Source organism: Phocoena phocoena, chromosome 8, assembly GCF_963924675.1.
Source record: "Phocoena phocoena chromosome 8, mPhoPho1.1, whole genome shotgun sequence".
Lineage (NCBI taxonomy): Eukaryota > Metazoa > Chordata > Mammalia > Artiodactyla > Phocoenidae > Phocoena > Phocoena phocoena.
Window position 1 is genome coordinate 104,904,404 of NC_089226.1, and position 138,842 is coordinate 105,043,245.

The 138,842-nt window shown below is 54.0% G+C and overlaps 5 protein-coding genes across 12 annotated transcripts in view; 3 read left to right on the plus strand and 2 right to left on the minus strand.

Moving 5' to 3' along the window:
- Positions 1-8,537, minus strand: part of UNC93B1 (unc-93 homolog B1, TLR signaling regulator) — a 10,000-nt gene extending 1,463 nt beyond the window's left edge. The window contains exons 1-9 of the mRNA XM_065882804.1: positions 8,442-8,537; positions 8,130-8,271; positions 7,388-7,541; positions 4,942-5,103; positions 4,606-4,738; positions 4,164-4,257; positions 3,484-3,608; positions 2,798-2,980; positions 1,666-1,939 (exon numbers count right to left, since the gene is read on the minus strand). Coding sequence (XP_065738876.1) covers positions 1,666-1,939; positions 2,798-2,980; positions 3,484-3,608; positions 4,164-4,257; positions 4,606-4,738; positions 4,942-5,103; positions 7,388-7,541; positions 8,130-8,271; positions 8,442-8,537 — 1,363 coding nt within the window. The remainder of the gene's footprint in view (positions 1-1,665; positions 1,940-2,797; positions 2,981-3,483; positions 3,609-4,163; positions 4,258-4,605; positions 4,739-4,941; positions 5,104-7,387; positions 7,542-8,129; positions 8,272-8,441) is intronic.
- An 8,931-nt stretch (positions 8,538-17,468) lies between these two features.
- Positions 17,469-34,173, plus strand: ALDH3B1 (aldehyde dehydrogenase 3 family member B1). 3 transcript variants are annotated; one of them, XM_065883286.1, is made up of 10 exons: positions 17,469-17,518; positions 21,413-21,575; positions 25,077-25,187; positions 25,300-25,420; positions 25,746-25,831; positions 26,323-26,404; positions 28,608-28,994; positions 29,699-29,865; positions 31,395-31,494; positions 33,472-34,173. In XM_065883286.1, the coding sequence occupies exons 2-10, from the start codon at positions 21,414-21,416 to the stop codon at positions 33,660-33,662; spliced, it is 1,407 nt and encodes a 468-aa protein (XP_065739358.1). In that variant the 5' UTR covers positions 17,469-17,518; position 21,413; the 3' UTR covers positions 33,663-34,173. The 3 variants fall into 3 exon arrangements, with proteins under 3 accessions (XP_065739358.1, XP_065739360.1, XP_065739359.1); XM_065883288.1 differs by lacking the exons at positions 17,469-17,518; positions 26,323-26,404 and having other exon boundaries at positions 21,414-21,575; positions 28,877-28,994; positions 33,472-33,662; XM_065883287.1 differs by lacking the exons at positions 17,469-17,518; positions 25,077-25,187 and having other exon boundaries at positions 21,414-21,575; positions 33,472-33,662.
- A 1,433-nt stretch (positions 34,174-35,606) lies between these two features.
- Positions 35,607-39,698, plus strand: NDUFS8 (NADH:ubiquinone oxidoreductase core subunit S8). 3 transcript variants are annotated; one of them, XM_065882303.1, is made up of 7 exons: positions 35,607-35,657; positions 36,591-36,648; positions 36,738-36,788; positions 37,363-37,452; positions 37,547-37,719; positions 39,294-39,422; positions 39,508-39,698. In XM_065882303.1, the coding sequence occupies exons 2-7, from the start codon at positions 36,591-36,593 to the stop codon at positions 39,637-39,639; spliced, it is 633 nt and encodes a 210-aa protein (XP_065738375.1). In that variant the 5' UTR covers positions 35,607-35,657; the 3' UTR covers positions 39,640-39,698. The 3 variants fall into 3 exon arrangements, with proteins under 3 accessions (XP_065738375.1, XP_065738374.1, XP_065738376.1); XM_065882302.1 differs by lacking the exon at positions 35,607-35,657 and adding an exon at positions 35,663-35,880; XM_065882304.1 differs by lacking the exon at positions 35,607-35,657 and adding an exon at positions 35,877-36,073.
- A 5,003-nt stretch (positions 39,699-44,701) lies between these two features.
- On the plus strand, positions 44,702-54,219 carry TCIRG1 (T cell immune regulator 1, ATPase H+ transporting V0 subunit a3). The gene is made up of 19 exons (XM_065882597.1): positions 44,702-44,818; positions 45,205-45,283; positions 46,133-46,353; positions 46,443-46,528; positions 46,777-46,903; positions 46,985-47,067; positions 47,244-47,337; positions 47,509-47,721; positions 48,387-48,531; positions 51,064-51,203; positions 51,283-51,440; positions 51,516-51,606; positions 52,164-52,282; positions 52,361-52,574; positions 52,910-53,032; positions 53,125-53,229; positions 53,304-53,421; positions 53,823-54,000; positions 54,084-54,219. Exons 1-19 carry the CDS (start codon positions 44,702-44,704, stop codon positions 54,160-54,162), a joined length of 2,490 nt encoding a protein of 829 aa, XP_065738669.1. The 3' UTR covers positions 54,163-54,219.
- Positions 54,220-57,732: 3,513 nt separating this feature from the next.
- On the minus strand, positions 57,733-117,536 carry CHKA (choline kinase alpha). 4 transcript variants are annotated; one of them, XM_065881845.1, is made up of 13 exons: positions 117,202-117,536; positions 93,516-93,627; positions 83,313-83,342; positions 82,310-82,363; positions 76,103-76,216; positions 71,841-71,974; positions 71,343-71,447; positions 70,300-70,358; positions 68,624-68,711; positions 68,120-68,228; positions 65,217-65,323; positions 63,770-63,851; positions 57,733-57,792 (listed from the first exon to the last, which is right to left on the minus strand). In XM_065881845.1, exons 1-13 carry the CDS (start codon positions 117,534-117,536, stop codon positions 57,733-57,735), a joined length of 1,389 nt encoding a protein of 462 aa, XP_065737917.1. The 4 variants fall into 4 exon arrangements, with proteins under 4 accessions (XP_065737917.1, XP_065737918.1, XP_065737919.1 ...); XM_065881846.1 differs by lacking the exon at positions 83,313-83,342; XM_065881847.1 differs by lacking the exons at positions 82,310-82,363; positions 83,313-83,342.
- Positions 117,537-138,842: the final 21,306 nt, after the last annotated feature.

A 138,842-nucleotide genomic window follows, 5' to 3' on the forward strand; every position in this document is an offset into this window, starting at 1 on the left:
TGCCTGGGAGCTGAGCAGAGGCGGGGGCAGCGGACCGCCCTGCTGGGATGCAACGGGCCTGCTCTGGGACCCATCTGTGGCCTCAGAAGCGGGAAGTTCTGTGAGCAATCACATCCTGCCTTCTTCTGAACCCCAGGCATGCGGTGCCAGGCCTGCAGGGGCTGTTTTTCCTCACCCAGGGCTCAGGGAGAGCAAATCGCTGTAGCAACAAGCTTTCTGCAAATCAAACCTGAAGCTGGGAGGAATTTGTTTCCCAAAGCATCCTCCCCTGGGTGGGGCAGAAAGAGCCTCGGACAGGGAATCAGGAGACTCAGATTCCACTCTCAGAACTGAAAGGTGGAGAGAGTTGGCACAGAGATGTGGATTCAGATGTTGGGTCTGTGGGTGACTCGGGGTAAGTGAACTCCCCAGAGCCACTTTTCTCATCTGTAAAATGAGATGACACGTACATGCTGTGCTGTGAGGTTTTAACGGGAGAAAGCCTGCACAGCACCTGCCGAATTGTACCCTCACCAGCCACTCAGGACATTGACACTCCCATCTGAGGTCCTGCAGTGTGACTGTACCCCATGGGGGTGCTGTGAAGGGACACAGAGCCCTCCCCCCGGGGGCGGGGCATAAGAGGAGGGAGTAAGCGGAGCTGGGCAGAAGAGGATGCTGGGATCTAGCCCAAGTCCAGACATATCATGGGCTCAAGGTCCAGAGGCAAAACAGCCAGGACAGTGTGGTCCAGGGTGTGGGGCTCCATCCCCTGTGGCAGATATAGTGTCTGACTCTCTCTCTCGGATGTTGGGTGCTGAGGTTGCCTGAACCATCCCCTGCCCAGCCCGCAGCAGGCATGACCTCCACCATGCCGTATAGGGGTGATGCTCAAAACTGTTAACGGCACCGGCCCATCAGAACAGGTGCCAATGTGGGAGACCCAAATGGCTGCACCCATGTGTACCAGCTGCCTGTCACTGGCAAAGGCTCACCTGTGGGCCCAGAGCGTCACACAGATGAACTCTGTCCCACCCCCTCCTTTCTGCAATCAGGGCCCCAGGCCCCAGTGCCTCCACCCTAGCAGCCCAGACTTGGGGCCTGGACTCCGCTACTCTGAAGGTTGCTGTTGGGATCTTACAGCCTGCTTCCAGCTCCTCTCTATAAAAATGCCATATGTGCACTTTCCCCCTGGGGTGTGGACAGGGCCACCTGCTGCATCCCATGCTCCCTGGGGCACAGACCCTGACACCTGCTTCCAGTGTCACGAAAACTATGCCAGGCTGCGCCCTGTCCCCTGGTATGAAACGAGGCATCCCCAATGTGTTTTTTTCCACTGTCCCTAAGAGGGGTCCACAGAGCCCCATATCCAGCCCATGGAGCCACAAGATCTCACCCTGACTCCCATGCCCACCCTGGGGGTCCACAGGATGTCCATGGCGTGCCTCGAGGGTGTTCACAGCCCTCTTCATCTGTCCCCGCAGTGTCCACGGGACTTCCTTCCACCCCTAGAGTGCACACAGGGATCCCCACCTACCTCCACCAAGTGCACGGGACCCCATAACAGCCCTCCAGTGTGCCCATCAACCCCATGTCTGTCCCTGGGATGTCTGTGCTCCCCGCAACTGCCCTGAGGAAGCCCCAGGGTCCCCTGCCCAGCCATCCAGGGCCCACGGCTATACTCACTGCTAAGTCCCGTCTTGTTGAGGGCACTGCCCACACCCCAGAGCACGGCTACTGCATAGAGGACCCCGATGTGTTGCAGGACCCGGGGCGCGGGGGCCCAGAAAAAGAGGCTGACAGTGAGCAGCAGGTGCAGTCCAGCCCCGGCCACCAGGGGCGCCGGGCGTGGCAGCCACAGCCCCAGCAGGCCCAGCGCCGAGGCGGCCGAGGCACCCAGGCTGTAAGCCACGAGGACGTACGCCAGGCGTTCCAGCCCCGCCGAGCACACGCCATAGCCCTGGGGGAACAGAGGTGAGGGTTGGAGGTCAGCCGGCCCAGGCTCCGGCTCTCCCCACGAGGTCTCACTTCAGGCCACGTCCTGCCCTCTCTAGGCCACCGAGGGCCAGCTTCCTCCGAGGCTTGTGGGAAGGTTCCTTGGGGACAGACAGTGAGAAAATGCTTGGACAGTGTCCCCAGACACCAAGGCTGAAACCCGCCTGGAGCCAAACACTTGATGGCTGTTATCCCACCTCAACAGTGCAACTCCTCTGGAAGTCAGCATGGCCATCAGAGACTTCACAGATGAGGAAACAGGCTCAGAGAGGTGAAAGTAACTTCCCCAAGGTAGGGGCGGGATGGGGGGAGAGAGGGAAAAGGAGGAGGGGAATATCCGGGCCTACAATTGGCCCTTGGTGTCTGTGGGGGATTGGTTCCAGGACGCTTCGCGGACACTAAAACCTGAGGATGCTCAAGTTCCTTATATAAAATGGGCGTAGTACAGGCTTCCCTGGTGGCGCAGCGGTTGAGAGTCCGCCTGCCAATGCGGGGGACACGGGTTCGTGCCCCGGTCCGGGAAGATCCCACATGCCGCGGAGCGGCTGGGCCCGTGAGCCATGGCCGCCGAGCCTGCGCGTCCGGAGCCTCTGCTCCGCAACGGGAGAGGCCACAGCAGTGAGAGGCCCGCGTACCGCGGAAAAAAAAAAAAAAAAAAAAGGGGTAGTACAGCGGGCCCTCCGGATCCGCAAATGCAGGGGGCCCCCTGTCCTTGTACACACTTATACATATATATTCAAAACGTATTCGTTGTTATTCTGTGATTCAAATTTAACGGATGTCGTGTAATTTTATCTGGCAACGCTCTTCAGGCTGCCCTTACCAGGGCGAGACCAGTGCAGGCAAAGAGCACCTCGAAGCCGCTGTAGATAAAGAAGGGCACGAGGTGGCGCAGGCGGAAGTCGCGCACGTGCTTGAAGGGCAGCTGGAAAATGTTGCCCCAGCCTACGCTGCGCAGGTCTATCTCCTCCGTGGGCCGGTACGCCGCGCCGCAAAGGCCCAGCACCTGCAGGCAAGTAGGTGCGGGAGGGGAGCGGGCAGCCGGGCATCCTGGTCCCGCCCCCGGGACCCAGCCCCGCCTCCAGGCACATCCACAGATGAGCCTCCCAGCCCGAAGACACGACCTAGTCACGCCCCCAACGCCTCAGCTCTGCCTCCTGGCCCCACCCCCAGGTTGGAGCCATACCTTCTGACCCTCGGCCCTAGATCCGGCCCGTGTCACAGCCAATCAATCCTCTAGGACCCTGTCTTCAGCTCGACCCCGGACCAGGCCTGGACCCCCTCTTACTGGCCTCTGGGATTCCAATTCCTCTCTCAGTCCGCAGGCACCAGCCACACCTCCGAGCCTCAAGCCCAGATCCTTGGCTCAGGCCCCCTCCCCAGGACTCAGCCCTAACTCTGGACTCAGAACAAGCCTCCGGCCCGCCCTCCGCGCGCCCAGCCCGCATTCCTCTCTCCCCGCCACGGTCCCCAGATCTGACCCCGTCACACCCCCAAGCCGGGCCGCACCAGCAGCATGGCCAGGAAGGCCACCGCCATGAGCACGCTCTCCACCACGATGAGGTTTCGGCTCCGCGGTAACGTCCGCAGAACCGTCTTGTTGAAGCCGGTGAGGATGCCCTGGCTGTTTGTGCCTGAGAAAGGGGAGGGTGGGGGTCATCGTGAGGCAGGGAGCGGGGCACACTGTCAGCTGGGCCACAAATAAACGCAGCAAAGCAGGCAGGTGAGGGGAGGGTTAGAGGGGGTGGGCAAGAACCCTGCCGGCAAAGGCAGGGTTCCTTTGGGAAGCACTTTGGAGGTGAGGGCCACTGGGGCTGAAAGCACCTCCCCTCCCTCCTGCCCTATCGCCCTGAGGCTGCCGTGGGAGCCAGTCCACCTCCCACCTCCATACATTTGCCCTGCATTGAGGGTCTACTTGGCCCTGAGAGACCCCACAGGCAGCCTCAGCCCAGATGGTACCTCCTCCAGGCAGCCTTCCCTGATGCACCCCACCACCACCCCAGGCTGGATCAGATGTCCTAACGACAAGGCCCTGTGCCTCGCTCATCAGAGCTGTAGGACACCAGGCTCTCAGCCCTGAGCCCTGTGAGCGAGGGCATCCTTTCTGCCCTTGAGGGCTCAGTGTCTGCTGGGTGACTCAGTGGGGGAGGTGAGCAGACCTTAGGGACCCCACCCCCATGAGCACTAACCGCAGTTCTGCACTTTGTATAGCGTGTGGTTCAGGTCATACAGGTAATGGTTCAGGAAGTAGATCATGGGCAGCTGGGCGCAGGCAAAGCTCAGCTGTGGGCAGGAGGGCAGCTTGGGTCAGGCTTGGGGCATGGAACCGGGCAAGGAGCACAGGCACAATCTGGGAGCGGGTCTGGGCACAGCCTTGGGGGAACAGGAGCCCTCCCACCTCTCGGGGGGCAGCCTGGTGGGAGGGGGATGCCCAGTGCAGGAAGACTTCCTCCTGGTCAGCGCTGTAGACAGGGAGGGAATGAGGTCTCTGTCACCAGAGGTAAGCAAACAGGAGTTGGCTCAAGAAAGGGCAGTGGGATTAGAGGGCTGAAAAGACTGTGGAATGGGCTCCAATATGTGATTCTGAGCCTGGAATACCCCACCCCCAGTGTCCCCACACACGGCACTCACGTGGAAGAAGCTGTAGAAGATGGCCTGGAAGACCAGGAGGTAGGGTGCGTGGGAGCCCCGAGGCGGGCGCTGCTGGGGGCCCTGTTCGTCTTGCTCTTTGTAGTGGGAGTACTCGTAGTATTTCTGGGCCATCCTGGACCACAAAGGAGAGAAGGCTCTCCCCAGCCCAACCTCTGCACCCAGGCTTATGGACTGGCCAGCCAATGTCTCACGAACAGGAAAACTGAGGCCCAGAGGGTGGATGGGGCTGGTCCAAGGTCCCCAAGACGAGGTGGGCAACACAGGAGAGGCTCTGCCAGGTCTCCAGTCTCCCACCCTGCTGCCCACCAGGCTCACCTGGTGATGTAGTTGCCCATGGAGGCCCAAAGAGGCACAATGGCCATGCCCAGCGCCACGGCTGAGGGCACAAGCGTGTAGTAGCGCTCCCAGTAGTTGGTGGAGACAAAGAGGGCGTAGATGCCCACAGCCAGGAACATCATCCACTTGGTGCCAAAAAACCTGCGAGCAGCAGGAAGGATGAGGATGCTGGCACCACGCGCCCATCCAGACCGCTGCAGCCCGAAAGCAGCGTGGCCACAACTCCAGGCCCCAGCTCCTGAGGCTGTATGAGGTGGGGAGGGACCCCTGGCCTTGGAGTCGAGGGTCCTAAGAGTCTCAGAGACATGGACTTGCTGGTGGCCTCAGGGGAGCCACTCTAACCAGACACCTGTAATGTGGGCTCTGCCCCAACCTTGAGCCTCTCACGGCCACTGCAGGGATAGAGGAGATAAAGCGGGGAGAGCGTGTCATGAGTCAGTGGCCCTTGGGCACATGCAACCCTCATTTGTGTCCTGGGCTGACTCGCCAGCCCCCCTTCTCCACCCACGTGCAGTGACTACAGGACCCAGGTGAACAGCTGAGGGACTTGTCCCAAGCTGGGACTGAGGACCAGGGAGAGGAACCCTGGCGCCCCTTCCCCTCTGCACTTTGCCCTTTCAGTCCACTGTGGTCAGTCGGGAAGTTTCTTGTAGAACAACGGCCTCACTGGCTCTGGGAGAATGTTGCTCCGTGTTAGAGGCAGGTTGACGAGTGACAGGATAAGGGCCCATTCAGGGCACTGGAGGCTGATCAGGCTAGACACAACCATTGCGGTCTTTGGGTTGGTTTTGTTTTGGGTTCTGTTTGTTTGAATATTTGTGCTCATTATTTCCTTTCTTTGTCTGAGTTTCCAGGAAGCTCAAAGCTCAATGACTCTGGTTTTCTGATACAATTACTTTCTCTTCTATTGCAGGGTCCTGGTTCTTTAACTATCCTTATCTTGCCATATAATAAACTGACAGGCAGCCTCCTCTGATCTATTTGCGGAAGGGCACCAAAAGGAAAAAGGAAAAATACTTGCACTCATTGCTGGTGAGGCTGTGGTTTTAAAAAGAACACATACAGCCGGAGGTCATGCAGATGGTACAGCCCTTTGGAAAGTCAGCCTGGTGGTTTGGGTTGGGGGGCAAGCGTGGGGTTTGGAGTCACTGGGTTCAGACCTTCAATCTGCCAGTTGCTGCCTGTGGGAATGGGTTCAACCTCTTGGTCTCCCTGTGTCTAAGATCAGACACCTTGGATTGTAAGGAATGCGACACGCTTATGAACGCCCAGCACACAGGAAATGAAATGAGTTTGCCATTAATAATACTGCTAGGTTTCAAGAGCCATAAAGCCTTTTATATGCTTCTGACCTAGTAAGGGCAGTTCTGAGAGTTTATTCTAGGAGGCTTCCCTTCTTTCCTTCTTCCTTCCTTCCTCCCTCCCTCCCTTTCTTTCTCTCTCTCTTTCTTTCTTTAATTTTAAGATGAGGGAACAGCCAGAAGCATAAAGGGAACGTGCAGAAAAGAGGGAGCCGCAATGTCCAGCCCTGAGCCACAGGCCAGTGCCCCCACGTCTGCAGAAGATGCTAACATCACGAACGTCCCCACTGTGAAGCAGGCCAAGATGTGTGAAAAGAACGCAAAACAGTGGCACTGCACATGCACCCATGCACGCCCATACACGTACTCCAGTTGACAAGGACAGAAATGTTATCCACGCATGCCGCTGGGGAAACAAAGTCAGCTGACTGCCTGGAGGGCTTGGGAGGGGTTTTCTTTTTTCTGATTTCAATTACGATTCTAATGTTGTTTGTGCGATTGTGATAAAAGAGTTTGAGGGGGTTGTTATTGTTTCGGAAAGACAGGGGAACTCATCTAATGTGTCCACTGATCTCTGGGTCCCATCTGAGCAGATCTACTGCCTGGCGGTAGGATACTTGCGGAGGGCATTTTTGTACTGCACCAGATGCCACTAAGGCTCAGGTATGGAGGAGACCCCCTGGGGCGCCTGCCCAGCCACACCCTTTTCAGTGAGAAATGTCCCTCAACACTGCCACAGCTGGTTGGGCTCCCGGTGCGTTCCTGGGCTTTGCTGGCTGATCAGATTCTCTCCAGAAACTCCACAGCCCTGATCTCAAAAGGTCATTGTAGCTCCAGGCCACAAAGGAGGGCATGAAGATGATGCCACATGGGGTACGGGCAATCTGAGGGAAGGAGCCTGAGTGAATTTCTGTTGCTTGAAACCCAAGGTGGCTTGGTTGCAAAGCTCTTGTTTCTTTCCCAAACCTGGGTTTCACCCCTTCTCTCTCACCCCTCCAGGTAGGCAAGTTCTCTCCCCACCCCACCCCCAAGAACACCAGGGCAGCTGGAGACCCCATGTCCACCAGCCCTCACACCCCTTCAAGATCAGGGAGGCAGCCCTCATAGAGACAGCAGTGTCGCACCTGATGAGCACAGGTGTGTAGAGCAGGGCCACGATGGGGGTCACGTTGATGCCCATCAGCATCTTGCTGTCGATGTCAGGCAGCCCCATGTTGCCGTATTTCACCTCCCGGTAGGTCTCATCGTAGTGCAGGATCAGCTGCATCTGCAGAAGGCCTGGGTACAGGGAGCAGGCATGGAGGGGGCGACCTGGCTCTGGGGGCAACCAAGCAGAGGCTGGAACGCAAGCCTGGCACCAAAGGGATCCCCGACTCCAATGCCTATGAGGACAGAGGGGAAGCCCAGGCTGGGCCAAGAGTCCTACCTGCCAGTGGCCACGACAGCGACTTGAATCCAGACCCCCGCCCCGCCCCCGCCCCCCCCCCCCTCCGCCAGCCACTTGGACCTCGGCGCCCCTGATTCCGAAGGCAGCAGACCTGCCCAGGGCGCCCAGGGCCCGCCCACACACTCACGAAGCCTGTGGCTGGGCCCCGGGGACACTGCACCGTCCCCCCATGTGCGGAGGCCGCAGCTGCAGCTGTGAGGGCGCAGAAGAAGAAGTGAAAGAGGAAGGGAGCCGAGTGGCCCCAAGGTTTCTCTTTCCCTGAGAAACCTCAGGTCTGGGGAGGAGCGCGCGGGGGAAAGGGGAAAGACTTGGATCCCAGCGCAGAACCCGCCGGGCCGTGCCACCTCGCCTGGCCCGGGGCGGAACGGCGTGGCCAGAGGCCCATCCCGCCAACCCGCGGGGCGCAGCGGGCCGCCTACCCAGGTAGACGCCGTAGGTGAGCATGCCGCCCGCGCTGGCCGCCAGCACGTTCGTGAGCACGCCGAGCCGCTTGCGGCGGTAGTAGCGGCGCTCCTCCTCCTGCTCGTTGTAGTTGGGGTACGCGCCCACCAGCTCGTCCAGCTGCGGGGCACGACGGCGCTCGAACCCGGCCACTGCACCCCCGGAGCCCCGCGTCCATCCCCGGCCGCCCCCGGCACCCGCCCTGGCCCTGGGGCCGCATCCCGCTCCCGCGGGGGAGACCCCGGCCCTCCCGGTCCCCGGGCCGCCACGCCTTCCCCGTCCCCGCTCACCGGGGCCTCGGGCCCGTCTGGGACCCCGAGTTGGTCCTCATCGCCCTGCGCACCCACGGCCCCCGCCACCGGATAGAGCTGCGGCTCCGCCTCCATGGCTGGACCAGCCGGAGGACTAGTCCGGCAGCGGCCCGCCACTTCCTCCGGGCGCCGGGACCTGCCTCGCCCCGCCCCGGGGCCCACCTCCTCCACGAGGGGAGGGCCTGGCGCCGCTGGGGGCGTGCCCAGCGCGTGTGCGTGTGCGTGTGCGTGTGCGTGTGTGTAGGGGAGCGCCCGTGCGTCCATCGCCGGCCTCAGGAATGCGAGGTGCGAGTTGGAGTCCCAGCTCTGCCACTTCCCGGTATTGTAACTTTGGGGATTAACTCCACTTCTCTGTGCCTCATTTCCTCACCTGTAAATCAGGGATACTCAGCACGACTTCCAAGGGCTCTTTCGGGATTACTGAGTTAATGCAAAGCCTTAGGAAAGTGCCAGGCCCATAATAACTCCCCTCAGCCTTACCACTGTCACTGTCATCCCTACCCCACCTCCAGCCCTACCCCTACCACTGTCATCCCTGACCCATTTGGTGTGTTTGCAGGTCAGCAAAGAGCCCTCATAGCGGGAGGCGGGGGGTGGGCGGAGAGGGCTCCCACCGCAGGACTTGGCAGCCCACCTCCCGCTCACCCTGAGCTTCCTTTGGGCACCCGTAAGTGGGAGCTCTGGCAGGGCCCCTGGGAGGCCGAGATTGTGGGGGCTGCCGGACTGCAGGGGGGTGACCCACACACACACACACACACACCACCCTGCAGCAGGGACCAGAGCCTCCTGCCCCTGCCTGACTGGGCCCTGGGTCTGGGGCTGCAGTGAGAGCCCATGAAATTTCTGCTTTGCTCGAGCTGACACTCCACAGCTCTGGGTGTCACCCTGGTTAGAAGTACTCTGGGAAGCTTTTAAAAATATTGGTTTCAGGATAGTCTCCTCAACAAATGGTGTCGGGAAAACTGGATAACCACATGCCCAGAATGAAATGGGACCTCTGTCGCACAGCACGCACAGAAATTAACTTGAAATGGATCAAAGACATGTAAGACCCCATAACCTAAAATTCCTAGAAGAAAACACAGTAGCTCCTCAACATGGGTCTTGGTAATGATTTCTCGGACACGACATCAAAAGCATGAAAAACAAAAGAAAAAACAAGTGGGACTACATCAAACTTAAAATTTCTACACTGCAAAAGAAATAATTAAAATAAAAAGGCAACCTATGGAATGTGGGAGAATATTTACAAAATATGCATCTAATAAGGGGTTAATATCCAAAACACAAAAAAGGAATTCATACAACTCAATAACAACAACAACAAAAACCGATTTAAAAATGTGTAGAGGGGGCTTCCCTGGTGGCGCAGTGGTTAAGAATCCACCTGCCAATGCAGGGGACACGGGTTCGAGCCCTGGTCCGGGAAGATCCCACATGCCGCGGAGCAACTAACCCCACACGCCACAACTACTGAAACCCGTGTGCCACAACTACTGAGCCCGTGTGCTGCAACTACTGAGCCCACGCGCCTAGAGCCCGTGCTCTGCAACACGGGAAGCCACTGCAATGAGAAGCCCGCGCGCAGCAACCAAGACCCAATGCAGCCAAAAATTAATTAATTAATTTTTAAAAATTACCCAGTTCCTCTCCTTCCCCCCCACTCTAAACAATGCACAAGCTGTTCCTTCCGGTTGGAGAGCCCCTTCCCCTGCTCCTTCCAGGAGGGGTCCTTCCCGGGTGGGTAAATGGATGACAAATATCCCCCCAGAAGGGCTGCTGGGAAGGTGGAGAGCTGGCCGTGTGGAGGGTATGAATTTACAGAGGCTCCTGGCTGCAAGGTGGTGGAACTTTCTCCAGACCGTGCCCAGGTGCAGATGTGAGTAAAGCAGACAGGTGGAGTCAGGCAGGCAGGACCTGGCAGTGGGAGACATGGAAGGAGCAAGAGAGGGCGGGGCCCAAGGTGGTCCAGAGGCAAGGAGGAGGCGGGAGAGCAGGGATGCAGTGGGCACCGGGGGGGCTGTGGTCAGAGAGTGGACGCAGGGCTCATTACCTTGGGAGATGACAAAGTCCAGGGTATGGCCATGGCACGGGGTGGGGAAGGATGATGAGGTCCAGGAGGTCATGGGGCTTGGGGCACACGCAGGCAGTGGACTTTGCTGCCCCCAGGAGGACGCAGTCCTGTAGAACTGAGCGGGCGGGCAGGAGACCAGGCCGGAGGGGAAGGTGGCTGTCCGAGGTGGCCGGTGTGACCGCAGAGGGTGGGTGAGGAGGACACCAGGGAGGAGCCCTGACCCCTCCTAAGAGGGCACCCTCCTGAAACCGTATCAGAAAGGGGGCCCCTGGGCCTGGGTGGAGACTGGCATCTGTGGTCTGGAAATGACCTCCCTGTCTGCCACCTTCTGCACCTGCGGCAGTTATGGAAAGAAATCCCTCAGCCAAGTGCACCTGGCTCCTCCAGATCCTTGGACGGAGAACGGAGAACCTGGGACGAGCCAGGGAGGAAGGGTGGGGGAAGGGCCCTCTTGCCATGCAGCGGGGTCCCCAGGGTGCCCGGTCTTGTCTGGGCGTTAGTGTGGGAAGCCCCCTCCCCTCATCTTCCCTCACCCCAATATTTCCTCCCTTGCAAAACAGGAGTCGGTGAAAAAGGCTTCTGCACACTGAAAACAGGATGGAGGGGGCCAGCCTAGGGGCCAGGAGGAAGAGAAGCATCTTAGAGGCCAGAGGAGACCTTTAGGGGCAAGAGAGGGGAGTGTGACACCTGTCAATGAAAAAATAATCAATAAACAATCTGTAATGGGAATAGAATAGAGTTTTATTTGAGCCAAACTGAGGACTATAGCCCAGAAGACAGCCTCTCAGATAACTCCGAGGAACTGCTCTGGAGAAGCGTGGTTTTCAGCACAGTTTTATGTCTTGTCAGAATAAAGAACATCAAAGAAGTCAGGGAGACATTCCTTCATGGTTTCAAAAAAACAGATCAGCACATACACAGAGAGTCAGTATGGCCTTGGCACTTGAGAAAGAAGTCTTATTATCAAAGGAGCACCAGCATTCGCGTCCCAGGAAGGGACGCATTTCATCTTTATTTTTCCCTTTTTTTTTGCTATACGCGGGCCTCTCACTGTTGTGGCCTCTCCCGTTCCGGACGCGCAGGCCCAGCGGCCACGGCTCACCGGCCCAGCGGCTCCGCGGCATGTGGGATCCTCCCGGACCGGGGCACGAACCCACGCCCCCCGCATCGGCAGGCGGACCCCCAACAACTGCACCACCAGGGAAGCCCTCATCTTTATTTTTAACATGGACATTCTTTGCTTCTGGTCAGTGCGCCCTTTGCTCTAAGGATTAAAGCAGATGTACAATGTATGCTTGGAAGGCCACAAACAGGCTGTTCCAGTTAGCATCAAGTTCAAGTTAACTCATGGATAAGCCAGCATGACTTCCCCAGACATCAATATGTGAGCATTTCTTTTATTGCACCCAAGGAAAGAGAGGGGCAGTGTCCCAGGCCCAGTGGCTCTTAGAGAGAGAGAGGACAGGGAAGATTTTTAGTTGTCCCTATGTTGGAAAGAGGGCAAGCCCACAAAAGTCCTATAAAGGGACAAAGGGAAGATGGCGTGACCTCTGAAGGGGTCAGGAAGCTCCAAGATGCAGCCACCTGAAGCTCCCTCCGCCCGAGAGCCCCCCGTCCAGCATTTTGAGGTTTTCAGGTGGCCCAGTATTTACCCAGAGCGGGTGTGTGTCGTCGAAGAAAGGGTAAAGGCCTCCTGGGCGGGCTTGTGTGCTAATGGGGAAGGGGGGCAAGGCTTACTGAACAGCAGATGCCTTGGGCAGACCCAGAACTCACAGGCTGTTTATCTCCCACCAGGAGGGACCCCCCAAGACGAAATCAAGTGGAGTGTGTTTTATGAACCAGCCAGAAAGCAAAGAGAAGGTAGGAGGGGAGCAGAGACACTGCTCCAGGAAGTGGGTGGTCTGCCTATACCAGTGGGTCCCGCTGGCCTCCCCTGTGCTGAGCCCCACTGACAGCTACTTCTTTTTTCTTTTTCTATTTTTTTTTGGCCGCGCTACAGCATGTGGGATCTTAGTTCCCTGACCAGGGATCAAACTCGCGCCCCCTGCTGTGGAAGCTCGGAGTCAACCACTGGCCGGCCAGGGAAGTCTCTGGCAGCTACTTCTTAGGTGTTGGCTTTCTGCAATATTGCTTGCTTTCTGTGGGGTCTTGGTCCATGCCTAAAACAGAGGTTACTGTACCATTTAGGGCCCTAAAATGATTTAATTAAGTCCTTGGAGTCCTTGTTACATGTGGACTCCTTCTGTGATGTTGGTAACTTTTAATTTTGAATTGCATTATTAAAATCAATTCATTTTAGAACATTTGTTGCGGGGTGGGGGGTGGGGGTCCTGGTAGCTTGTTTCCAAACCTGACATTATGGCACCCAGTGGTTAATGACTCTGTCCTAATCTTATTAAAAGCGAAAAGGAAATATATTTACATCTAAATTTTAAATATCGATTAATTTTTAAAAACACTGACATGAAGAATGCAAATCCAAATGTCCCAAGCTGGGTCAGGAGTAATTTCGGTCTTGTTAGCTTTTGACACAGTGACCCTGGATGAATCTGAGAAGCAGGTGATTTCAGGCTCTGGGCTCCTAGAATCTGCTGACGCTCAGGAACTCTGTCAATTACCAAGAAAAGTATCTCCAGATCAGTCCAGACTGGGGTTCGGATGTGACTGGCAAACTGCTCCTGGAGAGACAGATACTTGAGCAACAGGCTCCCTGGTAAGGCTCAGCCAGTGGGAGGTTCTGGGTTTGGGAGGAGGTGAGAGCCAGGGCATAACTAGGGCGGGGATGGGGGAGCCCGTGGACAGTGGCTTGACTCCTCCAGGGTCCCAGTGTCCACAGAGCAGTCCTACCATGGTCTAGCTTTCCCTGGCTGACCTTGACCCTCTGGGGTCTGGTGACACCACTTCCTGCCTTTGACCTTTCCAGGCTCCCTCACCAACCCAATTCCCTGTACTAAATCTTCCCTACTCAAAAGACCTAGGTTGGTTTCTATTCACTAAACCCTGACTTATAAATCCCCTTGTTTCCAGAAAGAATTTTTCCATGGCTTAAGAAGCTGCTGTCAGGGAGCCTTGAGACTTCCTATGAGGCTGTCCTAGAGGGGACCCAGATAAACACAGCCCATGTGACCTGCAGGGCAGAGAACGGAGCAAGGTCAGCGGCCCCTCCCACCCCATCCAGACCTCAAGCACTCCCTGTCACATCTACCCTCACTGTTGTCTAATGGTTTTCTCTATACTAGGTTCTATTTTTGTTCTCACTATAAAAATAATAGATGTTCCTTGTAGAGAAACAAACAGGAGAGATACATTTTGCTCCTGGTTCGAACACCCTGAGACGGCTCCGGGGGTCTTGTGAAGTGTCACCCTGCATTGTATCCAAAGTAGCACACAGGGTCCACTGCCGATTCATCTAACACCACTTCCCTGGCATTGAGGCAAATCTTTACCATTTTTGTTTTTTATAAATTTATTTAGTTTATTTATTTTTGTCTGCATTGGGTCTTCGTTGCTGCACGCGGTCTTTCTCTAGTCGCGGCGAGCGGGGGCTACCCTTTGTTGCGGTGCGCGGGCTTCTCATTGTGGTGGCTTCTCTTGTTGTGGAGCACAGGCTCTAGACAAGCGGGCTTCAGTAGTTGGGGCACGTGGGCTCAGTAGTTGTGGCTCGCAGGCTCTAGAGCGCAGGCTCAGTAGCTGTGGCTCACGGGCTTAGTTGCTCCACGGCATGTGGGATCTTCCCGGACCAGGGCTCGAAACCGTGTCGCCTGCATTGGCAGGCGGATTCTTAACCACTGCGCCACCAGGGAAGCCCTAATCTTTACCATTTTTTCAACTAAAAACCATGGGGTTGATGATTGTCACAAGCTGTCGGGAGGTCCCCGAGCTGGGATGTGCCAAAGACCCTGCCCAGCTCCTGGCACAGCAAGTGTCCAGGAGAGACGCTTCTTTCGGCTGAGACTCCTGGGGGTGGGGGTAACCACCCCCCAGCTCCTAAGCAAGAGTTCGGGGCACCCTGGAGACGCTGCGGGCTGGGGACTTGGGGCTGGCTGGGTTAGAATCCCCACCTGTCCCTCTCCTGTGTGGCCCCAGCCCGGCCACTGTCCCTCTCTGAGCCTGTCGTTTCATATGTAAAGCTCAGACCATAACATCTGAGAATTTGTGTCAAGTGCTTGGCGCAGGGCTTAGCACACAGTAGGTGCTTAGTAAAGCTTTGCTAAGTGAGCACATGGATGAGTGCTGACTGTGTCCAGGCACTGCACCCCAGTGGCCTCGGCCCGCACCCCAGGGTCACACTGGCCTCTGTGGGTGGCTGCTGGGGGGAGCCAGGTGGTCCTGCCTTCAAGGCTGGGAGGGGGAAGGAAGCGGGGGCAGGGACACAGGACAAGGCCTGGGGTGGCCACTCCCTTAGGAAGGTGGGGAAAGGGACAGAAAAGCCTTCGCACCTATTGAGCACCTACTGTATACCAGGTGCATTCCAGATGTGCTCTGATTTCGCCCTCACTGCAGCCCTGTGAGGCAGGTCGAATCAATCCCACTTTGGGGGGAGGAAACGGAGGCCCAGAGAGGGGCCTAACTTGCTTGACGTCACCCGGCAGGTGGGCCGCGGAGCCAGGTTTGAATCTGTCAGCAGGTGACGTGGTGAGGTGCTCTTGGACAGGTCTGAGGCTCTGTGAGCCAGGCTCACCAGGTGAGGGAGGGAATGAGGAATGAAGGAATGAAGGAACGATGCCTTAGCCCACGACCAGCTCGTCCTCCCCCACCTCTGCCCGGAGAGGGAGGCCAACAGCGACACTCATGAGGGTCTTTTCACCCCGTTCTCCAAACTAAAACCCAGAGGAGTTGCAGAAGGGCAGCGCCTGGCTGGGCAGATGTGTCCCCTCCAACCTCGGTGCTCCCCCCAACACCCGCCCCATCGGCTGACCCGGGACCTCGGCAGGGCCTGCCACCCGCCGCAGCTGGTTCTAAGAGTGGCTCTTAGTGGTACCCCACGCAACGTCCCCCATTTATCCCGAGCTCCCTGCGACAAGGATGTCACCCCTAGGTACCATGGAGCCCTTGGAGCTGCTTTTTTTTTTTTTTTAATTAATTAATTTGGCTGCGTCGGTTCTTGGTTGCAGCACACGGGCTCTTCTTTGTGGTGCACGGGCTTCTCTCTAGTTGTGGCGCATGGGCTTAGTTGCCCCACAGCGTGTGGGATCTTAGTTCCCCGACTGGGGATCGAACCCTCGTCCCCTGCATTGGAAGGCAGATTCTTAACCACTGGACCAGCAGGGAAGTCCTGCTCCTGGAGCTCTGAGGACCAACAAGAGGCATCCAAACCAGAAAGGGGAGAGGGCCGGTCCCTGCTCCTCCCCAAGGGGCAGTGCCCCCTTCACACTGGCAAGCTTCACTCCCAGGCCAGGTTAGGACCCCTGTGTCAGGAGGACAGGCCTCTTTGGGGACCTCCCAGGCTGAATTCATGACAAGTTTGGGGTAACCCCTGCAGGAGGTATCCCCGGTCAGGGAGGGGTCCCTCAGGATCCTGCAATACCCCTCCCACCCACCATACCTCCCCAGGTGGGTCCCTGATTTGCTGTGTGGCCTTAGATCAGTGGCTGTCCCTCTCTGGACCTGGTTCCTGGCTGACCGCTGCCAGGCTCAGCTTCAGCCCAGCCCCGCCTGACACTGGCTCTGCCTCTGCCTGGCTCAGCTCCAGACAGCAGGGCAGGGCTGTCACATGCTGAGCCACGTGACAGGCAGCGGCTGGGGGTTCCATCCCATGCAGAGGACGGGGCCCCTGCAGCCCCTTACCCCAGTCCCAAACGGCTGAAGCCTCCAGGGGCTACCAGAGCAGGTGTGGGCTGGGAGACCTCTCCTGCCCTCGCAGGTAGGCAGGGGCAGCGGGGAGGGCGGGGGCAGTGAGGAGCATCTCCCAGGTGCCCAGTCGGCCTAGAGGCCCTGGGCCAGCATCCCAGGCAAGACCTAGGGCACCAAGGTGGAAGGGCAGCAGCGGGCCCAGGGTGACAGGCATGGGGCGATAGCACAAAGGATGTTCCTGTTCCCCTACCCGTAACCTAATCACCTGCCTGTCTGACACCAGCACCTGCCAGGGGATCATCCCCCTTTGTGCTGGCTCTGACAGGTGTGCCCGGGGTGGGGGTGGGGTGAGGCTGAGGGGCAGGGACACAGGAACCTCATGGCGACACTTATATCATGACAGCTCACTTAGAGGGCAGAGGGTGGCGCTCTTTCCAGGGAGGCAGGAGGGGACAGCAGGGGGTGGACCCAGCCCCGCTCTGGAGCAACAACTTTCTCATGTGGGTCCCAGCCTGCCACTCATGCCCTGTGCCCTCTCTCTGGACTTCCATTTCCTCATTGTAAAATGTCAGGTTGCAGGGTGACAGGTGCTGTGAGCGGGGTGCTGGATGACGTGGTGATGTTGGACACAGATGCGCCGAGGGCGGGGACGAAGCCTGCAGCAGGCCGGCCTGGGCCCTGGGATTGGATTTCTGGACTCCAGCTGTCTTTGGATCAGACCTCTTCATTTTGCAGATGGGAAACTGAGGCTCAGAGGGGCTGGCGGTGGGGGGGCTGCGTGTGGGGAGCAGGGCTTTCCCCCCTGCTACTCCAGGCCACAGCCCGCACCCTACACCGTAATTCCTGGGTCCACTACTCTGGACTCATCCTCCATCCTTCCCATCAGGGGTCGAGATGGACCCCTCAGCTCAGAGCTCCCTGGAGACCTGCTGTGTGGCCCTGGCCTGGTGCTGGCCCTCTCTGCGCCCTGGCTCCTTCTCTGTGGTCCAGGAAAGGATCTAGAGGCCCCTGAGGGAAGTGATGGGGAAATCTCAGCCTGCAGCCTCCAGCCAGCCCAGAGTCAAAGTCAGGCACAAGGCCAGGACAGCCCCACCCCAGGGGCTGGCCCAGCCTTGGACATTTCATAACGGAAGGGCAGCTGGGTAGAGCAGGGCCAACCAGGAGGAAGGGCAGCTTCGCAGGGCCTCAGGTACGGTGTTCTGCAGAGGCAGGGGATATAGCAGCGAGCAGTCAGGGCCAGGGACCCGCTGGCAGGTTGGCTTGGGCACTCTGGGTTGCCGTCAGTCCTGGAAAGCCTGGCCTCTCACGGCCACGCACAGGGACTAGCTTTGTCTTCTCGGAGCTTCTCTGCTCGCCTGAGGAGAAAGGGGAAGGGGGAAGGGAGTTCCGTTTGCCCCAGCCTAAGAGAGCAAAGAGAGAGGCCAAGAGTCCCTGCTCTGGACCGGCCGCCCCAGGAAGTCTGGACCGGCCGCCCCAGGAAGGAATGCACCCCTGTCCCTGGGGGGGTGGTCAAGCATCCATTTGGCAACACATTTCCTGGGCAACTGCCACGCATGCCTGCTGCTGGGGTGGGCTATGCAGCGAGCGGTTCTGAGCGATCGTGTTCTTGGGAATGGACTCTGCCAGGGTCCAGGAAGGAGAGGCTTTGCCAGCGTCAGGCAGCCGGTGGCACAGCCTCTCCGTGCGGTGGGGCGGGGGTTGGCTTGGCCCACGGCCAAGGGTTGGTCCCCAGCTCCCCACACCCGCCATGGAAGGGAGGGGGCCGCTCCCCAGAGTTTGGGAGACCTTGTAAAAATCCAGGTTAAGGCTACACGGGGCAGGGAGGGGAGATCAGATTGGAGACCCTAGGGTACTGGGACCCGCAGAGCCTTTGAGGCAGCCCCGTGCCGTCCACCTTCTGACAGCCTGATGGAGGTCCCCTGGGCCCTCAGACCACCATGTTCACCTCTGTCACTCTTCCCAGCCCCGCATCCCTGCCCCCACCTGGGTCTCAAGTTGATTGCCTTGCCTCCCTGGTGCCCACACTGGGCCAAGGTCTCCTCGGGTTCCCACCCCAGGGTCTCCTCCCCGAGAGCCCCCAGCACAGCTGTCCTTTGCAGTCTGAATAACCATCGTTCAGAGCCGTCCTCACTGAGCACTCACGGGGCTCGGCCCTGCACCAAGCACTTCACAGCACTGTGGGGTACCTACCAGACACCATCCCCATTGCACAGATGGGAAGAGTGAGCCCCAGAGAGGCCAAGCCACCTGCCCAAGGTCTCCTAGCTAATAAACAGAGTTGCTGGGATTTGGACCCAGGTCCTCAGGCCCCCGACACGTCATACAGAGGGTGCTCTTAGAAGGCCTGTGGTATAGACAAGGAAACCGAGGCAGAAAGGATGAGAGGGTGGGCAGAGGTGGGGGCTGGGAGGTGGCTCATCCGCAGGACCAGCCAGGGCCCAGGGACGGGGCTCGGGCAGCAGCTGTTTCTTGATGATGATTTGGAGGCAGTAGACCTGAGTGCCTGCCCCTTTCGTCTCCCTCCTTGATGCCACATGACCTGGGCCTCAGCTTCCTACGGGGGTGCCGTCCAAAAGCTATGCTGCCCTGACATCAGGCACCCACACTGGCACAGTGCCTGGCACAGTCAGTGCTTAGTCACTATTATTATTATAGAATCCCCAGGCTCATGGCCTTGAGGGAAGGTGGCTGGCCCTGGGGCCCGGGGAACCAGGCCCATCCCTTGTCACATCAAGTGACTTAGCAACTCCCAGGGAGGTGGGCTTAGGGCCCCCAGACCACCCGATGAAGGAACCCCCTCATTTGTGTGTCCACAGTGGCTGCTCAGCTCCCTTGTGAGGTCACAGGCCCGGGGTCCCCCCAGGCCCAAGGCAGCCTTGCACATCTGCTTACCTGGGTTGAGTCCAGTTCCCTGCCCTGCAGCAGTCACCCCTTGGGGCCTCGGTCCTGACCAAACTGCAATATGGTGTGAGCTGGCCTCAGTGTTGCCAGGAGAGGCTGCTGGAATGTTCCAAGCAGACCTCCACCCCCCGCAGAGCTCCCCACCCCACACTGTGCTCTGAGATGCCCTATTCAAGCGACGTGCCTTACATTTTTGTGGGTTCGCAGGCTCTTAGGAAAGTGCAAAGAACCTTGCGGAGGTGGGAGAGGAGCGGGTGTGGTTTGCCCTCAGCATCCATCAGCAGAAGTCTGAAGGTGAGAGAGGATGGGGGGAAGGAAGAGGGATAAATATTTGTTGAGTACTTGGTGACAATAACCACAGCTGACCATTACTAAGCTCTTACCATGCACACAATGGCCGGTGCTTCATGTGGTGGAACGGTAGCATCCCCTTTTTACAGGCATGGAAACTGAGGCAGGGAAAAGATGAGTGACTTGCCCAAGGTCACACAGCTACAGAGGCAGGGTCAGGGTTTGAGCTCAGGTGAGCGCAGGTGGCGGCTTTAGGGGTCAGCAAGTCTCTTAGCTCTTGGGTCTCTGGCCAGTACGCCTTCCTCTCTGGAGGAGGGTTGGAGCTAGGGACAAGCCTGGAGTGACAGGGGCTCTGATGATGTCCCTGTTCTGCTACAGTCACCCTCTCTGGGGGATGTGGTGCCCGCCCTGTGCCCAAGACAACTGCCCCATTTCTCCTGATCAGAGTAGGAGGCCTGTGGGGTCAGTTTGGCCCCCATCGTGCCTATGGGGACAGCGTAGGGCTCCAGCAGGCTCTCAGCACAGAGTGCCCATCAGGGCAGGCCATCCTGTTGGCTGGAACAGCTCATGGAGTCCTCCAGAAAACATAGGGCCGTGGTGGCAGTAGTCACTTAACAATAGCTGGCAACCCTGAGGGCACTGACGCCCTGTCCTGGGCTTAGAACTGGCCAGCATGGTCTCATCCTTGATAAACACCCATCAGGTGGTAGGTGGAAGGGTGACCTTAACAGATGAGGAGATTGGGGCACAAAGCCCCAAATGATAAGTTAAGTAGGCAAAGAGGGGTCCTGCTGCCCAGTCCAGTGGGAGAGGAAAGAGAGGGATGGGGAGGCGGGGCAGGGAGGTGGACAGAAGGAAACCAGGTATTTATCACAAGGTATGACACAGTGCGGTGGGGAGCAGAGGCAAGGGCCCACTGTGAGAATGTGTAAGGGAGTAATCATGGTGGGCTGCCTGAAGGAGGCATCAGCCAAGCAGAGACCAGAAGAGAAGTGAGTCAGAGAGAGAAGGAGGAAAGGGTCCCCACTCGTCCTTGGCACCAGGCCAAGGACTAAGTGCATCAGAGAGCTCCTCTGATGAACTTCAAGTAAGCAGACGGGTGCCCGGGGGAATGTCAGAGCCCCTACCCTGCCTGCCAGCCCTGGCTGATGACAGCATGGAGGCCTGACTGCCCCCTCACCCCTCACCCCTCAGCATTCCCTGCTTCTCCAACACTGTGGCCGATGGGGCTGGGATGGGCAGCAGGGCCTCTGGGAGGTGGGGTTCTTGTTTCCCAGTCTTGTTGCGGAGCTGGGGCACAGGGAGAGGAGTCCTGTCACCCAGCCCTCTGAGCCACCACCAGCCAGCCTGGCCACCCTGGGCAGGACCCCCAGGCTGGGGACAGTGGGAACAGAGCATTCGTATTGGGAATGTCCCAAAGTGGTGGTTGGTGGACTCCGCCTCTAGTTACCAAACTTCCCCTGGTTACTCCACTCAGACCTGCTGGGGTAAGGGCTACCCGTCTCCAGGAGGGGCACCGGAGTAGGGTGGGGGCCATGGCTTAGGGCTAATTTCCGGGTGGCAGGAAGAAGCGTGACCCCCTGGCTCCCTGCTCACTCTTAGGGGCCATGGAGTAGCTGTCCCCAAGCCCACACCCAGTCCCGCGACTGCCTTGGGGTCCAGAATCCTCCTGCCCACTGGTTAAGAGGTGTGGTCTGTAGCTCTGTCAGTGGGTGTCCAAGTGTGCCCCTTGTGTGTGTGTTTGTGTGTATGTGTAGGTGGGGCAGCCCTGGTCCCTGGGCTTACGTGTGAGTCCCCATGGGGGTGCCCGTGGGCCCACGCGGGTGCAGGCAGGGGCGGTGGAGGGCGCCTGGAGGTGGGGCGCCCCGACCCACGCTGCCCCGCCCGGCAGGATGGACCCCTTCGCGGACACGCTGCAGCGGCTGCGGGAGGCCTTCGACTCGGGGTGCACGCGGCCGGCCGAGTTCCGGGCTGCCCAGCTGAAGGGCCTGAGCCGCTTCCTGCAAGAGAACAAGCAGCTTCTGCAGGAGGCGCTGGCGCAGGACCTGCACAAGGTGGGTTGTGGGGAGACAGGCAGGGGTGGGAGGAGGAGGGCAGGGGTGGGGAGGTTGAGACGGGGGGGTGGGGACAGCTGCATCCTCCATGAAGGGGGAACTAAAAGCCGTCAAACCCCACCTCCTTTCCTGTGCCGTAACCCGCTCTTCTGCGTTCACCCATTCATTCATTTCTTCATTCACTCCACTAATTTTTTCTTTTTTTTGGCCGTGCGGTGCAGCTTGCGGGATGTTAGTTCCCCGACCAGGGATTGAACCCGCGCCTTTGGCAGTGAGAGCGCGGAGTCCTAACCACTGGACCGCCAGGGAATTCCCCCACTCCACTACTATTTATTGAACATTTACTATGGGCCAGGTACTGTTGTAGGCTCTGGGGATACAACAAATAAAACAAAGTTCCTGGGTCCAGGGAGCTGGCCTCCTGGGGAGAGACACAACTAGACAGTAAATAAATACACAGCATGTTGGATGGTAATGAATGCCATGGAGAGACACTCCCAGTGTGAAGGGGGTGAGAGAGGGCCAGGGTCAGGGTGCGGTTTTGTATGTGGGGGTCAGGGAAGGTTTCTCTGAGACAGTGGCGTTTGAAGGAGGAGGGGGAAGGATCCACGTGGACAAGGGGGGAAACAGCAGAGGGCACAGCATGTGCAAAGGCCCTGAGGCAGGAGGTGCTTGGTGTATTTGTGCTTGAGGAGCAGCAAGGAGGCCAGAGTGGCTGAAAGGGAGTGGAAGAGGCAGAGGTATGCAAGGGATGAGGTCCAGGGAGCTGGGTCACACCGCTAGGGCCGCATGTGGAGGACTTCTGCTTCACTAGGTACCGTGGGCATCATGGCCTCTGTCCAAACCCTGGAGGCCTGGCGGCCCAGCCCCTCCCATCTCCAGCAGCAGCCACAGCAGGACCTCAAGAAATACACTTCCTTGTAGGCAGCCTTCCACCATCTCAGCCAGCAGGGCCCACCCGTGTGGCTGCCACTGCCCTAGGACAACTGTCCAGGGGCTTCTTCTCTGGACAAAATGTCCCTTGAGCTTGCCACAAAGGCCACGGTGCCCAAGCTCACCCGTGATGCCCCACTGGCCCCTCACCACCTGTAACTCTCCAAGGCTGTGACTCTTTACCAGCTGGTGAGGTGCTGTTTTGATACGTAACACCTAGGACAGGCCCATGGTGCATATTGGCTGCCGGCCAGCCCCTGTGGTCACCACTTGTCCCCAGGGGGCTGCAGCAGTCCCACACTGGCTCATGCTGAGCGCTGAGCTCATCTTCTCCCCAAACCTCCTGAGCCCATGAGCAGGACCCTGGGGTCATCCCTTTCTGCCCTCCTGCCTCCCCTGCCCTTCCGGTGGGCCTGCTGGCTCCACCCAGCTCATGAAAGAGATGCTGGCGCTGGGAGGCCCTCTGCAGCCTCCTTGGGCCCCACCTGATTTGCAGGCACCCAGCCAGGTGTCCAGAGCAGTCACAGACTTCGAGACTAGTATCTCGTGGCACCTGGGGTCATGGATCAGGGCACCTCCATTCACGGACGCAGCAAAAGCTGGCCACAAGGACTTGTTCTGAGGACGTGGCCTCCTAGTGACGCCTACTCCCTTTCTCAGGGTCCTCAAACCTTCTACTTATCACCACGCTCCAGGACTGTAGGCAGGTGAGACCCGGGCTCCCTCGTCAGCCATTTCTGGAATCGTCTGCTACCCCATTTATGAAACCAGGGCACCGGGTCGTACTCTCCTTGGCTCTCTGACACCCAAGGGGCCTGGCTTTGCCTCCCTGTGGGGAGTGTCCATTCACTGGACCTGGTCCAGGACAGAGGGGGCTCACACCCCCTACCCTGGCATGTCGGGCTCCCTGGGGACTGACACCCCACTGAGCCTCTGCCCTGCCCACCAGCTGGCCTGGCCTGGCCGCCTCCGTGAGACCTGACCCGATGGTCTGTCTGGTCCCTGTTCTCCCTATGGCTCAAATTTCACCTCCTGCCTGCAACCCTCAAGACTCCAGGAGCCCGCACCCCACAAAGGAAGCAGCAGCCCAGAAAATCCAATCTGGTCCCGGCCTCTGACCTGGTCCCTCCCTCTGGGCTCGGCCAGCCCTGTCCCCCACTCTCCCAGCAGGCAGCATCTGCCCTGCGCAAATCCTCCCATTTAACCCCCAACAGCCCTTCCAGGTAGAGGTGGTCACACCCAGTCACCCCCAGAGGAGACTCAGAGAGGGCATGTTCTTGCCTAAGGGCACAGAACCCGGGCTCAAAACAGCCTCTACTCTTCCAAACTCCTGGCATTCAGCAGGGTTCAGATTATCCCTCAAACAGGCCCAAACCTCAGTCAGGTCACAGGAGACCTCTCTGGGCAGGAGTGTGGGCTGTGGACACAGACATAGTAGAAGGCATGCCTGAAGCAGGCTCAGCCCCTGGAAGCGCTGGTGGGCGTGGCTTCTCCCCCCAAGGTCCCTGCGCCCTCCCCCTCCCCCCAAGGCTCAGCTCTGGCACTCCTGGGCCCATCGCCCTCTCCTCTGACAGGAAGCAACTTGCACCATAATGGCTGAGTCTCAGGCATCAGGACAGCCTGGCTCTTGTGTCCTAGGCCATGGGCCTCCAGCTGCCTGCAGCCCACAGGCTGGGTCCCTCCTCCCTCGTGGGGGTGGGGCAGGCATGCCAGACAGCATAGATCAGGACAAAAGCCCTATTGATTGTCTCCTTTTTCCGACTCCTGCCCTTGAAATCTGCCCTGGCCCCTGGGCTGTGGGAACTGATGGCAGAGACTCCTGTCCCCAGTGACCAGTCCCCAGTGACCCAGAGACACCTGTCCCCAGTGTCCCCTGCAGACTGACATCCACACAGCAGGCCACAGAGGGCCACACAGACAGTCCTGTTCAAACTTAAGTCAGAGCCTGTCCCTGCTCTGCTCCACAGTCCTCACCCCAGCTGCCTGGCCTCATCACCTCACCCACTCTTCTCCCTGCTAATCAGGAACATAGCAAGCCTGAACCCACCCCAGGGCCTTTGCACAGGACATACCATCTGCCTGGAATATTCTGCCTCCAGGTATCCATGGGCTCCTTCCCTCCCTTTCCTCACTGCTCAAATGTCACCCCATCCCAGAGGCTGGCACTGACCATCTTATATAAAATAGAGCAAAGACACACACACACTCACACACACGCACACACACTCCAGCAGTCTCTATCCCTCTTACCCTGTTTCATCCTCCCATTGCGCTTGTCACGTCCTAATGGAGTAGTCAGCGTTCTCATCACCACGTCGACCGTCCCCCTACAATGTCAGCTCCGTGGGGCAGGTTTTCTGTCTGTTTCAGTCACGGCTGCATCCCCAGCATGGAAACGGCACCCGGGCACTCTAACCATTCAGTGAACGTGGAGTGAATGAATGAATGAATGAGTGAATAAGACAGACCTTGCCTGGGGAGGCTTTGCCCACCCCAGGGCTCCGGCCACCTGCGGATCCTGGGTACCCTGGCCCAAGCCCTGCCCTTGTCCCTCCCCCTCCCCTGCAGTCAGCCTTCGAGTCAGAGGTGTCTGAGATCAGCATCAGCCAGAACGAGATTAACTTGGCCCTTAGGAACCTGCGGGCCTGGATGAAGGATGAGAAAGTGCCCACGAACCTGGTGAGTGACCCTGGGCGTCAGGGCCACAGGCAGCCTCTCTGGGTGGCAGGTGGTGCTGAGGGGCTGGGGTCATGGCACCCCACCGTTCACCATCACCCTGGCCCTGACCCAGGCCACACAGCTGGACTCGGCCTTCATCCGGAAGGAGCCCTTCGGCCTGGTGCTCGTCATCGCCCCCTGGAACTACCCTCTGAACCTGAGCCTAGAGCCCCTGGTGGGCGCCCTCGCAGCAGGTGAGAGGGAACCACCACCTTCTCCCTCCAGCCCCCGCCCATCCCCCCAGCCTCACAGCCGCCCACAGAGCCAGGGAGGAGGGGGGAGCTGGCACCAGGTGGCTAAGAAGGCCTGGTTCCCATCTGGCCCACCATCCCCAGGCTGTGTGGCCTTGGGGCCGGCAGGGCACCTCTCTGAGCCATATTCTTCACCTGAAGATGGAGTGAGGCCGGCACCTGCCCTGCAGGTGTGAGGACTGAATGGAGACGGGGAGTGGCTACAACTGGCCCCCTCCTCTCCCCGCCCCGCCCCGCCCCACCCCCCTCTCCCCGCCCCGCCCCTCAGGCAACTGCGTGGTGCTGAAGCCCTCAGAGATCAGCAAGGGCACTGAGAAGGTCCTGGCCGAGGTGCTGCCCCGATACCTGGACCAGGTGAGCAGGGCCAGGTACAGACCAAGCAGCTACACTGGGGCTGAGCAGGGCTAAGCAGGCCCCGCTGGGCCGGGCAGCCCTTGGCGTGGCTCCTCAGACAGGACCTGAATTCCAGCCTCACTCCTGCCTCCTCTGGGTTGTGTGGCCTTGGCCAGGTCACCGCCCCTCTCAGCCTGTTTCCCTCTGAGTGAAACAGAGGGGTGGGGCCTGTCCCCCGGGGGTCCCTGTCTGTCTCTGGTCGGCCCTGCTGGCCCAGCCCCGACCTCAGTCCCAACCCCAAACCCGCCAGGCCCCAACCTTACACCTGGTAGGCTGGGACTGCCTGTGCCCAGTGCCCCTGGGGAGCTCCCCGCTCCCCACTGCCCCTGACCCAGCCCACCTGGAGCCCAGGCACCAGGCAAGGGGGGAGCCATCCCAGGCAGGCAGGCAGGTGCCCTCTGGGCTCTCAGGCTGGGGTCCCAGAGGGAGCCCTCCGCCCATCTGGCTTGCAGAGCTGCTTTGCCGTGGTGCTGGGCGGGCCCCAGGAGACCGGGCAGCTGCTGGAGCACAAGTTCGACTACATCTTCTTCACAGGTGAGGAGCCAGTCTGGGGGTTGTGCAGGATGGGAGAGGTGAGAAGCTTGCCCAGCCCCACCCTTAGGGGTCTTATCCCCAACTCTGAGAGAGGGACAGAAGCAGCCAGCCAGCCAGGGAGGATGCAGACTGGGGCAAGTGCTGGGTGGTGCTCTCGGCCCCAGGACGAGCTTGCTTCACTCCCCCTGAGCAGGCTGGGGAGCAGCCCCAGACCCCTGGGGACCCTTGGGAGGGATGGGCCCCATCCCGGAAACAGGCCTCTCCACCACTCACAATCTCACACGTCACAGCATCTGTCCTTGCTGGGCTCCTGCTGTGCCAGGCGCTCATTCCTGCGCCCGCGGCCCTTCTGGAGGGCTGGACAGATGAGGGTTTGGGGGCTTGGGTGACAAAAAGATGCAGTGCCCACTGCACTAGCCAGGATTGGGGCAGGATGTATTTTGCTCCCAGAGGTCACCTGCCATCACCCTGACATGTGCCCATGTGGTCCAGACACCACCTAGCTTCAAGTGACCAGGACGGAGTTTCCAGAAGAGACGAAAGGGAGGAGGATACAGACAAGGCGAGGCCCTGGGGGAGGGAGGGGTGGACCCGCCTCCTGTGTTGCACACTCTGTCCCCATCAGAGCAGGGGACGTGCCATCTCTGCCTTTCTCCTCCCCAGACCCTGCCACGAGCCTGGGACAAGGCCTGCCAGCTGCCACCTTAACAGACAGGGAGGGCGACTGTGGGAGCAGAGGGGCCAGGGTCCTCAGCTGTTCCTACAGATTCCCCGGGGCCGGAAACACCAGGAGAAGGAAGCCGGGGTGAGGGGTGGGGGGGCGCCTGACCACCCTCCACCATCACAGCCCGAAGCTCAGTGGACTCTGGGCCCTGGCCCCCCAGGACCGAGGGTGCAGAGGCAAGGCAGGCAGACCCCCGGAGGCCAGCTTGTACGCCAGGTCCCCGAGGCAGTCTGTGCAGAGGCTGATGGACCTCCCGAAGCTACTCCACCGTAATCTCCTGACTTCTCCAGGCCTCAGTTTCCTTATTGGTATGATAGGGGCCATCCCCAAGTCACAGGCCTGTCTTAAGGACAAATGAATGAATGGAAGCCTTTGTCACAGCACGTGGCCTGGGCAGCAGCCACTCACTCACACACTCACTCGGTGAATGTTTACTGAGAGCGCAGCCGGGCACCGCGAGGCCTTGGGATAAAGCAGGGCTAAAGCCTCCTACGTTGTCACAGAGCCCGTGCAAAGGTGACCAGGGTGGAGGTGGGGAATTCAGTTGTGGGCGTAGTCAGGAAGGCAGGACAGACTAGGAGGTGTTTGAACAAAGATAGGAGGACCTAAGGGAGGAGCCGTGGTAGGAGGAGGCCCCTGGGGCCGGCTCAGCCGAAAAGGGGGCCTGGATAGGAGGGAACGAGGGCAGGGAAGCAGGAGGAAGTGAGACCAGAGAGGTGACTGGGCTCTGGGCTCCCTCGGGCCGCGGTGGCTGGCGAGAATGACCAGGGTTATCACATCACGACAGGAATGGCAGCGTGGGGCCCTGGGCCAGGCGTGGGCAAGAGTGTGTCGAGGCCTGGGGGCGCTGTCAGGAGTGTTTTGGGGTGGCTGAGTGGAAGAGGGGACTGTGAGACCCAGGACACCAGCCCAGAGGAGAGGTGGGGACCTAGGGGAAGGGGGGGCAGACGGGGGGTGTGGAGGGCGCCACAGCTGCCAGATTAGGTCAGGGAGGGGAGACCCAAATGAGGACCAGCTAGAGCTGGAGCCGGGCCCTAGGAGTTACTTTCAGAGGAGAGTGGAGAGTGGGGAGGGACTTAGGGCGGCAGGTTAGAAAGAGTCGCCTGCAGGCCCAGCTGGGATCAGAAGCAGGGAGACGGGGTTCCTGGCTGTCTACCTGGGCAGGTCAGGACAGGGAGCTGGGCCTGGATTGCAGCTGTGGGCAGAGCTCCTCGGGGGGCTGGTGGGGGAGTGGGGGAGGAAGGGGAGGGGGGACGACCTGAAAAAGGTCCCAGTGCAGCAGCAACTGACAAGGAAAAGCCAGGTGAGGGTGACTCTCCCCCGCCACCCCCACCCACCCCCACCCCGCCCTCCCCTTTACTGCCTCTCCAGGGAGCCGCAGGGCAGGGAGTGAGCCCCCTTGAGGGGTCCCAGCCCTGGGCTGAGGCCATCCCACCTGGCCCAAGTGACCGAGAGCCACTCTGGTTCCTTCCACCCCAGGGAGCCCCCGAGTCGGCAAGGTTGTCATGGCTGCTGCCGCCGAGCACCTGACGCCCGTCACGCTGGAGCTGGGGGGCAAGAACCCCTGCTACGTGGACGACAACTGCGACCCCCAGACCGTGGCCAACCGCGTGGCCTTCTTCCGCTATTTCAACGCCGGCCAGACCTGCGTGGCCCCCGACTATATCCTGTGCAGCCCCGAAATGCAGGCTCGACTGCTGCCCGCCCTGCAGAGTGCCATCACCCGCTTCTACGGCGAAGACCCTCAGAGCTCCCCAGACCTGGGCCGCATCATCAGTGAGAAGAATTTCCAGCGGCTCCGGCGCCTGCTGAGCTGTGGCCACGTGGCCATCGGGGGCCAGAGTGATGAAAGCGATCGCTACATCGGTGAGTCCCGCCCTCCCTGCCACTGTGCCCGACTCCCAGCCCCCCCCAGCTAAGGCCCCCCCCACGCTGGGGGCCACAGCTGGGCCCCGAGTCTGGGCCCAGCCTGTAACCTCGGGCCCTGAGGCTCCCCGACCCCACTGCTAGAGCCCAGCCTGGTCCACGGCTCTGGTGCCACGATTCTGTGACACCAGTGTTCCGCGTTGCCGTGTCTGAGCCTGTGACCCCACGACTCAGCCCTCTGGCCCAGGCTCTGGATTCTCCAAGCTCAGACCCCAGAGTTCTAGGGCTCAGGTTCCAAACCTCAGCCCCAAGAGCTGCTGCTCCACGGGGCCATGACCCCAGGTCCTATGAGCCCACGATTCCTGGTTCTGAATTTCAACAGCCCGTCCTGAGCACCCGCTACGCTGTGAACAAAGCAGCCCCAGTCTCCCGGGCCGAACGGCTCAGAGGGTGACGCTGCTCCCCAGCAGGCTGGGACCCGGGACCTCAGGTCCGGTCACCCTCTGACTGTAAGACCAAGGCTGAGGGGCTCTCTGGGCCCCACGGGCCCCGGTCAGGCTGGGGAGCCCCTCAAGGTCACTTCCCGGGGGCTGTGGGGAGATCACCTTCCCCAGAACGTCCCTGAGCCTGGAGCCCTGGGTCCCTGGGCCCTGCCTGCCCGAGGCCCCACCCGTGGGGCTGAGCCGTGCCCTGTGCCCGGGCAGCTCCCACGGTGCTGGTGGGCGTACAGGAGACGGAGCCGGTGATGCAGGAGGAGATCTTCGGGCCCATCCTGCCCATCATGAACGTGAGGAGCCTGGACGAGGCCATCGAGTTCATCCGCCGTCGGGAGAAGCCCCTGGCCCTGTACGCCTTCTCCAACAGCAGCCAGGTGGGGCTGGACAGAGGTGGGAGCAGGTGGCAGCAGTGGAGGGTGGAGTGAGGTCAGCAGAGGGTGAGGTGGCACCAGGACCAGAGTGGACCAAGGGGCCTGGCAGGAGGGGCGGGCGTCCTGGTCCCTCGGGGACAGTCATAGGAGCTCTGGGACGGTGGCACTGTCTTGGCTCTGTCCCTCTCCTTTCTCCTCGGGGCAGCAGGGCCTCCCCCTGCCCTCCAATCTAGGCCACATTCTTCTGGGCCTTTAGTGGGCGGCTCCCCAGGGTCTTCTCTAGGGTCCAGTGTCCCCTCTAAGTCAGCTCCACCTCCATTCTTCTGCATCATCATGGCCTTGTGGCGGCAGTGTCCCCTTTCTCTGCCTGGCTCATGGAAGGCACACACGACGTGGGATGGCACGACTAGGGGAGGATGAATGACCAGGACGTGCAGGCCCAAGCATGAGCCCTGGTCCCCTGCCCTTCCCTGGGATTTCTCTCAGTGGGATTTCTGAGTCGGCGGATGGGGGTCCACCCACCAGCAGGCAAGCACCAACCTAGCTGTTACCTGAGGGTCACACGTTGCAACTAACTATAGCCAAGTTTTCGTGCAACTACTGTTTAGTGTCTACTAATCATTCCCCCCCCTTTCTTCTTCTTTTTTATAAATTTATTTATTTAATTTTGGTTGCACTGCGTCTTCGTTCCTGCGCATGGGCTTTTCTCTAGTTGAGGCGAACGGGGGCTACTCTTCGTTGCAGTGCACAGGCTTCTCATTGCCGTGGCTTCTCTTGTTGCAGAGCACGGGCTCTAGGCGCACGGGCTTCAGTAGTTGTGGCAGTGGGCTCAGTAGTTGTGGCTCGCGGGCTCTAGAGCGCAGGCTCAGTAGTTGTGGGCTTAGTTGCTCCGCGGCATGTGGGATCTTCCCAGATCAGGGCTTGAACCCGTGTCCCCTGCATTGGCAGGCAGATTCTTAACCACTGCGCCACGAGGGAAGTCCCCCACGCCCTCATTCTTCAAATACACCTACAGGCTGAAGAGGAAGGGCCTTCATTAAGTCAAGCAAGGATCAAGTTCATGTTTCCAAAACCCAAATCTCAATGTCCTCCCTGTGCTGCGTCCCTGGCCCCACCCCACCCCTGGCCTCCCCACCTGCCCTTCACTCTGCCTGGGGGGCCCTCCTACTCATCTCTGCCCCGCCTTGAGACTCAGCAGGCACCTCACATCCCTCCCGGGAACGCCTCCCTGACTGCCCGCCCCTCACCCTGCACCCTCCACATCCCCAGGAGGATGCTGGGTTTCCCACCTCCCCATCAGGCCTGAATCTGTGTCCACAGTCACCTGCATGGGCCACAAGCAAGGGATGCTCAGGAAACACGTCTCCAGTTGGGGATGGGTGGCAGGCTGCTCCACAGCGCCCCCCCCGCCCCCCCCAGCTCTCACGGTGGCCTCAGACCCTGCAGTGGGTCCCAGGGCCCTGAGGGGTCTGGACAGAGCCCTCGCGGCCCCGGCAGCTCTGCCACCAGCCTCATAGCTGCTTCTCTCCCAGGTGGTCAAGCGGGTACTGGCCCAAACCAGCAGCGGGGGCTTCTGTGGGAACGACGGCTTCATGCACATGACTGTCGCCAGCCTGCCCTTCGGAGGAGTGGGTACGTGCCGGCAGAGCCATGCCCTCTTACCGTCATCTCTCACCCTGCTCCCCTCTGCAGAGTCTGAGGCGGAACCTTCCATACCTGTCTCTGCATTTACATTTGTGGGTGGACCCACAGATACACAGTTTAGGGTTTTTTTAAACATCACTGTGATTGCTAGGGCTTAGCACACGCAGGGTGGCCTTGGGCCTTCTCTTTACTCCACAGTGAGGCTACATGCTGCTCCTTTAACCCCTCCTGTGTCCCCTCTGTCCCATGCTTGGCATGTCGCACAGGAGACAGGGGTTCCTGCTGGTTCCGCCCTCCACCAAGCCCCAGCAGCCCCCAGCACCGCTGTGAAGTCCTGGCCTCTGAGGCTGGTCCCAGCAAGCCCGACGGCTGTGTGATGCGAGGCCACCACTTCCCCTCTCTGAGCCCACCTCCTCCTCAGGGGACGAGAGGGCCAGAGGCTTGCGGTCCCGCCACCTGCCCGCACCTGGCACTAGAGTAAATGACCAGCAGGTCCTGGCGGGCTGCCCTGGTGGGCCTGGACCCTCCCTGGGGAGCGGCTGGTGTCGCAGGAGCATGGCAGGCTGAGATCGATGCTCCTGGTGGTGGAGGTCCAGGGCTGTGCATCGCTGCTGTCCCCAGTTCTGGAACCCTCTTCCCCAGCACCCCCTCCTCAGGGAAGCGTGGGGCTCTGTCTGCGGGTGAATCTGACCCTGCTGCTCCCCTGGCAAAGCCTTCCACGGCTCCCAGGCCCTCAGACGGAGCCAGGGCTCTGACTCAGCTTCCTGAGGCCGCCCTTCCTGGTCTGGCCACAGAGTCCTGCTCCCGCCCCTGCCCCGCTTCCCTGGTTGCTGCCCCAGACACACAGAGCTCTGCCCAAGTCCTGACACACCACTGTCACCCACCTCCAAGGCTCCCTGAGTTGTCCCCGAGCCTGGGCCCCTCTTGCCCCACACATCCACTTTATCTGGTCAACTCCACATCCCTCAGGCCCCACTCACTCAAGGAAGCCCTCCCGGATTACCCCTGATCCCACCAGGCTGGGTGCCCTGGACTTCCCACTGCCGGGTCCTTGACTGCCTCCCTACCCGGACATTGCGACTCATAACACAGCACTTACTGTATCTATGGGTCTGAACACTTGCTCAATGCCCGCAACTCTAGGAGGTGGGTGCCACTGTCACCCCATGTCACAGAGGAGACCAAGGCGAAATCACTTGCTTAAGGTGACATGGCTACTTCAGAGCTGGGATTCAACCCTGGGCAGCTGCCCCGGAATCCACTTTTTTTTTTTTTTTTTTACTTTCCATCTTTCCTCTCTCTTTTTTTTCTAACTGAAAATGTTGTGGTTGAGAGTCCGCCTGCCGATGCAGGGGACACGGGTTCGTGACCCGGTCCGGGAAGATCCCACATGCCGTGGAGCGGCTGGGCCCATGAGCCATGGCCGCTGAGCCTGCGCGTCCGCAGCAGGAGAGGCCACAACAGTGAGAGGCCCGCGTACTGCAAAAAAAGAAAATGTTGTGTTAGTTTCAGGTGTACAGCAGTGATTCAGATATATATATATACACGCTCTTCTTTTCAGATTCTTTTCCATTATAGGTTATTACAAGATATTGAATATAGTTCCCTGGGCTATATAGTAGGTCCTTGTTTATTTTATATAGAGTAGTGTGTGTCTGTTAATCCCAAATTCCCAATACATCCCCCACCCCCCCAGAATCCACTCTTGACCACTGTCTACCCATCGTGCCCCAGCACTGGGTGTCCCCAATATTTATTTGAGTGGGTGCTGGGGCCAGGCTCAGGGCTAAGCCCTTTACCCACAGCATCTCATGACTAGCCCACTTTACAGCTGGGGAAACCAAGGCTCGGGGGGTGAAGTAGCCCACTCAGGTCATACTGTGTGACTGGCAGAGCCCAGGTCTGTCTGCCGCTCCTTGGCTGGCCACTGGGGGCCTGATTGCTGTGTTCCTTGTCACTGTACAGGCGCCAGTGGGATGGGCAGCTACCACGGCAAGTTCTCCTTCGACACCTTCTCCCACCACCGCGCCTGCCTGCTGCGCCGCCCTGGGCTGGAGAAGGTCTACGCTCTCCGCTACCCGCCCCACACTCCACGCAACCTGAGGGTGCTGCTCGCAGCCATGGAGACCCGCAGCTGCGGCTGCGCCCTGCTCTGAGCCACCCTGCGCACAGGGGCTCCGAGCGTCCCTCCCAGCTCACGTCTACGAGTCCTCCGCTGCCGTGGCCACCTGAGGCTGGTGGAGACATGACCTGGGGTCCACGACGCAGGGGGAAAACACCTGCCAGGGCCACGGCCCAGACCAGTGCTTGCCCTCCTCCCGCCTGGGGCTTCTCTTTTCAGGCCCTCAGCTGCCCCCCAGCCAGGATGGGCCAAGGTTTGGGAGCATCGGAAACAGTGCAGTAACCTGCCCTCCCGCTCCCATGCTGGCCACCTGTGTTCCAGGAGACGAGGGAAGATGTGGGCACCTCTCAGGACAGAAGGTGCCCTTTCTGTGGAGGGTGCCGAAGGGGTCCTGGCATCCGGTCCACGACACACTGCGGGCCTGCTGTGACCTGGGTCGTCCCTGCCCTCTCTGAGCCTGGTTCCCTATCTGTTGCACAGAGGAGGTGATTAACACCTCCTGAGATCATCGTGAGGATTAAATTTTGGAGCTTAATTGCCGACTCCAGGCTCCAGGCGTCCTGTCTCCTCATTTGGGAGGGGGGAGGCTGCCTCCCTCTACTCTCTCCGCACCTCTCCCTCCAGGTCAGGTTGATGAGATGCCCACAGTAGGATCTCCCTTCCCTTCACCTCGGGCCTCTTAGGAGCTCTGAACTAGCTCCTGTCCCCCAAGTGGCTGGCCCTGGGCACCTTCCCCTCATCATGTCCCACACTGGACTCCTCCCCTTTCCTCTCCTGCTCATCCTCCTGGGCCCCCATGCCGTGGAGTGATCCCCCATCCACTCAGCCACAAAGCCAGACTCCCCGGCCTCCTGCTAGACACTCCCTTCTCACCTCCCAAGTCCCATCTTTAAGTAATTCTTGATGATTCTATAAAATACGGCAGACTTCCCCAATCCACACACTAATCGCTGTGCCCCGGGCCATCCATCACCTGCCCTCTTTCCCCGGGGCCCAGCCCTTCTCCTCAGAGATCTTCCCAAAGCCCACTGGACCATACTAGCCCTCAGCCTGAACCCCTTCAGTGGTTCCCCCGGCTCACAAGTCTGGACCCATAACAATCCTTGGGAGGCTCTGCATAGCCCTGTACACGCTCCCCCCCCAACCCCCACTGCCAACCCATCCTTGCCCTCTTCTAACGCACTGGATGTGTCCTCCTTCTCTGGTGGACCTCCGCACAGAAGCTGGGCATACTCTCTGGCCTTTCTGGTTCTGCTCGACTCCTCCTTGTGCTCTGCTTGGATATCATCTCCTCCAGGAAGCCCTCCCTGACCACCTTCCACTCCCCCCAACACACAGGCGGCCTCAGGGGCTTTCTCAGTGTCCGCAGCCTCCGGGGTCCCTCTGCCACACAATTCACTGGGAGGAAACACGGGTTTGGGGGCTGTTGAGGGACGGGGCTCCCGGGTCATACAGATCTAGGAGTGGTTCAGGAGGCCGCACTTCTTAGATCTAAGGCTTAGGCCAAGTTACTACACAAGTCCGTGCCTCAGTTTCCCCATCTGTAAAGCGAAAATAATCGTTCCTCCCTACAGGGCTGCCGGGAGGATTAAATGAAGACGCCAGGATGAAGGTTTAGCATAGAGTAGGCATGGCTCCCGCGAGGAATCACCACAGGCTACGGTTCTCATCACCGTTATCACACACGACCCGCCGAGGCCGAGCGGCTGTCCTCCAGCCCAGGGCGCCGGGTCCGACATGAGCAGCAACCTTAAACCACGCCTCGGATGTCCCGCCTCCAAGAGCTCGGGAGTCCCGGCTCACTAGCTTCTCGCACCCAACCCGGCGGCGCTCTACACCGCTTCAAGCGCCTGCCTGCTCCCCTAGCCAATCGGAGAAAAGATTTTTCGATCCCGCCTCTTTCCGCTGCGCCATCAGCCAATCAGACCACACCATTAGAGTCCACGCCCAATGGCAGCATCCCATGATGTAGGCTCCGCCTCTCGACGGACAGGTCCCTCGGCCCTGGAAGGAGAGGCAGCGATTCAAGGTGGGTGTTCGGGGCTCAGGTGTTAAGGCCCAGCCTGGGCAGCGCGGCATCGGAGTCGAGTGTGCGGCCCCCGTTGGCTCCGCCGGCTCCGCGCCCGGGCTTTATCTCGGCCCGCTCAGAACCCGCGGCCTCTGTGACCTTGAGCGTGCAGCGGGCGGGTAACCGGCACCGTCAGGGCGCATATGCACCTCCTGCGCCCGTCGGGTCAGAGGTCATGAGGAAGGTCGGGGAAGGAGCCGGGTTGGGTGCCTGGCCCTGAAGTCAGCGGTCAAAAGAAATGGTCCCGCTAGAGGTCACAGGTCACGAGAGGGGCACTTTTGGCCTCGGCTAAGTGCCAGGCTCTGCGCTAAACCCTTGGCATCTTCGAGCCTCCTCCATTCTCGTGACCTCCCATTTCACAAGTGAGAAAACCCAAGGTTACTTGGCAGGCTGGGAGACAGTTCCAGAAGGACCTTGATGCTGGGGAGAGGAATTTGATCTTGAGGGTTATTTAAGCCTTTAAAAGATTCAGCAGGGGAGGGCTGGGGGTGTAAAGGGAGGGGTCTGGCCTGGGTTCACATCCTGGTCCCACCCCCTCAGTGTGACTTTGGGCAAGTCACTTAACACGACTGAGCTGTGGCTTCTCATCTGTGCCTCCCTCTGAGGTCATGATGTGGACAAAGTGACCGTGCGCATGACCCCTAGCACAGTGCCTGGCACGGTGGCAGGTGGCAGTGTTAACTTGGGTCAGGTTGGAGGCCGGGAGGGGCTGCACCTGGGAACAGGAAGCCCGTCTGTGCCTCTGACAGGAATGGGGGTGAGCAGGGACAAGCTGACACAGTGGCACTGGGGTCAAGGGTCAAGGCTCCTGCAATGCTAGGGTTCCCGGGGGTGGGGGTGGGGAACCATTGCAGTCTGAGACCCACCTATGCCTCACTCTCTTCTTGCCCACAGATGCACTGCCTGACCACGCCCATGCTGCTTCGGGCCCTGGCCCAGGCCGCACGTGCAGGTAGGACCAAGGGAGCCTTTCCTGGGTGTGAGGGGCCCAGCCTCCTAGCGTGAGGTCACATCTGCACAGCGTAACCCCTATCCTTGCAGGGCATCCCAGTGGCCGGAGCCTCCACAGAAGCACAGTGGCAGCCACCTACAGTGAGTCCCGGGGCGCCTCAAGCCTCAGGCTTTCTGATCATCGTCCTGCCAGAGGCAGGGGAGACGGCCTGTGTTCTGGTCCTGGCTTTGCTGGGGGCCCGCCCTCTCGGAGCTTCAGTTTCCACTCTGTATAAAGAGGATGGTGATCAAGATTGCATATGATTCTTGGGGGCCGGGTCTGTCATTGCAGGGGGTGGAGGGCCTTCCATGTGGCTATACCGTGTGATCTCAGACCTTCCCCGTGTAGGACAAGGAAGGAGCTGCCAGGTGTGAGCCCTGGGAGCTGTGCCTCTTCATCAGGACCCCAGTACCCAAGCCCCTTCCAACCCCCATCAACTCCTGGCTTGGATGGCCACACAGGCACAGGGAGAAGCTGGCGAGGACCGCCCAGGGCCTGAGGCTGGCCTCAAGGGTGCTCACTGAGGCGGGGGAGGTTTGGTGAATGAACAAACCCCTGGGGGGCCCAGCTGTTGCACCTAGAAGGAGGCCAGGCCTCGTCTCCCTGAGCTGGAGTCCTTGGGGAGGGCCTGTGTGAGGCCTGCTGCCACGGCCTCTCTGCCCGCCTCCCCTGCAGAGTATGTGAACATGCGGGAGCCCTCAATGGACATGAAGTCGGTGACCGACCGGGCAGCTCAGACCCTGCTGTGGACCGAGCTCATCCGAGGTGGGCACTGGGGGGAGGGGGGAGGCCGGCTGGCCGGGGGCACAGATGTGTTAGGGAGGAGGGCCCCCTCCCACCGTGCCTGTGCCGCCCCCAGGCCTGGGCATGACCCTGAGCTACCTGTTCCGAGAGCCAGCCACCATCAACTACCCATTTGAGAAGGGCCCACTGAGCCCGCGCTTCCGTGGCGAGCATGCGCTGCGCCGGTACCCGTCCGGGGAGGAGCGCTGCATCGCCTGCAAGCTCTGCGAGGCCGTCTGCCCAGCCCAGGTGAGCCCCTGACCCCAACTGACCGCCCCCCGACCCCTGCCGCTGGGAGAGGGAGGCCACAGCCTGCTGCAGAGAGAGTGAAGCGGGCAGCCCTGGGCCCGAACTCTGGGCCCCCTGCCGGGTGGGTGTCCCCAGAAAGTCCCTTTCCCGATCTGAGCCTCTTCCCCCTGTGAATGGGAGCCGACTCAGAGGCAGTGAGTCAGGGGAGGGAAACTTCCAGCCCTGAGCAGGCCACGTGACACATGTGGGTCCTGCCCTTGGGGGTCTGTTCGGGGGCGTGAAACCTAGGCCTCGAGCCACGAGGCGGCACCTGAGGGTTTCCACTTTTACCCGGATGCAGCAGCCGTTTCAGGAGCACTGCCTGTGTGCCTGCCACAGGACGACCCAGGGACACGTGTGCCACAGCCGAGGCCCTCACTGCCCCCGGTTGCTGCTCCTTTGAGCCCCTGGCATCTGGTTCTGTCGGAGGGTCCCACACGGACTGTTAGTGCAGAAACAGACAGACACAGCTGGGGCTCTTGGGCTGGCGGATGTGCCCGGCAGGAGCCCAGCAGGCTCAGGGGTCCTCACGGTCCACACAGCGACCCCCTTCCAGCGGCCGCTCCAGGCCACATCTCTGTGACTCCGGATGGCTGCTGTCCACGACCTGCCTCATTTCCTGGACCACTCCCAGGTCCTGCAGGCCACGGGTTGTGGCCTTGCTGTCCCCAGTCTAGCCACCGACCTGGAGCACGTAGGAGAGCCCCGAAAAAATAATAACAGTGGTGGCATCCAGACAGTGAGTGCCGGCTGTGGACCAGGCACTGAGCCAAACTCATGACTCATCTCTGCAATAACTCTAGGAGGTAGAGATTATTATCCCCATTTTTATAGATGAGGAAATGGAGGCACAAAGAGATGAGGCTAATAGCCAAAGGTCCCACTATGAGTGGTGGGCATTACACTCCTGGGGACATCTGAGGGCCTTTGCCACATCCCTTTGAAGGTCCTCCCAGCTGTGGGAGGCCCCAGGCCACCCCTTCCCCCAGCTGGTGCAAGTGTACACCCAGGAAGTGAGAGTTAAGGACCTGTGTTTGAGTCTGGGCTCTGCCCCTCACTTACTGTGTGGCTTTGGGAAACCCCTCAACCTCTCTGAGCCTCAGTTTTCTCATCCATTAAATGGGGATAACTAGATGTAATTGGGAAGGTTGTTCAACATGCAACCGACAGTAATGGGGCATTTTTTTACCGGATTGGACACCTTGGGTCTGCAGGTGCTATGGTGAACAAGGCAGGCAACGGCCCTCTCCTTGTGGGACTCACGTTCTCAGGCAGGAGGTGCTGGCCGTTAACAAACAAGAGAATGTCAGCTAGGGCAAGCGCTCAGAGGCCGACGTCACAGCCACGCCGGGCGGTCTGTTAGGAGAGGGGTCAGGAAAGGTACACGGTGGGCCAAGAGTGGATGACAGAGGGTCCGCTCTGTAGGCCCCGGGGGGCCAGTCCCGCAGGAGTGGGAATGAGCCGTGGCGGGGGCTGGATCCTGTGCCTGGGGCCAGCGTGGCCGGCAGGTGACAGTACCCTGTGCCACCCCCCAGGCCATCACCATTGAGGCTGAGCCTCGGGCCGATGGCAGCCGCCGGACCACACGTTACGACATTGACATGACCAAGTGTATCTACTGCGGCTTCTGCCAGGAGGCCTGCCCTGTGGACGCCATCGTTGAGGTGAGCGGGCCCTGCGGCGGGGGAGGCCGGGGCGGAAGCTCCTCAGAGGGGCCTGACGTGGCTGCGCCTGCTGCCCCGCTCGCAGGGCCCCAACTTCGAGTTCTCCACGGAGACGCACGAGGAGCTGCTCTACAACAAGGAGAAGCTGCTCAACAACGGGGACAAGTGGGAGGCCGAGATCGCCGCCAACATCCAGGCCGACTACCTTTACCGGTGACCGGCCCGCCGGCTGGCCCGAGGTCCCCTTCTGCCCAATAAAAGAGCTCTGACCTCCCCACCGCCTCTGTCATCAGTCCGCCGTCCAGGCCGAGACCGTCCGCGGCCTGACCACGGCCTGTGGCTTCCTCCATTGGACCAGGTCCTCGGACAGAGTCGCCCTCCTGTGCGACTCTGTGGGACCTGCCAGGCCCTCCCCGTGGCTGGGCCCAGGCCCGCGGCAGTGTGTGGCCCACACATCTTCCTGGGCATGTTCCCCAAGGCTCCGCAGGCTGGAGGTCGGCCCAGGTCCACTGTTCCCATAATCCTGTGTGCCCAAGGGGTGGGGCTGAGGCCTGTCCTCTCCTGAGGGCCACCCACAGCTGAGACCCTAAGGACCTAGAGCCTCTCGCAAGGCCGCAGGCAGAAATACATCAAGAGCAGGAACTTGGAAAGGCCAGAGCATCCTTGCTGGGAGGCAGGGGAAGGCTGCTCTGGCAGGGGTGACAGTCACGAGGGGGTGACCCAGGCCCTGCTGCCTGTGAGCTGGCTCTGCCTCTCCAGCCACATCCGCTTTTCTCCCCAGCTTCCCCAGACCAGGCTGCTGGCATGGCTTCTGCCGCTCAGGACTTCCTGCTTTGCAGTCCCAGCCAAGTGACATGGTTCCTTCTGGGGCCACACGCAAGCCCAGTGGCAGCAGAGTAGCCAAAAACAGCCCCCTCTAACTTGGTGCTAAGAGGTGTGAGAGGATTTCAATTCATTCTCAGCAGTGAGGAAACTGGCTCAGAGGGGCGAAGTGTCTTGCTCAGGATCACACAGCACACATCTGATGAAAAAACTAATTCGGGCCTGAGAGATCTCGGAGTTCCCTTTCTCCATTATTTCCAAAAGTGCTTTTTACAAAACACTGAATTCCCAAGATGCTTCTTGGAAGCGTGTTCTAGGGACCAGTAAGTGTGGGAAATGCCCCAAGTGCCTCTCCCCTCTGGGACAGGCATTGCATGATAGCACATTCAAGGCTCTGAGAAGGCCTACAGCAAAGAAACCCAGATTACCCAGCTCATTTCCAGGAAGCCCCTTTTCTCAGATCCCCTGCTGACACCTGGACCTACTTACCAGGCCAGGCTGGGCCATCTCCTGATGCAGAAGTGGCCCAGGACTTGTGTGGGCCCCACCACTGGCCAAGGTTTTGGGGTCCTTTGAACCCACAAAATGGCACAGAGGTGAGAAGTGCAGGACCAGGAAGGAAGACTTGAGCCCGGGGAGTGTCCACGAGTCCAGCACCGCTAGTCCTGCTGGCTGCTGGGGGCAGGAGCTCTCCAAAAACAAGGCCAGTTGTAAGAGGCAGGCTTGAAAATCCTAAATCGCCTCTAATTTTGCTTTTCCCACACATAACCAGCACTAGATGCTTGACATGGAGCCTCTATCTGTACGCAGGTAAATAGAATACTTTCATTTAAAGTGGATGAGTCTAGGGACTTCCCTGGCAGTCCAGTGGTTAAGACTCCACACTTCCAGTGCAGGGGCTGTGGGTTCGATCCCTGGTTGGGGAACTAAGATTGCCCATGCCATGCAGCACAGCCAAAAAAATAAAAAATAAAATGGATGAGTGTATCCAGCTCCTGACTTGATTCTCTCCCTTACTGCTGGGTCAGAGTGCAGCTCTAACGCCATTTTGTAACATGATAGAGTTCCAGTTTGCCCTGAACAGGAAGTATTGACCCGAGGCCCCCACTGGTACTCAGTTTGGTTGTGTCGAGGTTACTCCTTGAAAGTAGCCCCTCCGTGCCCCAGAAAGTGTCTCCCACTTTGCTGAAGACACTAGCCTTGGCTGTGACTCAGTTGCCAGCGCCCAGCTCTGGGGCTCCGTTTGCCCACTCTCCCCCCACCTCTCACAGGCCCTTGCCCTGTCGGGGTTCAAGAATCACCAGAGCTGAGGGGCCCCAGCGGGTGCAGGCTTGGCCTGTCCAAAGTGCAGGCAGCTGGACAGTCGTGAGCCCCAGGTTGTGGGTGCTGCGATAGGACAAACTGCACGGAGCTCAGTAGCAGCAAGGTCATGGGGACACATCCAGCCACAGGAGGAGTGACAGCCAGGGCAGAGCATTGCCCAGTGCCTGCTGGGTGCGGGTCCCAGGCCCTGGCCCTTGGTGTCCTGCTGCCATTGAGGAAAGAGGCCCAGAGCAGGGCAGCCACCCGCCCAAAGGCCCAGACCACTGGACCTGGAGTCCAAGGTGGTGGTCAGAAGTAGGAAGCTATAAGGACCTGTGTAATTGCGTGCGGCCTCACGCAAGGGGGAGGGGGTCCTAGAGGTGGGGACACGTAGGTGTTGGGCCCCAGGCCTGAGCATATTGGGGTCTAATCTGCCCAGTGAGCCCTCTAGATGGTGGAGATCCCACCCTGTAGCCCCGGAGCTGGGCCTAGGCTGGGCATCTCCCCACATCCCGGCCACGTAGATGTGCGCGGTTGGTGCTGGTCAGTGTCTGCTCCAGCCTCCGGGCCTCCTCGCCCGTATTAGGCGGCCCACAGCTCCGAATGGTCTCCCAGCCTGGAGCGAGGAAGCGAGGCCGCCAGGCAATCCCAGCCCAGGGCCTGCCTCCGACCCGCGCTCCAGCTCCCAGGACTCCGGGCGGGGGTTCGGGGCGGGCCAGGGGCGGAGCTTCCCTGGCTCCGCCCCTCCCGGCCCCGCCCGCCGCGGAAAGTGAGTTGCGTGGGCGCCGCGGCTGGGATCTCAGAGCTGGGAGTGCAGAGCTGCGCGGAGCAGCGCCGCGTGCAGCCGGCCCGGGGGTAAGTGCCCCAGCCGGGGGCTGCAGAGCCCCCAGTTCTGCCTACCACCCTCGCTTCCCACTGCCCCGGGAAGCGGGGGGTGTCGTGGTGCCCCAACCCAGCTGGGTCAGTAGAGGCAGCTCAATCGTCCGGCCCGCGGGTGTCAGCCGTTGGTGGGGGCCACAGAGGCGACTAAGAGGAGAAAGAAGAGGCGAATGGGGGTGTTAACAGCCTATAACAAACAAGTAGTATTGAGCTCAGCTGTGCCGGGCCAGGTGGTGCTCAGAGCTTTCTCTGCTGCATCTTCCTGGCAGGGAGGGACCCATTCTACAGATGAGGAAACTGAGGCCCACCCAACTAGGAAGAGGCGGAGCTAGAAGAGAGCGCACGCAGACCCTCGTCTCCAGCCCAGCTTGTCGTGGCGGGCCAGGGGCTCAGAGGAGACATCTGGTGGTTTTCTGGAGGAGTTGGCCTTAAGCCTCCAGCCTCCCAAGGGAGCAGGAGGAGAGGGGCACAGAGTGACTAGAGTCTGGACCCTGAAGGATGGAGGCACCTTCATTTGTTCTTTAAATGTCTCTGGGGTGGCCCCTGGCTCAGGAAGGGGTCAGGGAGGATGACGGGGAGGGGATGAGACAGTGGAGGCCTGAAATGCCAGGGGAGGGATCTGCCCAGGTCTCTGCACCCCTGTGCTCACCATGGCTTGTCCCATCCAAGGGACGTGCCCAGCCCGCAGGGCTGCTGCCCTGCCTGGATCCCCAGACCTATCTCCCTACAACCCCCGTTTGGCCAGCCCAGCCTTTTGGGGTACCTGGGGCAGAGAACAGCCCTCCCCTGAGCCCATACTGTGGGCTGGGACTTCCAAACCTGCAGCCCCAGGGCCTGGCTCCTGCCTGGCTCCGTCACCTGCTGACCCGTCTATAAAACAGGGCTACAGTGCCCCCTCCCCCAAGGATTGCTGTTAGATTTAAATGAGGTATTGTGGGCGAGGGAGTTACATGGGGGCCCTTGTTATTTTTATCTCCCCACCTAGGTCCTGTCTCTGGCGGGGTGGCCAAGTCCCATTCACCCAAAGAGGAAGTGGAGGCCCAGAGAGGGTGAGAGACTCCCCAAAGGACACACAGCTAATCACAGCTTGGTAGGGCTCAGAGCCTTGGTCCCTGGCCCTCTTGCCCACCCTTCCCTGTTCAGGGCCTGGTGCTTCCACAGCCCGCACCTGTCTCTCCCCATTCTCTCTTGTATTCTCCCGGGGCTGGGGAAGGGGCTGCTTTTCCTTTTTTTTTTCTTTTACATTTAAGCAAACCAGACCCAGGAGAGGAAGTGACCAACTAGGCAGGCCCCAGCCCAGCCCAGACAGCAGGCAGGGTGTCAGATGTTCACCCTCTCAGCGGGGCTCTGGCCTGTTCCTGTCCCCTCCCCTCCCCCGCTCAATTTGCGAGCTAAGGAAACTGAGTCCCACAGAGGGGCAGGGGCCGGCCCTGAGCCCCAAGGGCAGTGGCCACGGAGCCCTGGCTTGTGGGCTGGGCGTCTACAGGGCCCAGGGAGGCCACCCTGGCGCTCCCCCTGCCCTGCGGGCGGCGTTTAAGCAAAGGCCCGGCCAGGCCCTTCCTGCCCTTTTCAGTTTCCACAGTTTCACTTTTGTTGGTTTCGACACCTGGAGGGCTCCTCCCTCGGCCCCTACCAGCTCGGCTGCTGCCGGGCAGCCCGGGCCTCAGGGGAAGGTCCTGCTTCCTCAGCTCCCTCTGCCTGTCCTCTCTACCCTTCCTGAGTCCCAGAGGAGGCCCCCACCCCTCAGCGCCCACAGACCCGCAGGGAGGGAAGAGGGCCCTGGCTGCCTGTGGGGATGGGGCGGACCTCAGCCCTGCTGTTCCTGTCAAGGTTGCTCCCCAGGGTGGAAAGGCCAGGGCAGTCAGGTGGCCGGCGCTGGAGGTGGCCCTTGGCCTGGGGCCCCGAGGATGTGTAGGATCTCGGGTGAGGGCGGGTCACAGAGAGGGGACAGCAGGAGCAAGGGCCAGGTGTGAGAAGAGCCAGTGTCCCCAGGAGCCACTAGGGGTGGGGGGTAGGGGTCTCAGACGGGGCAGAGCCAGCTGGGAAGGAACTTGACATTGGACTGTGGGTCCAGCTGTAAGGTCAGCTCGCCGCTTACTTCCTGTGTGACCTCAGCACCCCGCTAAGCCATCCTGGGCCTCAGTCTCCCCATCTGTCAGATAGGGGTGGTAGCGGGACCTTGCAGGATCATGTGAACCCAGAATTCACACCTGGTGGGGAACTGCCTGGGACCCCACCCGCCTGAGCTCTCCCACCCCTGTCGGCCCCGCAGGACCATGGGCTCCATGTTCCGGAGTGAGGAGGTGGCGCTCGTCCAGCTCTTCCTGCCCACAGCTGCTGCCTACGCCTGCGTGAGCCAGCTTGGGGAGCTGGGCCTTGTGGAGTTCAGAGACGTGAGTGGGGCCGGGGTGGGCGTGAGGGGAGGCCTCGTTCTTGGGTGTCCCATACGGTGGACCATCTCCCCCAGACTGACCCCCGGCCCTGCTTGAATCCCGGCAACCTCTGCCATATATACTTTGCTCTCAGGCCGGCTTTACTCGTGGCTGAGACCACCCTGTGCCAGCCTGGGTTCAGCCAGGCCTCCTGGGCCCTGCCTCACCCTTCCCAGGCCACATGGGGTCTGGTGTGTCTTCAGCTGGGCATCTGGAGGGTCACAGTGTAGTCAGCACCTTTCTGGGGGAGGCAGCTATGGCCTGAGGAGAGCCGGGCCTGGGCCCTGGTGGGGGGACCTCCTTGGCCCTCTGCCTGGAAAACTGGTCCCTCCGTTTGGCAACCACAGCTCAATGCCTCGGTGAGTGCCTTCCAGAGACGTTTCGTGGTAGATGTTCGTCGCTGTGAAGAGCTGGAGAAGACCTTCAGTGAGTTGGCCCTGGGCCCACACCCCAGGCACACTTCCTGGAGGAGGCGCCAGTCAAGCTTGGTCTGAAAGGAAGAGTCCGAGTTGCCCAGGCGGACGGCAGAGAAGGGAGGTCCGGGCCAGGCCCTGCAGAGCCAGGACGGGGCAGCTGGGATCTTTGGGGTGTTCTTGGGTGAGCTGAGCAGAGGGTCCAGGCCAGGCCCGGCTTGGAAGAGGCCTTGAATACCGAATGAGGGCTCGGGACTTCACCCGCTGGGCGCCAGGAGCCACCCATAGGTTCCTAAGCGGGAGAGAAGCATGGACAGAACTTTTTCTGCTGCAGATGGACTGGGATGGGCAGAGGCCAGGATCCTGGGTCAGGTGCCCCCAAGGAGCAGCTGCTTGGCCCTGGGCAAGAGGGACCCCTGCCCTGGGTTCTATTCTGGAAACGCCTCTTAGGAGGGTCCTGCAAGGTGGGAGGATAGAGCACGTCTGTTTAATGGTTAGATTGACTGATAGGTTTTAAGTCATCAGGCAGCTACCCTGTGGGCCTCCATGCAAGCTCTCATCCCCTGCAGTGCTAGGGCCACCTGCCGGAAGACCGCTATGGGACCCAGGCCAGGGGCTGGGGACGGAGAGCAGCCCAGAAGAGCCCCAGGGCGGGGGGAGGCAGAGACGACCTGCAGGGATGGAGGTTTAGCCTGAGGTTTTTCCGGGGTCTCAGACTCAGTGAATCAGTTAGCTGGTGGCCAGCAGAGTTTGGGGTGGCAGTTGGAATTCCCTAGATGTTAGCCATCCCTTGGCTAATAGTGGCCATTGGCTGGTGGTAGCTCCTGAGCCGGCTCCCTGATGCCCGTCCCTCTGCACCCAGCCTTCCTGCAGGAGGAGGTACGGCAGGCTGGGCTGACGCTGCCTCTGCCTGAGGGGGCGCTGCCGGCACCCTTGCCCCGCGACCTTCTGCGCATCCAGGAGGAGACGGATCGCCTAGCACAGGAGCTCCAGGACGTGCGGGGCAACCGGCAGGCTCTGCGGGCCCAGCTCCACCAGCTGCAGCTCCACTCGGCTGTACTGGGCCAGTGCCATGGCCCCTCGGTCAGCTCCGGCCCCGGGCAGGGCGTGGGGAGGGGCGGGGGCCCCAGGCCCCACCTGGGCCGGGACTCATGGCGCCTCTCGGCTCCTAGTTGGCAGCCAGCCACACAGATGGGCCCCTGGAAAGAACACCCCTGCTCCAGTCCCCCGGGGGGCCGCACCAGGACCTGAGGGTCAAGTAAGTGAGGGGCAGCTTCGCTCTCTTTCCGGTTGGTGCAGGGGTGAGGCAGGCCAGCTCAGACTTCTTGTCCAGGGCCCTTGTGCAGCCGCCCTCAGGCCTGGACTTCCCTTTGCCCCTGGGGGTCTCTTCTGGCCCTGCCTGGCGGGCTCCTGCCTCCTCTGTGCGGACGGGGGCAGTGTGCCTGGCCCGGGTGAGGCGGGGGGGAGGCCGGAGCAGCCCCTGCCCAGCCCCGCCCGTCCCTGCAGCTTCGTAGCAGGTGCCGTGGAGCCCCACAAGGCCGCCGCCCTGGAGCGCCTGCTCTGGAGGGCCTGCCACGGCTTCCTCATCGCCAGCTTCAGGGACGCGGAGCAGCAGCTGGAGGGGCCCGTGACGGTGAGCGGGCCGGGCGCGCAGGCCGGGGTGCGTGCTGGGTGGAGCCGGGACTGCAGGGTGATGTGCGCCCCGCTCCGGCAGGGTGAGCCTGCGACGTGGGTGACCTTCCTCATCTCCTACTGGGGCGAGCAGATCGGGCAGAAGATCCGCAAGATCACTGACTGGTGAGCCCCCGTCGGGTGGGGGGCTGGCCCCCCGCTGCCCTCGTGCCCGGGCCCCTGCGTGTCACCTCCACTGAGCCCGCTCTGTCTGCCACACTGCCCTGTGGGCTCCCTTTAGACTCAGCCTCTGCAAGCCCTGGACCCTGTGCCCACCTCACCTCCCCCCTCCTCCCTGCCAGCTTCCACTGCCACGTCTTCCCATTTGTGGAGCAGGAGGAGGCCCGCCGCGCAGCCCTGCAGCAGCTGCAGCAGCAGAGCCAAGAGCTGCGGGAGGTGGGCGCCCGCGGCCCGGCTGTAGCCCTGCCTTCCGCCCGCCCCTCCCCTCCTGACACCCCGCCCCCGCCCCCCAGCTCCTCCTCCCCCGCCCCTCCCCTCCTGACACCCCGCCCCCGCCCCACCCCTCCTCCCCCTGCCGCTCCTCCTGACCCCCTGCTCTGGTCGCAGGTCCTGGGTGAGACGGAGCACTTCCTGAGCCAGGTGCTGGGCCGGGTGCAGAGACTGTTGCCGCCCTGGCAGGTGCAGATCCGCAAGATGAAGGCCGTGTACCTGGCCCTCAACCAGTGCAGCGTGAGCACCACGCACAAGTGCCTCATCGCCGAGGCCTGGTGTGCCACGCGCGACCTGCCCACCCTGCAGCAGGCGCTTCAGGGCAGCTCGGTGAGCATGGGGGGTGGTCTCCCGCCCTCCCCTACTGCCGGGCAGGGGCTGGTTTCCTCCACACAACACATCTCCCATTCCCGGTGCCATCAGCGCCGTGCCTTTGCCGGGGCTCATCCTCCTCCAGGGAGTCCACCGTGATGGCCCTGGCCCAGCAAGCCCTCTCCCTGCCCCGACTTCCCAGAGGCCCTGGGATGGGCCGTCACACCCTGGAAGCTGCACTGGGTGTTAAGTTAGAAACCGGGTTCAAATCCAGGCTCTGCAGGTACTGGCCCTGTGACCTTGGGCCAACTGGAGGGAGCCTTGGGCTCATCTGTGAAATGGGGTTGCTGACCCTGCTTCCAGGGGTCGCCATGCTAGGTGCTCACCTGTGGCCATGGGGCTCCCTCTCCTGGGCCACCTGGATGGGAAGAAGCACACTTCTGTTTCCCGAGTGACTTTTGGGCCAATCTCTGGCCCTCCCTGAATCCCCCTGAACTGGGGCAGGTGGGGCTGGTCATGCTGTTTCACAGGGAGAGGAAGGGCTGCCCTGGGTCCCCTGGCTCCCACCCAGCGAGTCCCCACAGTGCTCTCCATCTCTAGCTGGCCGTGGCTGGAGGGTCCGAGCGTCCCTCAAGGCCCCTGCCATCAGTCTTGTCTGTCTGTCTGCCTGCCGGGTGCCCCAGAGCGAGGCGGGTGTGAGCGCCGTGGTTCACCGCATCCCCTGCCGGGACATGCCCCCCACACTCATCCGTACCAACCGCTTCACGGCCAGCTTCCAGGGCATCGTGGACGCCTATGGTGTGGGCCGCTACCAGGAGGTCAACCCCGGTGAGAGCCACCACATCCCCAGCCCCGGCCTTCGGGAGGCTCAGCTGCTGCCCTGGGTGGAAGCATGGGAGGGCTGCATCACCACCTGGGCCTGTCCCGCCCTCCTGAGATGAGAGGCGCACTCCCGGTCATGTGCTTGGGGGTCTAGTGGAGGCACTTCACGTTTATCCCCCGCAAACACCCCCACTGCCCTGCTGTTAAGCTAACGGGAACCAGCAGAGTTGTGCAAAGGATAGCAGCTTTGCAGTAGGAATGGACCAGGTTGGAGGTCCTACTCACTTACTTTGATGAGTTTCTTAGCTTCTCTGAGCCTGTTTCCTCATCTATAAAATGGGGATGATGGTACATACCTGAGCGGTGTTGGGAAGATTAATGATCGCCAAAGGTTGCAAACCAGTGGCCCACGAGGCCAGCATCAGTCTGCAGACATGTTTTGCTTGGCCACGTTGTATGGCCACGTTGAAAGGTTTGAATTGGGTGCAGCCCCAGGTCAGGTTCTCCCAGAAGCAGACCCTGAGATGGGGTCTCTGATGCAAGTGGCCTATTAAGAGAGGTGTTCCTGGGAGAAACCAGTAAGGGACCTTAGGGGACGGGGAAGCAGGCAGGAAGGGGAGAGCTGAGTAGGGCCAGTCTCAGGTGAAGCCCAGCCTCAGCCTGAGCCTGCAGGGAGCTCTAGAGCATGAAGGACACTATGGTGTGTCCACCTCAAGGCTGATGAGCAGGGCTTTCAAACCCAGCGCCCTCAGTCGTCTGCCAGCCCTCGCGGGTGGGCAGTGAGGCCGTCAGCTCCAGGCACGTCCACCTGGGTGCTCACTGGCCTGGCGAGGCTGCTGCTCTCTAGGTGGCCCACTGGGCAGAGGGTTGCACAGAGCTGCCAAGGGAGCTGCGGCCGCCTGGGCAGAGCCTCAGCGTCTGCTGCGGGTGCCAGGGTTTAAAGTGGGAGTTTTCGCAAAAGTCTGCATTTTCTCAAGACTGGCGAAAAGTGAGAGATTTGGCGACATGGCCCACCTCCAACAGGCTGGAGCTGGGTGGTGGCAGCCCCCTCCCGTTTGCCAGTGCCCGTCCCGAGGGCAGCAGGCACTGGCTTTCCTCCCTTCCTGGCCCCCTCCTCCTTCCTGAGGCCTGTGGGACCTGGCCTGTCATCCGCCAGGTTCCTCTCCCTCCAGACACCACCCTCCCTGCAGAAGGCTGGCTGCGGTGTGGCCAGTGGCCCAGCATCCCCCGTGTCACTGGGTAGGGGCTGCAGTGCATCTCTGTGTGAGCCCAAAGAATGGGTGTGAGGGTGAACCGTGATGAGGTCCCTTATGGGAGGTCAGGGAGGGGTCCTGCCTCATCCAGTGGGCAAGAGGCAGGGTTTGGGATCCCCGGGGCGGTACAGGCAGCACATGAGGATGGAATCCAGGGCCGTGTGGACTGAGACCAGGGTCACGTGGTCCTCTGGGGCCTGCTGACCCTGAAGGACCAGCATCTGGGAGCTTGGCGTGGGGCCCCCAGCCCATTTCACCTGCCCGTAGTCCCTCTGCGTTAGCGGATGCCAGTCTGGTCAGAGCAGGCCTGATCACCAGATATCCACGGTTGGTAATATGCCACCAGCTCACAAAGCAGTAGCTTTGCGGAGGTATTCGTTTCCTAGGGCTGCTGTAACAAAGCCTCACAGATGGGGCGGCTGAAATGATAGGTATTTATTGTCACTCAGTTCTGGAGGCTGGAAGTCTGAGATCAAGGTGTCGGCAGGGCTGGTTCCTTCTGAGAGCTGTGAGGGAGAATGTGTTCAGGCCTCTCTCCTTGGCTTGCAGACAGCTGTCTTCATGTTCGTATGGCATTCTCCCAGTGTATGTGTCTAAGGTCTAAATTTCCCCCTTTTTATAGGGACACCAGTTATATTTGATTAGGACCCCCCCTAATGACCTCATTTTCACTGGGTTACAACTGTAAAGGTTGTATTTCCAAATAAGGTCACTGTCTAAGGTACTGGGGGTTAGGACTCTAACATATCTTTTGTTGGGGTGGGGGACACAATTCAACCCATAAGTGGGATGTGCGTTAGAATCCTAACACCTATGAGAAAATTTCCCCTAAAGGGAAGCTGAGGCCCCAGAGGTTAAGTGACCAACTCGGCCTTCTGGAACTTGCCATGTGCCAGCCAGGACTACCACTGGGCTCTCTGTGCTTCTGCTTTAAGCTCTTCTCATAAATAATAATAGCTAGAACTGCTAACGTTATATTGAGCATTTATGGTCTCCCAGGTACTGTCCATGGATAAAGTCATTTATAACAGCCCTATAAAGTGGTGGTATTTTTATCTCCATTTTGCAGATGGGGAATGGAGGTTCAGAGAGGTTAAGATACTAGCCCAAAGTTGCACAGCTAGTGAGTGCCTGGAGCTTGAGTGCAGGCAGGCGGTGTGGCATCCCTGCCTGGCTACACCACCTTCATGTCTCCTGGGGCCCCGGAGCCTGGCTTGGGGAGCCTGTGCGGCATCCTGTACAGGGATGGGGGTCCTGGCTGACCGCGTGGCCCCTCTGCCCGCAGCACCCTACACCATCATCACCTTCCCCTTTCTCTTCGCCGTCATGTTCGGTGACGTGGGCCACGGGCTGCTCATGTTTCTCTTCGCCCTGGCCATGGTGCTGGCCGAGAACCGGCCAGCCGTGAAGACAGCGCGGAACGAGGTAAGGGGCGATGGGGTGGGTGGTCCGGGCACAGCAGGGGGCCCAGGCCGGCTCTCGCCACGCCTCTCTGCACCCCCAGATCTGGAGGACCTTCTTTGAGGGCCGCTACCTGCTCCTGCTCATGGGCCTGTTCTCCGTCTACACCGGCTTCATCTACAACGAGTGCTTCAGCTGCGCCACGGCTGTCTTCCCCTCAGGCTGGAGCGTGGCGGCCATGGCCAACCAGTCGGGCTGGAGGTGAGGCCCGACCGTTCCCGCCCCGCAGCCCTCAGGCCCCCGGGCCCCTGACCAGCCCGCCTGCTCTTGTCACAGTGACGCCTTCCTGGCCCAGCAGCCGCTGCTCTCCCTGGACCCCAATGTCACCGGCGTCTTCCTGGGACCATACCCCTTCGGCATCGACCCGGTGAGTCCCGGCCGCCTGTTGGAGGCGGTGGTGGGCAGGAGGGCGGGTCCGGGGCTCCCCGCTAGCCCAGCCCCTCCCAAGCACCAGGCCCAGTTCCGGGTACAGGAGGCAGGAGCCCCCCTAGACCAGGGCCTGCGTGGCAGGGGGGCCTGCACGGCAGGGGGGCCTGCACTGCAGCCACTTGAAAAGCAGAGAAGCGAGTCCCAATGAGGGCAGCGTTCTGTAGTCCCCTCTGTGCCAGGCAGGCACCGTTCTGAGCCCTTGTTGAATTGACTTGATGTCTAGTGCTCATGACAGCTCCATGGGAGCACGTCAGTACCGTCCCCATTTTACAGGTGAGGAAGCTGAGGTTACACGCCCAAGGTCACCCAGCTAGGAAGAACTGGGGTTGGGGCCCAGGCTGCCCGGCCCAGTCTGTGCTCTTAACTGTTCCCCTCTGCTGTCCCTCGTCGGGCAGGTGACGGGTTGTACAGAGGCCCTGGAGGGGCAGACAGGCCGATGGGAGTGACTCGGGTGGAGAGGCCCCTTCACGACACCCATCCCTCCTGCCACCACAGGTCTGGAGCCTGGCTGTCAACCACCTGAGCTTCCTCAACTCCTTCAAGATGAAGATGTCCGTCATCCTGGGGGTCACCCACATGACCTTCGGGGTGGTCCTGGGAGTCTTCAACCACATGTGAGGACCGGGGGCCTTGGGGTGGGGGGCCAGGCAGGGCCAGGGCGACCTGGTGACCCGGCTCCCCTCCTGCCCCAGGCACTTCGGCCAGTGGCACCGGCTGCTGCTGGAGACCCTCCCCGAGCTGGTCTTCCTGCTGGGGCTGTTCGGCTACCTCGTCTTCCTGGTCGCCTACAAGTGGCTGCGAGTCACGGCCGCCAGCGCTGCCTCGGCCCCCAGCATCCTCATCCACTTCATCAACATGTTCCTCTTCTCCAGCAGCCCCACAAACCGGCCGCTTTTCTCCGGGCAGGTAGGCTGGGGCGGGGGTGGGGGGTGCGGCGGCTCACACCCCGCCCTGGGGCCCCCTGGTGGCTGGGCCTCTCAGCTGCAGGATCCTCGTCCGAGAAGTGGGATGCAGGCCTGAGGCCGTGAGACAGGGAGGTCGAGGGGCCTCCCTGGGAGCTCCCAGCAGGGGTGGTGGCTTCTATGCCCAGAGGAATTCCACACGGGGCAAAGTCTCTGCCTGGTGAGGGGCCCTGGGCTGGAGTGGGCTGCGGGCTCCCCGGGCCCCTGGGGAATCGCGTGGCCCACGCTGGCCGGTGGCTCGCAGGGGCGCCCTGACCATCGCCCCCTCCTCCCCTGCAGGAAGTGGTGCAGCCCACGCTGGTGGTCCTGGCCCTGGCCATGGTGCCCGTCCTGCTGCTTGGCACGCCCTTGTTCCTGCATCGGGAGCACCGCCGCTGCCACTCTCGGAGGAGGCAACAGCCGGTAGAGGCAGGGGAGCCTGGGGGTGGGGTCCTGTCCGGGACGTGAGCCCCATCTGGGGCTGGGGGTCTGTGATGCCGCTGCACCACCTCTAGGATAAGGACACAGCCGGGCTTCTGGACCTGCCTGACACGTCCCTGGCCAGCCAGGGCTCTGATGAGGAGAAGGCAGGATGCCCAGGGGACCAGGCGGAGGCCGAGGTGGGTATGGTGCCTTCCTGAGTAGGGGATGGCTTCTGGCCCCACTTGCCTCTCACTGCCACCTGTCCCCCCAGTTTGTCGTGTCCGAGGTGTTCATGCACCAAGCCATCCACACCATCGAGTTCTGCCTGGGCTGCATCTCCAACACGGCCTCCTACCTGCGCCTTTGGGCCCTGAGCCTGGCCCACGCCCGTGAGTCCCGGCTCCTTCCCACACCCAGCTGCTGGATGCGTGGCCCCCTCTGGTCGCTTCTTCTTTTTTTTTTTTTTGCAGTATGCGGGCCTCCCACGGTTGTGGCCTCTCCCGTCACGGAGCGCAGGCTCTGGACGTGCAGGCCCAGCGGCCATGGCTCACGGGCCCAGCTGCTCCGCGGCATGTGGGATCTTCTCAGACCGGGGCACGAACCCGTGTCCCCTGCATCGGCAGGCGGACCCTCAACCACTGCGCAACCAGGGAAGCCCTGGTCGCTTCTTAGTATCCCTGTCTGTAAAAGGGGGACGTCGGAGGAGGTCCCCCGCTGGCCCACGGGGAGGGCGGGCTTCGGGACGCCGAGGTGGCTTGGTGGTCCCCACGGTTCCCTCCTCCACCTGCAGAGCTGTCACAGGTCCTGTGGGCCATGGTGATGCGAGCCGGCCTGAGCCTGGGCGGCGAGATGGGTGTGGCGGCTGTGGTGCTGGTCCCCGTCTTCGCCGCCTTCGCCGTGATGACCGTGGCCATCCTGCTGGTGATGGAGGGGCTCTCGGCCTTCCTGCACGCGCTGCGGCTGCACTGGTGAGTGGCCGCCTGGCTGGTGTGGGCAGCACGGTGGGGGGTGGGGGGGGCGTCCCCTCACCCGCTCTCCCTTCTCACCCCAGGGTGGAGTTCCAGAACAAGTTCTACTCGGGTACTGGCTACAAGCTGAGCCCCTTCACCTTCGCCGTGGAGGGTGAATAGTGCCCACAGCCCTGCCCTTGCCTTGCTGAGCAGGGAAGAAATAAAGGGGAAGGCCCAGGGCCCGTGTCTTGGTCTTGTCTGGGAGGCAGGGGCTGGGGCTGCTGGGTGTGGAGGAGCCTGGGCTCTGGCATGGGCTGGTCCTGCCCCTGGGAGCCTTTTGGTTGGATGGACACCACGCCAGCCTCTGTGCCCGTCTCCCTTATATCTGTCTCTGCAGCTGAAGTTGGTGTGGGGTGGGGGGAGGTGGGAGCCACTGGTCTACGATCTGGGGCCTCAGGATGTCAGGATAGGACCCGTGAGCACATCTGCAACGATCCCAGACTCTTGGGGTGAAGGGGGGCAGAACTAGGCCCAGGGAGGGCTGTTTCCAGTACATTCTAGCTCAGAAAGATTGTCCTCCCAGGCTGGGCCAGGGGGAGTGAGCTCCCCATCCTTGGGGATATGCAAACTGGCTGTACGATGATGCCTGGGCTACCCTGGGTATGGAGGGTGGTGCCTGGCACCAATCGGCCAATATTCTCACGTGCCTGTGCTGGCGCTGGCCCCCGGCACTCAAGATGCTCTGCAGTAGAGAGCAGCCTGGGACACCTGAGCTGGACCCGGCACTCCACATGGGACAGTGGTGTAACACCCAAGGCCACCTTCCCGCAGACAAGGGCAGAGGCTCGTCCAGGGCACCCTGAGAATTGCCCAGGGCTCCGAAGGTCAGAAAAGGGCAGAGCCGGACTCCAGGCCCTGCCTCCCCAGAGGCCATAGTCTTCCCCCCTGCCTCCCTGGTGGGCAGTCCTGCTGCCAGGCCATCCTTCCGCTGGGAGGAGGGAGGTGGCATCCTCGGGCCTCTCTGGTCTGGGGCCCACCCCCAGCTGGGTGGCAGAGCCAGTGCTTCCCACAGGCCTCGTTTTCTCCTGCTGAGGAGCTGCCAAGTGGTTCTTCCGGCTGGAGGCCCTGGGAACAAAGGCTGCCTTGAAGGCAGAGACGCCCTGGGCGCGGCAAGCCGGGAGGCCTGGCCCCATAACCTGGCCCCGTCACCGTGGCTCTCAGTCTGGCCAGTTGCCGGGAGGAGCCTGTCCCTCCAGAGCCCAGGGCTGCCCCGCTCAGGGCCCCCAGATGCTGGGCTGGGGTATGAGGGGCTGTCTGGCTGCAGTATGACACGCCTGGCAGAGACTTGGCTCCAAGAAACGTTGAGAGCTGTGTCTGGTTAGGAACAGAGAGAGTGGTGTGCGTCTCAGGATCTGGCCCAAGCCCAGGACTCCAAGCTCTACCTTCCTGGGGAGCAGAGCTATGCAGAGACTCACAGGGTGGGGCAGGTGAGGGGAACCCTAAGCAGGGGCTCAGCACCGAGAATGTGGCATGTTTCGGGGGTGGGTGGCAGGTGTGACCCCAGGGAGACGCTAGCTGGCCCTGCCCTGGCTTTGATGCGTGGACAGCCTGGCTGGAGAGGGCTGGCTGCTGGGGAACCAGCATGTGCAAGGGCACTGGAGGGGGCACCCCTGGGGCGTGGGGGTCGCCTGCACTGGGGACAGGCCTGCTCGGGCAAGTGTACGGTCTAATCCAGGAGGATAACTGAGCGAACAGATGGGCATCCCAGGAATTCCACATACAGAGAATGCAAGTGATAGCCAGCGAGTGGATGTGAGGGAGACTGACCCCAAAGCCACCTGGCAGAGGAAAGCGCGAGAGGGCCTGGTGTCTTAGGGACGAGAGAGGCTGGGGGCAGGGGGCGGGCAAGGCCGGTCGGACCCTGTGGGCACAGGCGGGAGCTGGGAGCTGTGTTCTAAGATCTCACACACAGGGCAGCAGCATCTAGGGCTGTTGGGTTTTTTTAAAAAACTTTATTTTTGTCTGCCCCGGGTCTTCGTTGCTGCACGTGGGCTTTCTCTAGTTGCGGCGAGCGGGGGCTACTCTTCTTTGCGGTGTGGGGGGTTCTCATTGCGGTGGCTTCTCTTGCTGCGGAGCACGGGCTCTAGGCACACAGGCTTTGGTAGTTGTTGCACGCGGGCTTGGTAGTTGTGGCTTACGGGTTCTAGAGTGCAGGCTCGGTAGTTGTGGCACGCGGGCTTAGTTGCTCTGCGGCATGTGGGATCTTCCCGGACCAGGGCTCGAACCTGTGTCCCCTGCACTGGCAGGCGGATTCTTAACCACTGTGCCACCAGGGAAGTCCCTAGGACTCAGTTTTATTGCTGGGATATCATAACACACTCACCTGGTTAAAACTTTCGGTGTCTAGCAGGCCGGGCAGCGGAAGTCCCCCTCCTGCCCTGACCCAGCCGCTCAGTTCCCTCCTGGACAGCCCGGTGCTCCCCCCCTCCCTCCCGCCCAAGGGCTTCACCTCCGGAGCCGGGTGGACGCACTGGAGACCTCCCCGAGACTAGGGACGCATCCGAGGGTGACAGCAGAGGATGGGCTTTTATCTTTTTTATTGTTTGTATAGTACAGTCTTTGTGGCAGCAGGAATGTATGCACAAAAAACAAATAAGAGTGAAAAAAAATTTATCCCAAAGGACTTTTAATACATACGGATTTCACAGCTATACTCTATCCCCGCCCCCATACTCCACATATAGGCTGCGGTTTCCCACCAGAACGAACACATGAGGTACACTGGGGAGCAGTGAGGGCAAGGTTTCCCTCCCGCACCCAGCACACCGAGGCCCCAGCACCAGGGCGACAGGAGGCTTCCCTGGGGCACGACCATGCCTGGGGGCGGGCAGCTGGCCCTGTCACAAGAGCCCAGCTCCAGGCTGAGCAGAGGTGGAGGGGAAAAGGCTGCTGAGTGTGGGACAAAGCAGCCCGCTCCCTACCAGGAAAGCGGATTGGGCAGTGGGGGGGGCCGGGGTGGGCATGTGTGTCCACGTGTCCCCGTGCAGCCTGCTGGCCCTCTGTGGCCACGGCCCACTGCCTGCCCCTGAGCCGGGGTTAATAAAGCACTTTCAGTTAGAGGGCATGGCAGGGCTGCATCCAGTTAGGGTGAGATTCATCTGAGATTCACCTGCAGAGGAAAACACGGATGACAGGCAGCAGTCAGCGGGCAGCCACGGTCATCCCCGCCTCTGTGCGCCCCGCACCTCGGGGGCGGTCTGCATCTCCCAGGACCCCGGTCAGGCCACGGGGCATCGGCAGGGTCGCTGCCCACTCGCCGCCCTACACACCCGTTACCTACAGAAAGCCCGGTCGGCACTGTTCACCAGGGCGGTCATTCACATCCTTTAAAGATCAACATTAACCAGAAGGCACCTGCAGTGACACTGCTTACTCCTGCTGTCTGCCCCACCTGACTGAAGTAGAAAATGCCTTCTCTAGATTTAGGGGGTCTGAGGTGTCGCACTATTGCACTAGTGTGCTATAATTCTGCTTCCTGATCTCACGTCAGAGTCCTAGAGAAATCGTAAACAGGGTATGAAATAAATGTTCCTCAATTTTAATACAGTCTCTCGTATCATACACATCTGTGTTCGGCAGCGAGACGTCTGCGCCTTCTTGCTACAGGTACAGTAGTTGGAGCACAGAGGGAGCCTCGGGCTCGGCCGCCCCCGCGCAGTCCAGGGATGCAGCGCAGGCAGGCCTCCCCGGTCACACCCCAAGCTTCCTCTTCTGGTCGAAATAGGCATCAAACCTGGCCTGGGCATACTCCTAGGAGACAGAAGGAAGAGGGGCCTCACCAAGGGTCCCGCCCGCCCCCCGGCACAGAGCAGAGCAGCTCCGTGTGCTGCAGGCCATCCAGGAGCCGCGCTGCTCTCAGGACGGTCCTCTCCCGCCGGCAGCAGCCCCGGTCACCGCCTTCCCTTTACCCTCAACGTTCCCCACTCGATCAGCTGCGCCGGCCCGGCCCTGCCATCCCAGACAGGAGACGGGACTTCTGTCTATGTATCTGGTGTAGCATGGTTCACCGACTCATTCACCTTGCATGCTACAGACGCGGACTGACGGACACAACAGAGGCTTCTCTGTCAAAGCCCAAGGTCCCTGGGGCGTTAGCAAGGGTAGACAGACGGTAGGTGCCACCTGTTTGCTGCAGCACCATTACTAAAAGGACACCAAGAGGGAAGTGAGAAAACCTGGCCAGCCACCGGGCCCCTGGGTCCCTTCCCCTGTCTGCCCACCGGTGTGCAGAACACAGTCTCTTAAGGGCCACTCCAAATCGAAAAGTCTGCAGCGCTAACTGCCAAGATTACAGCACCACTTCAAAAAAAATTAACGTTGAGGTATAATTTATATACCACAAAACTTAACTCATTTAAAACGTGCGGTGTCCACTAATGCACACACCTAGCTCAACGCCAACACCACAATCACCCTCAAGGTCCTCCTGGGTCTCTGTAGTCAAGCCCACCAGATCGCGACAGAAAGCTTCCACGTGAGTGTAATCGTCCGCTACGTCCCCTCTGGTGTCTGGCTTGTGACTAAGACACATCCACGCTGCCGTGGGCGGCAGTGTTCGTGGCTGAGTAGTTTTCTGTGATATGGCTCCAACACAGTGCGTTCACCCAGTCATCTGCTGATGGGCACGTAGGTTGTTTCCAGTTTGGGGCTACTGAAAATAAAGCTGCTGTGAGCACTTGAATACAGAGCTTGGCGGGGAAACAGGCTTTCATTTCTCTTGGATCAATACCAAAGAGAGGGACTGCTGGGTTGTATGGTAAGTGTAGGGGTTTTTTTGGGTTTTTTTCTCTTTAACTTTTCATTTTATTGAAGTACAGTCGATTTAAATTTACTTATTTATTTTGGAGGCTGCTTTGGGTCTTCGCTGCTGCGCACGGGCTTTCTCTAGTTGCGGCGAGCGTGGGCGACTCTTCATTGCGGTATGCGGGCTTCTCATTGCGGTCGCTTCTCTTGTTGTGGAGCACGGGCTCTAGGTGTGCGGGCTTCAGTAGCTGTGGCACATGGGCTCAGTAGTTGTGGAGCATGGGCTTAGTTGCTCCGCGGCACGTGGGATGTTCCCAGGTCAGGGATTGAACCCGTATCCCCTGCGCTGGCAGGCGGATTCTTAACCACTGCGCCACCAGGGAGGTCCCGGTAAGTGTATGTTTGACTTTATAAGAGGCTGTCCAACTGTTTTCCACGCTGGCTTCACCCTTTTACATTCCCACCAGCAGTGTGTGTATGAGGTCAGCTGCTCGTCTTGCCAACATTTGGTATCGTGAGTTTAAGTTCTAGCCGTTGTCATGGGTGTGCAAGGCATCTCTCTGGGGCTTTAACTTGCATTTCCTTTATGACGTTGTATCAAGCAGATGAAAAGATGCTTACTGGCCATTAGTTTACCTTCTGTGTAGTGTTCAAATCTTTTGTCCACTTATAAAGTAGGTTGTTTGGTTTCTTGCTGAGTTATGAGTTCTTTATATATTCTAAATACAAGTCCTTTGTCAGATATAAATTTGCCTTATCTTCTCCCAGTCCGTGGCTGGGCTTTTCATTTTCTTAATGGTGTCTTTCAAAGAACAAAAGTTTTAAATTTTGATTAAGTCCAATTTACTGTATTTTTTTTTCTTTGAGTGTTAGTGCTTTATGTGACCTAAGAAATCTTTGCCACAGTTACGAAGCTTCTCTCCCGTTTTAGCTTTTACCTTTAGGTCTGTCATCTGTTTCATTGTGCAGAGCGCAAGTTCAAGTTCATTATTTTTTTCCATATGGCTTATTCGGTTGTTCCCGCATCACTTCTGGAAAATCTAATCCTTTCCACAATGCATTACCTTGGCCTTTCTGTGGAATGCCAGTTACCTATATGTGTAGGGAGGAGTCTATTTCTGGGAACTCTAGTCTGTTCCATCTGATTTATGTCTATCTTACGACCAACACCACATGGCCTTAATTACTGTGCTTAGTAAGTCTTGAAATCAGGTAGCCTAAGTCTTCCAACGTGGTTCTAGTTAGTTTTAGTGTTTTAGTTATTCCAGGGCCTTTGCATTTTCACATACGTTTTAGAATCAGCTTGTCAATTTCTACCAAAAGCCTGTGGGGATTTTGCTGGGGTCACGGAGACAACAGAAGATAGTTTGGGGAGAATGGAAGTCTTAAGATTAGGTCTTCTGGGGCTTCCCTGGTGGCGCAGTGGTTTACAGTCTGCCTAACGATGCAGGGGACACGGGTTCGTGCCCCGGTCCGGGAAGATCCCACGTGCCGCGGAGCAGCTGGGCCCGTGAGCCATGGCCGCTGAGCCTGCGCTCCCCAACTGGAGAGGCCACAGCAGTGACAGGCCCGCGTACAGGAAAAAAAAAAAAAATTAGGTCTTCTAAATCCATAGGTGTGGTGTCTCTATTTAGGTTCTGTTAGCAATGTTTTATAGTTGTCAGTGTATACAGATCATACACATACTTGAAAAATTTTATCCCCAAGTATTTCAAGTTTTTTACGCCATCGTAAACACAATTAAAAATTTTTCATTTACAGTTGCTTCTAGCACGTCGAAATGCAAGTGGGTTTTGCATATTGACCTTGTATCCTACGACCCTGATAAACTCACTCAGTAGTTATTAAATGGCTTTCCTATTGATTCCTCTATATTTTTTCACGTGCATGATCACGTCACCTATAGAAATAAAGGCAGTTCTTCTTCTTCCTTTCTGGTACTTCTGCATTTTCTTTCTTTTCCTTGCCTTCCTTTGCTGGCTAGGCACCCCAGCAGCCTGTGAGGAGAAGTGAGCACAAACACCCTTGCCTTGCTCTATATTTGGGGCAGAGGTGGGAGGAGCATTCAGTGCTTTACCATCCATTACCACGGCAGCTGTACAAGAGCTGTGTATATGCCCTCTACCTGGTTGAGGAAGTCCTCCTCTATTACTAGTTCGCTGAGACTTTCTATCGTGAACAGGTGTTGAATTCTATCAGATGCTTTTCCTGCATTCACTAAGATGATTGTATGGTTTTTCTCCTTTATTCTGTTAATACGGTGAATTACACTAATAGGTTTTTCAAATGTTGACGTTAACCTTGCATTCCAGGGATAAATGCCACTTGGTCATAAAATATTATCCTTTTACATAAGTTGGATTCACTTTTTGCCAGTATTTTGATAATGGTTTTGGGGTAGTGTTCATGAAAAGCAGTGATCTGCAGTTCTCTTGAAATGTCCTTGTCTAGCTTTGGTGTCAGGGTCATGCTAGCCTCATCGAATGAGTTGAGAAGTGATCCCTCTTCCTTTATTTTCTACGAGTCTGTAGGGCTGTTATTATTTCTTCCTTAAATATTTGACGATATTCACCAGGACCTGAAGTTTATAGGTTTTTTTTTTTTTTTTTTAAGAGGGTGTATGTAGCCTTGAATGCGTGGCTAAGGAGGCTAGTAGCATTTATGGTTTTTTAAAAATTAATTATTTCTGGCTGCATCGGGTCTTCGCGGCTGCGCGTGGGCTTTCTCTAGTTGTGGCGAGTGGGGGCTACTCTTCATTGCGGTGCCCTTCTCATCACGGTGGCTTCTCTTGTTACAGAGCACGGGCTCTAGGCGTGAGGGCTCAGTAGTTGTGGCCCACGGGCTCTAGAGTGCAGGCTAAGTAGTTGCGGCGTACAGGCTTAGTTGCTCCGTGGCATGTGGGATCTTCCCGGACCAGGGCTCAAACCCGTGTCCACTGCATTGGCAGGCGGATTCTTAACCACTGCGCCACTAGGGAAGTCCCAAATCTATAGGTTTCTGATTATGGGTTCAACGTATTTAAATAACTATATGGCCATTTCTTACGTCAGTTTTGGTCATCTGTATCTTCCAAGAAATTGGCACATTTCAGGCAGGTTGTCAAATCTGCGGGCACAGTTCATCGTCGTCTTCTACTTGAACATCTATAGAGTCTGTAGTGACGGCCTCTCTTTGTACCCGGTTTCGGTAATGTTTGCCTTCTCTTTGCTTTCTTGCTTAGTACAGCCAGAGGTTTATAAATACTTTTGTGGTATCATTAATTTTCTCTATTTTTTGTCCATTTTACATTTCAATGATTTCTGCTCTTACCTTCATTCTACTTCTATCTACTTTGGGCTTAGTTGGTTTTCCTCTTTCTAGCTTCTCAAGGTAGCAGCTTATATCACCGGCTTGAGAACTTTCTTCATATCCAAGACAACATTTAAGCTGCAAAGCCGTATGTTTCCAAATGCTGCTTTAGCTGCATCCCACAAATTCTGGTATGTTGTGTTTTTATTATAATTCCAAATATTTTCTAATTGTCCTTGTAATTTCTCATTCGATCCAGGGTTTATAACTGAGAATTCTCCAGATATTTTTGTGGCTGCTGGTTACTGATTTCCAGTTAAACTGCACTACTCTGCAGTACATTTGAGGCCTGTTTCACAGCCCAGCCTGCGGCCTATCCTGAGGAAGACTCCACGTTCTCTGACAAGGATGTCCGTCCTGCAGCTGTTTGGGCTCCACCTGTGTTCGTCAGGTTGAGCTGGCTGGGGTGATGATGTTCAGGTGTCCACCCTGCCTGTGGCAGGGTTTCCTGGGTCCACCCGCTACCTAGAGGTGTGCAATCTACTTGGTGAATAGTAGATTCCCCCTTTCCTTTCAGCTTTGTCACTTTTTGCTCCATGTCTTTTTTTCCGGTCTGTTTTGTTTTGGCTGTGCTGTGCGGCATGTGGGATCTTAGTTCTCTGACCAGGGATGGAACCCGTGCCCGCTGCAGTGGAAGCGTAGTCTTAACCACTGGACGCCAGGGAAGTCCCTGCTCTGTGTCTTTTGAAGAATTCAGGGGCACACGCACTGAGGGTCTCTCTATGTCCTGCAGATGAAGTGATGCCCTCACTAGGATGCAACGCCCTTCTCTACCTTCGGTGGTTTTCCTTCTCTGAAGTCCACTTTGTCTTATAGTAACATCTAACCATGACTCCAAATCTGCTTTAAAAATCCAAATTTCCCCTTCTTTTGCCTAAGAGCATCTGTGCATTACCAAATCTTCTGCCTAGAAGCAGAAACCATCCTCACTGAGGACTGAGGAGAACAAAATGCACCAGTCCTTTCCCACCACCTGTCCCAAAGCAAGGTGCTCGCTACACCTGTGTGCACCCCTGCCCCAGGACGCCCCCCACCATTCACTATGGAGCAAAGTAAAATGCCAAGGACAGCGCTTAGGTTAGAATAAAAAGACAGCCTGGTTTGGTACAAACTTGCTGCACAAAAGCGGGTCTAACTCAATCAGCACCAGCTTCCAACTCTTAAGTCGGGTGCTGTAGGCCAGAGGATGGGGTGTTAACAGGTGAATAAAACAAGGCACGGTAGGTAACTCCACCACCATTCCTTCACTCAGTGTCCCTGCTGTCAGAAGGGACTGAGGTCGGGGCTGGACCTCAAGGGTCTGGATTTCTACATCCCCCATCAGAACCACAGGACCACAGAGCACTTCTCTGAAGCAGGGGAGGCAGGACCTGCGGGACCTGCTGGCCCTGGGAGTGAGGGCAACTTCCACAGGCAGACACAGCAGCAGCAAAAGTGGCTTCAATTATGCAGCCTTCCTTTCTCCCCCAGCTTCCCCGGGGGGAGCCCGCTGTCCTGGTGCTGGTCACCTGGTTCAGGTACTCGGAGGGGAACAGGTAACCCCCTGGAAGGAACAGGCATTTACTGCCGAGCATTCACGTACATGGAAGCATTTCTTTCCTGGGAGCAGAAGAGAAAAACTACCCCCAAAACATACCATGTACCCAAATTCAATGGATGAAATCTTGGCCTGTACGATGGACCAAAGTCCCCAGAAGAAATGGGACGCAAGGGCAAACCTGTAATTACAAAAGCAGGAAATGCACATGAGATGTGTGGGACCAGTTGGAGGACCGATGACGTCATTTCCTGCCAGATGGACGTTCTAACTCATCTGGGTGCAAACTGTCTGCCTTGGCCGACCCAGTGGGACGATATTCCACGGCAACAGAGCAGCAGGAGCCCACAGCCGTCCTCTCCCCACCGCTGGCCAGTGACCTTGCAGGTGCGAACACCCCGACTCCCTGTCCCTGGCACACGGAACACTCGCAGGACCCACCTGGAGGCCTCAGTGGCCGCTGCTGGTGAAGCGTGGGTCACACAGGGAGAGAAACCCTCTGGCACGCGTGTGAGCGCACAGCCTTGGCGGCCCCTACCCCACCAGCAACAGGTGGAGGAAAGCGCGGGCCTCCGGACAGCCTGCTGCCATCCCCCATGCCCCTCTCCCCCGGAAGTGAATCAGGAGGAGGGTGTGGCCAGCTCCCCACCTCTAGGCTGTGCCACGTTCCTCTTCACTGCAAATCCAAGTTCTCAAAACGATAAAGATAAAAGCTCTAATTCAGGAACGAGGGCTTCGGTGCCGCCCTCACCAGACCTGACTCTGCTTCTCTTCATCCCTGACCCACTAGATCCCCTGGTGCTACCCTTTCTGTCTGGGTCTCCTCCACCTCCGCTTTCCTATTTCCATCCGATCAAGAACCAGGGAGGGAAGCTCTCTTCTGCAGGCGGAGCCGAGGGGCCACCAGGGTGGCCTCAGCTCAATGAGAGGACTGTGGACAGTTCCGAGGACAAGAAGGAGGCGCTCTATGCTGAGGGAGGAGGGCCACAGCCACTCAAACCGTCACTGTTAACAAATAATCTCATGGAAGACCCCAAAGATTAGGAATAACTCAGGCCTCCTGACCAAAGAGATGAGTGAGTGTGAGAACACAGTGATCTAGACCTTTGCGGAATCTGGAGCTTTCTCAGCCCTGCTTTGACAGCTGTTGAGAAAACAGATTTTTAATTCTTTTCTAGGAGAACCATGTTACTTGGTGGCACCCAGCTCTCCAGGAGCACGAGTGAGAAGAGTGTGCAGGCCCTGGCGGCAGCGGCTGTGCAGGAGAGTCCACGGTGGGGATGACGGTTCGGAACGCCACCCTCGCTCCCGGACCTAGTGCACAGACCCTGCTCTCCTCACTGGCTGTGTGCTGAAATCTGGGGGATCCGAACACACTCGGCCACGTGGACAAGAACCAAACATTCTGTTTTTGACAACGTACAAGACCTCGAGATGTATGGTCATGAGGGAGCTCCTAAAATACTCCTGTTTGCAAGGAGGCATCCCAAGTACGCACTATAAAGAGGGAAGCTATCATTACAAACCGACAAAGGAAAAAAATTACCTATTGACTTCAAGCAACATTTCTTCTTCTATAACGGACTTTTCTTCATTACTGAGGTTTTCAAATTCATTTTGGAATGCAGCCAAGTAATTGGAAATGAAATGGAGCTTAAAAAAAAAGCAATGACATTAGGATCAATGATGGTTAAAAACAGGTGATGTCAATGCTGTCACGAAGTGCACACGTCAAGCGTGACTCTTCCGGACATCAGCAAAGCCCGCCACCCTGCTCTGCCCAGGGGCGTGGTCCAGGGAGCTCACCCACCCGGCTGGGTTCACCGGGTTACAGTCAGAGAACTAATGGACTCGATGCCGTACTGTCGGCAAGACCACTACTGCTTCTGCGGAAAGTAATTTAGGTAGAGTTGTTCCTTCTAACTCACACTCCTGTCTTCCACTGACCGCAAAGCGGGGTCGGCCTACTCCACACCTCCCCAGCCCGGCTGCTGCTCCACGCGGCGCTGGCACGAGGCACCAGGGCACCCTGATGCTCGTCAGCAGATGCTGCCTCAGGGCAGGCGCCGGACCAGGCACTGTGAAGGGGCCTTCCACGCCTAAGATGCTGTGATGATTTCCACACTTATGTCCATAAACTGGCAGTGTCTGATTCTGGTTTGGAGAAGACACAGTTTACCCTAAGGTTCTACCAGGCTGCACGTTGAGTCTACATATGAATTAGGATTTATGAGAGCCCCTGTTCTTTACTATTTCATACCATATCAAAAGGCAGCAGAACACAGCCAACCTCGGCTTGTTTGCTTTTGTAAAGAAGAAAACAGCCGTCAGTCTTTCTCCCCTGTAAGAACCCTTGCTACCTGGTTACGCGGCTGGAAGGCACTCCCCACCCTTTCCCTGTGTCGCCTCTTCCATCTTCCTGCTCTAAAGTCGGCTTTCTTACACTACACCCCCTCCTCCACCAGAAAGCATCATTCAAGATCAAGCACTGTCCTAGGCAGGGGGCCGCAGGTTCTGAAGTAAACCTGGCACAAAAAAGATGACTGCTGATACCTATTAAATTCTGTGTAACAGGCACACTCCCCACGACAACAAAATAATTTCTGCAGATGAGAAAACTGAGGCACAGAAATAGTACGTTACAACCAGCAGTGGCAGATCTGGGATTCAAATCCAGGCCCATTAGTTTTTAGAACCCATGCTTGAACCACCACCCTAGATGGTTTAATTTCTTGGAGACCCTAAACGCTGAAGGTGGCAAATGAAGATAGAAAATTTGAAGAGATTGAAACCCTAAGAAAGTGGTAATTAATGACCCTCCCTCCCCCAAAAGTTCTAGGCCCAGATGGTTTTATGGGCAAAATCTACCAAACTTTCAAACAACACCATCTTAGATAAATTTGTTCCAGAAAATAAAAAGGGACACTCAACTCATTTTGTAAGACTAGTATAATTTTTATTCCAAAAGCAGGTATGAATACTTTTTTAAATGAACATTAAAGTCCTGTTTCACATATATGCATAGATGTAAATCTCCTAAAATAAGAAATTGCCTAACTGGATCCAACAGAGCAATACAAAAGAACGTTAACTCATTCAAATAGTTTATTTCAGGAATTTCAGTATTGTTTAACATTTTAAAACACTTCAATGGATTAAAGACAGAAAAGCATGAGATTACCTCAGTAGATACAGACAGGGTATCTGATAGAGACCAACACTTGCATGTGATTTTAAAGCCTCTCAGAAAACAGGAATGGAGCTTCTTTACATTTCCATTGCTGTGCAGTGTTGGGGGTTACACAGCTCTGCCGCCTTCCACTAAAATGAAATCTGTCTTCTTACTGAAAATCTCCCCTCACTGGTTTGAGAGTTCTCATCTCTGGAGCTGCCTGCCCAGTGATTTTTAAAAGTCTAATTTCTTTTCAGCATGGCAGGAACCTGAAGCCTGCTGTGTTCTCCTCCCTGGGGTCAACAGCCCCACATTCTCCCACCCTTCCTACCCACATAGCTTGAACTTGAGGTCCAAAACCGTCCCGGTCACTCTGCTCTGGACACGCTCAAGGTCAACAGGTCTGCCTGAAAATAAGGCCAGAAGAGAGCAGCCCAGGTCTGGCCACACGGCAAGGCTGTATTTGAACGGCTGCCCTTGAGCGTGGCCACCTGCTGGAGACTCTCCCCATGCCCAACTCAGGCAAGTGCTCGAGAAACCTCTCCTGAATGAGCTACTGCAGCAACTGACTGCATCCGTCCTCACCCCCGGCCCCTGGGAAACGTTCTGACCAGGCGGGGATCCCGGGAGAAGGGATGTCGGGCGGCAGGGCCGCCCAGCGCGGGCGGAGCTGCTGCCCTGCAAGGCTGGCAAAGGTGGGCGCAGTGCCCCTCTCCCCAGCCTGCTAGCTTCTGCATCACTACATACTCATCCTCAACCCAAGGCTTCGGCAGAGGCTGAAGAATGGAACAGAGGGCTTCCTGGGGAGAGACTCCCACAGGACTGATTCTCCAGTCACTGGAGTCGCATAACCCAGGACAGGAAAGGGGTCTGTGAACACTGCAACAGCTACTGAACCACGGTGCCCACAAGACTACTTCTGCCTGCACAGAGTGAAACAAACAGAGGCAAGTCAGTGATCCCCAAAAGAAGGCTAGAGAGCAGGAGGGAGGCTGGGCTTTGGGAAAACACTAGAAGGAATCACAAAGGAGGCTGTGCTCCTCTCTGACTGGACGCGGGTTACCTCTGGCACAGGGATTTAAAAAGGCTGGACTCAAATACTGAGTCTGTATCTTGACACAAAATAACATTTTAAAGCAAAAGGACCTGCTTAACCAACTCCATGGTTTTAAAAGGGCATCTTTAAAAGTGAAGCTGTAATCATCTCTGACTGGGTAAAACTGAGGTATGTGGTTTACTTCTCGTAAGTGTACTGAATACAAACGCAAGTCTCCTACCTGTTGCTTCCTGGTGGGATACTTCAGGATGTTTGCTCTGAAAAAAGGGTACTTTTCGTAATTATAATCGTACATCCATTCACAGAAATGATTCCCAATGTCGAATCCCCTGAAAAAGAGCGAGAGGCACAGAAAATGAGGCAGCAGCCCCGCTGCGAGCGCCCCCAGGACCCCGGGGTCCCGAAAGCATGAATGCTTCAGTGACGGGACAGACCAAAGCACCCTGGCCCGCTGTCTGGAGCAACCGCTCAGGAGTGCCGTCCTGCGGTCAGTGCTTTGGTGAAGCCAATGAAAGGCCAAGTTCTGGATTCTGAGGACCTGGCCCCTGCTCCCACTGACGCAGCTGAGAACAGGCTGCGCTGCCCCACACGGCCATTGCGGCCGCTGGGACACAAAGTGCTGGCCTCCAGGGAGGAAACTTCCAACTCAGGATGGTATCGTGACCTACTTTCTCCTTCGTTCCGCACACATACAGAATACTGAAATAAAAACATTTGACTTTACCTGTAGTTGTAACTGCTGTATTCAAAGTCGATGAGCATCAATTTCTGGTTTTCAGAATTCTCCCTGCCTTCCAGCAATAAGATATTACCTGCAAAAAGGTTTGGATGACACGACCTTTGCTCTGGGCACGTTCTGTCATCGAAGGCGCAGGTCAACCAACCCAGGGTGGTTCTGATCCTGGTAAGGGCATCCTGACCACGCAGCGAGCGGACGTGGCCGAGTCACGGGACGGGGGGACAGGGTGTCAGGAGCAGCACTGACCTGGGAGGCCTGGCCTGAGAGCCCTGCTGCCAGCACCCCAAGAGCAGCGTGGCCTGGGCTCCCCCCCATTTCCACACGGGGGCAGGAAGGGAAAGGTCTGCTCGGCACCCTGTAGCTCTGGCACCCCCAGCAGCCCCAAGGCGGGCGGGGCTGTGGCCCCCAGCTGGGAAGCTGGGCCCTGGTGTCCACACAGGCCCCACTGCTTTGCCCCCAAGGAGGAGAGCACAGACAGTGCTCCCATGACCATAGTTCTTTCCCTTAGGCTGAATTCTGGGCAGAAGGGGCTTGGCTGCCAGACTGGCCCCCCAGGCACGTGCTCGGAGAGGCCCACGCTCTACCCAACGTGCTGCATCTCTCACGGTGGCGCTCGCGGGTGGGCTCTGCTGAGCCAGGTTCAAGGCTTTTCGGCACACATCGTCCGTTTCCGGGAGCCACTGATAGGAGAACCGGGGCCAGACCCAGTGTCCAGCTCCCGCCCCCTCCACGCTCTCCCCGTGTTGCCGTGGCCAGCGGGGGCCTCCCTCAGCCCGTCGGCGACCTCTGGGCCGTTCACCATCACCCGCTACACACACGAGGCTGCTTGACTCGACTTGCCCAGCAATTATCAGCTAATTAGTAACAGGTATTCTGGCTCAAACTAACGTCTCACTGATGACAAGTCTTCACTAGGGACTGTTCTCCAAATTAAAAACAAGCCGTAGAGCCTAGAAAGGGCCCGAGGGTGGACCTGAGCCAGCTGCGCTGGGCAGGATGAGGACAGCAAGGCAAAGCCAGGCGCCATGGCAGTATCGGGGGGAGGTGCCCGGCCGGATGGGGCCTCTGACGAAACTGTTATGTTTGAAATAACACTGGGTAGAGTCCGGTTACAGTAAGGGGTACATGGGAGTGCAATTTTTTAAAGCAGAGAAACCCGAAGTCATTAGAAGCATGTGAGCCAATGCTGAGAGAGAAGGGGGCTCTGGCCAGTGTGGTGGGCTGCAGGTGCAGAAGGCAAGCGCCCCCAGACTGGTCGAGGAGGCCATCTTCCTCTTTGACGCCTTTCAGACTGACAAAGCCAACTGACATGTTTACCGAAAGGAGTTAAACACTGAACAAATACGTGACTTCGTGTATCCCAGCTCTAGGTTTAGTGGATATTCTCACATTATTTCTTATAGAAATGGGATGATACCCTACACGTTTTTCTAAAACTTGCTTTTTCTCCTATTGATGTAGCCTGGAGATTTTTCTGTTGGTTTGTATAAAACTCGACCTCACTCTTAATAGTCACACAACACTTTGTGCATGGCTGTGCCATAATTCCATGTACCTAACCCTCTCTTCATGGGCACCTGGCATTTATCACACGCACTGGAGGGAATCTTCTCAGCAGACACACGAGCCCCACCTTCAGCCTAACAGGCAGCATTTCTTACCTTCCTGACAGTCATTGTGACAAAACACAACTGGAGATGGAGTGGATTCAAGTAATGATCTGGAAAAGGAAGGTTTTGCTGTTACTTCTCACCCTTTCAGCTCCCTCCCGTGGCAGCACCTCTGCACACGCTCTCCCCCCTCCGGGGGGCCCTCCTCGGAGCCCTCTGACCTCGGACCCCAGGCAGAGCCCTCTGTGTCAGTCTGTTTTGACCTCTGGTTTCCTTCACAGCTCTCATCACAACCTGACATTTTTTTATTTACTTATTTTCTCTCTCTCCTAACAAAAGAGAAGCTCCTTGCAGACTGTCTTGGTCACATCTCCTCAGAACCCATCCTGATGCTGGCTAAGCACACACTCAAATATGTGAGTAGTTAAAGGTGGAAATGCTGACACTCAGGCGATGGATGAAGGCTAGAAGCCTGTGTGCCCCCCGCACCCTGGAGACACCCACGTAGCCTCTACTCAGAAACCAGCGTCAAGCTTCTTACTCCATCCCCTGCTAGCTTGGGCTGATCTGTTCCCCTCATCGGCTGACACTCGCTGGCCTGCCCCCATAGTTCTTGTTTTGGTTTTTTTTTGGCCGTACGCGGGCCTCTCACTGTTGTGGCCTCTCCCGTTGCGGAGCACAGGCTCCGGACACGCAGGCTCAGTGGCCGTGGCTCACGGGCCCAGCCGCTCCGCGGCATGTGGGATCTTCCCAGACCGGGGCACGAACCTGCGTCCCCTGCATCGGCAGGCAGACTCTCAACCACTGCGCCACCAGGGAAGCCCCTTGTTTTTCGTTTTTGTTTCAGAAAAAACCTACCGCCCTAGTCACTGACCAGGACTAGAATTCTGGAATTTTACTTCCTCCGTGAAGCCACTCATGTAAAACTGTAATCCCAGATGACAGAATTAATCTGTTTAAACTCATCCCACAAAACTCCAAGCCTCAGGTGATGCTTCCTGACGTTCACTGAAAGCAGGTGTGCTGACTAAGAACATTTACGTTTCTGGACGGACGCGCTTTCACTAAGTTAGGAAACGGGAGCAAACACTCACCTCAGGTTCTCTAGCTCCAAAGGCAGGTCGTAACTGAGGAATCTGTGCAGCTGCTTAACTTTGGGTTCCCCTGTGAATTTAATTCTCAGCACTTGATTCAGGTATCTTGCAAAAGAGGGGAACAAAGGATCAGTGCTCAATTCACCTAGCTTGCTTTTGGGGCTCCAGTTCAATGTAACCATGCAAAACCCGCAGGGCCCCTGACCCCAGACGGAGAGGAGGGAAAAGGGCCTGGGGTTCAGCACACTCTAGGATGTGGATTTTCTGCCCATCCAGCCTGTTCAGGAGCACTTCTGCAAACAGCCTTCTTTCCTGGTTCAGGAATTGATTTTTACACTCGAGAACCATTTATTCATGACACGATCATCACCAGCGGACAGCCTGTGCGCTGGCGCACTGGGGAAGGCCTCTGACCCGCATGGCAAGCAAGAGCTGCTCTGGAACCCCTGGGAGCCACCGGCGGGAAGCTAGGTGAGAGCCCAGCGGCTGATCACTTACTTTTCCATTGTTCCAAAAAGCCATTTTGGTTCCTTATTGAATGGCATTTTCATACCATGAAATCTGGCCATTTTCTCAGCTATTTCTGCAGAAATATCTGGCAAACTTAATTCTTCAGTGTCTAATCGCCGGCTCTGGAATTAAAAAGGGGAGTTAGAAAATGGCATTCATCCAGGTAACCTTGAAGCGTGAGATCACACAACCCTAGAGCTAGAAGCGTCTTTGTAGGGCATCTAAGTCTCATCCAGGGCACAAAATTCCTTCAGAACGGGCACTGTGCACTGCAGACAGCACTTCTCAAGGAGGGGCAGGCCAGCCACAAAGGTCCATTTCGCTGTGACAAAGTCCTTCTCACGCACCTATGGTCCTGCTCTCCCGTCACTCTACCCCACACTGCGGGGGGCTCCTTCCTAGGCTCAAAGCGCCGGGTCGTCAGCAGTGTATGCCGTGGCCCGCGTCCAGCTCCCCCATCGGCTCAGCCCTCCTCCCAGACACAGGGCAGGCGGTGTGGTGCTCAGAACAGCTTCCCAGCAGAAGGGGCACCAGGCGCTCGGGGCGAGGGTTTCCCACTCCTGCCCTCGGGGCAGCTCAGCACCCAGACTGGCCCAGAGCAGGCTCTCAGGGCAAAGCCGACCAGGGACAGGTGTGGCAGGGGGCTTCCTCCGTCTTCTGCTAGTGCAGCCTGCGGCCACACTCGTCCTGGCTGCGCTTTCACGGCTACCCACGGGAGCACCTCTTATCTTTTCCAAACCAACCACTTCCCTACCAAAACCCAAAGAGAGAGTTTTCTGAGAATCCGAAGCCATACAGCACAGGAGTTAAGAGTGAGTGTCCCCAAGTTAGAGAAACCCCAGCTCAAATTCTGGGTTTAACACTCATTTCAACGCTATGTGGCCAAGGGTGTACTTTGATACCTCTGTGCCTCGTTCTCTGGGTTCTGTAAAATGGGAACCAGGACATCAAGTCCCCGACAGGGAGCTCTGAACTAAAGCAGATGCTGCAGGTCAAGGCCCTGGGCCAGCACCCAGCCATGGAAGTCTCAAAAGATGGCAGGTGCCTTGTGATTGGAGCTGAGAGCTCCCCGAAAGCATCAGGCTCAATCCTCCCCTCAACCCCAGAATCTCCCAAGTTATCAAGTGGCGACAAGGACAGGGAACTCTGGGTCTAGCGGCGGGACACCAAGGACTCCTCGGGGCAGCTGGCACAGCTTTCATTCGGCTCTGTTAAAGAATGCCCGTAACTGGTTTGGCAACAGGGATAATTTAAAGCTAACGTGCTCAAACGTGAACAAATCTTGGAATCCAAGCTCTTTTCCCAGCACAAAGAAATATGAGACTGACTACCATTCTCAGAGGTCACTGCTCTCGTATGTCTGCTGGAGGACAGCCATGGGAACAGGTGAGATGGACTCCATCTCACCCCATTCAGCGGTCAAGGGTAAACCTGGAAATAACACACGCTGACAGGCTGAGGCAAATGGAGTCGCTGTTTCTGGTGGCAGAAACAGTTGAACCCTGGCAGTTTCATATGGTTCAACCTAGCATTTTAAAATAATTTTTTAAAAATCTTTACTATGTTATGTAGTAAACGTGTACACGAGTACAGAACTTTAAAACTTTAAAAGGAGAACAGGGACTTCCCTGGCGGTCCAATGGTTAAAACTTCACCTTCCAATGCAGGGGGTGTGGGTTCGATCCTGGTGGGGAGATAGGGAGCCAAAAAACCAAAACATAAAACAGAAGCAACATTGTAACAAATTTAATAAAGATAAAATAAAAAAAAAAATACAAAAAAAACCAAAAAACAAAAAGAACAGGAGAACAGTAACTATTCCATAGACATAACCACCTATGTGCCCTGATCTCAAGGAGCTGTGTTTCCCCTCGAGACGTTTCCATTATTCTAAGTTGTGTTCACTGGTTCTTTACCTTTTCTAAAAAGGGAAGTTTTATCACATGTGTATTTATTTATTTTTTAAATTTATTTTTTTTGTGGTACACGGGCCTCTCACTGTGGTGGCCTCTCCCGTTGCAGAGCACAGGCTCCGGAGGCACAGGCCCAGCAGCCATGGCTCACGGGCCTAGCCGCTCCACAGCATGTGGGATCTTCCTGGACTGGGGCACGAACCCGTGTCTCCTGCATCGGCAGCTGGACTCTCAACCACTGCGCCATCAGGGAAGCCCCTTTAAAAAATTTTTTTTTTAGGTAAGAAGTGGATTTATTTAGAGAGAAACACACTCCACAGACAGAGTGTGGGCCATCGCAGAAGGTGAGAGCGGCCCACGTGTGTATTTATTAAACAATTTGTATTGTGCTTTTTACTGGGCTTTATACAAATGCTATGATACCATTTGTAGCCTTCTGCAATTTGGTTTTATCAACATTATGTTTTTTGAGATGGATCCACGTTGGCACTTATAACCATACGAAGTGTTTTGTATTTCCAAAATTCTTTCTAATACTCTGCTATCTCATTTGATTCTCATGCTAGACAGATGTTACTGTCTTTAATGGGAAACTACAAATAAAACTATAAATAAACTACAGGGATTTCCCTGGTGGTGCAGTGGTTAAGAATCCGCCTGCCAATGCAGGAGACACGGGTTGGAGCCCTGGTCCGGGAAGATCCCACCTGCCGCGGAGCAACTAAGCCTGTGCGCCACAACTACAGAGCCTGCACTCTCGAGCCCGTGAGCCACAAATGCTGAGCCCGTGTGCCACAACTACTGAAGCCCATGAGCCTAGAGCCCCTGCTCCACAACAAGAAGCCACCGCAATGAGAAGCCCACGCACCGCTACGAAGAGTAGCCCCTGCTCACTGTGACTAGAGAAAGCCCGTGCACAGCAACAAAGAGACAACGCAGCCAAAAATAAATAAATAAATTTATACTAAAAACAAAAAAAAAAACCTACAGCCAGGCACCAGGGAAAAGACTGAAAGGACTCTTCCATATAGGGAGGTACATCCATTCCTTCAAACACGCCCCAGGCTGGCAGCTGGCACACACGGCACCACGTGTGATCGAGAAGAGGGCACCACGCCCCCTCCAGCCCCCGCTGGACGCAGGCCTGGCGAGCAGAGCACCCTGTCGGCCAGGTGTCCTTGTGCTCTGCACCGCCTGCACGACTGTACCGGGCGGCCCTGCACACCGAGGCCTCTCATGGCCAAGACATCACATGAGGCAAGACATGAAGGCAGCAGCCCCTAGCCCTTAGGGAGCTCACAGAGCTCAAGAAGGGGTGCCCCCCCAAAAAAAGAAGGGGTGCCCTTCCACGAGCGGAAACACAGGCCAGCAAGGCTCGGCATCTCCACCCAAACAAGCCGGTCACGAGGCCCAGAGCTGCCCCACACTCAACTTTGTAGGGAACTCTTGAGGCTTAAAGCCCTCTTTGGGGTTTGGGGCTCAGGGCACAGGGCACGGGGCACAGGGCGGGGGCTATGCACACAGAACTCTAAACGAGGCACACTGGCGGATGCTAGGACAACACTAACAACGCCTCAGCACAGCAGGGAAGGGAAAACAGTCCTGCAAACAGAGGATCTGAGCAAGGCCTTGAAATGTGAAGGAACTTGACAGGCACATGAGGGCAGGGGAGACCCTAAAGTGAGGGGGCGGGGGCAGTGGGAGACAAGGGAAAGAACAGTGGTGGGGCCCGCAGGGCAAAGACCAGACACGTGGCACAGTGCGGGCAGGGCCACATCCTGCAGCAGGTTCTATAACCGAGGCCCGGAAGTTGTTAGGTTTCACAAACAGGCCTCCTCGGAGATTCTGGGGGTCCGGTCCCAGACCAGCAGGTAAAGCGACCGCAACAAAGCGAGTCATGTGAATTTTTTGGTTTCCTAGCGTGTCCAAAAGTAATGTTTACACTACACTTCAGTCCATTAAGTGGCAATAACATTATGTCTCAAAAAACAATGTACATACCTTAATTACAAAATATCTTATCGCTCAGAAATGCTAACCATTGTCTGACAATGCAGGGCCACCACAGACCTTCTATTTGTAAAAACCCAGCATCTGCGAAGCTCAGTTAAACAAGGTCTGCCTGCATGGTTCTGAATGAACGTATCTTTGCAGGAAAGACAGAGGTTTTGATGTAAATTCAAGAGAAATTTTGTTTTTCTTTACTTCTGTGATAACATAGGCCACATTTACTATTTCGGACCACAGTGCCTTGGGCTCCTGCACTGACGGTGACGAGACAGACTCTGTCTTCTCGCTGTGGCTCCCATCACCTGACCAGCCTTCCGCACATCTTACCGGGATAAACTGCTCCAGGCGGCCTTGGGGGAAGATGCCAAAGAGCTTTGGCCCCAGCGACCTCTCTGCAAGGATGGCAAACATAACGCTCTCCAGAACCATGGCCTCGGCGCCCTGAAACAGATGGCAACACACAGCCGGTTAGTGAGTGTGGACCACGAGCCAGGCATCGGCAGTCCTTTCACACGAGCCGTTTCGCCCACTCCCACAGCAACCCTGATGGCGCAGCATCATCATTATTATTTTTACCAATCGTTGTTTTTATTACCACTGTCCCCACTTTAAATACGAAGAAACAGGTCTGTAAACTTCAGGACCCCTGCTGGCAAACATCACACTATATTGATGAGATTTAAAATTCAAGTTGAATTTAGGTCACTGGTTCCAAAAATAGAACAGTATCAATATTTTATCGCTTCTATTTATTTTAAAACTCATATGAGTCTCACCCTTGGCATCTTATCAAAGGTCACAACAATTCCATCCATTCTGGTGACGGTTGATCTGCTTTTCGGTCGAGAGTGCCCAGGGAAAGAAAATGGTTCAAAGGGCCCTCTGCCCATGAAACTGGCCTGCGGGGTCCCCCACGAGGTGCGGGGCCCATGCCAAAGTGCACCCTAGCACAGGGCGCTCAAGGTTTCGGTTTTCTGCTCTTATCCCCAGTCTCCTCTGTCGTTTAACATTTGTCTTCTTGTCTACACCTCTTTGACGCTCCTACGTTCCACCTTTAGTTACTCCTAATAACGAAGTGGGATCTAGAGCCATTCTGCCTTCAAAATCCACCTTTTGGTCTCAATTCAAATCCACTCCTTAGTCCTCTTCACTTAAGCAGGAAATTACAGCTTAAGAGTTTCCATCGGTTGGGGTGAAGGGCGGGAAGGAACCCTGTACCCAAGCGTCTTAAGGAGCTTCTACAGATGGAGCTTCTACGTCGATGTGTCGGGAGGGGCACCAGGTGTGGTCTGGAAACACTCTCAGGTGATTCTAGGTCACCCCTTGTTCAGAAAGGGGCTGTGGGGACAGGATCTCAGAGAAACTGCTCAATAAAACAGAGCTCTTTAAAATACACTCATTTTACCAAAATGATGGAGAGACTTAGCAGGACAAACTCATCAGGCAGGGACATGATTCTAAAGTTGGAGAGAAGAAAACAAAAAGCAAAAAAGAAAAGCTACTTCCAAAGGACATGGGGCCACATTAAAGTAAAAAGTAATTCAGTCACTTTTACATTTTGGGGAGAATGGGTTTGTTGGTAATCCATCCACCATCTTGTATAATCTCCACAATTATGATCTAACCATCATCACCTTGTGAGGCCCAATCTCTACTCACTAATTTGCAGTTCTGTACATATGACTGCTATGAACTGGACTGTGTCCTCCCAAAATTCAGAGGTTGAAGCCCTCACTGCCAGTGCGATGCTATTTGGAGATGGGGCCTTTGGGAGGTGATGGATTTAGGTGAAGCCACAAGGGTGGAGCCCTGACGGGGTCAGTACCCCTATAAGAGGAGTCCCCAGAGAGCCTGCCCTCTCTCCCTCTCTCTCAGTCTCTGCCTCCCTCTCCGCCACGTAAGGACACAGGTAGAAGACGGCATCTACAAGCCAGGAAGGGGCCGTCACCAGAACCTGGCCGTGTTGGCACCCTGCCCTTGGACCTCCAGCCTCCAGAACTATGAAGAATAAACCCAGGTGGCTTTTTCTGGCAGCCCGCGCAGACTAAGACAACGACAATCCAGACACAGCACTGATCTATCTAGTTAATGGATTTTAGGAGGATTCGACCAGATGGGTTTTATTTCTTAAACGCTTAGAGAATGAGAACGAATTCCTAACAGCTCTACTGAGCTGGCAAAATGTTTTCACTCACTCACCTGACCTCACAGCAAACCCAGGCAGGAGGTACGGTCAGTGCTGGCCCCATTTACCTCAACTCCGGCCTCAGAGACACCCCACGGGAAGCGAACCCTCTGCTGCCGCCCGCCCGAGCGATCGGAGGCTGGCATCGTGGACGAGGAGGTGTCGGGCTCGGCCCAGACCAGGCCACTTGCGGGCAGTGGCTCTTGGCAGCCCCTTGCCCTCTGTACGGTCTCCCACCTCAAAACTCCAACCCACTCCCCAACTGTTTCCAAAGAGTAGGATCGGGATCTCCTCTGTCCTACGGAGCCAGGATTTTGCCAGGATTAAAGTTTGGTTTTTCAACCTTTTTCTGTGTAGAGTGACTAAGCTGGAGGGCACTGGGGTTGGCATATGTAAGACACACATGTGCAGCCAATCCGAAATAGCCCTTTACGTCTGAAATGTCTAGTTCTAGACACAGATTTAACCCACAGTATGACTTCAGGAAGTGTGCGTGGTGCCCATGCAGCGCAAAGTCTGCTGGGAGCTGACTTCACACGTGGCACCATCACTGGTACTGGGGCCGAAGCCACAGTGTCCAGGATCCTCCAGAGCAGGGTCCACCCGGTGCCAGGATGGTGGAGAGAAGATGGAAAGAGACTTAAAGAACTTTGCAATTCTCTTCAGCACTGCTCTGCACACTGTGGACAAGAAACACCTTTGCTCTTCTGTGATACTGCAGTTCAATATTTATTCACAGTAGGGAGAAGGGGCGGCGGTGTGTGGAGGGAAGAATTTGGAGAGGAAGGAAATGAAAGAAAATGCCAAGTCACAAGCAAGAAAGATGGGTAGGTTACGAAGGACAGCAGGTATCCTCAGGTCTCCAAACCCTCAAGGAAAGCGAGCTCAGTGAAGCACAGGCGCAAGGGCGTGACCTGGTCCGCCGCCCGCAGCACCCGGGCTCGGCCCCCACCATCCACCCACGGCTGGTCCTGCTTTCTCAGGAGAGCAGCTCCATACCTCAACTTGAAACGAATCACGATGGCTTCAGAAATACTCATTCATATATTCACCCCCCCAAATATAACTTGGACATATACTCTGTACCCGGCATGTGCTAAGCCCCAGGGAAACAATAAGAACAAGACACACGTGGCTGCTGCCCGGACAGAGCCTGTGTTCCAGGGACAGAAACGGCCGGAACCGAGCAGGGCCATCGGCAGACCGGGGCAGCGCAGAGAAGGAGCAGAGGGTATCCTGACGGAGCGTGACGGGGTGGCCACCCCCAAGCAGATACGGTGACCCTGACGGGGGCAAAGCAAGGCCTGGGAGGGGCCGATGCGCGGAGCAGAGGAACCGAGGAGGAAGAGGACCGAATCAGCCCGGAGAAGCTGCTGGGGCTGCCGCGGGGTCTGGGCCAGATACAAAGTCCTCGGCGTACAGACAGCGTTAAAGCTAACGAACTGGCCGAAGAGGCGCCGCACAGAGCCTGAGGACGCCCAGCACCTACAGCAATGTTTCCAACCGACTGTGCCTACAGCAAGAAACCCATTTTACACGGCAACCTAACACCCCCTGATGTAGCCGGGTCAGCAGGAGGGGAACCGGGGCAGCCGGTAGTGCGGGAGGCGAAGATGCCTGCTGTCAGGACGGGCGACAGCATGTCCTGTGTCAGACGCTGTGGAGACAGTGAACAGGGGGCAGAGGAAAGTGGGCCCTGGATTTGGCAACACAGAAGTTGTCGGTGACAGAACCAAGAGTGGCTCTGGGAGCAACGGGGACAGGGTCAGACGGAGACCCGGGCAGAGCGGGCAGGAGAGGGGGAGGGGCCGGGGTGGGGGGCTGGGGGAGGGTTAGACTGACTTCTCAATTCATCTGTGTGGTTTTCCTCCTTTAAAAAGTCCAGCAATAATATCGAGATTATGACCCTCCTGAGAAGACGTAACAGCATTTCTCTGGTGGGGAGGGGAGGCCAAAGAGCAAAGAAGGTGACACACACACAGCGCAGGCCAGGGAGATGAGCCCACCAGACTCGCTGGCCCCCTCCTGAGGCTTAGCACCACAAACGGGAATGGAGCCAGGCCTCCCGCTGGAGGAGACCGGCCATTCAAAGAGGCTCAAGGAACACAAACCACCTTCCCCGTTCTGACAGCCAACTGCCCACCTTCTGACGCAGAGGATCAAAAACAAAATCACAGCACCTACTACTGTTGCCTGCTGGGCCCCGAGCAGAGATCCAGCCGGCGCAGGAGGAGGAGGAGGTGTGGCAGTGACGCGGGTCCCCGGCGGCGAGGGCACATTGGACTAACGAGAGGAAGGGACAGAAGAGTGTGCACAAGCTGCGGGATCCCGCCCTGAGTTTAGAATCCCGTAAGAACAGGCAGACATTAACACGTAGTACGGAAACTTACAGTCACGGAAAGTGCAAAGGTGAGGCACTCAGTGGTGCTGTCGGAGCACGAATGGAGGAGCAAACCTAGATGAGAGAGCAGGAAGGGGCTCCCTGTGGAAGGAACCTGGGAGCCGAGATCCCAATTGTAAGTAGCAGTGGGGGGAGTGGTGCGGATTGAAGAGCAGAGCATTCCAGCCAAAGCAGCAGCACCTGCAAAGGCCCCGTGGCAGGAAGGAAACCACACAGCTTAGGGCCACTCGGCTGGCGAGCAGGGAAGGGGCAGGGCACTGTGAGATGAGACCAGGAAGCTCGGCGGGGGTCAGGCTGCCGGGACCTGGCAGGATAAAGCCCACCTAACCGGGACCAGGGCAGAGAGCCACCACCGAAGGATTGTAAGCAAGAGGCTGACGCGATGGGATGAGCAGTTCAAAAGCTGGCTCTGGCAAAGACGAAGGGATGGTCTGCAGGAAATAAGAGTGGAAGCGGAAGCCCAGGGAGGAGCTGGTGGCAGCTTGGACTAGGCAGCACAGTCCAGATGGGAGAGAAAGTAGACAGATCCAAGATATGGTTCAAAGGAGAACCACCAACAGACTTGTGGATGGGACACGGGGGTGAGGGGACAAGGGTACAGAAGGTGACTCCCTGCTTCCCGGCCTGCCCAGAAAGGCCAGATTTAGATTTTGCTGTTTGGAGGGGTGGGGAGAGTATGGGTTCGGTCTTGGACCTGGTGAGACACCCCAGGAGACGGGTAGCAGCTAGTGTTAGTTCCAAGCAGGGCTGTGGGCTGGAGGAGCTGCAGACCCTTGGCCCCTAGGAGAAATGCAAGGACCAGCTTTGGATCAGGTGGCCTGGTAAGGCGGGGGGTGGAAATAGGGCCTCAGGCCTGGGGACTCTGAGTACTTAAGACAATCGCAGACTGAGCCCACAAAGGAGGCAAGGAGGGGTGCAGGAAACGAGGGGCCTTTACTTCGTGTCCCTGTGTCCTGGCCGCCTTCGCTGCTAAGAAGTCCAGATAAAACGAGAGCTGGAAACACACTTCAGATTTAGCGTCGTGGAGGTCCTAGTGACCCGACAGCTTCAACTCCCAGGAATGACGAAAGTCTACACACAAAGGGCCCAGGAGGCTGAAGACAGAACGTCAGCCACCTCCCACTGACAGCTTCTCAGTCAGCGTCACCCCAGAGAGCACACATTCCAGATCCTCTAGACCACGGTCTCCGGAGCAGGGCCCATGCAAAACACCCACGGAACTGCGAGGAAAGAACAGCAGCGCTTTCATTCCTTTATATGCTCTCACCTCTTCTACATTTCTATTTCTTGATCACTTTAATAATTCGTATACAATTAGTAAAACCAGTGTATTTACGTGTGTTGATATTACTACACACGCACACCCACACACTCCCCCCGTTATACACAAACCTCCACACACCAGGGGAGTGTGCTCAGAAGTTGTTCACTCCCTGGAGTGTGGAGATCACGACTCCAGACGCCCCACCTCTGAGCCTCAAAGAGGGGGCAGGTGCTCTGGACCTCAAGCTCTCCTGAATATACGCATTTCTGAGTGAAATCTCATATTTAGGAAGAAGCCTTCGGGAGCCGGGCACCACGCAGAGGGAAAAACACTCCTGCCCGCCCCGGGGAAGGGCAGCCACTGAGACACCTGGGCAGCGACAGACTGCCTCCACATCAGAGTATCACGCACGCAGGTCACCCCAAGCCGCCACCTCCTAGCAGCCCAAATGCTGTTCAGATCACCCTAAAGGCACCAAGTCCACTCCCTACACCCTCTGTAGGAAATGGAACACAGACTGTTCGCTGGGTCTCACTGTGGCAGCTCCCAGTACCCCCAGAGCCCCTCCTCTGGGACACACAGCAGGACTCCAGGGCAGGAAGGGGCACTGCCAGAGCAGCGGGGCAAGGCTGCTCACCACCAGCTCACACCTCACACAAATGCAGAATGGACTGAATTACTTACTTGAAATTCATTGTCTTTCTGAGCTTGTTCGGATCCCTCCTTATTACAGGACCGCTACGAATGAGAAAAAGCAAACACTTCCAGTGAGATGGGGAACACTGAGCAGACACTAACTTTGCAACCATCAGAACAGTCACGGTTTACAAAACATGACAGATCTTTAGCGAGTGTTTCTCAGTGCAGTCTAAATGCACCACCAGTGTCCCACACTAGGACCAACACCTGAGGAAGCACTTCATTTCTTTACGAGAAAAGGGATGTGCTGTCGAGACCACACAGCTGTGAGTCTCACCACCATCCCGAGTACCTTTTCACAATTTCATTGCTGGAGGAAAGTCAGTGGAGGCTGCTCTCCCAATCAGGCCTCCTCAAGATAAGCGCTGGGCTGGCTTATCTTGTTTAGCCAGGTGGGTCTTTTGAGGCAACGCCAGCCCCAGGAGGGTGCTGTCCTGCAAGGGCAGGGGGCGCACATGGGCTCGCGGCCGCCGAGGTCAGCACAGGGTGGACAAGGGTGCCCTGTGTGGGCAGGAAGCCTGGCGCCCAGTCTGCGCGGCCGAGCCTGATCATCAGGGCACCACTAGCTCAGCGTGGAGTCTTCCTCCACCCGAGGGAGGCCTGTGCCAGTTTAATAAAGGCCCAAACTTATTTCGTATGCTAACGTATTGAGAGATACTTTCATCACTCTCCTCAATGAAATTGCAAATTATCGGTAACCAGGATTGAGTCAATAACACACCTCCACCACGAACTACCATAAGCAACTCTCTGGCCACATCCTTTCTTCATGGTAGATCTTATCTTTTAAAAGCAACCTCCCACCCCAAGTGCTTTAAAAACCTTCAAACGTGTCCTGTCAAAATTTTATACTCAAATATTGCCCCTAGAAAGATGTTGTTTGTTAAAATTAAACTAAGTCTGCTTACGTCAGACACAGAAGCCCATAAGGGAAGCTCTTTAAAAATGTTAAGGTAAAAGATTCTTGAACATCCCAGGAAAAACATACCTTTCCATTCCACAGCTTTATCAAAAATACCTGTACCAAGGGCAGAAAGTGTGGACAGGAAAAAAAATGCCACGTTAAGCACCGCCAGCTACTCTAGCATCATTCAAAACACCTGCGCGGTTTAAAGCGACAGCTCCCATCCATCATACACGGAAATGACATCCCACGGACATTTAATGTTTTGTATAAACAGTACATGTTCTAGTTTACTCGAAATAAAAGTAAACAAAGTAAATATCCACGTTCATATGAAGTTATCTGCAAAAGGTCTGCACTTAGACATACTCAATAATACCTTTAACACACAGTTAAGTACACTTTGTACAAAGTACAGAAAGTACAAATGGGGGATATATGATGTTTTCATTTGTGCAATCTGCATTTCTCTGACGAAAAGATGCTACAGGTTAAATCCCGTTACAATGAAAGCTACAAAATGAAAATACTACAGAAATACTTTTAGACTCTTGCTGATGGCTTGACGTAGGGTGTGATAAAAACCCTCGGGAGGAGTACCTAGGTACCATGAAAGCGCCACTCCTTCCTTAACTCCAAAATACCCTCCTGACCGCACCACGGGCGGCCGTAGACCTACACCTTAGCTGCTCCCTCCCAGCGGCCTACAAGTTCCTAGTGAATAGGGACTCCATCTTTTCTTTATTGTTGGTCTCCCCAGCAAACCCTGGTGCTCACTACACTTTGTGGCCTGCACAACTAAATAAACACTCCTGCGCTTGGAAGCTCAAGGAGCAACCAAGGGCGATGGACAGACTTACATCTGTGATCCCAGTAGTGGGGGAACTGGCAACAGTGTCAGTCAGAATGTCCGATGGGGCTGAAATGTCCCCCAAATATTAAATCCTTGTGCTTTTTCTCCCCAAAGACAGTTAAGAACAAAAAAAGTTCTATAATCTGATATACTGTATATATATATATATATATATGTATATGTATTTTTCTTTATTTTGATACTTTGTAGGAAAAGACAAACAAGGAATTTGGATATCCTACTGAAATTTGTTGTAACGGGATTTGACCTGCACAAAATTCTAGATGACTATGGTTATTCCTGTGCTGTTATTACTTGAACTGTATCTTCTTAGGGAGACACAGTTAGGGGGTTATTTAGCCAGCAGAAGTTCCCTTTCCCTTGTCTAATGGTGCTCTCAAAGCCAGCAAGTCACCTCATCCAAGTTACAAGTTGGCTTGCTTCCGAGGCCATTCCTTTTTAACATATCAGCGCTGTTAGGTAGAAATGAATTCTATTAATCATTTCCCCACCCCTGCCCACCCCATTCCACCCCCAAGGGAATGCATTACTTATCCCATCAGAGCACCACCAGGAAGGCAAGATGGACTTCTGCCACACCCAGCCCTCTGTTCTGTTTCCTCAGTACAGAATGTTCAGGTTCCCTCAGTCCTACAGGTAAGAAGGGCAAGACCAGGAAATCGCCAACCAAGCGGACTGAATATTCACGGAAAGGTGAGAGAAGCAGCCTCCTGCAGAGGTAAGCCAACAAGAGAGAGTGGCCGAGAGAGAGTCCGAGGACTGTTTTGTCCAGGACGAAAGAAGGTAAAATGTAACTTGGAATCTGTGGGATTTTATTTCAGAGGCACAAATTTATTTGAAGCAGATATTAACATATTGCACAAGTATTTAACATGACTCCAAATTCTTCACCAACTAATTTGTACATTAATAAAATTTAGCTTTCAATAAGTTATAAAATAAAGGTAAAAAATTTTAACATTTATTAGAAATTTGGACACTAGCTGGTTATTTAATATTAAATAATTATTAAAAATTTTAATGTGAACACTAATGTCATGTTTTTTTAAAATCAGCTTATATAGGTACAGACTGAAACAGTCATGGAAGAAATAGGACAATGTCTGGAATAACGCTAGAGAATGAATGAAGGTAAAGAGGAAAGAAAGCTGGTCAGAGAGAAAGATGGATACTGGGTACCTGGGGTTCATTATGCTCTTCTGGTCTACTTTTGTGTGCATCTGAAATTCTCCATAATAAAATGTTTTTAAAAATAAACGCTGAAACTTCAAGACCTAAGAAGTCAGGATGTATCCCACATGCTTAAGACAACGCCCAGCTCTGTGAATATACTAAAAACCAATGAATGGTACGCTTAAATCAATAAGTGAATCGTATGCTACGAAGATGTCATAAAAACAAAAAAGAAGACACCCAACGGTAATAAAAATATACCGCTGCTGGCTTCCTCCCATCTTCCTCATTCTTTTCTTCCGATTCTGGGCTTGGTTTTCAAGAGAATCTACAAGTATTCACTATAACCCATGTATTCATTAGCTGTGCTGTAACAAATAGGCTAAAGTGGTAACAATAATAAAGGGGGCGTGGCTGGTATTTTGTTTTAAAGTTACAGAAGAGTTCAAAAGAGGAAACAGATCTGTAATTGACCAAGCACTTGTAAATTTAAAACCTAAATTCCTAAAAGCCTGAACTCTATTAGCTAGGGCCAACGGTCCCCAACCTCTTTGGTACCAGGGACCGGTTTCGTGGAAGACGGTATTTCCACGGACCGGGGGTGGGAGGGATGGTTCAGGGGTAATGTGAGCGACGGGGAGCGATGGCGGGGTGGCAGGGCCCACCTCCTGCTGTGCGGCCCGGTTCGGTTCCTGACAGTACTGGTCTGCGGCCCGGGGGTTGCGGACCCCTGAGCTAAGGCAGTAAGATGAGAGCGTAGAGGATTCTGACTTCTTACTTTACATATGCCTATACTTTAAAAAGTGTTTAAAAGTATATGTTACTTTTACAATAAATATATTTGGTACAAGGTTTCAAATGTTACTTTTCTGGCAAAATTTCATTTAGAGGCTTTTAGAGGTTTTTGTACTTTAAAAAAGACTCTGGGGCTTCCCTGGTGGCGCAGTGATTGAGAGTCTGCCTGCTAATGCAGGGGACATGGGTTCGTGCCCCGGTCCAGGAAGATCCCACATGCCGCGGAGCGGCTGGGCCCGTGAGCCATGGCTGCTGAGCCTGTGCGTCTGGAGAGACCACAGCAGTAAGAGGCCCGCGTACCGCAAAAAAAAAAAAAAAAAAGACTCTGAAAAAAGTAAGTTACCTGATATTCCACAGTATAACAGGCTTATTTCTTTAAATGCGTTTACGCCAAATAAACCCTCATCGCTTGGCCAGTTCTTAACAAAAGATTCTGCTAATGCTGAGGGAACTAGTTTTATGATTAAACTACTTTAATAAAACCACATTTGTGAGATGAAACAAAGCAGCATCTTCATTTTCCCTAGTCTGTGTATGTGTAGCTGTGTGGAGATAAAGGCTCTTTTAAAACAGGAGTAAGTTGGTTGCAGCCTTGATAAAGTGCTTTGGGATCTAGAAATGAGTGATTAAGAAAGAATAATCCAAATGTTAGCTAGACTCAACTTCTAGGGCATCTAAGATCTGGTCTAGGAAAATCATCCATCTCTCCACTAACCTGAGATTAACCTCCTGAGTTGAGTCCCGAGGGACTCCAGACTATCAGTGTTTATCCTGAGAGTAACAGGATGGGCTGCACTAGCCTGAATGTTCAGTAGCTGTGATGCTCGTCTGGCCCTGGAGTGACACGGGCTTCCTGACTATACTGCCTGTGGCTCTGAAGATTCTAAGATCCCCCCTGGTTATCTGACCACGTCGACTCTCTACGAGAGAAGAGGCTCTCAACGAGGGGGCCACACCTGTCACCATCCCTGTTAACCATCGATCGGACTGTGTGCCACCTCTCAGGTGAGCTGGGGCAGGAAAGGGTGAGAATCCTGACTCCCTAGAATGCACAGCAGTCATGTGGTTCTTCTCAAGTTTTCTTCTCAATATCACAGACCCTAACCTTCTGGCTTCCTCATCTCCATGAAAACATTCTGCATTTACTGCTTTCATGGCTTCTTACAGCCTTTTCTGAAAATATTTTATAGAACACATTAAAATGTGAGATGACAATGCAATGATTTAAAGTATAGCTTATGTGACTACCTAGTGAACACATATGGATTACGAGAATTTAAAGAGACAAATGATTCCTAACGTTTTTCTAGAGTACGTTCGATCTGCCAAGGACCAAATCTAAGACAATGTGACCCTGCTGAACTTCACAAAATCGGATGTCTTGATGAACATCAAGAGGAGACTAGAATGTCTAAAAGGCTCTAGGCAGACGTGAACTAGGAGAAAGACAGGTGAGTGGAAGTCCAGGTAAAGAAGGCGCCTTTCAGGACCTTCTCAAAATTGAGGTCTGATCCAGGGTAACCTGAGGCCCCAAGACTCCAAAGGCTTCTGAGTTCCTTTGGCATGAGCACCCCAAGGGTTGACTTGTAAGCAACACGTGTCCAGGAAGAGGGCCTTCGCTTCTCCAGCCTGTGTCCTTCCACATCAGATCAGCACTGCTGAGCTTCATAAAGGCACAGGGTGGGGGAGAAGGACACTAAATGATTAGGACAGAGAAGGAAGTTTCTAACTCTAACCAACATATCAATATGTACATGGCATTTCCTTAAGGCTGAAAGTGGTATGAAGGAAGAAGCAGCTAAATACTTCAAATGAACTTTCAAGTTGAGGCCCATAAATTTCTAAAATTACAAAATGTTTGTCATTTTCTACTGAGGAAACAGAAGAAAGGGTCTGATCTGCTTTGGACCAAAAAAAAAAAAAAAAGAAAAACCAAAAAACAAAAAACCCAAAGTGATATATTCAACATTCTGAAATCTTAACTACTGTACCTCTTTAAGCAAGCACAGACTGTAGCTGGTGCTACTTAACATAAGCATTACAACTTTGTTTTTAAAAAACATTTCTTGAAACCAAGAACTAAAAGAAAGAAATTAAAGCTGTAGAGAATGCTCCAACTTCAGAGGACTCATACTATACCGTGAATCGTGTCTGTCACCTGGAAACCAGAGTGCTCCAGGCACGATCGCATGGACAAGCCTGCAGCAGAGAACACATGCACATACAGCTAAAGTGGTACATTACCCCCAACGCCCTTCACGCCACCCAACACAAAGACATTCCTTCCCAAGAGGGCGGGCTGCGGTCACACCAGCGTTCCAGGGACCAGAAATCTGTATTGGCTTCATGCTCTAAAGCCCAAACATTTAAGACCAGCAAGACAAAGACACTTTGCATACGTCAAAATTAGACACAGTAGTTTGTGGTTTATTTAGTTATCAAAAGAAGGCACCAAAGCAGGTACGGAAGGTGGTACCACTGTAGGTTGTAATTTGGCAACTATCTTTGGAGAGTATTAATGGAAGAAATACTAGGTTAGACCAAATGGGAACACGCAATGCTAGAAACATGTTTCACTTCTGAGAGGGAGGTTTTGACTGCTTTAGAAATAGGTATAATTACACCATGCTCAACACATACAAGGGGAGTTTTTAAAACCAGAGTAAATTAGGTCATGATGACCTAATACAATGAGAAAAAAAATCGAATGCACTGTGTTCAGTTAGCAGGGACATGTGCTCAGCCTCTCGGGACAGAGCGGGGCTCTGCGTGGGGAGCGGCAGCCATGCCGTCTCAGCTCCAGACGGAAGTGCTGCAAGCAGACAGCTTCTCAGTAGCCAAGAGTTTACTGCCAACTATCTGTAGGCTGCTCTGTAATTTATCGTGACTGAATTTTTAATTAAACTGGGGTTAAGAGAAAACAGGGAAGAAGACGTTTTGTTTTCTGGATTCAGAAAAGACCGTGTCCCAAACGGTACTCTTTTGAGTCACTGATACATATCTGCGTTGTGCCTTGATGCCTTTCATTTAATTATGGTTAGTACTTCAACAAACACTAATATTAGCCTTCTACTACTCAAAGAACAAAAACAAAATTTTCCCAGACAGCACTCGAGAGATCGCTGGTGTATTATAAACGTTCATGCCTGTGAGACCGTTCAAAACGGTGAGGCCAAATCTCCATTCATGCAGAGAAGGGACTGGCTCGACACAGTCACTGTTCTGACAGAGGCAGGGACAAAGCCCCCTCTGAGACTTCCGCCAACTGGCACAGGTTACATTGAAAGAACAATACGTACTGACATTTGTGTCTTCCACAATTCATGATAAATAAGCAAACTGGTTATTTGTAATCAGCCAAACTTGCTTCTGGGAAAAGGCTGCTACTGGACGATGCAGAGCTCATGTTCCTTCCCAGTACCAGAAAGGAAAAAAATCAAGTTACATTGACAGCTAATTTTATCGTTTCAAGCTCTCTTCTAGCAATTATATCTCTTTCCACAATGGCAAAGGATAAACCAGTACTTCTCAAAACTTCTACCGAGCTATCCTACCTGCCTTAGTCACGGGTAATTTTATAGTTGAATTCGGTTTCCATCGTCTATGCAACTAATGAGAATAACCTCCTTGTCATTAAAGTTAAGGCTGGCCTATGTGAAATAGACACTGAATTCTACTGACATTCACTGTTTTAAGATCACACCAATATTTTTATGTTTAATAGTCTCCTGCAAATAATATCGTGTGGTGTGGCAGTTTTTCGAAGCTGTGCGTGTCTTACCTTGTTTTATTCTCAAAAGGACCCATTTTCCCCCTTGTCCAACACAGGACTTTCCATATGCCCTAAAATTAACACAAATCCTAAACAAAACATCCAGGGTACAGCTGGGAAGTCTGCTTATGTCTCATCTTATACAGAAATGGAGGGGGGTGGCAGAGATAGCTGTTTGTGGGACAGAACTGTGGGCCTTAAACCCAACCAGGAGGTTTTACCTTGGCCTTCTGCTACTTAACCCTTAGTGAACTGCACCAGATAGCAGTCATTTCAGGGCTGCTATGGAAATAAAGGAAGTCAGACATCTCGCAACACCAAGATGAAGAAAAACAAGAAAGTCGAGAAGCATCTCGTTATTTTAAACCAAGATACTTGTAAATGTAAATCAAAAAAATACTGCTACATAATATTTGATTCTCACAGAGGTAAAAAATTCCAAAGCTGGAATGAGGAGGAGAAAGGGAAAGAAGGGACATACTAAACTAAACCAGTCTATCATGTAATTAAGCAGAACAGCTAAACATTCTGAGAAAATACATATGTGCAGTCATCAATTAACATGTTTCAGGGAAGGAGCTCATTCTAATCCACCTTGAAGGATGGGACAACTGCATGTATATGGCCAATGTAGGAAATACCAAGTTGTATTTGTACAAACGCACATGCATGTATAGGGATGTGTGTGTGTGCTCTCCTCTAAGTAGAGGCAAAAATAAGGAAAGCATAACATTTGATTTGCATGATATTTCTGTCTTCAATCCATGCATTTATGAAAGTAATGTGACTTATTATTTGGGTTCCATAGCTGCTCAGCCACATCTCTTAATTAATGCAAATCCTGGCAAGTTACTATCAGTTTTGGCCATTTCTGGTGAAATCCCTGGCACCATACCGTGAGAGCTCAGCTTGTAAAGCGCACGGCACTGCCATCGGCCTCGAGTCTTACTAACTGCTTAGTCTCGGCCCCTTACTTTCCTTCTCACTTAAACTGAAGTTCCTGTTCGGAGTTCCTGAATTTCTTCCCCTCCTCATGTTGCCAAAGTATTCATTCAAATGGCCAGCAGTTTAAAATGGCCATTAATGTCCGAAACTCTAACTGACAGCGAGTGCCCCTGCCAAACCCCAAAGAACTTGGGAACCAAAAATACTTGAGGCTGTAGGTTTCATGGTTTTACTAAGTTCAAACTTCAACAAGAAAGTGTACTTGAGGGCTTCCCTGGTGGCGCAGTGGTTGAGAGTCCGCCTGCCGATGCAGGGGACACGGGTTCGTGCCCCGGTCCGGGAGGATCCCACATGCCGCGGAGCGGCTGGGCCCGTGAGCCACGGCCGCTGAGTCTGCGCGTCCGGAGCCTGTGCTCCGCAACGGGAGAGGCCACAACAGTGAGAGGCCCGCGTACCGCAAAAAAAAAAAAAAAAAGTGTACTTGAACTAGGGACTCAATCAACTGAGTAATTATATTGAAAACATTGAGTCCCACCTATATAAAGCAAAGGAACAGCTTTTTTCTAAGAAAAATGAGTTTGTCGCCAGAGTCAGTTGTGAGACTGTCAGACGTTTGCTCATTATCCATCGCATGAGCTACTTGCTTCCCTTTCTACCGATGTGCTTTCAAGCACAGCTTCTACTCTTCATCAGCAGATGCAGTTTCAGGAATGGAAACTAACAGCCTAGTAAAAATAGAATTGAGAAGCTAAATCTAGAGTGCTGACCCCTCCTCCCCCATTAACTGCATGTAAGACATACTCTGATCCATTCGTTTGGTAAAAGTTAATTCCACTTTAAGTGGCTTCAATTCTTCTCTATTTTTCTACTGAGTTACCTAATAAGTCTTTTTCCCCTTAAAAATAAATAGGGACATCGAATTCTGTTCAAATTCTATTTCCAGACATTTCTATTGCACTTAAGTACTGTCAGGTAATAATTCTAAACTGCTAAAATTTCAAAAAGGACAAAATATTAACTACTGATGGTGAATCTTTATTAGGGGAAAAGAAAACTGCAAGGTTACGGCCTGCGTTGCAGCCGGCTGTTACTAAGTTAGCTGTCCTTAACAGGGCACACGTGCCAGCCAACGCAGCAGCCACCAGCTCCATGTAACCACTGCAATTTAAATTAGGTAAAATTACGTAAAATTTAAAACTCCATTCCTTGGCTGCACTTGCCACTTTTCAGGCATATGAGGGCCGCAAGTGGCTGGTGACCGGCGTCCTGGACAGCATGCATCAGAGCATCCCCTCACCTCCACAGGTCTCTGCTGCTCTCAGGGCACAGGGCCTGCCCCCGGCCTAGGAGCGCACCGTGCACACTGAAAACGCTCCTATTTAAGTTGAAATAGAAACAAAGGCTCCATAAATCAGACTTAAATAGTCTCATATCGCATGCAATTCCAGCAGCTAGTTATTAAAGTATTTTTAAAGGGTTGCTTAAATGAAAGCACACGAAACGAATGGGCAGAAATGGGACTTAATTGTTACAGAAGGTCCTCAGAGAAAAAAATGGCTGAAGGTTGATTTCATTAAAAGTCCCAAAAGGACATTAATTGGGTATAGTTCAAGAACTGCTCTGAAACTGCAACTTGATTAAATAAAAAACTGGACTGCATGGTAAGCACAGACCCTGTTCTGCTTGTACACTGTCAGTCAGGGGGCAGGGTCGGCCGTGAGTCAGCACGTGAACCTCATGCCAAAGTGGCCTCGGGTTTCCTCAGACACACTAGCTTGTTCCTAACCTCAGACCCTAACCACTCTCACAGCTGGACAGGGTTAAGGGAAAATTACCCAATGAAAAGGTTCAGTCACATCATGACAATGTTTTTAAATGAGTTAATATCCAGAGCGCCAATTTTAACTTTAATATTTCTAAACATATAATCAAATCATCAAGGATATGGACATGACCTGCTTTTTCGACTGAGCTGAAAGAGACTAGTCTTTTAAAAAAAAAAACTGAGTCAGAAAACTATTCTCCATTTCATGAAGATCAAAATGGGCCCTTCCAAGGAAGATTTAAATGGGTATCAAAATTTTACCACAGAAACATACACATATTATATGTGTGGTCAGTAAAATGATAAATTCATGGTATAGCTTTTTTTTTAAATCCAGACATTTGGGATATCCTATAACTGGTTAAGACAATTCAACGAATAAGGTACTTTAACTGAAAGATTCAATTATTTAAGTAATATAAAAATTTAGAAAGATTACGAATCTAACAAATTCAAAGTTTTAAAGAAATCTCAAAGGGAGGTAGTTAATGAATCCGGCTTCACTGAGCTCATACTTTTCCACTGGGACTATCCTGTAAACCCTTTCTGATGATCTTTCCCCACATTCGAATTTTACAACCGAAGTCTGAGCTGAAAATTTCAGTGTGTGGAAAATCCAAGCATTATCCAAAGCTATTAAAGATTTAACCAACATTGTACTTCCTCTGGATATAAAGCTGGATGTATCTGTACTAGTTTACTAACAAATAGTTAAGTAAAGACAGAATTTACTCGGAATAGAAACAAAAAACCAAGTTGTGCAGCCCCATTAAAGCAAAAGCAATATATTTAAATAGCTCTTACACCACCACTAACATATTTTAAGTCTCCTCCCAGGTAATCAGGGAAGAGGATGAGAACTGTGACAGGCCCCTCCCATCCCCAAGCAGCCGAGGAACTCACCATCTTTAGAATTGCACCGTACAGCCGCAGGAGCACCTTCCGAGGCTCGTCACCAACGGTGGCCAGAGTGTCGGGTAAGGAGCACTGGAACAGCATGTTACTGAGGCCACCTCTGTCAGAAACAAGAGGTCCGTAAGGATCTGTATTTTGAAAGCAAGCTAAATCGCGTGTGGGTGAGAAGTCAGGATCCATCCCACAAGAACTGTCCTCACCTAAGTCTTCATTTAATCTCTCAGGAGACTAGCAACATAAATGATTAACTCCGCAGTTCTCAGATCAATTCCACGAGTCACATTAAAAACAGGCAAATTTAAAAAAAAAAAAAAAAAAAACAGGCAAATTCCGGATCTTTTCTTCTAGGACAGCAATGGGGGGAGTTTTTATAATTGCATGTGGCATCTGCCTCAGAGAGTGACAAGGAGTGAGGAGACCCTCTTCAGCCCTGGGAATGCAGGGGAATCCCAGATGCCTCCCTTCCAGCCCACATTCACGTATGATCCAAAATTCCCATCATATACCCATCACTGCCAGGTTAAACTCTTGGGGCAATACTTAAACCATCTCCTACAGGACTTTCCACTTGAAGTGGAAAGATCCACCCCTTCTCAACCAGGTTTGCCTAACAGCCTTTTCAAAAAATTTGCAACATTAACAATTACTGGCGCTCTGAGAGCTCTAATAACTAACAATTACTGGAGCTCTCAGAGCTCTCAATACCCTAAACCTTCTACTGTGACTACCAAAGACAAGCAACAAGTTACAGGGGACACTTAAACAGAAAAGCATAGCCTTGGGGACAAATCACCTGCCTGGGTTGGAAATGATTAGGTGCAGAGGGTGGTTAGTTAATGCAGGGATTGGAGTTAAATGAACACAAAATACTGTACAATTAGGAATTCGAGACCAGAGGCACCTCATCTGTAGTAGACTTCAGAGTCCCCCAATCCTATTCATAGACAGTCAGTGAACTGCAGGGAACTATTACATAAGCAAAGCACCACGCTGGAAGCTCGGGTAACACAACAATGAAACAGGCTCTGGTCCCTGCCCTTGAGCAACTTCCGCTCCAATGAAGAAGGCACACATAAAACTGTAAGACAGAATTCAAAATCATGGGACAATGTCTGAACCAGATGCTTCAGCAAACCCTGAGTCTACACCTGCCTGTCAGGTGCATCAATATCACACGGCAGTATAGGCGCAACTTGTGGAGAAAACGTTATCAGCAAGGTGGACCACAGCTTCCTAGAACGACATCCCCCAGTCACAGAAGCCAGCAGCCTCTTTCCCTGTTCTACCCACTGACAGTCTTAGTGAAGCTACGTTCCCCAAAGTGAGGCTAAATACGAACCTACACTGCATCGTCACACGCCCAGTCAGACAGGGATCCCGAGCACACGGTGACAAGCACCGTCAAAAAAGGGTCCGAGAGACAGAGTTCATTTTGTGTGAGGAAGAAAGATAACAGGGAGAATGTTTTATCTGGAGGTTGTTAACGCTGCTGCATTAACGGTGCCACAAAAATGCTCAGAGTTCCACCCCTGCGGCAGACACGCCCACCCTCCTGGGTTAGAGAACCTGGGCTGTGCTCAGGCAGCAACGTGACTCGCGTCAGGACTCTACTTACCAGCTGCCTCTACAGTTGGCCGGGCCTGTGCGACCAAGTCCTGGCAGATAAAATGTCAAGGAAGTGTCCATGTGGCTTTTGGGGAATCAACGTCAGACATGCTCATGCGCTTGCCCCCTCTTCCCCATCCATCCTGCTGTGTGGACCGAGGAGACAGTGGTGGGTCAGGGCTAAGCTACTGCCTCTGGGCTCCAAATTCCCACTCCAGTTCTGCTGTGATGCTGGGCTGGGACTCTGCCGATGACAAACCTCCTTTATCAGCTGCTCCCATTCATCAGGTTCTGGCGGCAGACGTGTCTGCCGGCCGCTCCTGCCCGCGTGCTGCGGCAGCAACCCGCCCGTTCCCATCCTCACTTCTTTGGGCGACCCCAGCACCAGCCTCAGGGTCCCCAGCAATAGCCAAGCAGTGCCCTCTCCTTGGAGGTCGGGATCCCAACTCTGTGGGCTCCTCCTCTCAAATTCCAGGTTCTGATCACCCCAACCTCTTCCCTTGTCCCCCAGCCCCAGGAGCCTGCTTCCTGCACACTTAGTATTCCTTATTTTAATCAATTCTGTTCCCTTTTTGCTTTTTTGGTTCTCCACCGCCTGTTCACCCAATTCCCTATATTAAATCCTCTATGGCTGCTGAAATACCTAGTAGTGTTTCCATTTTCTTGCTAGGATCCTAACTAGCACATGTGGCCAGAGCTTCAGCAGCTTCTTAGATCACGAGATTAACGGCCACATCCTAGCAATAGCAGAGCAGAGCAGTTAGCTGAAAGGAGTCTGCATCTCCACCAAGCCGTGAAGCCGCCACACCTGCTCAGCCTGGCTTCTCCTGGACCTCTTTAATGCACAACGGAAATCAATTTCTATGTTATTTAACCACTGTGACTCTGGGGTCCTCTGTTATAAGCAGCTAAACCTAGTAGTAACTGATACAGTGTCACCACATCCACTTACTCCTGTTCTTCCAGTCTGGAAACTCCTCACTCTTCTCTGCCATCTAAAAACTACCTACTGGGCTTCCCTGGTGGCACAGTGGTTAAGAATCCGCCTGCCAATGCAGGTGACACGGGTTCGAGCCCTGGTCCAGGAAGATCTCACATGCCGCGGAGCAACTAAGGCTGTGCGCCACAACTGCTGAGCCTGCGCTCTAGAGCCCATGTGCCACAACTGCTGAAGCCCGTGCGCCTAGAGCCCATGTTCCGCAATGAGAAGCCCACACACCACAACGAAGAGTAGCCCCCGCTCGTCGCAACTAGAGAAAGCCCGCGCGCAGCAACAAAGACCCGACACAGCCAAAAATAAATGAATAAAATAAGTTTATAAAAAAATAAAAACTACCTACTGTTTAAAACCAAGTTCCAAGGGCTTCCCTGGTGGCGCAGTGGTTGAGAGTCCACCTGCCGATGCAGGGGACACGGGTTCGTGCCCTGGTCTGGGAAGATCCCACATGCCGCGGAACGGCTAGGTCCGTGAGCCATGGCCGCTGAGCCTGCGCGTCAGGAGCCTGTGCTCCGCAACGGGAGAGGCCACAACAGTGAGAGGCCCGCGTACCGCAAAAACACAAAACAAACAAAAAAGAAACAACCAAGTTCCAAGTCCAACCTCCTCAACAATCTTTTGCTGTCTTCCCTGCTAGCTCCTGAAGACAGGGGTCACGTCTAACTTCAATTCTCAAGGCCCAGTGGCCCCAGATGGTGGATGCTCAATAGAGATTTTCTGAAAATGACAATGACCCACAGCACTCTTCCAGAACCTCCCTTCTCCAAATTCCTCCCTGTTACATTTGGTAACTGACCATCTTATATCGTTCTCTAATAGGCTGGTGGTCAGCCTTGGCTCTCTAATTTAGACTGTAAGCTCCCCAAGGGACAGTCCCCTCTTCCTGGGGGAGGGCATCATGTAAAAGAAAAGCCACAGGCTTCAGAGCCAGGGAGCCGATTCAAACCCTAGTTCTGCACTTACTAGCTGTGTAATCTTGGGCACGCTGCTAAACCTCTGTGACCCTCAAAAATGCACTCCTCTGTAAAGGAGCAGCACTTAAATCTAGTCACTGTAAGACCTCAAGGTCACGGAGCCCTGGGGCCGCAACGTCCTGAGCATGCAACAAGGGTGGGGTCATTCCATCCTCCCGACAACCTACAGGGCAGTGCCAGTACTGCCTCCATCACACAGAGGAGGAAACAAAGCAAGAAAGTGGCAGAGCCACAATGGAAGACGGCATCTGGCTCCAGAATCCTTGCTTTTAACCCTCATGCTGAGAGACGGGACACAAGCAGGAGGGCACCACGTGCCATGCCAGACACACAGTGGTGCTGCGGGCACCGCCATCCATCACAGGAGCCCAACGTCAGGACGGGTCTGTACTAACTTGCCTAAGACAAATGTCTCTGTTCCTGTGCCTGCTGTCACTCACGACCACAAACTTCGTGGCTTTAAACAACACACAAGGCTTCCCTGGTGGCGCAGTGGTTAAGAGTCCGCCTGCCAATGTGGGGGACGCGGGTTCGAGCCCTGGTCCGGGAAGATCCCACATGCCGCAGAGCAACTAGGCCCATGCGCCACAACTACTGAGCCTGAGCTCTAGAGCCCACGAGCCACAACTACTGAGCCTGCGTGCCACAACTACTGAAGTTCGTGCGCCTAAAGCCCGTGCTCTGCAACAAGAGAAGCCATGGCAACGAGAAGCCCGCGCACCGCAAGGAAGAGCAGCCCCCGCTCGCCACAACTAGAGAAAGCCCGTGAGCAGCAATGAAGACCCAACACAGCCAAAAATAAATAAATAGATAAATTTTTAAAAAACAAACAAACACACACATTTATTATCTTACAGTTCTGGAGATCAGATGCCTCTATACAGGTCTCACAGGGCTAAACTCAAGCTGTCAGCAGGGCTAGACTTCAAAAGGACATACCTCATTCCAGGAAACACACAAAATAACTAAAACAGATTCGGAGTGAGCTAATGAATTCAAAGAGGGGTTACCGGCAGTGATGAGGAATTACGGTTTAACGGGCACAGAGGTTCAGTTTAGCAAGATGAAAACATTCTTGCGATCAACAGTGGAGATGGTTGAACAACGTGACCGACTTAATGCCACTAAACTATACACTTAAATATGGTTAAAATGGTAAATTTTATGCCATGCTTATTTTACCACAATTTTTTTTTTAAATTTATTTATTTATTTGTGGCTGTGTTGGGTCTTCGTTGCTGTGCATGGGCTTTCTCTAGTTGTGTCGAGTGGGGGCCACTCTTCGTCGTGGTGCGTGGGCCTCTCATTGCAGTGGCTTCTGTGGAGCATGGGCTCTAGGCATGTGGGCTTCAGCAGTTGTGGCTCGCAGGCTCTAGAGCACAGTAGTTGTGGCGCATGGGCTTAGTTGCTCCATGGCATGTGGGATCTTCCCAGACCAGGGCTCGAACCCGTGTCCCCTGCGTTGGCAGGCAGATCCTTAACCACTGCGCCACCAGGGAAGTCCTTACCACAATTTTTAAAAAAGGAATGACGTCCTGACACATGCTACAACATGGATGAACCTTAAAAACATGCTCAGTGAAAGAAGCCAGAACAAAAGACCAGATATTAAATGATTCCATTCATATGAAATGTCCGGAACGAGGAAATCTGCAGAGTGGGTGCCTAGGGTCAGGGCAGAAGGGGGCTAAAGGGGACAGGGTTTCCTCTCGAGGTATGAAATTGTTCTATTGACTGTGGTGATGGCTGCACACACCTGTGGATATATTAAAAACCCTATGCTGGAACTTACCTGGCAGTCCACTGGTTAAGACTCTGAGCTTCCAATGCAGGGGATGCGGGTTCAATCCCTGGTGGGGGACCTAAGATCCCACATGCTGCATGGCCAAAAAAAAAAAAAAAACCCATATACTAAAAACCACTGAATCCTACAATTTAAGCAGGTGAACTATGTGATATGTGAACTATATCTCAATGGTTTAGAAAGGAAGAAAAAAATCTCATTTTTCTTCACCAGTGAAACTTGTATGTGCTTCTACAGAAACAACGTTTCACAGATGTAAATAAAAGTCATTTTAAATAATATTTTTCAACAGCTTATTTAAAGAAAAGCAATCATGGCATCTGGGAACCTCTGCCAGGAATAAGGACCTACTTTCCCAGGAGGCAAGCTAGCTGTCCACCCCAGCTCGGGAAGACACGGGAAGCAGGCAGGCGCAGAGACAGAAGGGCAGCCTTCTCCTTTCCCCTCCACTCAGGCCCACGCCCCAAGTGCATGGCTTGTCACGAGGGCCTGCCACAGCCAGGCACAGCCAGCACGGGCTTCTGGCTACCAAGCAACAGGACAGGCATGACATCAGTTAAAAGCCCTAGTTTTCCTTCCTGTCACATACTCTCGAAAGCTCGGTCCACGGCAAGAGCAAACAGATAAACTACTGTTCTGAGCTGTGTAACTCGATTCAGTTTATCCCGAGTCCCAAAGAAGGAAAGCAGGTCGGCTTGGCCACCAACAAGCCCACAACCTGGAAATCCTTCATCTCTTGTATTATCTGTAGCCGCTCACCCAATAGGCCTTAGTGGAAAGAAGTAAAACATGGATGATTTTTAAGCGACAATCAAAATAAATGAAACAATGTCATTGTCACAGATGACCCAAACTGTCAGAAAACACCTAGAAAAATGTCAGACACTAATGAGCTAAATAATATGACTAGGAAGAAGATACGATGGGAAGATACGCCACAGAATGACAGCAGAAATACAAGAGCCAATTTACCATGGGATTTGTCAAGAATATCCTTCCAAGTAAAACCCCAGGAACGCTCAAGGATTCCAAAGAAGTCTGAAAGTTCAACCTTTTTACCATGTGGCAGAAGATCTTCATAATAAACATACATGTCATAATTAAATTAAGGAGACACAGAGATACTCACATAAGCAAAATATCAAATAAGATGAGAATAACGTATTTATTTCATATTCAACATATGTAAGCAAGCCATGGCAGGTAGGACACTGAAAAGAGAAGTCATTGCTGGCGGGAATTTTAACCAGTGCCCTAGGGATCCAGCTGAGTGTGCGTCCCTAATCCTCACCCACAGGTCCCTCAAACAGTACCAAGGGAATAACGAGCAGAATACAGAGCTGCTTTTACAGACTGCTGATGAGATGCGAAAATCATAATTTCAATTTCTGTTGATATACAGATTATCAAGAATTGACTTACAATTGAGAATAATTTGACTCATCAAATGACAACACACATAGAACATAAAGGATATTTGAAAAGAAACCATGCAAAAACAAAGAACCAACTGCAAACTGAAGAACCAAAAGGCTAACTGGTTTATATGCTGAAGAAAATGGATTTGTGAAAACAGAGCCACAAAGCAGTTCTTGGTAGTGCTGTGCTGCTCTTGGCACATTCAAGATCACCTACACACAAGTGACGAAGAACCTGGGTGACCTGGCGTATTTTTTCAAACTCAATTAAGTTTATCAGTTGTTAAAGCAACTACAGTAGGCGGCCTTAACATGTATTAAATTGTTTGACTTTCAGATTTTAAAAGCCAGGTTCCAAAAAGTTGTGTGTACATGAATCTGAAAGACTCCCCCCAAAATAAAAAAGACAAGTACTTTCCCAAATTCTATTATTCAAATATAACCACTTTGAACACTGTAGTATATATTTTTTCTTGTCATTTTCCTAAGCTCCTTTTCCCAATTTCGTTCTTTTTATTAAAATTGGGATCATGGGGCTTCCCTGGTGGCACAATGGTTGAGAGTCCACCTGCTGATGCAGGGGACACGGGTTCGTGCCCCGGTCCGGGAAGATCCCACATGCCGCGGAGCGGCTGGGCCCATAAGCCATGGCCGCTGAGCCTGCGCGTCCGGAGCCTGTGCTCCGCGGCGGGAGAGGCCACAACAGTGAGAGGCCCGTGTACCGCAAAAAAAAAAAAAAAAAAAAAAAAAGGGATCATGGTGAATATACTGCTCTACAAAGTTCATTTTCCACTTATATTATGAGCATTTTCCCTCAATTCAGCATTAAAAACATCATTTTTAATTGTGCATGGAATTTCACCTTAAAGATATAGCATGGTTTAACCAACTGCCTAATGCTAAAGACAGAGTTTTCCCATTATTTTTTACTTCTACACACAACTCTACAAATGTATACCTATATGTCGATCTTTATGCACAAGATTGCATAAATCTTGAGGAGATCCTTTAAAGCTGGGTTTTCTGGACCAAAGGGCACTACCATTTTAAAATTTCTTGATGCCTACTGCCAAACTGTCCTAAAACAGAGCCACACCGGTTCACTCCTCACCTGTCAGTGGTGTCAGAACTCCTGTCTCATATCTCGTTTGACCTGTTTTTTAATCAATTAAAACTTGATATTATCAAAAATATATTTTTTTAAAACATTAAACTGCTAGTGAAGATAATGAAATTTTTTAATGCTTCAAGATACACATAAAGTTAACAAATGGCATGAAATATTTTAAAGTTAAAAAATTATTGCAAAGGGAATATTTGTAAGTACATCAATAAGGGAAAAATAGTTAAGGAAAATGAACTATGAAACATACTGAAAGTTAGCAACTTTATTTAAATGGATTTCTTGATGTACACCTTAGTGATTCTATGCTAAGTAACTTCCCCCTAAACTGATAAATGTCAATTCTTTACCCACCTCAAATGAAGCGATACAATTAACTGCACTAATCATTAAGAGGAGAAAAGAAAACTGTAAGATGTAAAACAGCAGATAATCTAAAATTTTAGTTGATCCAGAAATGGGCCAAAGAAACTGTCACAGTTGGCATCATATTGATTGTGATTTTATTTATTTATTTATATTTTTTAAAAAGAGATTTCCCTTTTTATTTTTTAATTAATTAATCAATTTATGGCTGTGTTGGGTCTTCGTTGCTGTGCGCAGGCTTCTCACTGCAGTGGCCTCTCCTGTTGCGGAGCACAGGCTCTAGGCACGCGGGCTTCAGGAGCTGTGGCTCGAAGGTTCTAGAGCTCAGGCTCAGTAGTTGTGGTGCACGGGCTTAGTTGCTCCGTGGCATGTGGGATCCTCCTGGACCGGGGCTCGAACCCGTGTCCCCTGCATTGGCAGGTGGATTCCCAACCACTGCGCCACCAGGGAAGCCCGATTGCAATTAATTTTAAAAGAACCCTGAAAAATTCCACAAAATCATTTCAAAACAAAAACCACTCCACGAAACTAAGATCTGGCATTTGATGCTACTTCCTCTCAAAGTTCCTCGCAGCAGGAAATATCATCACGCCTTCCTGGTGTGAAAGGTCTTCTTAAAATAGAAGCCTAGATGACAACTGGTTACCTGCGGTCAAACATGAACCAAAGGCTCCATGACTCACAGGATTATTAACCCCCCATAAGTGAACCACCCTACTACAAGTACACCTGTCACAAAAAAATGCTCTAATGTTTCAGCACTTAGACCAAATACACAGGTTATAAAAGACTTCAAAATTCTGTTCTAAAGATCAGAATCTTATTTCAGAATGAAACAGAATTTTAACACCAATGCAAAATGGTGGTTACCTCTGGGCAAAAGAAGGGAACCCGAAGCCAAATGTTCAGATTTGATAAAGCTATTTTATTATTTTCAAAATTTTATTCTTTACTACTTTATAAATGTTTGTAATTTTTAATAAAGAGAGGTTGTTTCACATAAAACTTTATGGCATCTAATACACAATCACCAGCATATACTATAATGAACTCTTCTCAAAAATCAGTTGGTAATTTAGTATATGTATAAAACCAAGATCACTGGAAGCAAGGGGAAAAAAGGCGCTGGTAAGGGCTTCCATGGTGGCGCAGTGGTTGAGAGTCCGCCTGCCGATGCAGGGGACACGGGTTCGTGCCCTGGTCCAGGAAGATCCCATGTGCCGCGGAGCGGCTGGGCCCGTAAGCCATGGCCGCTGAGCCTGCGCTCCGCCAACGGGAGGGGCCACAATAGTGCAAGGCCCGTGTACCGCAAAAAAAAAAAAAAAAAGGCGCTGGTAAGAAGATCACAATGGGTCAAAGCGACAATAATCTTGTCCAATTTCCTCTCAAACTCAATAGGGATATTTGTTGGGGTCTGTGGAGATCCTCTGACAGAGGGCTCAGAAGATCAGTGACATCTTCAAAAAGTTAAATGTTGAGTTACAAAATGACCCAGCAATTTCACTCCTAGACAGATACCCAAGAGAAATGAAAACATATGTCCTCACAAACACTGAACACAAATGTTTATAATAGCCAAAAAAGGGGAAGAATCCAAATGTCCATCAACTAATGAATGAATAAACTGCAGTATATCAAGCAATGAAATATTATTCAGCCATAAAAAGGAATGAAGTACCAATACATGCTACACACAGATAAACTAGAAAACATGATGCTAAGTGAGAGAAACTGGTCACAAAAGGCCATGCATGTTGTATGAGTCCATCTATATGAAATGTCCAGAAAAGACAGATCCATAAAAAGTAAGTAGATCAAAAAAAAAAAAAAAAAAAAGTAAGTAGATCAGTGGTTGCCAGGAGCTAGGGAGAGCGGAGAACAGGCAGAGAACACTAATGGTACAGGGCTTCATTCTGAGGTGATGAAAGTGTTCTGAAAAAACAGCAGTGATCGCCGTATAACTCTGTAAAAATACTAAAAAACACTGAACTGTACCATTTAAAAGGGTGAATTCTATATTACATGAATTACATCTCAATAATGCTGTTTTTTTCCTTTCTAAACCAGTGATAACTTGCCTTAGTTTATTAAATCGACCATTCATTGATTTATTTGAACCTATGAATGACCGTCCTCTTAATATTAAGCTCTGTGTGTATGATCCACGGCAATCACCATTTGATTAAAATGTGCTCCCAAGTAGTGAACACTTCCAATGAAACTGCTAGACCGTAGGAGAAATCAAGCCCTCAAAAAGATGCCTCTGATTTTAGGATCTGGAAAAAGAAGCAGCATTACTAAGGACTTTGGAATGAGAGAAGTTACCGAGTTTCAGGAAACCTCTGTGGTTACACTGGGTTTCCAGCTTCCCACACCTACCTATAACTCTATTTGGAGGTGGCACCCGTCCCCCACCAGCACAACCAAAGGTGCTTCCCTCTGGTCCTGGCCATACACTTCTTTTTCTCCTCCCCACATATCCTTCTGTGGCCTACTCCCGCAGCCCCCCAGTTTGAGGCCTGTCAGGGAGGGCTCACACACACACACAGCCCACCGCCTTCTCCTCCACTCTCCCACTACCTGGTTTCCACAGCCCAGGCACCTTCCACCATCCAGGCCATTGTCAAAACCATCAAGAGAAAAGATCCCAGAATAAAGCCTGGGGAGGGAAGGTTTGCCAACACTGGCCTCCCGTACCCTTTGCCCTCCTCCTGCCGATTGGCTCACTTCAGTGCTGTTCATAATTTCTGGACTTTTCAAAGTTTTAAAATTATGCTTCAGTAGTTGTGAACATCTCTGAACCAGGTGGCTTCCACAGTACTCTTTAGTGCAGCATCCTGAATTCCACCCCTGCGCTGGCAGGCCAAACGCAACGCAGGAAAACTAAGAGAGGAAGACTCGGAAGAGATGAAATTTCCAGTAGCCTATGTGCAGGGGAGAGCAGTAAAAGGCCACAACCGTAACTTCAGGCATTAATTATCTGCCATCGTATGTACACCCTACAGAATCCTACTCACCCTTATTCACAGTCCAAAACGGACAAAGGGTGACTCACAAACCAGGTCTGTTCGCAGTTCTCATCAGTAAAACAGGGTCCCTGAAAAGGTCAGACACCTGTGGGGACCCCTGCCTTCTCCACATGACTCGTCTATATGAATGTCACTTGGCCCTGGACTGTGACAGGATGCCTGCCTGCAGAGGTTTCTAACCCATGGGAGCACTGACTGGACCTCAGGGGAGATATGCCACTTGACTTTATTACTTACCTAAAATACAGGACTCGTCAACACGCTCAAGGTCATTTGAAGTCCTTGCCAGACATCATACTCTCAGGATACTTTTGCACATACCTTGCAAGCAATAGGTACTATTGTAGAGAACTGCTTATCATAAAAAATCTGGGCAAAAATAGAGACAGGTGTATGTTATCTCTGCCTAAACTGAAGTGCACACCTGAGTGACTAGCTGAAATAACCATCATACTGTGTTAGAACTAGACAGGAGTCACCACTTATTAACACTTTAACTCCTGGCAAGCTACTCAGCCTCTCTGAGCCCCTGGGGTTAAGATTCCTCTCCCTTGGGGCTTCCCTGGTGGTGCAGTGGTTGGGAATCTGCCTGCCAATGCAGGGGACATGGGTTCAAGCCCTGGTCTGGGAAGATCCCACATGCCGCGGAGCAACTAGGCCCGTGAGCCACAACTACTGAGCCTGCGCATCTGGAGCCTGTGCCATGCAACAAGAGAGGCCACGACAGTGAAAGGCCCACGCACCACGATGAAGAGTGGCCCCCGCTCGCCGCCAACTAGAGAAAACCCTCGCACAGAAACGAAGACCCAACACAGCCAAAAATAAATAAATAAATAAAAATAAATTAAAGTAACTTTCATCTTAAAAAAAAAAAAATTCCTCTCCCTGAGGCTCACTGCCCGGATTAACGTAGTACCTGGCAAGAGTGAGCACTTAATGAATGGAATCTTTTATTACCATGATTAACTTAACAAAGCAGAAGTTTTGGCATTCAAACTGTCCTGAAAAGATCAAAATGTTATTTCAATTAAAATATAACACTATATGGCTATTCAAAAGAATAAGGTAGCTCAATAAATACCAATACAAAACAGTCTCCAAGACACAGTGCTGCTTTTAGTGCAAAAAAAGTGATCTACTGTTAAGTATTAAAGAGGGAGGGGAAGCTACACATTCTCAGCCCCTCGCACAGGGCCTAGCACATTGCAGCTCTCAGTGTTTGCTGAAGAAACGAATACACCCACATATACTAATGTATGCATGACATCTCTCTGGAAGTGCTTGCTTCTAGGGAGAGGCGCCGGGGTCAGAGGTGGGAGAAAGACACCCTTTCGTGATGTTTGAATCTTAAAGCCAGTACACTGATTATCTACTCAAAGATTTTTTTTCTTTAACAAAATGAGCGAAAATAACCCTTGTTTTTTTCCAACTGTCCTCTGTAATCCCTTCACAAATAAAAGGAATGAATGCTCAAGGAGGGAGCTATCCCACTCAACTGATTTCCTGGTTAATCATCAGGTCGGTATGAAGTACCATCCTAACCACAAGATAATTAGAGGCTAACAAATAAAACACTCTTGCGGAAAATCTAAAACCTCTTTGTACCTCCCTCCATTCCTGCCTTAAATATAGGGCGGCAAATGTGATGTACCTGTTCATGTTTCGAGCCCCTCACTGGCCTGGGGCCCTTATTCTGAACATGAAATATCACTACAGAGTGCTAGGGAGGTTAAGACACACACAAAGGAACTCAGATGTGAATGGCTTCCAAGGCAGGCCAGGGAACGTTCTTAATGCTTAGAGTAATATTGCTTTTTCTTATTTTCACACTTTCTCTTTAAAAAAATTAAGGAAAATGTTTAGTAACTTGGGCTCCAGTTAATTGAAACTTTCCTGCTAATTTCTTTACTCTAGTCACATAACAGATAATACCCTGTGTACGTTTCAGGATTTTTAGGCCCAGGCCTCATTTTCAGCCCTGAACTGCCTGACTGAGCCCTTTAAGAAGCCAAAATGTTTTTCACTGATATCAATCTATAATAGTAATGAGCAATTTGTTTCTTGGTGACTTTTCCAACCTTCAACTTTAGAGGCAGTTCTAGGTTTAGGCAAGTTGATTCTCTCCTCCCCCAACTCATCTTTTTCTACGTTAGCCCCACTGTTCCAGAACCTGAAGCGTAATCCTTTCCAACAGAAGTCGACTGTGTTAGACAGTGAAGCATCTTGGGGAAATTTACATGTTACCTAAACACAGGACAAACCCCAAAACCCTGGTAAGGCAGAAAATCAATCAAGATCCTCTTAACTTGCTAACAGGTCACTACAATTCAAACAGGTTACTCTCACATTTGGGATAAAGTACAGTTAATTCCCAGACTTAAGAGCAGTGGAGATTTTCAAGGAGGGAGAAGAAAATGAACATTTCCCCACCACGAGGCAAATGAGGAAACACTCCTGACTTAAAGGTCTATCAGCCCTGACTTAAAGGTCTATCAGCTCACCATTTATGGCACAACTGTACTTTACCCAGGAGGTCAGAGGTGGCAAGAGGGCTCCCCACTCAAATACAGAGAGGACTCAACCGTAACGCAGGGAAGCAAAGGAAGGTGGCTGGGCCACACAACTGTAAAAACTATCCTTCCAGCTCCCCACCTTCTAAGGCTCAGTCCTCAGGGTGGGACCACGGCACGGCCCTTCCCTCATCACTCCCTCTCCAGCCACGAAGCCGCAGGGCAAGATGGCATTTTGGTTCCTGGCCACTTCACAAATCCTCCCAGACTGTTCATCCACCTTGTGAAAAACACCAAATGCTACTGGCAGGTGTTGGCTATAAAAACTATCATTCAAGTTTGCTTGCTCTGAAAAGTTCTCATAGATTGAAAATATACTCCATGTGTAGAAAGGTGGTCAAATCCAAGTCAACGATAAGGCCGAACAGTCCAGTAGATGTGGTCCATTCGTGCTGTGCTGTGTGTCACTTTAACACGGCAGCAGGAAGCTGGTCTACACGGGGCAGGTCCTGGGCACTTGGGAATGTCACACCCTGTGCTTCAAGTACTCAGTGTGTGACAGGAAGTAGTTGGTAATTTTAACTACAAGTGATAAAGTGAATGCAGGGGGGAGAGCCTCTGCACTATTGTGTGCACTCTCTTTGCCCCACAGAAACAATTTTTTAAGTTTTGGAGTAAAATCACTTCACTAGATAGTGGTCTACTGTATAACATAGTTTTTATTTTAGCAACATGTATTTAATACAAGTGGCTTTACAAATGGCTTGTATCCTTTATTTGTAGACTTATCAGGTCTTAACGAGGTGATTTCTGTTTTATTCTACAGCATTCTACATGGGGAAAATGCATGCTGTAGTGATACAAGAAGTTGGTGAAGTGCCCAAGGTCTTGAAATATGCCATTCCTCACGTCAAACATCTAGATTACTTCTTGCCCAATATTTAAGTTGAGGTGCAGCACACATAACATACAAGCTGCCCCCTTAGACACTGGTAAGTGTACAGTTCAGTGGCATGAAGTACATTCACATTCCTGTGCAACCATCACCATCTTCTACCTCCAGGACTGCTCATCCCATAAAGCTGACACTCCGTGCCCTTTAAACACTAACTCCCCGTTCCCCATCCTCCAGCCCCGGGCACCCAGCAGGATACCGTGTCCCTATGAATCTGACTTCTCTAGGGACCTCACAGCAGTAACATCATACAATATTTGTCTTTTTTGACTGGCTTATTTCACTTAGCAGAAAGTCCTCCAGGTTCAGCCATGTTGTAACATGTCAGAATCTCCTTTTTATCAAAGCTGAATAACATCTGATTGCAGGTATATGCCACACTCTGCTCGTCCATTCATCCATCAAAAACATCTATGTATTTTTAACCATTTGGAAAAGGAGTCCATCTAGGTGAGTCAGCTCAGACAACGAGAAACCTGAGACACTGCCTGCTCCAGAGAAGCCTTTAACACAAAGGTTTTCACCTGCTAAACCGAGATGGGAAATTTCTCGTCTGCACCTAACCAACTGTACTTTGCTGAAAACCAAAAAAGCCACTGAAACCTCTGCAAACTGTCCACAAGTAACATGGCGCAAAGCCCAGCACACACAGGACTTAGTCTCCCTAAGGTTCAGGGCCTGCAAGGAAAATAGAAGACAGCGTAATATCAAAATAGCTACTGAATTTAGAGCACAAACAAGAAAAAAGGAGACCTTTGCAAAATTTCTTCTAACCATCTAAAATTCAACTTGAAACGACCACAGCTCAGGGGGAAAAAAGCACTTCAGTAAAATGACAGCATAATACACAGTAATCAGGAACAGGTGTCAACTCCCAGCTCTCTCAACACCAAGTCTACAGGCACAGTTACGAGAACAGGCTTTGTCCCAGGTGGGCTGCTGGCTCTGCAGACAGCTGCATGGTCTTGGGCAAATTACTCTGTAAGATGGTATAAGAGTATCTAGTAGGGGTCTGTGAAGATTACAGGAGATAATGTCAGTTGTTTATTATCAATCTTTAAGAGTGTGTGGGGGCTTCCCTGGTGGCGCAGTGGTTGAGAGTCCGCCTGCCAACGCAGGGGACGCGGGTTTGTGCCCCGGTCCGGGAAGATCCCACATGCTGCGGAGTGGCTGGGCCCGTGAGCCATGGCCGCTGAGCCTGCACATCCAGAGCCTGTGCTCCGCAACGGGAGAGGCCACAGCAGTGAGAGGCCCGTGTACAGCAAAAAAAAAAAAAAAAAGAGTGTGTGGGACAGCTTCCCTGGTGGCACAGTGGTTAAGAATCCGCCTGCCAATGCAGGGGGCACGGGTTCGAGCCCTGGTCCCGGAAGATCCCACATGCCACGGAGCAACTAAGCCCGTGAGCCACAACTACTGAGCCCGTGTGCCACAACTACTGAAGCCCGCATGCTGCAACTGCTGAAGCCCATGCGCCTAGAGCCCATGCTCTGCAACAAGAGAAGCCACCGCAATGAGAAGCCCAAGAACCACAATGAAGAATAGCCCCCGCTCGCCGCAACTAGAGAGAGCCTGGGCACAGCAACAAAGACCCAACACAGCCAAAAATCAGTAAAATAAATAAATTTATTTAAAAAAAAAAGAGTGTGCAGGGCAGAGAAAAGCTCGGTCTTCAGTCCTCTGCTCCAGGCTACTCAACCTCAGCACTGTCCACATTCAGGGCACGGAGAGGAAGTGCTGTCCTGAGCACTGTAGGATGTCGAGCAGTATCCCTGCCCTCTACCCACTAGATGCCAGTAATACCACCACCACCACCACCACGAAATCGTGACAATCAAAAATGTGTCCGGGGGCTTCCCTGGTGGCGCAGTGGTTGAGAGTCCGCCTGCCGATGCAGGGGACGCGGGTTCGTGCCCCGGTCCGGGAGGATCCCATGTGCCGTGGAGCGGCTGGGCCCGTGAGCCATGGCTGCTGAGCCTGCGCGTCTGGAGCCTGTGCTCTGCAACGGGAGAGGGCACAACAGTGAGAGGCCCGCGTACCGCAAAAAAAAAAAATGGGCGGACGATCCAAGCAACCACCTGAGCAAGGAAGATACACAGATGGCAAGTAAGCATAGGAAAAGATGCTCAACAGCATTTGCCATTAGAGAATCACAAATTAAAACAAGATACTACTACACACCTACTAGAATGGCCAAAACCCAGAATACTGACAACACCAAATGCTGGAGGATGTGGAACAACAGGAACTCATTCATTGCTGGTGGCGATGCAAAATGGTGCAGCCCCTTTGGAAGATGGTTTGGCAGTTTCTTACCAAACTAAACACACTCTTACCATATAATCCAGCACCTGGGCGTGTTGGTATTTACCCAAATGAACTGAATACATGTCCAGAGAAAAACCTGCACACAGATGTTCATAACAGCTGTATTCCTGTCAAAACTTGGAAGCAATCAAGACATCCTTCAGGGACTTCTCTGGTGGTCCAGTGGTTAAGATTTCACCTTCCAGGGCTTCCCTGGTGGCACAGTGGTTGAGAGTCTGCCTGCCGATGCTGGGGACACGGGTTCGTGCCCCGGTCTGGGAAGATCCCACATACCGCGGAGCGGCTGAGCCTGCGCGTCCGGAGCCTGTGCTCCGCAACAGTGAGAGGCCCGCGTACCGCGAAAAAAAAAAAAAAAAGATTTCACCTTCCAATGGAGGGGGTACATGTTTGATCCCTTGTCGGGGAGCTAAGATGCCACATGCCTTGAGGCCAAAAAACCAAAACATAGAACAGAAGCAATATTGTAACAAATTCAGTAAAGACTTAAAAAAAAAAAGATATCCTTCAGCAGGCAAATGGATAAACCGTGGTACACCCATACAATGGAATATGATTCAGCACTAAAACAAAATATACTATCAAGCCATGAAAAGACACGGAGCAAACTTAAATGCATATTATTAAATGAAAGAAGACAATCTGAAAAGGCTATACTGTATGATTCCAACCATATGACATTCTAGAAAAGGCAAAACTATGGAGACACTAAAAAGATCAGGGTTTGAGGGGAGGGAGGGATAAATCGACAGAGGACAGAGGACTTTTTGGGCCACAAGGCTATTCTGTAGGATCCTACAATGGTGGATATAGTACACATCATTATACATTTGTCCAAACCTGTTCAAGGTACACCGCCAAGAGTGAACCCTAATGTAAACTGTGGACTTTGGGTGATAATGATGTGTCAGTGTAGGTTCGTGGACTGTGACAAATGTACCACTGCAGGAGAAGAATGAGGTCAACAGTGAGAGGCTGTGGGGGGAGGGGGGTATAATGGGAACTCTGTACTTTCTGCCCAATTTGGTTGTGAATCTAAAACTGCTCTAAAAAAAGTTAAGTTTATTAATTTTTTTTAAAAAAGAAGGCCCCTTGAGGGACCAAATTTTCAGTGTGTAGTAAAAACAAAGTGTAAATGAAACTTTATCTTGAAAAATGAAACAGTATTATTTATGTCTTTACATGTAACATAATTTAGATTATCAAAGTAACTATGTACATATAAAGGAAATCAAGTAGGGAGTTTTGGCATAATTTTTCCAAAACCCTTTAAGATAGCACCATAAAGCACAATTCACTCCTTCTTTGACTTTTACTGTATACTTTTGCAAACACAGCTGAGGACTTTGCCAGTCTTTTCAAGGCCCTCTCTGTCTTTTGATACTTAAATGATCTGATTTTGAAGGGCCCATGGTACCATCTATCCTATCATTTCTCAACTCGTAGTGGGTCTGTGGGGAGATGTGTGTAAAACTTTAATAGTCCACAAACATTTCTTTCATCAAACTTCATGATATCTTGCATCTTTTGCAAGATTTACAATTTCATTTCACAACTCACTGTGACTGTTCTATCCACCAGCAATGAGCGTGATAATAACAAACACTGATTTGACGGGCAGAGACAGAAGCTAGTGTTCAGCTGTGATGTCCGGGCATGGACAAAATTTCCAAGTGGTCAGTACATTAATGACAATTTTCATGTTACGGTAATTTTTATCTTTCCCTATACCACTCATAGCTGGAGGGACTCAGGCAACCAGTAGTCTGATTACAAAGAGCCCTATCATCACATTAGGAGGACAGCAAAGAAGCCAATTTAAGCTAAAATCCAGGTGCTAAAGTCAGGCACTCTTCTACTACTGGAGATACAAAGATGAACACGACATGCCCTCTAGGAATTCAATCTAACAGACTTGAACGAATGAACACACACAATGTGGTAAGTGCTGTGACATAAAGGTGTGTATGCGTGAAGTGCTACGGAAGAAACCTAAACGAGGAAGAAACTAATTCTCTCTGGCTCTCTAAGTTAGGCCTCGAAGGAGGTATTTTAAAAGCAGACACCAGGGGGTTTCCCTGGTGGCGCAGTGGTTAAGAATCCGCCTGCTGGTGTAAGGGACACAGGTTGGAGCCCTGGTCCAGGAAGATCCCACATGCCGCGGAGCAACTAAGCCCGCGCGCCTAGAGCCGGTGCTCCGCAGCAAGAGAAGCCACCGCAATGAGAAGCCCACACACCGCAACAAAGAGTAGCCCCTGGTCACCGCAACTAAAAGAAAGCCCATGTGCAGCAACAAGGACCCAACGCAGCCAAAAATTAAATAAATAAATAAATTTATTTAAAAAAAAAAAAAAAAAGGCAGACACCAGGCTGCCAGGCAGAGTGTAGGAGCAAAGAAAGGTCTGGAGACTGAAAACACAAAGCTCATTCAAGAAGTGCAAGAACAAGTGTAACTAGCTCACTGTTAGTTGCTGCTGGTTAGGGGAAAGGAATGATTTTAAAACAGCAACAAAAAAAGAACCACCCTGGAAAATTAAGGCTGGGCCCCAAGTATAAGCCATGCAAACAAGTTTGGATTTTATTCTCCAGCTACAGGACGCCACAGTAAACTTTTAAACAAAGGAGTCAGGATATTTGAGAAATCCCTGGCAATGGGATATAGAATGGAGGGGAGGTGGCCACCCAAAGCACACGGATATCCACAGGTGCCTCCTGTTACAGGGTCTAAGCAAGGACAGCGGGCCTGGGGCAGACCGGAGGTGTGGGCACAAGAGCAGTTCACTAGGGTTTAGTTGCCACCGAGTGCTGAGGAGGGCTTTCTGAGCCAATGCAAAGGGTGAGAAATAACCCTGAGGCACCAGCCAGCTGCTGTTAATAACTCAAAGAAAAGAAGCAGGAGAAACATATTCCAGGGTGGGGAGGGGCAGAAGGGTCAAGCGTGGGACGGACGGGATGGGCTGCGCTGAGGCGGGCACCCAGCAAAGAGCCGGGGCTGGAGAGACGGATCAGGAACACGTGACAGCCAGAACCTGTACATGGACTGGCTATGGAGGGCCACTGAATTTCAACCAAGTGTATATCTTTCCCCACTTGAACTACCTCTTTTGCCTTTTTTTTAAAGCTAGGCATCACCCACTTTCCCATATCCTAAATCACCTCTTTTCTCCTTGTTAAACTCATTCCATAACTACATTTTATTCCAGAAAACAGGACTGAGGCAGTGTATCACACCATACAACATTATTTTAAAAGGTCCACCAAACCAAAAGGAAAGCTGTGTCTTCCAAGACCACTGATTCCTGGAGAAAACAAACAAAACATCCTTGATGAAATAAAAATTCATATTTTAAGGCAAGACAAGAAAAATTTAAACATAAAATGTTTCTCTGCCCATTTGGCCTCCTCCCTCCCCTCTGGCAGGCATCGCCCATCTGCATTACGTGTTAAGCAGACCTCCCCAAGGACAGAAATACCTGCTCAACCATAAAGACCAAGTTGTCTTCTTCCGGAGCCAACCATGTAACTCCTTTCCCAATCCTGTTAGGGGTCACAGTGACCCACCACTCACTCACCTTGCACTTGAAGACATCTTTGGTGAACTTCACATACAATGCCAGTATATTATTTCCCTTAAAGACAGCAGCTGGCCCAGAACAGACTGGTCAGACGACCTGGGGTGATACTGGGCCAAACCTAATGGAAGTTCTTAGCTTAAATACTTACTTACGATCTTATTAATGTCACTAGCTATATTACCAGTATTCTGCCTATTTTACAAGATTACTGTTTCTTGCATTACCAAGGGTGTCACTAAGCCTCCAATAAAATTAATGATGATTAGCCAACTTGAAATGATTGACCAAACTTATAGTTCTATAAGACCAACGATTATAATAGTATAGCTCTAGATATGGGAAGAAGCAACAAGAAGGAACCTTTGGGGTTTCCCTGGTGGCGCAGCGGTTAAGAAGCCACCCGCCAATGCAGGGGACACAGGTTTGAGCCCTGGTCCAGGAAGATCCCACATGCCGCGGAGCAAGTAAGCCCAGGCGCCACAACTACTGAGCCTGCGCTCTAGAGCCCGCGAGCCACAACTACCGAGTCCGTGTGCCACAACTACTGAAGCCTGCGTGCCTAGAGCCCGTGCTCTGCAATAAGAGAAGCCACAGCAACGAGAAGCCCGCGAACCGCAATGAAGAGTAGCCCCTGCTCGTCACAACTAGAGAAAGCCTGTGCGCAGCAACGAAGACCCAATGCAGCCAAAAATAAATAATTAAAAAAAATTTTTTTTTAAAAAAAGAAGGAAACTTTTCCTGGAGCATAACAGACTACTAAGATAGGTGGTCCAGAGGCTTTTCGCTACTGTTAACAGGGCCTAGTCCACTAACAGCACACTGAGTGGCCTATCAACAAAATCCTCCCCTGACCTGGGAATGAGCATTCTTAACGCAGTGGGACAGACTGGTCACGAAATGCCTCCCAAACCTTGGCTGAAATTACAACCAAAAGGGCAGGGACTGCAGAATAAAGAATCCTGCCCACTATCCAGTTCAACAAGAATCCAATCATTAGCCACTGTAGTCGCTGACTTACAGTATACACCCTGAAAGGAATTCAGGGCAAAGATCAGGATGAAGTGCTCTGTGCCCTCAGAAAAATGACAGGACTGACCCTCAGAGAGCGATTATAGTCTCTGCAGACGTTTTTGCACCTCCCCACACTTAGAAAGGCACTAAGAGCATTAACTAAGAAGTCATTCCTCATGACTAGCAGCCACCTTCTGCTGAGATGTGAGCGCGACTGCACGCACCCCCTGTGCAACAATCACATATATTCGGGCCCCCCCGTTACCTCTTCAGAGCAGTTCTCAGAGCTCTCTGAGAGGCTGTCTCCGGGCTATAATCCTCAGTCTGACGTGAACAAAATTTTCCATTTCCTTCTTAGATTGGCTACCGATTAGTTTTTTCATCGGCATCCTCAAAGCTTTTAGAATGTCAGGTTTGAGCAAAAACACAAAGGTTTATCTAATGAGTGACACTCCCCAGAAAAGCACCTCAAAAACATCTTACAGCTGGATCCAGGGAATCCGAAACGTTTTCATAGGCAACAGGCAAGAGCACTGGAGTAGGAGGTGGGTTCAAGAGACCTGGCAGCTCACTGTGATGTCAGCACAGAGCCACTGACCTCAGGCAAGTCACTGCCCCTCTACGTTTTCCACTTTACAGCTGGACGACCTGAAGATCACATGGCCTCGGATGATCTTCTCACTGAGAATTTTCAGGCCTAACTAAGTGTGATAGTTTGGGAGACAGTTTCATTTCAGGAAAAAAAAAAAGGTTTCATTAAGCAATTCTTTGGTTTTCTTTTCTCTTTCTACCTTTATGATTCTCACTGCTCCTAGGCATATCTGTAAGAGAGGCCACAGGCACAAAAAGAAAGTGAAGCTCAGTTAACTTTGCTGCATTTGCGGCTCTGGCGAAGCACTGGGCAGAGAAAAGGAATCAAATGACTACAACTGGATTTGGGGCTTAACGGTGGCAGCCAGCCAGCCAGCCAGTTTCTAGATACTGCGCTCAACCTGGTCAACCAGTTACAAGAAAATTAGCAGAAAAAGAAAACATTTTTTTTTTTTTTTGCGGTACGCGGGCCTCTCACTGTTGTGGCCTCTCCCGTTGCGGAGCACAGGCTCCGGACGCGCAGGCTCAGCGGCCATGGCTCACGGGCCCAGCCGCTCCGCGGCATGTGGGATCTTCCCGGACCGGGGCACGAACCCGCGTCCCCTGCATCGGCAGGCGGACTCTCAACCACCCCGCCACCAAGGAAGCCCAAGAAAACACATTTTTAAAGGTCTCAATAGAAGTAAGCCCACTAAATGTTAAGTGATCATCTCAGGGGAGCAGGATGGACAAAAACCAAGTTTATCTTTTGCTGTTAAGTCTGAATACATACACGCTTACTTTTTTTGTAATTTAAACTTATGATTAGTTTTTTTTAAGCTTAAAAGAGGGGGGGAAATTCTTTCTACCTCACTCTTAGTTATTTTTTGAGCCACACATCCTAACTTTGGCTGGTCACACACCTTCATGTCTGAGCGGTTAGCGGGGAACTAACAAACGTCACCCCTTCACGGGTAAAAAATGTCTCTTTCAGTGGGCAAAACCTAATCATGGACTTGAAAACTAAAAGTAAGTCACCAAGTGATTTTTTTAAGCCAGCCAAAACATCCCTCCTTCATTCAAGGCCCTAAACCCAAAGGGACTTGCTAGACACAGTTTAAGCTTCTGGACAAAATGTACTTTGGGATTGAACAGTACCGTTCTCCTTAGAAGAGACCTATTTTGCCACGAAAACGGCATGTTTTCAACAGCCTGCCTTCTGGAGGGTCTTCGGGGGCCCGTTTCACGGGATTTGGCCTGGATTTCACAAAGGCTCCTGAAAGGTGGCTTCGCGGGTCGCAGAGCCCCCCGGCCCCGCCCCCGACCTCAGACTCCGCCCCCGGCCAGCGTCACCCGACCGCGTCCGCGAAGCCCTCCCTCCCTCACGCCCGCCCCGGCGCGCCGCCGACACCGACCTGATGACACTGATGTGGAACTGGTCCTCGCGAAGGCCCCGCCAGGCGCCGGACAGGAACTCCTTGCACCACAGATAGGCCCTGCGCCGCGTCCTGGGCTCGGGCTGATCGTCGGCCGGCGGCGGCGGGGGCAGCGGCAGCGGCGGCGGCGGCGGCGGCGGGGGCAGCGCGAGCTGCGGCTGCCGCCCGCCCAGCTGCTTGGGTTCGAGGTCACTGGCGGCGTCGCGCTGCTGCCCCACGCCGGGCGCCGGGGTCGCGCTGCCGCTGCCGCAGCTCAGCAACAGCCCGAGCGGCGAGGGCTCCGCCTCGCTCCCGTTGCAGAACTTGGTCTTCATGCCGGGCAGGCGGCCGAGGAGGCGCGGTCGGCCGCAACACGAGAGCGCGAGGCTCAGGATCCGGCTAGACGCCCCTCTCACGGAGACCGGGCGCGGAGGCCGCTCGCCCGCTCGCTGACTGGCAGGCCGGGGGCGGCGGCGGTTGGGGGGCCGGCGGGCGGTCGCGGGGCGGCGGCGGCGGCGGCGGCGGCGGCGGCGTGGAGGCGGCAAGCGGCGGGCGACGGCGGCGCTCGGCTGATTCTGCTGGCCCTGGCGCTCGCTCCTGTACTGCCGCCGCACGAGGAGCGCCGTCCGCGTCACAGCCCGCCCTCGCGCTCGCCGCTGATTGGCCGCCGTCCGTCGGCCTGGCGCATCACAACTGCCTCCCCCCTCGCCCCGCCGCCTCCCCATTGGCTGCGGCAGCACACGGCCTCCCCCCGCCGTCTCGTTTCCTGCGGCCTCGGGAGGCGGGGCCTCGAGGGGGCGGAGCGTCGAGCCGGTGCGGGGGTCGCGAGGATGGAGAAAGCTAGCGAGGTGGGGGCGGGTGGGCTCCCCGAGTGGGGGCGGGGGCTACGCGGCCCTTGAACCTCGGGGGAGCCAGAACTTGGCTTTGGTGGCTGAAACTTTGTTTGACCCCTCGAATCCTGCAGGACATCAGAGGCCGGGGCCAGGCAGCGGGCAGTTAGGAAGCCGGTCCCTGGAGGCTGGCTTCTCTTTCCGCATGACCTTGAGGCGAGGCACCTCCTTCTGCAGCTCCGTGCCTGTGTTTTTATAACACTTCCCAGCGCCGGCTCAGCTCCCTGCGAGGCGCGGCCACGCCCCGTCCAAGCTGGAGCCTGAGAAATTATTGTCCACGGGTCACAAACCGAGGCCCGAAAGGGGGAAGAAGCGACTGGCTCAAGGCCGCAGAGCTGGCCGCGGAGCCCTCTGAAGCCTCCTGCAGCCTCAGTTTCCCTGTCCGTGGTGCTGAGGATGCCAGGGCCTAGAGGGTCGGGGCGGGCGGAGCGGCATCCCCGCAGCCGCCCTGAGTACTGGCCAAAGGTGAGTGCCTCGGGGCTGCTGGCTTTGTGGGTGCCGCCCCGCCCGCCCCCACGCTGGAGGCAGCCCCGTGACTGTGACTAACGCACCTTTGCCCGCGGAGGGGAGGCAAGGGCCCCTGCTCGCATTTACCACATTTACTGCCCCATGTCCCTCACTCCTCTCACCCCGCCGCCCCAATCCTTTCCGAAAGCATTTGGAGTATAGATAAATTTTTAAATTACAGATCCTGTTTTTACCGGGCATGAGTTGGGACAAGAGAGTTCCCTGGCTGCTTAGGAAGTTCAGCGCCTGGCATGCAGGAAATGGCTTCTACGTGGGGATTTCACAGTCTTCGGGAAGAAAACATCTCTCTTTAGCAGTGTGCACTTGGCTGAACTTGCTCCAAGAAAAATGCGCTCATTGAACAAAAGGATTATGATGAAAGGGGGCTTTTGTCACGGCAGCTGTGGAGGTGGGCCTGGACATTGAACTGGAGGGAGCTGGGAGCCATCCAGCATGGAGGAGGGGGCAGAGTAGGAGTCCCATTGGATGTTGGAAAAGCTGAGAAATCAAGGTCTCCAGTCAGGCCATTTAGATAAGGGAGACAAGGACTTTGTCTAAAAATACCAGCCCTCAAATGGTGGGGCTGTGTCTACGGTCTGCCCAGGTGACGGGCCTTTATCCCACTGTCCCATGACAGCAGCCTGGTAATCCCAGAGGAACGCCAGAAACCTGGCCAGGAGGAAGGGGCACAGGAAGTAGGGGTTGAGCCTCTGTCATTTCAAGCCTGGTTTAGGCTACTAGAACCCACAGACCCCTTTATGGGATTGCAGTTCCCTGTGGGAATAAAAAATTGCCTAATTAAAAGTGTTGGAAAGTTATATCTGTTACTGCTTCCATTTAATGGATATGAAGACTGAGTCCTGCGGAGGCTGAAGAACTCAGGTGAGGCCCCTTGGCTAAGGTGAGGAGCCAGGCAGGTGACCTGGCTCCTTTGTGTGAAGAGCACCGTGTCCATATGGACAAAACTTCCCTCCCCTACAGTCAAACTAAAGTCCTGGACTTAGCTCTCAATGGCCCATCCTTGGCCTGGCCAGTCAGGGCCCACCCTTAGCACCGGCGTGATCAATTCCATGCAACACCTCCGAAGCAGAAACTGAGGAGCTTGGCATATAGTAATGCTAAAATATTAGGTTTTACATTAGGGGTGTTTGAGCTAGTTGAGAAGGCATCTCTACCAGGCAGTCAGGAGGCTCAGGCTGCTTACCTCTGCAAGGGGCATAATAATATCAACTTTCCAGAGTCATCTGTGATGGTGTATACAGCACACGGTAGGTGCTCAGGAAAAGTGCCAGGCATATCACCAGCCGAAGGAGAAATCCAGAAAGGCAAATATGCCCATGACCCTTGAGGCAGCAATCCCATTCTCAAGACTGCCGCCCAAGAAAAGAAGTCATCGACAGCAAAAAGCCCTGTGCATAAAACTGGCCATCACCGTGTTCTCTCACTGAAGAAAGCTGGAAATAACCTAAATGTTTGTCTAGTGCCCTGGACTGGGCTAGAAAGGATGTTGGTGTATCAGACAGCAGTGAAGTTGATAAGCAGGGTTCATTTTCCACACATTTCTCAAGTGCCTTCAGTGTCCCAGCCAGAGGACTTGGCAGTACTGGGCAGTGAGGAAACCAGCTATGCCTGGCCCCTGCTCCAATCTGGACTAGCAGTACTGCCCACCCCACGCCACCCTCTCCCTCTCCCTCTCCCCTCACCCTTGTTAGTTGCTCTATTGTGTATTGTCTGTGTCCCCACCGGACTGCAACCTCCAGGAGAGCAGGGACCTAAGTGTCTTGTTCTCCATCACAGTGCCCAGCAGGCCCTGAGGTTTGTAGGCCCTCGGAAGTATTTGCTGAACCAATGAAGTCCTGGCTCAGCACTTCCTAACTGTATGACTCTGGGTTGAGCCTCAGTTTCCTCAGCTGTAACACGGGGGTTGTAATCCGCAGGGCACAGGGTCGTTGTGAGGGAGAGCGAGAGGACGTACCGGAAGTGTGCGGTGAGCAGGACCCCCCGCCCCGTATTGTTGTTACGTGCAACGTGCTGCATGGCGTGGCTTCTCGGCCAGCAGCTGGCATTCGGCGATGAATAATGCACACGCTTGAAGCAACTCAGCCTCGGAAGACAATGTCATATGAGAAAAGAATGCAAACTGGAATGTACGTTCTGATGACCAAAATGTGATCATTTGTGCACAGCTGGATGAAGCTTGGAGAGAAATTTGCTATGGCAGCCACTGGTGCTGGAGAGAGTGTGTTCCAAGTGTAAAATCTTTTCTACTAGGACATCGGAAAAAATTGTCCAAAAGCTCCTTGATGCTGAATTCTGAGAGCAGACACACGGTGTGGGTGATGTGCCTTGGACAGATTAGGGGCGGGAGGTTAGGGGGTCCCTGTCCAGTCTCTGACATTCCTGCAGACTGGTTCCTCTGGTCTGGCCTGAGGAACGTGGCAGAGGAGTCACCAGGGCCACTGGGCAGACCCGGGGCCTCCCCCAAGGAACAAAGGGATCCACTCAGGGGCCCCAGCCCTGCCACCAGCTCCAGCTGCAAGGCCTGCAAGGCTTCGTGCGTCTACCTCCTCTCAAAAGAGAGGGGCCGCTTGTCAAGCACTTGGTAGGAGCGGGCCCTGTGCAAGCACCTTACTTGTATCCAGCATCTTGGAACTTTCACTGCCAGCAGTGTGGTGAGTGTAATTAGCACTTCGTCTCTCAGGTGAGAATGGTTTACCAGGAGGTAAAACCATTTGTCCAAGGCAGGCAGCTAGTAAGGACAGGACCCAGGACCCACCCAGGACTCTGCTCTCTGAATGTAGGAGAACCCCATCCTTCTGCACCAAAAACACCTTTGACCCAGAAAGTCCAAGGCACTTGGCACAGTGGGAGTTCCCTAGAGGGCTGGAGAAGGACAGCCCTGTGTCTGTGGACAGGTGGGACTTTTCCATTCTTTGAGGCTCCTAGCACTTTCAAAAATGAAGAAATGCGGGCATAACTTTTTTTTATTGCTCCTCACAAATACATTTTTTCCAAATGGAAGGTTTGTGGCAACCCTGCATAGAGCAAGTCCATTGGTAGCATTTTTCCAATGGCATTTGTTCACTTCCTGTCTGTGTCCCGTTTTGGTAATGTTGGCAGTATTTCAGACTTTTATTATATTTGCCCCTGTGATCTGTGATCAGTGATCTTTGATGTTTTTGTGGACAAAAAATATTGCCCGCTATTTCAGTAAGGACAGCTGTGCTCACCACCCCCTCCCAAGCTACACTCAAGACCCGGCACCCCAACTTCAGCTCTGAGCCTTAAAATATTAATGTGAGCTCAGAGAGATCAATGGACTGAAATCCTACCTGCTCAAGGTTGGGTTACAAAGCAGAAACACAGATGTAGAGAACAAACGTATGGACACCAAGTGGGGGTGGGGGAGGTGAATTGGGAGATTGGGATTGACATATATATACTTATATGTATAAAATAGATAACTAATAAGAACCTGCTGTATAAAAAAAATAAGAAAAAAAAAAAAAGATTGGGTTACAGCCCTGCCAGCAGTGTGACATGGAACTGGGCCGCTTCACTCAGTGCCTGGGTTTGGCCCCAGTCCAGGATGCTCTGTCAGCTAGAGACTTGGCAGGCCAGCAGCTTCCAGAGGTCTCAGCCTTTCTCAGAGGCATCCTTCTACCGTACACCTAGCCTCAATGCTTCAAGGCCACAGGTAGGACCTAGGGCCCAGAGAGTTTAATGAAAGCAGGTGACTTGTATGCCCATGCGTCCAGTGGATGGGACAGGCCCTCGCCCCATACCCCATATGCAGGTATCCTGAGTATATAGCATTAGAGGTAAAAACCTGTCTTTGGAACTTTTGCCTCCATCAGCTGTGTGACCTAGGACAAGTTACCTACCCCTCTGTGCCAGATGGAGATAATTGTTCCCCTACAAGTTTGTCGGGGGGAGTCACGGAAGCCAGCAGGGAAAGGGCTGGGCTCAAAGTCAAGGACACACAAAGGGTAGCTGTGCCCTTCTACTGATTGTTCTCTGGATTCCCAGAGACTGGCAGAGAGCAGCCATCATCTGTTGTTAGTAAGAGTGGCCCTGCAGCAACTCATCCCAAGTACCATGAGGGAAGCAAAGCCTGCAGGAACTCTGGCGATGCAGGGCCTCCCAGAAGTCTACCAGGGCCTGGGGACTTTTCCATTCTTTGAGGCTCCTAGCACTTTCAAAAATGAAGAAATGCGGGCATAACTTGTTTTATTGCTCTTCACAAATACATTTTTTCCAAATGGAGGGTTTGTGGCAACCCTGCACGGAGCAAGTCTATTGGTAGCATTTTTCCAACAGCATTTGTTCACTTCATGTCTGTGTCACGTTTTGGTCATCTTGGCAGTATTTCAAACTTTTATTATTATTATTATTGTATTTGCCACTGTGATCAGTGATCTTTGATGTTTTTGTGGACAAAAAATATTGCCCGCTATTTCAGTAAAAAACAAATGTTGTGGCCATCAAGCCATCAACCACTACCGCCGTCCCCTTGCATCGCACTGTGAGGGGAATTCAGGATGGAGAATAATAGGCTACTGGCCTTAGATAGCTGAGATGCCTGTCAAAGGAATGATTTCAACAAGCCCAGGCTCGTGCATCTTCCCATACACAAAAAAGCGCCAAATTCATTAACTTGAGATGTCTGGTTTTTGTGATTAGCAGTAATCTTTTGATGTTTGACTATAAGTTTTTTTTTTTTTTCCCAACAAAAAAATCCTATATATCCTGGCTCCTTCCTCACCTCTTTGGAATGTTTCCTCAGAGCTCTCTGAGAGGCTGTTTCCCAGACTGTAGTCCTCAGGAAGGTCCCCAAATGAAACATAACTCAGCTCTTAGGTTGTGTATTTTTTCAGTTGACCTTATACTGCAAAAAGATTACCGCTCAGAGAAGGCTCAGATGATGGTTAGCATTTTCTAGCAATAAAGTATTTTTAAAAGTATGTGGATGAAGAATGTCACCTGCCATATTAGTGAACAAAGGATGTTGTGGCTGTCAAACCATCAGCCATTGCAGCTGCACCCAACGGTGCACTCTGAGGGGATTCAGGATGGGAAAGAATAGGATGCTGGCCCTAGGTGCATATCAAAGAAATTACTTCAGTGAGCCCAGACTCTTACATCTTCCCATACACAAAAAAGCGCCAAATTCATTAACTTGAGATGTCTGGTTTTCTTTAATTAACAGTAGTCCTTTAATGTTCTGACTACCTGGTTTTTGTTGCAGAAATCCCTATATATCCTGGTTCCTCCCTTACTTCTTCGGAGCGCTTCCTCCAAGCTGTCAGAATGTCCTCCCAATAAAACGTAATTCTCAACTTTTAAGCTGTGCGCTTTTTTTCAGTTGACAGGGTGTACACTGTTTTTTTAGACATAATGCTACCGCACACTTAATAGACTACAGTAAACTGTAAACATAACTTTTATATGCACTAGGAAACCAAAAAATTCATGTGACTCGCTTTATTGCGATATTCGCTTTATTGAGGTGGTCTGGAACCCAACCCGCAATATTTCCAAGGCATGCTGGTACCTCAACCTAATTATCAAAACTGGGGCATATTTGAAACACTGAATTTGAACGAATCAATGCTTTTAACACATATGCAAAGGGTCCTATACAAGATAATTTTACTGTTCACAAGCTAATAGCAGAATTAATCAAAAATAATTATGGTTTTGGGGGAGCACTGAAGTGGTACGGTGTGAAGAACGTTTTCAAGCCTGACCGTGTCTCTCTGATTATCCTTATTTAGAAATGACACCAGAAATCTAAATCTGAGGCCCTAGGGCACAGGAGGCCCTCCTGGGGCCCCAGTGGTAGACCCTGATAACGACTGTCCATCACTGTCCTGCAGTGACCCCTGGGGCACCCCTGAGCGCATTTCCTGTGTCCCCACAGCAGAGCCTTCCCAAGTCACCTTCCAGTTTTGGTGAAAACCTGTCCCGTGGTTTTGTGCCCCACATGCCTTACTTTTATTTTATTTTATTTATTTATTTTTGGTTGCACTGGGTCTCCGTTGCTGTGCGCGGGCTTTCTCTAGTTGTGGCGAGCGGGAGCTACTCTTCGTTGCGGTGCACAGGCTTCTCATTGTGGTGGCTTCTCTTGTTGCGGAGCACGGGCTCTAGGCATGCGAACTTCAGTAGTTGTGGCTCGTGGGCTCAGTAGTTGTGGCTCACGGGCTCTAGAGCGCAGGCTCAGTAGTTGTGGCACACAGGCTTAGTTGGTCTGTGGCATGTGGGATCTTCCTGGACCAGGGCTCGAACCTGTGTCCCCTGCATTGGCAAACAGATTCTTAACCACTGTGCCACCAGGGTAGTCCCTGCTTTACTTTTTTATAACACAATAAATGCAGTTTTTAAAAGATCCCTGTTATGATGGAAGTCACACTGTGGGGACCAGACTCCTGGGCTAGCAGTCGGGAAACCTTGGTTCAGGAACTGCACCCCACTGGGCTACTTTCTCCTTAGTCAGCCCTGGGCCCTGCAGGCTGGACTTGTGTCAGGTGGCCTTGGGATGACTCTCCTCTCTGTGGAGAAAAACGAGCAGGACCCAAGGGCCCCTTGAGCAGATGTGTAAGCTGAGGCCCAGGGGCACAGGAAGGAGGCAGTGGTTCTGCTTACCCAGGATGCCATGGCCGGCGCTGGGCCATCCCCACCCCGCATTCTCCAAGCTCAGGATCTGGCCCCTTCCTCCTGGGAGGAGATACCCTCGCCTGGATGCCCCAAGCTCTATCCCCAACACCCTCCTTAGTGACCAGCTTGGAAGCAAGGGAGCTGGCAGCCCCCAACTCCCACCCTGGCCTGAAGAAGCCTCCCAGAGGTGGGGCCCCCCGGCAACCCTCTGTGTGACCTTGGCCAGTACCAGAGCTTCTCAGGAGGCCGTCTAACAGGGCAGAGGGAGGGTTGGTGTCAGGGAGGGTTGGTGTCAGGGAGGGGGACACGCGAATGAAGAAGGGGGAAGATGGTTTTGGAATCCACCGGGTTCTGGGAAGCAGTGGGCGTACCCACCACTCCCAGTCCAGCTGCCAGGCCAAATTCCAAGGCCAGGGGTTGCTCCTGGGGAAAGGAATCCGGCCGGTTGGGATTCCTGCGCCCCTCTGCTGTCGGTGAGAGGGCGCTGCGCCGAGGGTCAGGTGGGGGGCGTCTGGGGGCGCCCCAGACGTGCCTCTGCGGCAGGGTCTCGGGGGCGTCCCAGCTGGGCCGCTGGGCCTCCCTGCTCTACAAGCCCCCTTCCCGCGCTTGGGACCCGGTGGGAGCTGCTCCGGTGTTCGGTTAGGAGAGCTAAAGCCTTTTCCGGTTTCCTCCGACAGGCTTGATGAAGCCGCTTTTGCAATTAGAGCTTTTATTAACACGATAACAGCAAGGCACCGCCCGAAGCTGTGGCGCCAGCCTGGCCGGGGGAGGGTGCGGGGGAGGGCTCTTGGGCCGAGAGCAGCTCGGGACTTGGGACAGAACAAAGGTTCCGGTTCCCCGAAGGCACGAGTGATCCTGGTAGCAGCGATGGGTCAGCAGATCCTCCCAGGAAGCCAGGCCTCCAGACTGAGGCCAAGGACCCGCACAGCTCTCCCCCAAAGCCCCACACCACTGGCCCTCCTGCCGTGAGACTCCTCACCCTCTCTTGGGCTGGCCGCTGTGTCTACCGACCCCTCGGTCCATCTTCCTCTTTCAGTGGCTGAGCCGTGAATGAATGGGCTGGGATTCCCAAGGTAGTGGGAACAATTTGAGTCGCTACCTCATATGGTTGTTAGAGGATTAAATGAGTGAATAGTTACAAAGAGCTTCCAGCTGAGCCTGACCCACAGCTGGAGGGTGAAAAGAGAAAGAACACTGTGCTCTTGGTCTCTTGTCCACCCGTCCCCCCGCACTGACCCATACACACGGCCCTGCACTGTCTCACCGCCAGAAACAACCCAGTCCTGAAATGCATTTCCAGCCTCCTAGTTTGCATCCACCAGCTCCTATCATCTGAGCTTAGGGCGCTCCACTGGGACCTTTCCTGGCTACCATTTCTGACCCTTTTTAACCCTCTGTTCAAGCTGTAATTACCACTTTCTCCCCTCCAGCCTTCCCTTCTCCCCACCCCCAGTGTAGATTCCACGCCCTCGTAAACACACCTGCCCCTCATGGCAGAGACTACATGAGTACTTCCTCTACACAGGTGCCCTTCTTCCTGGGAACACGGGACGACCACATATCCCCATCCCCCACCCCCTTGCAATGGGCTAGGACCACGTGACTCCTTGTGTGGGTCACTTCTCCCTCCTGCGAGAGCCTCTTTGCCCTCCTGCTTCCCTGATTCCAAGGGAAGAAGCCAAGGCAGCGGCACTCGTTGCAAAGTACCTGGTTCCCTGAACCCACCATTCCCACCACATGAATGAACTAAGACACACACAGAGGTCAAACGTGTCCCTTCAGGGCCAAGGAGGTTAAATATTTGATATGCCTTCCTCACACCTTCTTTCCCACTCTCAGACCTAGGGAGCTGAGAGTGAAAACAACAGCATGGAAAGAAGGAGGGAAACTGGATCCCAGAGTGACCATGTGGAGGAGAGACGCCTGACCAAGAACAAAACAGGATTTTATGTGAGCTGGAAGCAAAGCTTTGTGCTATTTAGCCAGGGTGGTTTGAGGGCTCTTTGTTTTAGCAGCTGGCCTATCCTAACACATCACTCTCTTCTTCTCTTACATCCACCTGGCAAACCCCCACCTTAGGCAAACCCGACTGGCTCCTCTCCACCTGCCCTTCTCAACTGCCCCTGAAAAGGCTGAATATTCCAGAGGAACATCCCGTGACTGGTTCAACCGTTTTTCCTTTCAATTCATGACCGTGTGCCCAGTGGGGTCCTCACACTGTCCTATCCTAGGAAGTTGGTCTTTCTCATCTTAGACACTTTCACGTGCACGGTTCAGTAGCGTTCAGTAAGTTCATGTTGTTGTGCAAACAGTTTCTGGAACTCTTTTCATCCTGCAGAACCGAAACTCTGTAACCATTAAACAACTCCCTGTTCCTTCCCCCATCTGGCGCCTGGAAAGCACCACTCTACTGTCTGTCTCAATGAATTTGTCTATTCTAGGGACCTCTTATAAGTGGAACTATGCGATATGTGTCCTTTCATGTCTGGCCTATTTCATTCAGTACAGTGTCTCTGAGGTTCATCCATGTTACAGCACATGTCAGAATTTTATCCTTTTTAGACCGAAAAATATTCCGTTGTATGGATAGACCATGTGTTGTTGCTGTTTAATGTTTATTCATTTTGGCTGCACCAGGCCTTCGTTGTGGCATGCGGGCTCTTAGTTGCAGCGTGCATGCGGGATCTAGTTACCCGCCAGGGATCGAGCCCGGGCCCCCTTCATCGGGAGCGTGGAGTCCTACCCACCGGACCACCAGAGAAGTCCCTGTTAGACCACTTTTTAAAAATTCATTCATCTGTTGATGGACACTGGTTGTTATCACCTTTTAGCTATTGTGAATAATGCTCCAGGAGCGCTAGTGCCCACATATCTGTCCAAGTCCCTACTTTCAATTCTTTGGGGGACGTTCTGCAAAGTGGAACTAGTGGATCAAATGGTAATTCTCCATTTAGTTTTTTGAGGAACCACATACTGTTTTCTAATTTTTGAATTTTATTCTATTTATTTTTTTAAACAGCAGGTTCTTATTAGTCATCCATTTTATACGTATGAGTGTATACATGTCAATCCCAATCTCCCAATTCATCACACCACCACCACCACCCCGCCACTTTCCCCCCTTGGTGTCCATACGTTTGTCCTCTACACCTGTGTCTCTATTTCTGCCCTGTACACCAGTTCATCTGCACCATTTTTCTGGGTCCACACACTGTTTTCCTCAGCGGCTGTACCATGTCACATTCCCTCTATGCACAAGGGTTCTGCTTTCTCCACTTCTTCACCAACACTTATTCTTTTCTGTTTTGTTTCCTTTTTTACAATAGGCATCCTAATGGGCGTGAAGTCGTATCTCCTGGTAGTTTTTTTTGGGCCACGCTGTGCAGTTTGTGGGATCTTAATTCCCTGGACAGGGATTGAACCCGCGCCCTCGGCAGTGAAAGCCCGGAGTCCTAACCACTGGACAACCAGGGAGTTCCCTCTCCTGGTAGTTTTGATCTGCATCTCCCTAATGAATCTTTTCATGAACTCATTTCATACCTGTTAAAGCTTTTCGCAGAAAAGTGTAACAAGCATACCACAGTACCCAGTCTTCCCTCCATTACCTTCTCCCAAATATCATCTTAGACACTGCTTGTGATGAGATTCTCCCCGCTATTACTGGTCACCTCCAGCTTGGGGTAGAGTCCCCAGAGCCCTTCGCTCATACCTCTCAGGGTCAGGAGGCTTGGGGGGGCAGTTTGCCTTCGTTCTACTTCCTTCAGTCTCTCCCGCCTTTTCTTCTTCCAGGGATCTCAAGCCACATGTCCAGGACTGAGCTCTGATCCCCACATTCTGAAAGCCCCTGCTGGACTCAGAAACCACCAACTGCCTGGATCCCTCTAAGGCAGCGTCATCAGCTTGGGTACCATTCTTTCTGCCCCTGGGAATCCCTGGTAACCACACCTCTGTCTTTTTTTTTAGCTGCATTGGGTCTTCATTGCTGCGCCGGTGCTTTCTCTAGTTGCAGTGAACGGGGGCTACTCTTCGTTGCGGCGTGCGGACTTCTTATTGCAGTGGCTTCTCTTGTTGCAGAGCACAGGCTCTAGGCGCTGCAGGCTTCAGTAGTTGCAACACGCATGCTCAGTAGTTGCACTGCGTGGGCTCTAGAGCACAGGCTCAGTAGCTGTGGCGCACGGGCTTAGTTGCTCTGCGGCATATGGGGTCTTCCCAGACCAGGGCTCGAACCCGTGTCCCCTGCATTGGCAGGTGGATTCTTAACCACTGCGCCACCAGGGAAGTCGCCAACCTCTGTCTTAGGGAGAGGCAGGCGGGAGCTTTTGCCCCGAATTGATGCTCTACCCCAACCTCCTGCTCTTCTTTCTCCAGGTGGTACCTGGTTCCTCCCTGGGCTCCTTCTCTGTTTGAAGGGGGTGCAGCCACCCCGCCCTTCTCCCCATCCTCACCCCCTCTCCCCTCCCCGTTGCTTCCTTTCCCCAAAGAGGGAAATTCCAGTCCTATAAAAGACAAAGCTCCTTTTTATTTAAAATGGATTTTTTTCTTTCTTTTTTTTTTTTTTTTTGTGGTACGCGGGCCTCTCAGTGCTGTGGCCTCTCCCCTTGCGGAGCACAGGCTCCGGACGCGCAGGCTCAGCGGCCATGGCTCACGGGCCCAGCTGCTCTGCGGCATGTGGGATCTTCCAGGATCGGGGCACGAACCCGTGTCCCCTGCATCGGCAGGCGGACTCTCAACCACTGCGCCACCAGGGAAGCCCGGATTTTTTTCTTGATCAAAAAAATTAATACAAGTTTATTGCAGAAAATTTGGGAAATCCTAAAAAGAAAAATGTTTAAATCCTACAAGCAGAGATCGCTGTGGCCAGTGGGGCTTTGCCGCATTTCCTCCCAATGTCTCTGGGTCTATGGCTTTTGGATAATTTTGTATCCTGCCTCTTTTTTTCCTTAAAATTATACTGTTCATCAACAAAAGTAGAGACATTAAAGAACGGATAGAGGGATGGACAGATGGCTAGAGATATGATCAGGCAATTATGGGAAAATGTGAATTGTGGCATCCAGGTGGAGCAAATATGGGACTCACTGAACAATTCTTTCAAATTGTCTGTAGGTGTGAAATTGTTCGTAGCAAAGTGTTGAGAAACAATCGGATTGCGAGCATGCATGTATCTTAGGAAGCAGTAATGACACTCCTGGATATATACCTGATAGAAATGAGTGCTTATGTCCACACCAGATGGGCATGAACGATGCCCAGCAAATAGTCCCGAACAGGAAACAACCCAAATGTCCAACACAAGTAGAATGTATAAACAGATTGTGGTATATTCACACAATTGAATAGTACACACAACACTGTGAAGGAATCTCATGGACATAACATGGGGTGCGACGAGACAGATGAAAGAGTACCCACTGTTTGATCCCATTTATAGGAGGTTCTAGAACAGTGTATGATAGAACAGAATCCATGATAGACATCAGGATCGTGGTTTCCTTTTGGGAAGTATTGTTTGGGAGGGGACACTTCTGGGGGCTGGAAATGTCCTAGGTTTTGAGCTGGGTGGTAGTTACACAGGTGTGTATCTTGTCCAAAAACGATTGAGTTGTATCTTAAAATTTGTGGACTGTACGTAAATCGTGGACTGTACGTAAATCATACTCTTCAGCGGAAACATTTATCATAAGCGTTTTCCCTGTTCTTTGAAGACACCAGCTTCAGTGGCTACACATTTTCCCATCCATGGATGTGTCCCTGTTCACTCTCACCCGCCACACACCTCCCCCCAGAGCAGATGTGAGAGCCGCAGCCCCGCAGCCACCAGACGCCCCAGGTGGGTCTGCTGGTTTCAGACCACAAACACTGATCAGGTCAACTTAAGAAGTAAAAGAATTTTGGGCGAGGCTGTCAAGAGCCCACAGCCTGGGTTCTGCTCTAGGAGCTGCTGTGGCCGCCACTGACACCATGGATGCCTGACGCCACCAGGGAGAGTGTCACGGAGGGACGCTGCAGCCATGGCCGCCAGGAAGATTCCCTGTGGTCCCTGATTCTCTATGGAAGAATGACAGGTCAAGACCCTCACAGTGGGGGATTCCATCCTGCAGAAGGCACAGCGGAGGTGGGGCCGTTAAACAAAGCAGCCCACGGGCCCCTACCCGAATAAATGTCATCTCACCTAACAGCAGCTGGTGTTTGCTGAGTGCTTCCTGGGTACCAGTTTCTACACAGGTTAGAATCCTCACATTAGCCCAATGGGATGGGTGATGGTGAGGCAGGCGTGGGGAAATGTGGCCATAGGCCCAGGACCACATGGTGGGTCCCAGAGTCCCCTGCAGCGGGATTCTGGGTTAGATTCGGACAGTCTCAGGCATTCTCCAGATCTGAAAGGCTGGAGGGAGACAGATGTGACACTTGGCCAGTGGCTTCTGGGGTCTTCCTGGGGCTCATCCCCCTTGTGGTACAATTCTTGCCCTTCCCGATTTCCAAACGCCAGGGTCGGGGGTACTGCCCACCCTTTACTGCCCCAGCTCTTCCAGTGGTTTTGCAGCCCCTCAGGGCCTGAGTTCAATCCCTCTCTGCTTGAAATCTTCTTTTCCTGGCTGAATCTTACCTGAGACAGCACCTGGTAAGGAAGGCGTTAAAGGAAGTAGTTGGGTGAAACTACCACAATACTGTAAATCAACTATACCTCAATTAAGAAGAAAGAAAAAAGGAAGTAGTTGGTGGCACTGGCTTTAGAACAGAAAAACCGGGGTTCAAAAACCAGCTCTGTCACTTCTGTGGGTCTGTGGTCTTCCTCACGGAGAACACGCAGTGGTGAGGTCTGCCTTACGGCTTGTAGGAAAAATCAAGATGACATATGGAAAATGCAAGCCCAGTGTCAACATTTAGGTGACAGCTGACGATTAGCTGTTACTATTCCCATTTGGCAGATGAAAAAAGTGAGGCTCAAAGAGGTGATGTCATTTGTCCCAAATGACACAGCCATGGAGTGGCAGGGTGTGGATTCAAACCCAGGAGCGAGACCTCCAGAGCCTCCCTTTCTGCCTCTGTGTGTGCCCTGGGCCCTAAACACTGGGCAAGCCCGGTATGGTCAGTGCCCCACGGAAGGTACAGCAGCATGATGGGAAGGAGCAGCTGACAGGCGGCCTCCGTTCTCTCCTGGGGCCGCTGAGTGGGGCCCGGCAGCACGGCGCAGACCTGTGTACTTCACCAGGCAGGGGAAGGAGTTGGCTGTTGGCAGAAGCTTGGAAGCAGGTATTAAAGGAAGTAGTGGGGGACTTTGGCTTCAGAACAGAAAAACCAGGGGTCAAACCCCAGCTCTTTCCACCTTGTGGGTCTATGGTTTTGGGGCCCGATGCCCGGCCCTGGTCACCCAACAATTCAGTGACCTGACCTCCAGCCTCTAATCCCATCACCAGGCCCAGCTTCCTCAGTGCAGTAGCAGTGTGTCAAAGGGCTGGAGGAGGTATCTGGGTCTCGGGCTGAGGTACCTGGGGTTGCAAAGCTAGCCTGATGCAACCTGCCCCCTTGGCGGTCTCTCCCTGTGGTAGCAAGAAGATGGGTGGCAGCTCCAGGCTCACGTCCTACTGATGAAGAACCCCAGTGGAGAGAGGGTGCCCCTTGCCGCAGGGTCCCCGCCAAAGCCCCATAGCTGCATTTCATTGCCCTAACTTGGTCATATGTCCATCCCTGGACTGGTCACAGTGCCCAGGGACATGCCCTCTGACTGGCCAGCCCTGGAGTCAGGCTGGGGTGTGTGGTCCACCCTGAGTCACATGAACTAAGAACGTTTCCTAAGAAGGGGAACAGCCTCCAGGAGGGACACGTAGCAAATGACCTGACAAGGGAACCGGGGGCCCACACCTGTCCTGTCCCAACCCTGCTGACAGTGGCCGCCCTGGCTTCTTTACGCCCTCGGCAGCGGGGCTGGTGGGCTTTGGAGGTAGGCGGCTGGGATGTGCTGGAGGAGCTGACCCTCAGGGCAGGTCCAGGAAGCCTCAGAGGAAAGAATGTTCTCTTGGGGGAGGGGAGTGTTTGGTCCTCTCCCCCCACACAAACACTGAGTGCCCGGGCCAGCCTTCATTGCGGGGGGCCTCCATCTCGGGGGGCCTCCTCCAACAGCCAAGACCAGATCGAGAGCTGATCAATTGCTAGACACCGTGCTAAGCGCGTTAAGCCAGTCATCTCCTTCAATCCTCGCCCAAGCTCCATGAGCACCCATTTCACAGATGAGGAAACTGAGGCTCAGAAGGACGACGCTTGCAGCAGACACATCGCTGAGCCCAGGCTCAGACCCAGGTCCATCTGACTCCACCGGGCGCCCCTCTTTCTTTCCTTCTGAAACATCATCCATGTGTCGTTAAAGCAGTGCTGCCACAGCTGTGGAACAAGTAGTATCTGGTCAAGGGCTGTGTCTGAGGCCTCAGCTCTCGGCCCAGGGAGGGGGTGTTGTGAGGGAGTGCAGTGAGAGGGCGGGCGGAGCCTTTACTCCTGGGGCAGCTGAGCCCCTTCCCCTTCCCCGGCTCTCCGGCCCAGCCGCTCCCTCAAAGGACACTTCCTCCGAAAAGCCTTCCCTGCTGTGCTCCCCACCCTCCCCTGTGTACCTTGTCCCCTAGGCTGCTTTCATCAGAGCCCCAACCACATCATGTGTGTGAGTGTGTCTGTCTGTCTGTCTATCAGACTGTGGACGAGGAGTCCCCCGGGAGAAAGCAAGGACAGGGGATTCCCCGGTGCCCAGGTTGCGCTTAGCAAACACCTCACGAGTGAATGAACGAGGGCGGGAGGGAGTGAACTGATTTACAGAGTGAGGGGCCTGGCGGGCAGTCCGTGGGTGGCCGAAGCTGGGTTCTCTGCAGCTCCTGATGGCCGGAGTCCAAGGTCAGCCCACGGTAACAGGCCCTTCTCAACCCAGCTGACACCGAGGCCTTTGGAAGCCACGTGGCCAATGCTCGCTGCCACCCTGGCTGCAGTCTGCGTATCTAACCCAGTGCCTGGAATTCACCTGGCCCCGGGGTCACCCACACCCTTCTCAGTGCAGGGCAGCCCGGCCTGTCTCTTCTTTGACCCAGGTGCGGATGCCAGCCCCGCTGCCCTACTGGTCCTCACTGTGCCCACTGTCCAGTGCAGGCAGGCTGGCAGGCGGGGCGGGACTGTCCCCAGGGCCCTTGGTCTCCCTCTGGGCATACCCTGCAACTTCAGCCCCTCGTATTCCTTCCCTCAGGGGCGGGCAGCCGAGATGCCCTGTCCTCTTGCACCTCCAGCTTTGCTTCCTTGTCAGGAAGTGCCTGCCATCCCCACAGAGAGGGCACTCGGCCCGGAGGAGAGAGATTTAGGCCCTCGTGCCTGCTCTGCCCCTGCCCAGGGCAGATCCTGGCCCTCAGGGGCCTGTTTCCCTCTCTGTGCTTCCTGGGTGTCCAGAGGCAGATCTAGAAGGCTCCTTGAAGCCGAATGAGGCTGGGTTTGTGAGTTCAGGGCTCGTGCGGCCCAGCCCTCAGGGCTGTGTGGGAAGGCCCGGGAAGCAGCTGTTTCTGTGCCCAGAAGCGAGCTGGGCGGGCGGGGAATGCCACAGAGGACCACGGGTTCCCTGCCGGTCCCCACTCTCCCCCGGCATGACGGCTGGGGCAGCAGCAAGAGAGCCTGCTGACCCCGCCCGCTTCCCCCTTGGCCGGCAGCCCTCCCCGCCCCAGATCCGGGCCATGTCCCCGGGCCCTCCACAGAACCCGGGCTCTGCTCCCCGTTTCCTTCTCTCTGGGAGTCACTGTGTGGAGTGAAGGGTCCTGGGGCCCAGATCTGCTCTGACCCCTTTGTCAGCGTGGCCCCTGCGCTTCCAGCCTCACCGGGAGGGAGGAGGGGAGGCCGGCCCAGGGGCTCCCCTGCCAGCCAACCTATGAGGACGGGTAGTAGAAATCGCTCAAGGGGTTCTTTCTCCAGGGAGGAAGCCCTTTCCCATCAGCCTGGGTCCAGCTCACCCAGGCCTCCTTGGGGTTGATACCTGTCGGGCCACAAGGACCCTATAGGGCACCAGGGATCAGGCTGAGAAGACAGGAAATCGGGGTTAGAGAGGATTTGGAAGGTGACATCTGCACAGAGACCCGAGAGGTGAGAAGGAGCTCTCAGGTTGGGGTGAGGGTGGGCAGGAGGGGTCCAGGCAAAGGGAAAAGCAAGCAAAGACCACCTAACCCAAGTGAGCCCCAGGGCCACTGATAGACCCACCCCACCCCCACACTTTGTGTCCCAGCCCACCAGGGCCTCCCAGGGGTCCTCATGCCCCCAGCTCAGCCCAACGTCATGGCGCCCCGTGGGCTCTCGTGAAACTGTCGCACTCAGAACCTCGGGTTCCTCCTCCCAGGAGTGGCAATAAGGGGCCCCACCAGCTGCCTTCACACATCTTTCCAGAGATCCAAGACAGACCCTGGGAGACCTCGCCTCGTGCTCCCCAAGGCGAGGGCTGACTTGTATCTGGGCGGGTAGGACGGACAGGCTGTGGGCCCAGCGCTGGCTGGGGATCTCACTACCTGGCTCCCTGCTGCAGCTCCAGGGCTGGTGGGAGTTGAACATTAACCCCCTTGGCAAGTGGCCCCAGCTAAACAAACACACGTTATCACATGTCAACAGGAGTTGTCTCGCTGGCCAGGCTGGCCCGCTGAGTCAGAACACAGTGGAGCCCTGCCTGGACACTACCTGCCACGGCCAGGGTGGGGGGCTGAGGCTGCCCGCACTGCCCTGGGTTCAGGTCCCAGCCTCCCCTGCCTCCGGCTCGCTGTGTGATCCCAGGCAAGGCAGTGTCCCGCCTGGGGGTCAGTTTTCCTCTCTACAGTGGCCTCCTGGGATGCGGGGCCACAGTTGGGGCTGGGGTCCAGAGGGGGCCTGGGGAGGTCCAGGCTGAGCCTGGCTCTGACTGGGTGAAGCCAGAGAAAAAGCACAGCTTTTGGAATTAGATTCCAGGAAACGAAAGCAGCTATCAGTTACCCATCAGCATGCATCTTTCTGCTGTTTGATTTAATCTTCCGCAAGGTGGACACGACTCTTGTCTTCATTTTACAGAACAGGAAACAAAGGTTACGAAATTAGGAAGTGGTGGAGACAGAATTTGCCCCGAGGGCGCCTGCCCAGAGCCCTTGCCACTCACCCCAGAGGGGCCCTGTCTCCTTCCCCCGACCCCCGGTCTCCTCAGGGCTGCAGGCTAGGCCCACCTATTTCCTTTAAACCTCCTAGATTGGCCACACTGAACTTCTCACCATCCTTCTCATCTGTCCTTCCTTGTCTCCAGGACTTCGCACGTGTCGGCTGCCTCTCTGCTCTTTGAGTTTATGAACTCCTATTCATCCCTCAGGGCCCTTCTTAATCTCGCGTCCTGCTTGAAGTCTGCCTTGATTCCCCAGCAGAAGTGGGGACACCCTCCTCTGTACTCCATCAGTGCTTCTCACACACATCTAGTCAAGCACTTCTCACGCTTGTTTGCTGTTTGTGTATCTGCTGTGTGTGAGGGAAAGGGCTGGGTCCAAATCACTCCTGTGGCCCCTGTGCTTTTTTTATAAATTTATTTATTAAAAAATTTTTTTTGGCTGCGTTGGGTCTTCATTGCTGCACGCGGGCTTTCTCCAGTTGCGGCGAGCAGGGGCTACTCTTCGTTGTGGTGTGCAGGCTTCTCATTGTGGTGGCTTCTCTTGTTGCAGAGCACGGGCTCTAGGCGCTCGGGTTTCAGTAGTTGTGGCGTGTGGGCTCTAGAGCGCAGGCTCGGTAGTTGTGGCGCATGGGCTCAGTTGCTCCGCGGCATGTGGGATCCTCCTGGACCAGGGCTCGAACCCGTGTCGCCTGCATGGGCAGGCGGATCCTTAATGACTGCGCCACCAGGGAAGTCCCCCCCGCTGTGCTTTCGGAGTGAGCATCCAGCATCTCTTCAGTGCTCAAGCAGGGAAGGTCATCAAGGGAGCCGATGAACCAGAGAGACCCTGTGTAAGCAGGAGATAAACAGGGATGGAGCAGCATCCCCTGGTGAGCAGAGGAGGCACCGGCCAGAGGAAGAAAGAAGCGGAATCACTTGGAGCCATGTTAATGGTGGAGACCATCTCCGGCAGCCGGCGTCTTGAGGTTGGGACGGAGGAAGTTATGGTTTAGGCCCTTTGAGTAGGTGTCAGCTGGCGAGCGCAGAGGTCAGAGGCCCATGGGGGCGGGGGTGCCACGCACAGGCTGCTGAGGTGGCACTCGTTGATGCCAGCTGACACCAACTGCTGGCTGGGGTACCAGGCCCCACATGAAGGCCCAACCAGTGGTCTCACTTAATCCTCAACCACCCCAGAGTTAAGTGCCAGTATTACCCCATCCTGCAGGGGAGAACGCTGAGACGAGAGGGGGCAGTGTTTTGCCCACGCTCACATAGCTAGGAAAGGGCGGAAAGACCAAAGGTGCTGCAAACCTGGGTGGGGAGCCTGGGGGAGGGGGTGCGGGGGCAAGGCCAGGTATCAACCACTAGCCGTGAGCCCAGACGGAGCCATTTCCAGGGCCAGCTCTGGTCCACTTGGACGCTGGCAAGGCTCAGTCTTTCACTCACCCTCTTACCCGAAGAAGAAAAATGTGCTTTAACTGGCAAGAGCAGGAAATAAATGTCGTTCTGTTTGGTTTCTAGGAGAGTGACGTTACGAAGGGCCTCCTCCACCTGCCAGAATCAGGAGGGAAGGTAACAGCCTCGGGCTTTATCCCGGGCACCTCTGCCAGTGCCACATGCAGCTCGCGGCCCCAAGGAGGGGCTGCGGAGAAACCTCAGAGCCTGACCTGCCGGGAGCCAGACACGGGGTAACCCGCTTCACGGGTGTGCTTCCGACATGGAAATCTGCTTTCTGTCCTAGAATGGAACCCTGCTTCCCGGACCTGTGCTTACAGCTTCTGAAGTCTGTCCTGTGAGAGGACAGTTGTCCGGAGGGTACCATAGGCGTATTTTAGGGGATAACACAAGAAACCTCCTGGTCAGATTCAGTCCCTCCTTCACATCTGGACCTTTGTGTGAAGCCACCGTCACCACCGCAGAGTTGCCAGGCTGGAGGATACCTTGGAATTCTTCTTTCGCTGTCTTGAGGTATCCTCGTGTTTGACTCACTTTTTCAGATAAAGACAAGTCCGCACCCCTCGGGGGCCCAGCAAACACGCGTGGCACCTCGCCCACCCTTGACACATGGGGGTGGCTCACCCAGCATATCTGCACGATAACCTCTGGACAAGGTTCTCCTGGCTGCACGTCACTGCGTGGAAACGAGGGTAAGACGCAGTGGCTGCTATCTGTCACTCACTCCTAAGAAGCAGACGGAGACTTCCAGAATTAACCTGGGGAAGGCAGGGCCTCGAGACGAAGGCTGGAGCGACCCTTGGCTCTGTGACCCTCACCAGCCAGTGCTCTCCAGGCCGACTCCGCCAGGAGTGGGGCCCTGGGGCCAGAGCTGCCACTTGCTGCCGCTAGCCACGTGGCCTCAGGCAGGCTGACTCACTCTCTCCCTGAAACATACTGCTACCCGCAGCCCCAGACCGGGCCCCCGCCGCCTGAAGCGGGTGTCTCCCCGTGTTTGTCCGCCACAGGCTCAGTCTCTGTCTGGCTTC

Bases quoted from the DNA above. Each gene is read 5' to 3' on its own strand.
- ALDH3B1 (XM_065883286.1), top strand. From the start codon at position 21,414: ATGGACCCCTTCGCGGACACGCTGCAGCGGCTGCGGGAGGCCTTCGAC. The intron at 28,995-29,698 runs GTGAGTCCCGCC...GTGCCCGGGCAG, and splicing joins TGAAAGCGATCGCTACATCG to CTCCCACGGTGCTGGTGGGC. The intron at 31,495-33,471 runs GTACGTGCCGGC...GTCACTGTACAG, and splicing joins CCTGCCCTTCGGAGGAGTGG to GCGCCAGTGGGATGGGCAGC.
- NDUFS8 (XM_065882302.1), top strand. The intron at 37,453-37,546 runs GTGGGCACTGGG...TGCCGCCCCCAG, and splicing joins GTGGACCGAGCTCATCCGAG to GCCTGGGCATGACCCTGAGC. The intron at 39,423-39,507 runs GTGAGCGGGCCC...CCCCGCTCGCAG, and splicing joins CTGTGGACGCCATCGTTGAG to GGCCCCAACTTCGAGTTCTC.
- TCIRG1 (XM_065882597.1), top strand. From the start codon at position 44,702: ATGGGCTCCATGTTCCGGAGTGAGGAGGTGGCGCTCGTCCAGCTCTTC. The intron at 47,722-48,386 runs GTGAGCATGGGG...CGGGTGCCCCAG, and splicing joins AGGCGCTTCAGGGCAGCTCG to AGCGAGGCGGGTGTGAGCGC. The intron at 53,230-53,303 runs GTGGGTATGGTG...CTGTCCCCCCAG, and splicing joins GGGACCAGGCGGAGGCCGAG to TTTGTCGTGTCCGAGGTGTT.
- CHKA (XM_065881845.1), bottom strand. From the start codon at position 117,536: ATGAAGACCAAGTTCTGCAACGGGAGCGAGGCGGAGCCCTCGCCGCTC. The intron at 71,448-71,840 runs GTAAGTGATCAG...CTCTTTTGCAAG, and splicing joins CTTTTTGGAACAATGGAAAA to ATACCTGAATCAAGTGCTGA. The intron at 63,852-65,216 runs GTAATTTTTTTC...TTGTAATTACAG, and splicing joins ATGTTGCTTGAAGTCAATAG to GTTTGCCCTTGCGTCCCATT.